This window comes from Thermobia domestica, chromosome 5 (assembly GCF_964235325.1).
Source record: "Thermobia domestica chromosome 5, izTheDome1.hap1.1, whole genome shotgun sequence".
In the NCBI taxonomy this organism is placed as follows: Eukaryota; Metazoa; Arthropoda; class Insecta; order Zygentoma; family Lepismatidae; genus Thermobia; species Thermobia domestica.
In genome coordinates, this window is record NC_137458.1 from 29,035,495 (window position 1) to 29,152,887 (window position 117,393).

General features: G+C 35.4%; 1 protein-coding gene across 5 annotated transcripts; it reads right to left on the bottom strand.

Moving 5' to 3' along the window:
• Positions 1-8,227: 8,227 nt before the first annotated feature.
• On the bottom strand, positions 8,228-96,989 carry LOC145685820 (leukocyte elastase inhibitor-like). 5 transcript variants are annotated; one of them, XR_014131490.1, is made up of 10 exons: positions 96,892-96,989; positions 68,382-68,441; positions 65,732-65,844; positions 64,478-64,660; positions 64,009-64,222; positions 61,214-61,434; positions 58,941-59,120; positions 52,022-52,160; positions 14,543-14,744; positions 8,228-8,442 (listed from the first exon to the last, which is right to left on the bottom strand). XR_014131490.1 is itself a non-coding variant. In XM_081758401.1 (9 exons), exons 2-9 carry the CDS (start codon positions 68,401-68,403, stop codon positions 8,306-8,308), a joined length of 1,209 nt encoding a protein of 402 aa, XP_081614527.1. In that variant the 5' UTR covers positions 68,404-68,441; positions 96,892-96,989; the 3' UTR covers positions 8,228-8,305. The 5 variants fall into 5 exon arrangements, 3 of the variants coding, with proteins under 3 accessions (XP_081614527.1, XP_081614526.1, XP_081614528.1); XR_014131489.1 differs by having other exon boundaries at positions 8,228-8,445; XM_081758401.1 differs by lacking the exon at positions 14,543-14,744.
• Between the last annotated feature and the right edge of the window lie 20,404 nt (positions 96,990-117,393).

Sequence of the window (117,393 nt, forward strand, 5' to 3'; positions counted from 1 at the left end):
CTCTTCGGGTCTTAAAATATGTTTCAAATCTCATCTAAGATACCTCAGAGGCACTCTCTCTCTCTCTCTCTCTCTCTCTCTCTCTCTCTCTCTATATATATATATATATATATATATATATATATATATATATATATATATGGTGATGTCGTGGTGTGCCTTTAGGGCCGCTCTTCAAGGGGCCCCGGGGCCCAACTTTAAAATTTTAAATAGAAACATGGGGTGAGTGACACCTCGTACGATAGGTCTTTAAAAACTAAAAAGCGATGTGGCAAAAGATTTTTAATATCGGTCACGGCTTTCGAAAGGGCCGCCAAGATATGTTACCGATAGTATGTAGTATGTTAAATATGATTCAACAGCACGAGAAGTTTTGCAACTTTGGGGGGGGGAGGGGAGAATTTTACCTCTAACAAGAAAACTTACGGAAGTGTCACTCACCGATTTGAATGAAACTTTCGGTTGAAGAATATCGAAAAATAATTGACACGTATTTTTTAATTCGGCAATGGTGCGATTTTAAGGGTAGAAACCAGCCTTTGAACGTTAAGGGTGGTCTCCAAGCATAGACAGAAAACAATATTTTAATGTAGAAGAAAACATACTGGCAGGGGTAGGGTTAGGAGAGCTTAATCAGAATCTGATGTCAAAATTATAAAATTCAAAATTGCAGATCGAGTATGGTAATTACTATTGCTAAAAGTCTTCTGGTTTGAAATGCTCTGCAATTAGCCAAGAACAATTATAGTTGGCAAAAGTTACTGTGAGAAGGTTGCAGACCGATCTGAAACCCCTTTCTGTACTTATTTTAAGGGGATGCTTGATTAAAGTGAGTCTGTATCTCTCACTACCGGAGTGCTTATTTAAAGTGTGCCCCCTCGCCTCTCACTGTTCGGGGTGCTTATTGTGATTTATTGTGATTTATAGTATACTTGGCTCTCGTGTTAAACCTTGATGAATGCAATAGGAGCTAAATTGGGATAGTAGGTTTAATTTTGATAATACAATACTTTAACTCTGATCCCCGAAATTTTCGTCTTCACTTTACCGTTAAAATGGTAAATGAAATGAAATCTTTAGTTTTACGTCCCACGATTATGCCGGATAGGCTAAAGGAGACGGTGATGATGAGGAATGAATGAAATGGTGGAATGAGGAAAGTGAGAGGAAACGGGAAGACCCCGAGAAAACCCACGAGCACGGTGTTTGTCCACCACAAAGTCCACACGGCGGCCGTTAAAATGGATTGTTGAATATAATAGTGAGGCTGAAGGTAGATTGAGGCACTAGGCTCTTTTAGCAGCGAGGCTATATGAGATCTACTGGTTAACATAAAACCCAAATCACTTAAGGTCCCGCCGGGATCACAATTTCGACTCGATTATATAACGACCGATTAAGTCTAACCATCGATTGGTTGAGTATTGTAATGAAAGACAAATTTTCGTTGCTTCATGGCCAATACTAGTTCGTCCAGTGAGTGAGAGTTTTGGGATGGGTAGAATTAAAAGATAAGCAAACGCCTTGTTGCGAAATGTCGTGGCCTGAAAACGAAAGACATATAACCCAATGCCAACTGTAGTATATGACGTTGTATATGTCTATTTAGGTGGCATTATATAACCTTACGTGGTGCACGAGAGGGGACTTACTATAAATAAGCTCCCCGAATAGTGAGAGGGAAGGGCTCACTATAAACACGTACCCCGAATAATGAGAGGCGAGGGGACTCAGTACAAATAAACACCCCGAATAGTTAGAGATGCAGAAATTCATTTTTATGAAGTGCCCCATTAAAATAAATACAGAAAGGGATTTCAAATCGGTCTGTAATCTTCTCGCAGTAACATTTGCCAACTATAATTGTTCTTGGCTAACTGCAGAGCATTTCAATCCAGAAGACTTTTAGTAATTGTAATCACCACATCGGATCCGCCATTTTGAATTTTGACGTCAGATTCTGAATTAGCTCTCCTAACCCCCCTGGCAGTATGTTATCTTCTACATTCAATTATTGTTTTCTCTGTATGCTTGGAGACCACCCCTAACGTTCAAAGGGTGGTTTCTACCCTTAAACCTGCGCCATTGCCAAAATAAAAAATAATACGTGTCGATTATTTTTCGATGTTCTACAAATATGCAAAGTTTAATTCAAATCGATGAATGACACTTCCGCACGTCTCCTTGTAAGAGGTCTAAATAAATCACTGCATTTTGTGACTCGAAGCTACTTGTTTGATTTATACAATCCAAAATCAATGGGAAGGGAAGGATGAGATTATAGAACACACAATATAAGAAAAAAAATGACACAGTGAACAGGGGAATAGCCAGGGAGAGAGAAAAATAAAGCTGCGCGTTATCAACAATGCAAACGTTAGAGTGCAATGCGCGTTACGATTTGCAACGCAATGAATTATTCTCTCAAAATGTTGAAAACTTTGGAACAACTCCAAACATGATAATCTAATTGATCAGAATAAGCCATAAAAATGTGTTTCAAGCTTGAACATTTTATTTGTAAAGCTCTATTTTTAGTATTTTTAATATAGCTTTAATAAATATGCAAAGAAGTCGCACTGAGGCTGATATATTTGATACCATCTCAGTATTCGTGGTAATATCACATGGCATAATCAGTAAGAACGCCAGGAGCTTTTACTTAGTGGGATGTTCTAAATAAAATCGGATGCTCACCCACAATAATGATATACATTTTTACACAAACTTAAAGAAAACAATGTTTTTACTTCCATGGGTGTATGCAGTGGCGTAGCAGCTGCCCCCGCAACCACCGCAGTGCGGGGGGGCCCCGAAGTCTTGCGATGAATAAAGATTTAAAGAAGTAGAACTTCAATCTTATTTCTATCGGCTTTACAACTAGAGCCCCTTCTCTATACTTTGCGGGGGGGCCCGCAAAAGTGTGCTACGCCACTGGGTGTATGTAAGGAAATTTGGGGGAGTGTTGGGGCGTTGGGGTGTGCAGAATACTTCCGGGACATATCTATTTTTACAGCAGAAGTTGTAAATGTAAAAAAGAAACTACTGAGGCATTAGATTCAGAAAATATTTGCTTATGCCCGGAAACATAATACAAACTATTCATTTACTTGTTAGGGTGAGGCCATACCGCGGGGTCCGATTAGGAACAATCGATCCAATCAGCTTAAGTCCGGCCCTGTTTTAATTCCATTATGAAGAAATAGTTGTTCTTTATTTTCAGTAGAAGAAATTTTGCCAAATTTACGTGTTACCCCGCTCACTTATTTCATCTTTAAAAGCTGTATGCGATCAGTAAGATAATCTTGCTTTTTATTAGTTTTGTTACTTTAAATGAATTTTAACAGCGTTTTCAACAGATTTTCAACAAATCTGAAGCATCCTGAAATATTTTACGATGATCGTTTGACGCGCAATATAACAAATATTAGAAAGAATATGTAGCCTATTGTTCCTTGTAGCGTAGGATGATATCTCAATTGTTCCCAGATTAACAGAAATAACTTCAATATTTAGAGCACAGCTAAACTAAACTTATCCAGTTTCTAGACAAAATATTTTTTCTTTAACACAAGTCTTTAATATCTTTTTTTCTTTAACATTATTACTTGTAGTCCAAATACAAGTAATAATGAAAATTATATAATTCATTTATCACAGAGCATGGCCGTAGGTATATGCGTATATTGCAGTATTGCTAAATTATCAATCACCAGATATAATTGGGCCGAATAATCGACCACCAGCACAACCACCCCATATAATGCTAATAGTTTTATATTGTTTATTATAAGGTTAATTCTCGCGTATTTACAAAATTACCACCACAATGAATCTCAATGTTAACTCAAAAGATGTATTTTGGCATTATAAGGATATGGAATATACATTATAAGCAGAATAACAATAATTGCAACAATGCGACTCGTTGTTTACTAACAAAAGTTTCTTAGTAATGTAAGATCCTGATTGTTGTAACAATAATATTCGTTGCTCAGCAACGTAACGGTTAAGCTTAAATTATAACTCTCACTTTCAAAAGTGACACCTTTGACGGAACATGTTATGATCTTTGTTCTCTTCTCTCTAACCCGATTGTCACTAAGATACTTCAGGCTTTCATTGAACAGCAACGAATGTTTCTGAATAGCCTACAAAAAACGCGTTAAAAAGCTTCGACAATGAAAAGAACCGGAACCGTTTAGATCTGAAGACGAAACCTTAACATGAGGTCATTATTGAAGTACGAACGTTGAGAAGCAACGGGTTCTATTGTTACAATTGTTGGTATTGGAATTTTACTACGATACGCTAACGTCCGTCTTTATGTATTTAGAGGGCCGCGGTGGCTCAGTGGTAGAGTGTTCTCCTCTGGTGCATGAGGTCCTTCGTTGGATTCCAGCTCCCGCTAAGTGAACTTTGTGGTTAACACCATGTGCGTGGGTTTTCTCAGGGTTCTCCCGTTTACTCCCACTCTTCATTCCACCATTTCATTCATTTCTCATCATCACCGTCTTCTTTAGCCTAGCGTGGCAAAACTTAAATATTTTATCTTTTTATGTATTTAAAAGTCAGTGTGTCAAGATAGACAATTGTTATTGTGTTTATTAACCATATGTGATCTTAACCTTATCATGCCTCGGTGCATAAAAACATTTGATTTGCTCGGTGCATAAAAGACAAGTTGGTTTGTTCGGTGCATAAAAGACAAATTGATTTGTTCGGTGCATAAAAGACAAGTTGAATTGATCGGTGCATAAAAGACAAATTGATCTGCTCGGTGCATAAAAGACAAATTGATTTGCTCGGTGCATAAAAGACAAATTGATTTGCTCGGTGCATAAAAGACAAGTTGGTTTGCTCGGTGCATAAAAGACAAGTTGGTTTGCTCGGTGCATAAAAGACAAATTGATTTGTTCGGTGCATAAAAGACAAGTTGGTTTGCTCGGTGCATAAGACAAGTTAGTTTGTTCGGTGCATAAAAGACAAATTGATTTGCTCGGTGCATACAAGACGAGTAAGTAAAAAAAATGATTGAAGTGTTTAATTTTGAAAGTTAATTTTCGTGTATTTTTTCCAGCTACTTCTTTTCAAAATTTCCCGTACCGGATCTGTCTCCGTTCAGTCCTCTCACAATTTTTAACTTCGTGCATTCAGCTGAACGGCTTTTTTGTAGAATGCTTTGTACGTCGAGTCAAAATCGAAGTGTGAGGGTATTGCACTTGGGCAGTCATTTATATTTGGCGCAAACAAGTCAGGTCATCCCACATAGTAGGAACTCCCATTACTTTTTTATATTTTTCTTCCCGTTTGTTGCTGCTTGCATTGTTATTTTAAGTATGACTGTATTTGAAGTAAATATGTTAAAATCCGTTTTCCTGCCATAAATCATTATCTTTCCCTTTCGGAAGCTGTTTGGAAATTTATTGATGTAGAAAAATCAAGCTCATATAATTCTATCCATTTTATGAATTCAGTAAAAAATGTTTTCAATGTACTATGTTGCCAGAGAATCAGTATGTGTACAACTGTTAGGAGTATGAGTGTAGCCAACTAGCAATTTTAAGTCGAATGCATATGCATAATCAGCATTATCAATAATTTTTTTGTATTATTAAATAATATATCTATAGTTGGAAAGGTAAATGTCTTCGAGAAAGAATGGTAGATGTCAGAACTGTTTATTGTTTGGTGCCAGAGGGTTTTTAAGAGGGGACCAAAGAAAAATTAAAACCTTTAGACAAGCCAGTCTACCAAGCCAGTAGACTGGAAGTCTTTGCATATGCAGGTCCGAGACTTCGCTGTCTCCTGCTGGAGTTAATGGTCTTTAGGCGTAACTTAGTGTAGATCCAAGATAGGAGAAGAAAATTATAAGTACGGTATTTGGTTTAAAGTGAGTTCTAAGTCAAACTAATGACCACTGGACTCTTTATTTCAGCTGAGAAAGCTTGTTTATCTTTCACCTTGGATCTTCAGTGCAAGACGTATTAACTAACATTAACATCGTTTATCATATCTTTGAAATATTACAAAAACTTTTGTGCATCTTCAAAGTATTAAAACTGTTTGTTCATGATTGTACTGTAATTCAAGATACTTTCAGAACCAAGAAACAAAATTTATTTTAAAGGTATAGAAACTTGCAAATAGAAATTTATACCACTCGAAAACTATTTGAATCAACCAAAAAGCACGTTAGAGAAAGAATAGCTGCGCGTTTAGAAACAATCAAGAAGAATATGGACTATTCTAAATTTCAAATTAACCCTGATTTAACCCGTAATTTTAATTTAATTTAGCTGGATTTAATCCTGTAATGTTGACTTGTAGGAATCCTGTAATATTGACTTAGGAGAACATAAACAATAATCAAACCTGTTCCAGCAGATAAATACTATATTATTATTATTATTATTATTATTATTGACAACGAAGGATCACGTTTTGCGTTACAGAAGTTCGTTTTTTCTTTCTTATTTTATTAGCTTGAAGCATGTCATTTTATTCAGCTCGTTATAATCTATTAATTGACATAAAAGGCGTCCCAATAAGAACGGAACTTTTGAAATGTCCGCTATTTCTGTTCTAGTAAGTTGGGTTGGCAGCACTGAACGTTACACGATTTATATCTGTTAACCACAAAGACAACACATGTAAATTCTGTAACGCTCAGTGCTACCAACTGTCTACAACAAAAATGGCGAGCATTTCAAAAGTTGCATTCTTAATGGGACACCGTATATGGCTATCTTTGGATTGATAAAGAACAATTAAAGCTTTAGAGTTAGAGTTCTGGGCTGTGCTTATCGTCTAATGTCATCATGAAAAGTTTTATGATAATATTCTTGATTATCAGGTTGAATTAATAGGTGACAGGATTATCTGGCAACATCAATTTTTTAAGTTTACAAAATAAACTCAATTTTCTGAGAATCCACACATGAGAAGCTACAGTAATCCATATGTCACCCACTTAGATGAGATCTATTCATGGGTAATGTGGCATTTTTTGGAGTTTTACTTATTCATTAATCACTCAGAATATAGTACCTAGCTAAAATAGTGTATAGACACACTATTGTATATGGTGTTTTTTATTGTCAAGCCTTATGAAATTCAAATAAAAATAGATAAATCTGTAAATATAAATATGTATGTATGTATGTTTTAACATAACTCTGAAACACCTTGATCAATTTCAACCAAACTTCGTACACGTATTACTTATAACCTGTAAAAGAATACGGTGCAGACTCTTTAGAACCCCTGTAAAATGATCAAAAACGACCGATATTAGTATCGTATCCATAGTTTTCGGGGTCGCCGAGATGAATAGTAACACTCCCAATGTTGTATAAGTCCAAGATCAATCCCTATTACCATCCTGATGGGTAGAAATGGGTGATATGTAAAAATAATCGGAAATTATCTAAACAATAGTGTCGAATTCATAGTTTTTGGGGACGCTAAGTTGATTATTGGCAGTTTGGATTATGTTTAAGCCAAGTTTTATTTAGTAACTGACATGTCAGTTAGCTTGGGAATCAACATTGGCAACGCTGAAGGCATTTCTTGTCGCATAGAATAAATAGTAAGATGGGAAGGGAGTTATATGTCAAAATAATACAAAACGACTGATCGAGTCTTAGTGTCGACTCGACAGTTTTCAGGGTTGCAAAGACTAATAGTGACACTTTGATGCTGTTTAAGCCCAAGTTTAGCCTCTGTCGGCATAATACGGTGAAGGAGATGCCGATGGGGTTAATTTCCCCACACGTATCCCAGTGTTTCCAAAAATTCGGTTTTAATGGGAGTAGCGGACAATTTCAGTAATTGGTTACGGGACATTCAAGTCGGCGTTTTCTGTTGTGATCATATCACGGGAAAATGGTCGACCTGTTTAAACTGTTTAAAATGAATTGAGTCAACCCTATCTGGACACAAGGCCTTACAGCTCCAAAATGACGTCATCATCAGAAGCGTTGTCCAGATGGCTTTGATTGAGCGCATACTACTGGAGTTTTACCACGTCACTTTGATAAAGATCATATCATAATGGGGGCTTCAAAATGTATGTGAAAATCGAATACACTGTATGTTTTTATCAGTACACTTTCTTTGAAATGCGTATCCCAATGGGGAAAGCAGGATTCAAACATTTCCTAAAATGTATTCTCCCCGTGAGGAGAACTGGCATTTCAGATAAATAAATAAATAAATACATACATAAAGAGAGATTTACTCTTTTATTGTAACATATTGATGTCACATTACTGTACATAATAGAATACAGGATCCTTCTCATCTAAGGAGCTGTCATAATACTAGAGAACAGGTTAATTCCACTCTCTTTCTCCACGATGAAGTTGACGAATGGACGATTTGCAGTAAAGGATGGAGGAGTTGGTTCAATCAGCAAACTGAAGAATTCAACGATTTTTACTACTGAAAAAAAGAGGAATGAAAAAGGAATTTAAATAGTATTCTTTATCTTGTTTCACTATTCTTTCCGAAAATGGTTTTAGAACAGTCATATCTAGGTACAAATAATAAATTGATAGAATAGAATAGGATTGTTGATTTCTTTTGTGTACAATTCTGGAGAATATCCTGGAAACTGGGAATTACACGGAGAGATAGATTATGAATGATTATATTATCATATACATCAGTGGTGCCCACCCCCCTTATGTCCATGACGCACCCCCCGCAATTGTCTCTCCATAGGTATTCTTCCATGAAAAAAAATCTTTTCGATTAATTTTTACCCCCCCCCCAAACATATTTATATAGATTTTTAACCTCCCCAAATATTTCAATGACGTAGTTTGCGTCATAGCCCCCCTTGTGTGCACCCCTGATATACATACAAGAACTACACGTAACAAAACATTTCACTACACCTCATTACACTCAATACACTTCACTATACCTCAATACACTTCCGAACAAAATTTATGTTTCATCAATATAAGATATTCTGACTTCTTATTTTTACAAAAAACAGTCCTTTGACGCAGGTGTAGCATCACCATTAGAGGAAGTAACTTTTGTATTTGTGAATATTAAGTATCAGGAGAAGAAAATAGATTAGTCGACTACACTAAAATAGTTCAATGGGACCTCACTGGTAGAGCGCTCAACTCTGGTGTCTGGGGTCCCGGGTTCGATCCCAGCACCCACCAAGTGAACTTTGTGGTGGACAAACACCGTGTGAGTGAGTTTCCTCCCACTTTCTTAATTCCACCATTTCGTTCATTACTCATCATCACCGTCTCCTTTAGGCTAACCGGTATAACCGTGGGACGTAAAACTAAAGATTTCATTTTCACTTTTAAAACAGTTCAATTCAGTAGTTCCGGCTATTTCAGGAAAATGGTTCCTAAAATAGTTGTGACTACAATGAAAGAAAAGAAATATAAGTAGAAAAATATTAAAAACCTAATAAATTTTACATTGCGTGGTTTAATTAATTAAAATCTTATTAGCAAGTACTTATATTTACTCAGATGAAAAGAAAAGTTTTAAAGCTAGGAAAATTGAGACATTCTCTAATTCCCATGTAGAAAATTATGGTATTAACAAAAATACAAGTAAAAATTTATAGCACTTTTACTTATCATTTAATTGAAACCCGTCATGTAATCAATCAAACATTACAAAAAACAACGCTGATGTAAGGTGATACAATTACCGTATTTGCCGGCGTATAAGACGCATCCCCTTTTTTGGAAACGATTTTTGAGAAAAATATAATAGTGAAAATTTTATTAATTTCCATTATTTTTTGTTCAAGTATTTGTTATATTTTATTTTACTTTAATGTAGGTACTTTACTTTAATCATAAAATGTAAACAGATATATTGTAAAAATACAACAAAAAATACATGCATTTATGACAAAAATACAAGAACATATTCCATTTACGTTACATTCACCTAAAAGGCTTGGACAGAAAGATAACAAACTTGTTTTGTCACATTGGAAGACGTCAGTCATCACTGTTACTGCTATCAGCAGAACTTGAAACCTCATCACTTGCCGTTTCACCAGAAGCAGAGCTACCACTGTCTTCATACAGTAAGTCGTCCTCAGAACCATCCATATCGTTACTGATTCCACATTTTTTAAATGATTTTATCACAGTTTCCTTTCTCACTTCATCCCATGATGCTTTCACCCATTCGCATATTTGTGAGATACTGGCTTTCTTTCTTCTTCCTGTGGGAGTGACTTCGAAGTCAGCAGACCTCATCCACGCATTCCATTACTCTCTCATGAATCCCTTGAAAGGTTTGTTGATAGAAACATCTAAAGGTTGAAGCTGGCTTGTCAATCCTCCCGGTATTACGGCTATGTGCGTTTTCATATCATGCAGTTTCTTCTTGACAACCTCTGTTTTGTGGGCACGAAATTCATCCCAAACAAGTAAGGACGGTTTCCTTAAGAGTCCTCCAGGACGCTTGGACCACACCTTCTCTATCCACATCTTAATTCCGTTTTCATCCATCCAACCCTTTTCATGAACGTGAATCACTACACCATTTGGTATTTGTTCTTTTGGTAATGTTTTTCTTTTAAATACCAAGAATGGCGTCAATTTCGTTCCATCTGCACAACATAACAACACAACAGTGTAACGCGTTTTTTCATGACCAGTGGTTTTCACAGTAACAGTTTTTTTGCCCTTTGAGTCCACTATCTTATTAGAAGGTACATCAAATGTGAGAAGTACCTCATTCATATTGGCTATTTGCGAAAGTTGAAATTGTTTACGTTTTCTGATTTTTAAGACATGTCTGTGAAACTGTACAATTTTGTCCTTATATTCAGCTGGCATTCTCTGTGCTATTTTAGTTTTTACACGCATAGAAAGGCGATTTCTTTTCATGAATCGGGAACACCATGAAGTTGAACCAGTGAAATCAGTGATACCTGTACGCTCTGCTATAGATTTTGCTTTGTGGATTATCATCTTTGCAGACACTGCAATCCCGTCCTTCCTTTGGTCCTCAACCCATTTTCTTACATCCTCTTCGAGTTGTGGCCATTTGACGACTCCTCTGCGAAGATTATGTTTAGATTGCTTTGGTGCTGTAAGTTCATTTTCTTGTTTTCGCCAGGTGCGAATCATCTTTTCTGTAGGAGGAGGGCCAAAATGACATTCTGCGGCTCTATTCCTATTAGCTTTTGCATATTCTATAACCTGCAGCTTAAAAGCTATGTCGTAGCTGTGCGTCCGCGACATTTTAACAACTTGCCACGATTACGAAGATTAAAGAACTGAAGCAGAACACGATGCGAATCTTTCTTAGCCTTTGTTAATCATCTATTCATAAACAATGCAAAACATAAAAACTGTGGTTACAAGTACTAAATAAAAGAACACCGTCATCCTTTCAAAAGCAATGCGGTGAAACAACAATCGGCGGTTACAAAAGAACATGGACTGTTTGGTCTTTATTCAGCGGTTTACAAGAACCATGCCGACAAGTTTTGCATGCATATTCCTTTCGGAAAAAACAATGTGATCGGTATCTTTGAAATATTCAACCTTATGTCAGCACTTTCTTGAACCCTGATTTCAACAACACAAAGGAGAAGCAGAGGCAGTGAAATATAATGCCTTCGAATTACCGTTAGTTGCATAAGACGCACCGGCGTATAGGACGCACCCCAATTTTACCGACAATTTCCAGGGGAAAAAAGTGCGTCTTATACGCCGGCAAATACGGTATTCATTGCTTAAAATCATATTTACAACATAATCACTGTGACATGATTGATATGTCGCGCATAAATGCCAACATTTTGACACACACTTTTCATACTGAAATAAAATTTTTTGAATTAGTAGTTTCCACTAGGTCCTTTGTATAAAATGGTCTACCTGAATAGGAAGTATTTTCAGAAAATGTCTAAATTATTTTCGCGTATTTCGTAATGTTAGTTTATTCATGTATTTGTTTAATGTAGTTTACAAATGAATGAAAAGAAACTTTTATGCGGCCTTCCTTACCAACGATGAACTTTATTTTTCAAATTATATACTGAAATTTCTAAATTTCAACCTTCTAATTTATAATACTGTAAAACACGTTTTCATGTTCACAGACCCGGAAAGGAGTTAAGCTTCGAGATTGAAAATTCAAAACAATGAACGTTATAAGTTATGGAATGATACCAAGCCATATATACGTGACCTACTTTACCACGGAAACTTTTGGTGATATCGGTGTTCATGAATAACGCAATTGTAGAACATTATTCATTAAATAAAGTCCTACAATTGCGGTGTTATGCTTTCTAAACATCGCACAGACACATGCAATACATCATTCCTGCATATTAGTATCCGTCTCTGAAATAGTTTACCCCCCAGTGTAAGAAACTTAAAAAATCGAAATAAAAATTTGCCCTACAAACGAAAAACTTGCTAAAGCAGAACCTGTCCACTTAACACAAATTTTTTGTAAGATTCTTTTCAATAGTCATATTTATACTTATAGTTTTGTATTGTATTAATTATATTATGTTTTTTTAGTAAACATGTGTGTGTGTATGTGTTTTGTATCGTGTTATTTTTTATTGGATCAAATAGTTTTAATTTTTTTGTTAGTAGTTAGGTGTAAGAGGAGGACTTATAGTCCTAACATCCCTGCTGTAGAAAAAAGGCAATAAATAAATAATTTTCAGCGTAATGTGAAAATAACACGAACTCAAATTCCGAAAGAAGATTTTATATTAAAGTGAATAAGATTGTATAAGCACCTACATTCTAAATTATTAATTGTGTCCATTAGTGTTGATACTGATAAGTGTTTATGTAACTTAAACTAACAGTATCTGCAAATATTTTTCTCCTAATCAAAGTCATAATATTGAAATGTTTGAGAAGCGATGAACTAGTGTAAACTATGTGACGTAATATCAAAATAGTTATTTCAGAAGCTCAAGAACTGTTCGTAGAATGTATTTTATTACTTAATTGGTAAAAATGATTTTATACACGTGATGTCAATTAATGTGGTGCTATTACAAACGTCGGAATGTTTAATATTATTTTTGACCTTAAGTATGTTGTTTCCAGCGTGTTATTGTAATGAATTTTAAATCATTCTAAAGAATAAAGTAATCTTTTAATTAAGATAGTTTCTTATATTTTAATGTTTTTTCCTTAATGCAAATGATGAAATATAGAGTTTTAAAAATTAAATTAATAACAGGATCATACATACGAATTATCTTTATGGAAGTATCAACAGTTTTAAGTTTGTGTGTGTAATGAGAATCAATGACAGGTGTTCTTTTGAATCTATTGCACAGCGTTAATATCTGGAATCGTTTCTACTCACATAGCAGTTAATTGTATCAGAATTTTGGCCCGTGAGAGTTCTTTTACTATTCAAAATGCTATTTGGAACTCTCTTACTAGACATTGTAACTTTACTGATGACACCATGCGCTGTAAAACAATCTTATTCTTGAAAAATTTCATCAGCAAACTACTTATAGAAGACTTAAAATCTTAAACCTGTGTGTTAACTCATACCCATTTTATGAAAATATTTTTTTTTGTTTCTTTAAGAGAGTTACCTTAGCTGAGATGAATTGTAACACTCTCAATGTCATCTAAGTCCAAGATCAAACCCCCATTTCTACTCTGGTGGTGGAAATAGGCGATATGTAAAAATAATCGAAAATAACCTATAGAATAGTGTTGAATTCATAGTTTCATAGTCACTGAGATAAATAGTAGCACTCTCAATGTTGTCTAAGTCCAGAATCAACCCCTATTACCTCTCTAAAGGGTGGAAATGGGCGATATATAAAAGTAATCGAAGAAATTTATATTAGTGGTGAATCCAAAATTTTCGGAGTCGCTAGGTTTATTGTTGATAGTTCCGATGATATTTAAGGTCAGTTTCATTCAGGAACTGACACGTCAGCTATTCTGGGAATCAACAGGAGGAACACGGAAGGCATTTCTTGTCGTGTAAGATAAATAGCGGGTTGGAAAGGGATATGTAAAAATAATCAAAAACGACCGATCACGCTATTAGTGTTGACTCTATAGTTCTCGGGGTCGCTAAGACTAATTATGATAATCCTAATGCCGTTCTACCAAGTTCAGCCTCTGTCGGCATAATACGGTGAATGAGATGCCGATGAGGTTGTCAATTTTCCACATTTCCAAAAATCCGGTTTTAATGGGGTTAGCGGGCAATTTCAGTAACTGTTTACGGGACATTCAAATCGGCATTTTCTGTTGTTTGTGATTACATCACAGAGAAACGGCTGACCTGTTTAAAATGAATTGAGCACATACTACTGGAGTTTTACCACGTCACTTTGATAAAGGTCGTATCATAATGAGTGCTTCAAAATGTATGTCAAAATATAATATACTGTATGTTTTATCAGTACACTTTGAATGAAATGTTTTTTCTACGCAGGGTTCAATTTCTAATCTCTCCGTGCAAATAATGACCATTTTATCTAGTAAATAAATGAATATATAATAGATAAAGAGAGCTTTACTTTTTTTATTGTAATATTGATATCACACTGCGGTATATAATGAAATACAGAATCCTTCTTATTTAAGGAGCTGTAACAGTACTAGAGAACAGAATAACTCCAGTCTCTCTCTCCACGATGAAGTTGACGAATGGACGATCTGCAGTAAAGGATGGAGGAGTTGGTTCAATCAGCAAACTCAATACTTGAAGATTTATTATCACTGAAAAAAGAGGAAGAAAAGGCGAATTTAATTAGTATTATCATTGGTCTTGTTTGACTGTCCTTTCCGGAAAAAAAGATTTTAGAACAGTCATCTCCAGGCATGAGTAATAAATTGATAGAACAGAAAAATTGTTGATATTTTTCTCTCTCTGATTCAGAAGAATATAGTGAAGACTGGGAATTACGGGAAGGGAGAGATTAGAACTGATTATATTATCACATATATTAGAAATACATATAACAAATACATTTCACTACACCTCATTACATTCAATACACTTCCGAACAAAATTAACGTTTCGTCAATGTAAGATATTCTGACTTCTTATTTTATAACGAAACCAATTCCTTGACTCAGGTGTAGCATCATGATTAAGGAAGACAAATTTTGCATTTGCGAATATGGATTGATTGACTACACTTAAATAGTTCATTTTTAGTAGTTCCGAGCTGTGATTTGAAAGTAGAAGTTAAAAATTTAAGTAGGAAAAATATTTTTTAAAAAAGCTTACTAAATTTTACATTAGGTCATCATCATAGCTATTCCGTCATTATAAGCAGGTCACTTGCTGCAACTGAGAAGCATCCATGCTCCATAGTCTTCAGCTAATCTCTTGGTCTTCACGGACGATTTTTCTGTTTTAATATCGTCCTTTAATTGAAGTCTCGTTTGCTCCCTTCCTCTCTTTTCTGCCATCATACCCTCTAGGACTCATGGGTATGTGATTCTGGTGCGTTGCATAACATGTGCTTTAGTAAACAGTATTTCTCAAAATATGAGAAGTTTAGTGCATCTGTGGATGTACTTGTCGCGAACAACAAGAAGATATCCGCATACAGTTCCGGTAGTTTGAATATCGAAGTACACGTAAGCGGAAAATGGATTAAAGCGTATTTGAGCAATGTTTGGTACGTTCCAGAACTTTGATCTGTTTTCAGTATGAAGTTTGGTGAAACAAGTGAACAGACTGTGCATAAGTTAAAACTGGATTTATTTTCGAAACGATAACCATGTCGTACCAACCAGTAAGTAGAACAAAATGCTAATGTGATGAATATGTGTGTAACAATCCCAAGTGAACCCGCAGTAGTGAGCATTGCCACGTCAGCTGTTGCTTTTCAGTTACCAATGTTGGGACACCGAAACAAACAACACGTGAAAATTATGTTACAAGCAATGAACAGAAATATGAATCACAAAGAAGCAAATAATACTTGTAATGGGTAGTTCTTTTCGAAAAAGAATTCAAGCAAAGAGAAGGAAAATCTCAAATGGCAGGGGAAGTGATATGTGTGAATGTAAACGGACCTATGTAGGAATGTTTACTACGTGGTGGATTTTTTTTTGTGTGTGTGTGCGCGCTTTAAAGATGAATATAGAAAGCACTGCAGAATTTTCTTTTATAAAATACAAAAGTGAAGTTGCTAGATGTTTTAGCGACAATAACTGATTCTTAAATGAAGCGACAATAACTGGTCACACTTTAAAAGCGTATCTGCTGTAATGGGCGAAAAGAATTTCACTGTGAAGAAGTACAGAATAGTGAGTAAAAAAGTATTACCTTACTGAGTTCAGCTCTATATATTCCAGAACAAAACGGTGCAGTTGAAAGATAAAATTGTACTATTGTTGAAATTACAAAGTCAATAATTTCAGTCAGCGGACCATCGCGTGTATTATGGCCTGAAATTTGTGATACGGCAATGTACTTGTCAAATTATTCAGGCTCGACAAATGTAACAAATAAACATCTAATCTAATTATGAAGTGAGCGGAAGATAACTAGTCTAAATCATTTGAAAGTATTTGGTACAGAGTATTTCGTACTATTTCCAGAAGATTCAGGAAGAAATTTGACAACAAAGGCGTGCTTGGATGAATGGTAGGATACCTAGACAAAATGGATGGATATAAACTGTACATTCCTTCGATGAAGAAAATAGCTCGCACGATGTTTACTTCAACACGAGAGTGTATATACTAGTGTGTTTCGGAAGAAGATGATGTACAATCTATTTAGTCTTCAAAAGAAGAGAATAAAACTTGTGTGGAGTTTGGTCAGACAACGGCCAACGCAGTTTAGCAGGGGAAGAATGCAGGTTTAGTGATGAAGAAAACACAAAAACAAGGAGACCGAGACGAAAGGTTGAGCAACCTGCATGGATGAATTGATGAGAATTAGTCGTTGGAACAGCCTACTACACGACAAGTTTGGTGATCCCGAAACATATCAAGACGTAATGAATTCCTCAGAGAAAGAAATTTAGTAAAAGCAATGAAAGAGGAAATAAAACTCATTGTATAAAAATGATGCGTGAGAATTGGTGAACGTTCCAGAAGCTTTAAAAGTGATCGGTAACCGCTGGGTACTTCGTACAAAAAGAAATCCAGACTGCAGTGTTCAAAAATATCGTAGCTGCTAGTGAGTGCATAAAAGAAGTAATATGGCTGAAGCGTTTGTTCAGTGAGAGAAGTTTATTTAGTGAAACTGATGTGCGAGTTCTGTATGTAGATAATGTCAGTCTAATAAAATTGGTGAAAAATTCCGAATTGCACAAAAGATCAAAGAACATTGCAGTGAGATATTACTATGTAGGTAAGTGCTTTGAAAAAGTGAAATTGATGATGTTAATAACTTACCAGTACAGAGGATCAAATGTACACAGTGAAAAAATCATTAACAAAATTTAGATCCAGTAACTTATGTCTGTTGATGAAGGTACATAATTTGTGTGTTCTGCATTAGCATTAAATTACAAAGGTGCACTTTGTAAGTTATAACCCTTGAATACTTTTACCAAGGAGGAAGTGCTGAAGGTAGTCAGAAATATTTATCGTATGTTAGCTCAAATTAAGCATGCTAACGCCATCTATTGGCAGAGTGACGAAACTGTGTAAGACATTGTCTCGTGTGCGTTGAGCTTCTGGTATGGAGTCTCTCTCTCTCTCTATTGAGAAAGATGACATCGAATGATAGCTAGATTGTCGGTGTGCTCAAGAGAAAAGTATTATTTTATACGAACTACGCACACTAAACAAATTAGATAATGTTCATATTCCTCTTAAATGTTTGCAGTTCACTTATAATATATGTGTTAAAATAGGCCTATATTTTCATACTCTTACATAAACGTTTCATTGCATTATATAATAATAATGATCCGTAATTATACCTAGTTACAATAGTTCCACAATGAAATATAAAATTATAAAATATAAACAGTTAAAATTATACCATAATAATTGTACAACAATTCTCAAATATATTCTATCACAAACATAACTACGAACAACCGAATCATCTAGTGTTACAAATATAATGGGCGAATTATAAGACATATCCGTAACGCAGCAATTTTTAGTACAATATCCATAATATGGTAACATATCATTCAATTTGGGGTTAATTAATAATAAAATTTTGTTACAATTTACAGTTATTAATACATTACTGATATACAACGATTTAAAATGCCCGCTGGCAAATTTATAATTTGTAAATTTAATTGCTTATTGTCTTCAAATTTAAAGTTCCAAGCATTTTCACTAAATAATAATGCAATAATGGAAAATACAAATTCTTCTGAATAATTATGAGATTCCTTATATAAGAAATATCTCTAATTCTTTACCGGTGGATAACGTATCCAAAATGGCTGAAACGTTGCCCCGTTGAATGGTGATACTGATCCGTTGAATAAGGAAAGATTTAGATTGTTATACGATGGTCTATTTCATTGATAAAATTAGCTCCTTCTTGATCCCAATTACCACTTGATTCCATGGCAATTCGAACAAACCAATATTTATCAAGCAGATTAATTCCTTTATTCTTATATATATTTATATATTTATTCCTTTATATATTTATTCCTTTTATCGGTCTCCTTACAAGCAGCTACAAGACCTGTGAGTGATGACAAATGTGGAAGTTTGGAGGGAGTATAAGTCCTTGTGCAGGTGAAGTCCCAATCTAGAGCTTTTCCTATTTTCCAAAGCACTAAAGTCATTTTACCTGGTCTTTCTTTATCTGAACGACTGTATCCGTTTGATCTCGTACTGATGGAACACCTGCAAATGTGTGAGCTCTCAAAATGATATCGTTCACGCTCGAGTGTCGTGATTGTCTACCTGCGCTGCTCTTGCATGATAAGCCATGTAAGCCTCTCTTATCGATGAGAGCATTGCAAGCACGACAAGTTCAGTTGAATTCCGATTATGAACGCAGTCAGTGAACGTTACGTTCAAATAAAATTAAATACGGAAGGAATACCAAAAATTGAACTTAATTACAGGTATCTCCGTGAAAACTACGTGGAAAACGTAAAGATTCAATTAGTTTGTTGTTAAATACAGTTCACCATAATTCAAATGTAGTTCCTAGGAATACGTAGTTACAGAAAAATCTGTAAATGTTCTTCATGGTCACAACTTTTGGTGAAATAATACTTGATTTCTGCGAACTCATTCATCTGGTTAAGAGAAAATGTTTCATCGAGAAAGATAGAAAAGGATAAAATGCATTCCTTGTTCATTTTCCATTTCTTTCTTCTGTAATGGACCAGTTTATCCTCTGCGCCAAGTTCTCGCAGATGTTCCGGAGTCACGAGGATGAAGGCGTGTTCCACAGCTGCTCGTAATTCCTGCGTTGTGTCATATCGAGTGTTTCTTACTTGTTTCTTTTTGAAACCCCAGAGAGCATTGTCTGGTGTAGTGAGATCGGGACTTCTTGGAGGCCAGGCAAAGGGAGCTGGCAAAGATGCACAACCTCTTCCAATCCAGCGGCCAGGAAACGTCTGATTCAGATAATTGCGCATGTGAATCGCGAACTGTGTTGGTGCTCCATCCTGCTGTATCACAACAGTGTCTTTTATACCATTTTCTTCCAGTTGAAGCTCCAACCACTCATTAAGCGTCTCCAGGTAAGAATGTCCATTGTTTTCGAAGTAATTAGGGGTAAGCTCACTTCCGTACCACTCTGTGGTTATTCTTGCATTTATGTCATTAATTCTGTTGTATAAGTTAACGTTGGGTTAAAATGAATCTGCGCCACCGTTGTACTGGAGCTAATAACCGAGAAATTATAGCCAGTTGTCTTCTTTTTCTTCTGTTAAGATTTTCTGCTTTTTGTAATTAGTGATGAAAATATTATTAACTGTGTATATAGTAGTGTTTATCAAGAGCAGGCCCATGACAGTCAAAGGGAATCCGGAAGTACACTGTTTTAGTTCATAACTTTCACTGCGAGAGCGAGAGCGATGTCGATAGTATCGCTCCGTCTCGCATGCTAATACTCACTTGTTTAAGAATGTGTCCATCTTTTTCTGATAAGAACCGATTCCAAGATAGATCTTTTGGTGAGAAGTATATCTTGAGCCGTCTTGTCTCAATGTGTTTACAATTGATTTCATATTTATAATTAAATATCCGCTTATTTTATATGTTGCTTGTTGTTTATGTATGTGACATTCTTTAAAGCAGTATGGATGACTTGCGGCTGTGTCATTACCGATTGGAAAGAAGTGCTGCTACATGTTTTAGTATTTTCCAGAAAATAGGTTTGTTACATTATAACATTATAGGGTAAATAGTTAAAAGTTTCAGTGTTCGAATATCAATATTCACAAATAATAGTTTTACTAACTTTTATCTAAAATTAAAATTTTGTTGGATTTAGGTTCTGTGTGTTTAACGAAGTAATTGAGTAGCAAAGATACACGTAGGCCTATATATGGCTGACTGAACTTTTTTCGTTATATATACATAAATTTAGCAATACTTAACATGTTTGTATAAGAGCAGAGTGAAAGATAAGTGTAAATTTAACCAAAAAAAAAGCTGGGGAACTACAAAATGAGTCCTGTTACACCTTCACGTACAGATTAAGAATAGGTGAACCAATCTAAAATCTTCCTTTAGTTGAATTATACTTTAGTGTCCCTTTCAGTACTGGGATTGAGTATAGCCCGCTCCCCCCAGTGATTTCTAACGAATCATAGTGATTCTAACGATTCATATTAGTTCATAATGAATCGGAATCGCATGTTATAAAGATGTAAGATGTAAGTCTTGTGATAAGGAAGCTTTAGTATAAGTAGTAGTAGTAGCGGTAGTAGTAATAGTAGTAGTAGTAGTAGCGGTAGTAGTAGTAGTAGTAGTAGTATTTAATAGCAATAGTAGTAGTAGTACTAGTAGTAGGAATGGGTTAAAAGTTCCGCAGGGGTTGGTTGGGTTCTGTTCTCTATATAAGTACAATAGAAGTAGTAGAAGTAGTACTACTATTACCGGTAGTAGTAGTAGTAGTAGTAGTAATAGTAGTAGTAGTGATAATAATAATAATAGTAGTAGTAGTGTAGTAGTAGTAGTGACTCTACCAGTTCCGGTGACAAAGAACTGGTGGGAGCGGGCTATACACAAACCCATTACTGAAACTATATGAGATTCAGACCTTCAATTTAAGGTGGAATTTGAACCAACGTAATGCGTTTATATTTGAATGTACTTCCTGGAAGATTAGGATTCGATTTCAGGCGGGAGCTCATGTGGTTTGGATTCCACGTTAATCAATATGTCAACGTCTCATGTAGCCTCGCTGCTGTACGTGAGTTAAGCAGAAAATCAACTCAACTCATTGAATGTACTTCTATCGCAAGTCGAACCGAGGAACATGTGCACTAAAGGTGTGCATGTGAGCCATTTGACCAGTGAAGAAGGCATATAAAAAGTAATTACATATATACCCTGCGTTTGATTAAACTGTATTGTTAGTACCTTGAGAAGTTGCATTTTATAACGGCAAGTTTGAATTGGGAGCACAATTATTATTGCTGCAAATGCATTTTCTGGGCAAAATGACTCATACTGTCTAGAATAGGGATGGCCACAAAGTTCCGGTTCCGCGAGGAACCGGTTCTCGGACATCCGGTTTTCATAACAGGTTCTCGGAGATCCGGTTTTCAGAACCGGTTCCGGACATTGATCCGAAAACCCGGTTCTAGAACCGGATCTTAGGAACCGGTTCCAGACCTGGATCCGAAAACCCGGTTCCAGAACCGGATCTTAGGAACCGGTTCCAGACCTGGATCCAAAAACCCGGTTCCAGAACCGGATCTTGGGAACGGGTTTCAGATCTGGATCTGAAAACCCGGTTCCAGACCTTGATCCGAAAGCCCCCAAAGACCCGTAAAACCCCCAAAAGAGGCACAGAGTTCACCTTCAAAACACTGCAAAGAGGACCATGCGCTTGTGCCCTCCCCGCCCAGACCCGCTTGTGCCCCCACAAAAAAATGTTGGTCCACCAGTGGATGTTTAGCCAAATGAGTTGGCCAGTTTGCCTATTTAGCCAATGAGTTTGCCAGTTACCCAGTTTATTTAGCCAAATATAACAAGCGGCCGCCGCCTGGGCGCCTGCCTGTCAAAAAAAATGAAATGAAATCTTTGAGTTTTACGTCCCACGGTTATGCCGGTTAGGCTAAAGGAGATGGTGATGATGAGTAATGAATGTAATGGTGGAATGAAGACAGTGGGAGGAAACGGGAGAACCCCAAGGAAACCACGCACACGGTGTTTGTCCATCACAAAGGCGCCTGCCTGTCGATTCCATCATTTCATCTAGCACACTGTTCACAGCCTGCCAGCAGCTCGGGTTTAGCGTAGGGATGGTCACAAATTTTCGGTTCCACGGAACCGCTTCGGCGAGGAACCGGTTCTTGAAGATCTGATTTTCAGAACCGGTTCCGACCTGGATTTAAAGAACCGGTTCCGGACTTGGATCCGAAAAACCGGTTCCAGACTTGGAAGCGAAAAACCGGTTCCGGAACCGGATCTGTTCAGACCCGAAAACCGGTTCCGCCAGGAATCGGTTGTGGCCATCCCTAGTCTAGAAGCAATCGTACTGCTGGAGTGTTGCAAATTAGCATATGGAAATTAGAGGTAATATACTATTTATATGCCCCGGGCGCCGGATTGGAAAGTCGCAAAATTGGGCAAATATTTGGGACAGTGGTTTGGTTTGATTGGTCAGGGAGGATCTAAAACGAGTTCTTGCCCCGGGAGTCAACTAGCGTATTTCCGTCGCTGCGTGGCTTGTACACGTAATTCTAGCCGCAGGTTGTGAACTTCCGCTCTCTTGTCGAAACACCTATTTGTTACACACACAATATTATTATCATTCTATCACCGGTGTGAACATTACAGCCTTCAGCTCATTTCTTTTTGAACACTTCTTATATATAATTTACTCATATGTCATACCTGTAATGTAAGGGGAACCGAAGAATTTCAGCAATCAAAAGTCATTCCCTAAGACAGAAGACGCTCTGTTTCTCTCTGAGTGTTATTTATCTTCAAATATGACCTAGTACTGAAAGAGTACATGGAACATAATACCGGTACCTATAATGGTTATATGACAGTACTGTCAAGAAGTGAGAGAATTGTTGCTTTAGCTTGGTACTAATGGAAGTTACGTGAAATGCAAAAAGTTGATTTAAAAAAAGTGTGCAAAAACAAGTACAGATAGAACTAATGCTTAAAAATTAGGTTAGATAAACTTATGTATTTTAAACAAAATTTAGTGTAAATAACGCATGTTCTCTGACAGGAGTCCTAAGTCTTCGTGTTATTTGTTAGGGATTGGGCTTTGCATGTTTCCAGCTAGTTCACGGAAACAATCCACTCGTTCAAGCAACTTAATGAAGAAATATAACTACTACTTAATTAATTTGAAACTAATTTTGTTTTTAAAAAACATAGTATTCATTAGGCTTTGAAAAACAAAATCCACATGAGTCCGTGTGGGTATTTTTGGTTTAAATTGATTTTGTGAAAGTTTCTTTGCGACGGTAATGTTAAAATGTGAATCTGTAATATCATATACAATAACTTGTTTCGGGGAATGAGTGGTTCAGTAGTAGATCTCTCACCTGTGGCGCATGGGGTATTTGGCTCGATCCAGCCCAGCCAAATGGACTTTGCAGTGGACAAACATCATGCTTATGGCTTTTCTCGGTAATCTCCCGTTTTGTCATTCCACTATCATCCACCGTCTCTTTTAGCCTTGATGGATAATTATACAACATTAAATTGAAAAAAGATCTTCAGCTCACGAGCTGGAGTAGTAGGTAGCGAACACACTTTTGTTGCACCGCTAGGAGTTCTTGGTCAGATTCCTGGTTGTTCGGATTCAAGAACTATCAGTTCACGTCTGATATAATTTTAGTGCTAGAAAAAGAACTGAAACTTCAACAAATAAATGCAAGACTGTTTTCTGTTTACTGATAGAAGAGGCTTCAAGATGCTGGTGATGTGTTAGGGGAAACTTTTATGAAGAGCAATAGAATAGCAGTGTGCAGCGATCTGAACAGACAGTGATAGTGTAAAATAGTTAGCCTCTTATTTCCAATGAGGCCAAATTGTTGGTGTAACGAAAGTGCTATATGTGTTGAGTGTATTGTGAGGATCAGTGCCTAAGATTATTACTGCCAACAAAACTCACGGCAAAAACACGTTAGTGAAAAAGAACAAAGGTTGGAATGAAGCCCCCTGTTACAGGCACTGCCGAACATTAAAGCTGATTGTCACTTAGAACTGTCATTCGACTGTGATGAAAGTGACCCAAGGCTGTGAGCACCAGTTCTCACAGCCTATGTCGAAATCATTCCGCCCCGAATTGCATGATAGGGACATAATATGTTTGTTGCACAACTGAAACTGTTGATAAGGGACCATAAAGCTTTAGCACACGCCTATGTTGACGCGAATATGCAGCATTGACTGCTGATGTCTGGAAACGTGTGATATGGTTGGATGAGTCTTCGTTCATTATATTTCAAATCACGATCGTGTTTATGTGGTCAGATACCAGAGAAGCGTATAATATGCAGTGTCTCCACCCAACCATGAAAAATGGTGGACACTTTGTGACAATGTGGGAGGCAATATCTTGGCTTTTATGGGGTTCTATGTTGACGCTTACCGGTCTCGCCCTTGCTGTGATTATGATCCGATTTTGTGGGACCGTTTGTATCCTATGCGCGGGATGGTGTTTCCGGTCAATTATGCCATATTCCAAGATGATAATGCGCCCATTCATACAGCTGAAGCTGTTGTGTCGTGATTTGAGGAACATGTAGATGAAATTGAACAATACCCCTGGCCCGCCGAATAATGGACTAATACCGTCCGACGTAGAGAGAACTACACGCAGAATGATGCAGTATTCCACTCTTGCTAATCACCTCATCTATGACTCCATTAAGTCACATCAGAGCTGTTCTAAGGGCGAAAAGTAGTGCAGCCCTATAGTAATCTAGTAAGTTACATTTTTTCAGGTGTTCCATTGAATTGATACGTATCTGTATATCAGTATTCGATTGTCATCAAGCACGTACACAACTTCAAGACGGGAGACCCGGGTTCCACTCCCGGTGAGCTCATGTGGTTCTAATTCCATGTTAAGCAGAGGTGCATGTCTCATATTGAATAGATGTTGAAAGGGACATTATGCCCTGATCCAACCAACGAAATAACATAGTAAATATTATTCATCAAATATAAAAACATGTACTAACCCAGGGTGCAAAATTTCAAAATCAGATGCACTCGACAATCAAAAAATGATGGTCGCCAGTATCTCTCATTTACAAATTATGAGAGCCCCCCCCCCCCACGGCCTTTGGTTTGAGAAAGAGACAATTAGATTCAGTATAATCAATTTTGAATTGGACAATTCATATACATGTTAAAAAGTATCTTAAGACTGCACGTTTGTGTAACGTTCTCTTTGTACTGAAGTACCAGTTGTCGATTACAGTGATAACGGTATCTCATGCAAATATCATTTTTTAAAAAATGTTTTACTTTACACCGCTTGACTCACAAAAGGGCCCGGGTCAAAATTGTTCCGCGACAAATGGATCCTAGTCAAAAGGGAATTGCGTCAAACGGGCCCCGGTCAAGAGGGGGCCAACTAAAAAAGGCCCGAGTCAAACGGCCCCGCGTCAAAAGTGCCCTTATCAAAAGGTCTCCGCAACAAAAGGGCCAAATCAAAACGCTCCTCATCAAAAGGACCCGGGTCCAAATAGTTCCACGACAAAAGGGTCCGCTTCAAAACGGCCCGTGTCAAAAGGGCCCAGGTAAATGACTCCGCGAAGAAAGGGCCCGAGTCATAAGGGCGCTGCGTCAAAAGGGCCCGAGTCGAAGGGGAACTGCATCAAACGGACCTGGGTCAAAAAGGGCCCCGCTACCAAAGGGCACGAATAAGAACGACCATGAGTCAACGACCCTGGTTGAAAGAGCCCCGCATCAAAAAGGCACAAGTCAGAAATGGCCCGGGTCAAAAGGGCCCGGTAAATATGTTCCACAGGTAAAAAGCTTGAGATCAAAGCAAGAGTGGAGATGAGGCATGCACAAGAGGATAGTGTCCCCTTAGTAAGTTGAAGTGTTTGTGAAAAGAAGGGAAAATATCTGTGGTTATTAGTAACAAATAGGAAAATTGACTGGTGATATTAGTTTTGTTTGCTTGTTGATTGTTCTGCAACAATCGCTATCGCTTAAGTCGTTCTCCATGAAAGTTTGCTTGCACTCTCGTATTTCGAAGTTGATTTTCTCGTGACATAGCCCAATCCAACTTTATCTATTGTTGCCTTTCCACTTAGTTCTAAAATTCCATTTTTACCCCTGGATCAAAGTATAGTATAAAAATATTCTGTGAAAAAGATTAGATTAATTTTACTGTGAGAAGACATGTGGATCTATATACAGGGTTAGTGAAAAGTATTAGGACAGAACAATATAAAGGACATGCGTGGACGGAGGAAAAATAAATGTTACATACAATTGGTAGTATTGCAAAAACTGCATTGATTTGGATTGTGGTCACCATGGAAAGTATCTTGAATTCGTGTATTCAAGCCTAAGCATATCACACAATATTGTTTTAAATGTAAAAGGTTATGATTTTACACTTCAGCTTAGGCTTGAATATTCCCACAAATGAGAATGTGGTTCTGGAGTTCAAGTCCTAGAGGGAGCGTCGAATTTTCGATGTAGATTCAGCATTGAGAGGCAATAGGGGAACTATGATTAAAAGAGGTAGTGATATCTGTGGCCTATTTCTCAAAATTACTAGTCTAATACTTTACAAGCTATAAAAGATACGACTCTGGATTTCACAAGTTCTTGCAATTTCTGTTTCTCAAAGCTTTAGGACTTGTGAACAGGCAGGGGCGGATCCAGGGGGACGATTGGGGCAAAGATGAAACTTTATTTTATATATAAATAAAAGCCATCCCAGAGTTTGGAGCTCTTAAAAGTAGATCTAAGTAGCAGTATTACAACCCACCGCCCCCCCAGAAGTCCGATCTCGATCCGCCCCTGTTTCTGTGTCACTTCCTCTCTGCTCCTGGCTGTGTTTGCGAAAATATTGTTTGCTTTCCATGCTTTGGGGTAAGGGGTAAGACACCTTTGCACACCTTGGGAGAGTGGGAGGGAGTAACATAAAATAATCGATAGACGACCGATGTTAATGTAGAGTTCATAGTTTCAAGCAGTGGCATATACTGGTTTGAAGGCATGGGCTACCACTGATCTTGTATATTGTTATTATTATTAATGATAATAATAATAAAAGTAATATAATAAGTATAATCATCATAATATGCATATCAATGAACAAAAATTGGTTTGATAAGTTTTTTTTGAATTTTTGTCTCGAGACCATTAATGTTTTTCGCTGTAAATGAAATTCCATCATACCTTTGCGCAGTTAACTACTCGTGGATTGCATTCGTAAAATGTTAATTTTACCAATGTCACTTCCCTCAAGAGTCGCCTCTGTTACTGACGTTGGGTGTCATTCCGTACCAATCTTGGCAAAAATTCTGAGTATAGTAACGTAACGCAAAAATGCAGACAGTCATTATAATTGTTTATTATCACCACCTAAATCGCAAATTTTTGCGTTGTGTGACCAGCGATTCTCGGGCCGTTTTGTTGCGATGAACTTTTGACCCGGGCCCTTGTGATGAAAGGCGTTTTGATTCGGGCCTTTTGACTCGGGTCCTTTTGTTGTGGAGACCTTTTGACGCAGGCCCGTTTGACTCGGGCACTTTTGTTGCGGGACTCTTTTCGACTCGGGCTCGTTTGACGCAGGGCCTTTTGACTCGGGTTCTTTTGTCGTGGGGTCCTTTTGACCCGGGCCCTTTTTATGAGGCGTTTTGATTCGGGCCATTTTGTTTAGGAGACCATTTGACTCCGGCCTTTTTGTAGCGGGGCCCCATTTGACCCGGGCTCGTTTGAGGCAGGTCCCTTCTGACTCGGGCAATTTTGTCGCGGGGCTCTTTAACCCGGCACTTTTGATGAGTCAAAAGAAGGCATCATGCGCAATGCGACGGCACGGTTGCTCAACATTTCAAAAGCTGCGTTCCAGAAGTGATTCCAACAATGGCGAGAGCACTGGGAGAAGTGGGTTCATTGCCAAGAGGTTATTTCTATTCGGGCCCTTTTGACACCTGCCCTTTTGTTGCGGAGACCATTTTGTCCTGGGGCCGTTTTCACTCGGGCCGTTTTGTAGCGAGGCAACTTTTGAATCGGTCACTTTTTACGAGAGGCGTTTTGTTTCGGGTCTTTTTGTTGTGGAGACCTTTTGACCCGGGCCATTTTAACGTGGGGCCGATTTGACTCGGGCCCTTTTGTAGCGGGGCCCCTTTCGACCAGTGCCCGTTTGACGTGGGGCCCTTTTGACCGGGGCAGTTTCGACTCGGGCCTTTCTGTCTTTGTCCTTTTGATTGGCTCTTCTGACATGGAACCGTATATATAACGCAGCAGCTGAAATGCTTGGGGCAGGGGCGGGTATGAGTAAGTCGATGATCGATCGATCCAGGGCGCAGTAAAATTAGTTACTCCACTGTTCATATCTCTTTCTTTCTCTTCTCTCGACGTCATGTCTGGAGATGAATGTTCTGACTAATAGGCTACAGCGAGGAAAGGCGATATAAGCTATCAATGATAAATGTTATGTCTATTAACTTAATATATATAGAGAATAAAACGAAAAACTCTATAACGGTCTTTCCCCCCCCCCTCCCAGTTGGAAAAAGTCCTGCGGGCATTAGTGATTATGATGTAGCTTAGTTACCGTATTATATTGTTCTATACGCGGAATAAATACTTATCTTTTTTTATAATAATAAGAACCTTTTTTACATTTATTACGGCCAAACGTTTAATGACAGCAAAACATATTCACGTTCAGCGTAATCAGTTTCCATTCTCAAATAATTACAGTGAGGAAAATTAAATAATTCACGCACAGATTTAGGACTTAGAAAAGTGTCCTCCGCACATGTCGTTGTAAATTCCTAAACAGTTAAAAGCGCTAGTTGCAGTAATTAGCTCAGTCGGTCCCTATAGTCTATTAGTGAATTACATACATCTTACAGATGTATCTCTTTCTTTCGCTTCTATTTACATCATGTCTAGAGATTAATGAAGGGGCAAATAAGCGGCAGAGGCAATTTTAAAAAGTAAGATGATCTATAGCAATCAGTGACAGATGTGGTGTTTAACTTAACATACAAATTGAAAAACTGAGAATAGAAATCTTTTCAGAGATGACAGTGCACTGATGCTTCAAATATGTGTCTTTACTCCCTATACTTACGTTATTTCCTTAGTCAAAAACTCTTCAAAATCAATCAAATTCTTATGCAAGCCAGGGGCGGATCCAGGAAGGGACCGTTCCCCCTCAGAAGAGGAAACTTTCTTATTTTATATATATAAATAAAACCCATCCCAAAGTTTGAAGCCCTTAAAAGTAGCAGCATGACAACCCACCGCCCCCCCAGAAATCGGTCCTGGATCCGCCCTTGATGCAAGTATCCCTTCCTTAGAGTACTGCGCGGTCACATACCCGTCACGGCGATGTAAAGGCACTTTTGACGATGAGGTTACAAACATATTATGCTTTTTAATCTCGTTCTTAAAATCAGTTTTAAGTGAAATACATTGAAGTCTTTGGTCCATTATCCACCGGGATGTACTGTGATTTATCAGAAAGGAGGGGGCAATAGAATTTCGAAGTAGGGGAACGGAGTTGAGACTCGGACTATGGTCTGCGGTTTACTGTTACGGTGAAAGTGATACTTAAAAGTTTGTGTGTTTATGATCCAGGACTAGTTGAGCAGTGAATTAGTTATCGCACCGGCACGATAAGATGGATACTATTTTCAATTCCTTTCCTAGTCCCATATGTTTCTTTTGTTTTATTTTGTTGGCACATAATTATCCACCAAAACTTAATATTGAAAGCTGGATTATTTGCAATGGGAAGTTACCAATTACCCTTTTTATTGCGTCTGGAATTAAATTTTAGTATTTAAAACGATTTCGGAAAACGCTGTTATCTTCGTCGCTAGATTTCGTTCACTTCCTCGCAATTCATTTCTTTCAACAAGTATTGAAATCTAGAGTTGAAATTGGCTTGCCTGTTGGTCTATTCGATAACGTGATGAGTACTGTGTTCTATTCCCATGGAAAAGATTTGAAACTTGAACACATTATGTTGGTTCGGTTTTCACCTTCCAATGTAGGTCTACGCCTCATATAGCTTCGGTGCTGAAAAGGATAAATAATTCCAACATATACCAAACTACACACTACTGGTTGTAAGTACAGAATATAATTACCATACACCCATATATCACTATTTCAGTTCCGATGTGACTGATTGAATTTTGATAACTGTAGAGTATGGACTGAAGTTTAATGTTCTATTTTCTATTTAGTCTTCTGCTACGGCAGCAGATATTTGCCACCTGACTATAAGCTTCTGTATTCTGGAAGCACATGATTTTTCTTTACCAGTCCCTGAAATTTCGTTATAATTCTAGATCTTCAAGTTAAACTCTTCCGAAGAATTGTAATGAAATACGCTTATTATCGAGATGAGCCGAGACTTTTACCCGTTATTCCTGTTGGTAGAGGGCTCTTCTGTCCAATAAGATTTCCTTCATTGGATCAAATATGTAGAAGTTAGGCGAAGACAAGTTAAGTCTGTATGACTGGTGTGACCATCTCCTATGGAATTGCTTTAGAGTGCGTTTGTTTCATCTTGGGACGCTTCCCGCCTATAGGGTGGATCTGTTTGCAAACGCATTGTTCCCACGCCACGGTTAAGTTGACAGTTACAATACGCTAGGAAACACAGCAAAACGCGACACCACTTACAAATCACAGTAACACACCTATTCGCCTGTGGCAACTGAGCACTTCAAATACCCGCCAAACAGCAATGACCTCATTTGATGAGCTGACTGACAACTAACGTCACGTACACGACAAAAGCAATAAGACGTCTATTGGATTAAAACGTTCACTTGAGTGCTAGAAGAAAATACTTTAAAGGAAAACCAAGTGCACTGGCGTTAAGTGTGAAAAGATAAAACAAACGTACTGTAATATTTCACAACGTTTTGGCTACTATATGTCGACAGCTGGTTAATCGTTCCGATAATTTGAATGACATAATGAGAGAATTGCTGATACTTGAACCTTCCAATACCAGATGTATGTTCACTTTGAACTAGTTATTAAAGTCTATAACAGATGTGTTTGGGCTATATGGATAATTAAGAGACGCGCCTCATAGCATACATAAGTAGATATGAATGTCCTTAATTACTTTCTGTCTATACTAAGTTCAATAGAATGAGTCAAAAGCGGTTAAACACCCTCATAATCTCGAATAGAGTTACTTTGTGTGATGTGTTAAAATAAAAAATAGCGAATATTGGCTAATCTTATATTTTAAGATTATAATGATTTTAGAAATAAGACAGGTTACCATAATCGAATTCCACGAAATAATTTAAATACATATATATCTCATTCTCTTTTTTTTATCTCTTTGTTATCTCATTTATTTTTATTAGCTCTTTATTTTGACAGGTATCAGAAGTGAACAGAAGCATTAAGCTTATACAGAAACCTGAACATTAATTGGGTGGAATAAACGTCATAGCTCTTATTTCTGCATTTGAGAGAATGCGATGAGTCACAAATACCTTATTTTTTGGTTCTCGCTCACGTGAAGGAAACAAGAACCATAACTGTTCTGTTGTTACTCCTAGAAGCTTTTAAGTCTTCACGTCCTTGTATCACATAGTGACAACAATGTGAATGTCAGTATTAATGCTCGCAGTCACTACACTCTTCAGGATTTAAACCAGTGTTTCCGATTCAACTACGCTATGTGTGAAATTGAAGGAAATCGGTTGTCTCCACCTACTTTACAGTCCCTTAATCATGAATAGGAGACGCGAGTATCTGTAGAGTCTGTACGACAGAAGCAGTCATTATTGACAAAAAATAATATTCTTTATTTTATGTATGAAATCTGTAACCAGTATTAATCATTTATCGTTAGATTACAAGCCTATTTCTACCATTATACAAGTTTGTAGATACAGTAGGTGCATGTATTCTCTTTGTTACTGCTTACAAAACTAAGCGTAATGGGCTTTACCCCATATGAATGATATTCTTATTTAGCTATCGACGTGGAAACCAGGAACTAGCAAGAAGGTAGCTCCAGATAATTAACTCGAAGAGCTATAGGTCTACTTTGAATGTTAATCTGACTGTGTACCAGAATATTGCTAGACTTATGACTCATCAAAAAATTGAGAACAAAAAGTAATTATTGGTTTATACATTTTTGTTACCGTTGCCTCTAATGGAAATTGATGGTTTGCTTTCTTTCGTGTTTATTTCCATGATTTTCTATCCTTTACTGAGTTAAAAAGTGTGTAATATTTTGTACGCTATACATCTTATAAATATTTGAGTATACACATTTTTTTGTGAAATGTACAGATTTGTATCCTATTTAATGGGATCTGTATTTGTATTGCAATCTTATTTCCACTTTGAAATTATCAGTGCTTAAATGGATGTTGTGGAAAACGTGGACAATTTTATAAAGTTTTTGTATCTGTAAATTGAAGAATGAAAAATAAAAGAAAGAATAAGGCGGAGATAGTAAAATTAAGACTGCTCTTTTAAGTTGCATTGTTATTGTGTAATAAGTGCATAGTACTAATGTTAAATAAAAGGAACTGCAGTAATTATGATTCTTATTTACAATCGTCAATTTCTCCTAAGCATGATTTACTTCCGTTATACAAATACTAGAGCTCCATCACTACGGGCTCAGGAGCTTCATTCCATGATAATGTTCACAGAATTTGAGGATTCCAAAGCAACGCAAAAGTAATTATTACATCTATGTAGATTTTCCCAAGTTGAATGTTATCTTAATTTATTCTGGCAGAAATGTCAACCTTTTAGTTATGGAACAGCAAGGAAGGAGTGACTGTTTTAGGTGAGACTGAAATTCAGGTAAGTTTTTTTTTTTTTTTTTTAATGCTCGCCAAGGCATGCAATCATGATGAGATGGGTGATAATGGTGAGGAAACGGGAGAACCCTGAGAACATTCATGCACGCGGTGTTTGTCCACTACAAAGTTAACTCGGCGCGAACTGGAATCGAACCAGAGACCCATGCACTAGACGTGAACGCTTTACCATCGCGCTTCCCGGTAAAGTTTTCAACACGTTTAAGCAAGCTTTGTTAGGAAATTTATTGATTTCTTACTTAGGGAGAGAGGATAAAAAAAAAATCTACAACGATTACTTTTTAAGAAAACAGAGAAATTTAAAGTAAATAAACAGTCCTGCGAGCTGGGAATGTAAAGACCACTGGCGCAAATCCCGGGGAAATGAGGGGGACATGTCCCCTCCAACCTTAAAACTGAGGGGACCTGTTCCCCAATAATCTGATTTGAAATGTGTTTTTCGGTGAGAAATGTGATGATTTGTGTCCGATTGCCACAAAGGAAAGTGCAATGAAATTGATGTCCCCCCAGAATAAGCCTCAAATCTGCCCGCCTCCCAATGTTGAAGACAACTCTGCTCCCCTGATCCTCCACAGCATTGTTTTTCAACTTCATAAATATTTTGAACATCGCTTAGAAAAAAATATGGGAACGGTCTTTCCCGCCCCACCCACCTAATATTGAAGACAGATTTGCGCCGCTGGTAAAAACACCTGTATTATCTGCAAGAAGGGCAATACAATGCACTCAAACAAGATATAAGAGAATTTTAAATGAAATTTTAATAAATGTATATAGTTAGAACTATAGTATTAATAGTTACCTAACATTAATTAAAGTTAAATAGCTATATTTACCTTCTAGCAGCCTTAATTTCGAAATTTTTAGCTTTACTATATGATTCCGATCGAAAGCGTGTTAGTATTATATTTTAACTGTGTTATTGTGCATATATATAACTTTATTTATTAAGAAATTGGGGGAAAAGGTTTGATTTTTCTTTCACTGTATCTCTTGTAGGTACGAAATCAATGAATTTAGAACAATGAAAATGTGAGAGTACAAGAGGTCGTATTCCGGTCTATAGCTTACTGTATCGGTATACTGTCCAGACTAACCCTAATTCAATGTTCAGGACAGCGAAGAGCCAATGGGGGAGGAACTGGAATTGTATGATAGCTCACCGGCATTATAAGAATAGAGGAAAGATTCGATTGCCAGACAAGTCTAGCACTTTTTTCTCTTTGAATTTTATTGAATTCGTACTTAAAGCATAGAGTGAAAAAAGAGCGTCTTCAATTTCTAAATTATACGAATATGGTACACAATAACCACATTTCAACTCTTATTAATATGACCTTCGATTAAAAGAGTCGGATGAATAAAGATAGGAAATTAGGACTACTAGAAGGACATCATATTTGCATTTTGAATTTAATGGCAAATATTATTTATAAACTACGTCAAGGTGCTGTATGGATACACTGTTAATGTTGGTAACTAGTCTATGACTATGGATCTACTGCTTATATTGGTGAATTCTTTAGATGGATAGTTACACTGCTGGTGAGTAGTTACATTATCCTGCCAGCGAGAGTTAGATGTCACTGCAAGCGCGACGAACTTGATACGCTTGTTTTTCCAAGTAGTTACCAATCTTGCCGTTAGGCTATGTGATCTGTGTCAAGAGGGAAGAACATGACCATGTCGTACTAGTTGCAACAATGCGGAATCCGATTCCGCAACTGGATTGTCTGCTCTTAGTAGGGTAAAATTAGAAGTTGACCCGGAACTAAATACTATTGAAATAATCTTTGGGATATGAGATCAGGTAGTTATGAGTGAATTAACCAGTGAATGCTAAAATCTGGAAGTTTGCGAAATTCAAGAAATTCCAGGTTGAAGTTGTAACTCAAAATTGCGTTTTGAAACAAATGCTGCTATTGAAGTAATATCAGTTAGTACACACAAAAGTTGTTGTATGCATGCAGTGCAATATATATTTCGTTCGTAATAAGACAGTGTCAATTTATAGTAAAAATGTGTTGAAATTTCAATACTGGTACAGATGGTTATACACAGGGTGACTCAAAAGCCCGGCACGATAAGACAACTGAGGCGCGAAGTAAACATGGATGAGAATAAAAGTTCAATATTTTCAAACGTGGTTTGCAATTTTGTGAAAAGAAAGTCTCCCCAACGCTTTCAACGTATTGCCCCTGACTCAACTTTAAAAATTTAAATTGTTGTTTTCTGACTCCGTATTATAAAAATAATTAAAATATATCTGTATGAATTTCCGTTTCAGTGTAATTTATATTAAATAGCCATTTTCTACGCTGCATGAATTCTTTATTATTTTATTTAAACACAAAATACTTCTTTGAATTATCTTATTAACTTTATGTTTGCTTAATTTCAATGTTTAATTTCTTGTTTCTGAGCCTTGTATGCAAGTAACTGCAACCCAATGATCAGTTATTATTTATTTTGTTTGTGAAGTTATTTTCTATATGCTGTCTTGATAGCATTCCTTGCCAGTATTTATTTCTCCTTGACCTCTGTACATGCAAGTCGTAATGACGCGTTCTGTGTTTGGTTCACCAATAAAACAAATTTTGATCACTTTTCTTACTAGAGGCTTTAAGTTTGTGTATTTTCTTTAATATAAGCACTACTTTTTATGAATTCTTGTTGTTACACCACATACTTTTTTGCATTATATACGCATTCACACACGACTCCCTGCGATCCTTGCAGATTCGTTCACGAATTCAGAGTTTACGGTACGCACACTTCAGTGCTCCGGTATACCGACGCACATTAGCACAATGTTTGATTGTGAATTTAAGGGTATTTTTTCATGTTTTTTTTCTAATTAGAAGTTTTCTTCGCAATATGAATCGTCTACGGAAATGTTTATGCTTTCACGACCATTAGTGCAGCCATCGCCGTAGCAGTATAGATATGCAGACATAAACTTTAATCTATGTTTTCCGCAGGAGTAGCTCGTGCTACTACATAATTTTCTTCCTAGTGTTTTGCACAGACAACGTACAATTTTTAAGATGGAATCAGGTGCTGGAGGTTGAAAGCCCCCATCAGTAGTTTCCGTATAAAGCTGCTGATCTTTGAGTACCGTACCGCATTCAAGAGGATTTATTTCTGTCGTTGATAAAGTTTTTCATTGCTGTACTTGCATGTAAGTTCTTAACGAGTGAAAATGCACGGCTTGGGGTGGGAGCTACTCAGAAACTGTCCCGACACTATTGCTGTCATTCGCATGTAGGGATAGAGGGATATCGTCAGTTTGTGTACCGCCATACAAAATGACGAGAAATTGTTTGCCTGTTTTTGAGATTGAATCCAGTGACGAATTATCTGAAAGAAATACTGCACTTCTGTACATTCTTGAGAGGTTACGTTCTTTTGAATTGTCTTCAGAACTTGCTGACATTGTTAGGCCCGCTAACTGCATGAATGAACAGGGGATGTCTGCAAACTTGTGGTCCAATGTGATGCTGGATACTTCTGACATCATAGAGTGATTCCTGCTCATGTCTCTTTCCCTTTGCAAGTGATTTCATGAAAATTTTACCAGTGAATCATCAGCGTGATACAGCACCATCACCAGTGCATATGTGTCATTAAGCCACATCTGTAACTTGTTCTTCTTACAAGCCATGCTAATTGCACTCTAAATAATTAACGTGTCATCATCATTCTGTGCTCTGTAGATGATTGGGTCATTTGATCTCAACTCTGTAGACAACAAATCTATTAGATGATTAATGTTCTTTTCATTTGAGAGGAACGCATGTTTATTATCGTATGCTGGTGCGCTCAATGAAATTTTCACATTGGGTGCTGCAGGATGAATCCTTCGGCGTTGATGCTCATTGATGCTCATGGTCTTTGATGGAGGGCAACAGTCAAATAATACTATGCATGAAACATGAAAATGCTGACAGAAAAATTTTGCAATATGACTGAAGCACATCCATCCATAAATGGAGTTTAGATCATACTACGTGTCGAAGCAACATCCACCATCAATAACGAATGACTCCGATAGCTCAGGTTCCTCAGATGTCTGCGGTATAAGGCTTTCAAATCCTTTTATAAGTCAATGAATTAGTGCAGTGTTTGGTGGTGTGGGAGTAAGTTCATGTGCGAAATACTGGGATGGTGTGTGCTCGAGGTCAACGAGTCTAGCAAGTCGTCAGAAGAGAGTTGACTTGTCGAAATAGTGAATACTATTACCAATGTGAACTCCTTTTCCTACATGCTGTGATGCTTTTGCTTGGTCAGTCTTCAATCTAACGGCATTCCAAGGTTTGTCATCCAATGTCTGTTGTATTCCATTACCAACAACGTCTACAACATCACAGTTCACTTTGTCACCAACTTTTGCTATAACGATAGTGGCTACATTATGCAACGATGAGTCGTACGCTGAAAAATGTTTATGTTTATTCAGCCATTGTATTATAAGTCTTCGATTACTCCGGTCCCTCTTCATTCGTGATGACAATAGCTCACAATATTGTGCACTCTGTTGGCGTTCAGTTCCAGTTAAAGATCTCCAAATATATGTACACATTGAATCCATGTGTTCTACGTATTTTGTGTCATTCCACGACCGTGGGTTAAACTTCCTCAACTATTGATAACAGGTATCGTACTCTTGTCAATTGCAAGTCCCGAGGAATTCCTTTCCAGTTTTCTGATGTTCGACGGATGACATGATTTCCATGGTTTTGAAACTGATCGTATAGACACGGATGTGTAAATTGTAACTGCTGCATCATTCGTTCACACTTAGCGTACATATTGTATCCTGTCGCAGCAAATATAGGTAACATGCATGCCACAGCAGGAAATATTTTATACAGAAGTAAAATAAATATATAAAATAAACATACAAAATAAACATACAAAATAATTTTAACTATGTACGGATGTTCTATATATATTTTATCTATTTGTCCTAGGGTGCCAGACATTTGAATTGCCCTGTGTAAGGAAAATACAACAATATAATTACTATTTTCAATTTAATAATTTAAAACATTATTACAGACACAAAATAAATATATAAAATATATACATAAACAATAATTATGGTTATATCAAATGTGTTACATAAATCCAAACGGCAAATTTGTTGAAAACTGTGGTCCAAAATTCAAGCACTCACAGAACAATTTTCGCAAAGTGCCATGCTTTAGCATTTCGTCTATGAAGAGTACCAATACCAATTAACGTTAGAGCAAAATATCATTTCAATAGTATTTAGTTCTGGGTTGTGAGAAATTTTCGGCTATTTTTACCCTACTATCTCCTGTTTATAAATTACATCTTTCACATCAGGAAAAAAAATATCTTTAGTTCGTTACAAATGAAAAATCAAATGCCTGCACATATATGATAGCATAGTTGTTTAATACATTACTATGTTTGCCATGTCCAATTAATCAATTTGCATTCTATAATTAAATGATCATCCTTCTACTGTTACGCGACGAAGTTATTATAAATATAATATAAATGTGTTTTGATAGATGTATGTGATGAAACACAACGATTTAAAGGATTAATTCATGAAGTATACTGAATAAATGTTAACTATGTGCATTGGTGGATGAGTCATATCGAAAACAGGTATGCTGTTACGTAACTAAGATGTTAATGTGGATAAATTTGGAGATATGTATGGATGTGTACACTAATATAACCGTGTTAACTGTAACCGAAGTGATGAGACGATAACAGTTTGTACGCTATATAAAGTGACGGTATTAAAAGCAGCTTAATATTCTATATATGTATTTGATTTCTAATGTCATCTTATGGAACGCATTGCGTATTTATTCCTGACGTGCTTTACTCATTTCCAATGTTCTGTTTCCTTCCTTGTTAGCCATTCCTACGATGGCAACGTATCAGCACTCAGAAGTCCGATGCTTTAATGTTAATCGATTAGATATCGGCATATTTCTAGCTGATCTTATGATAAACAACACTTATTGTGGGATTGCCTGCGCCGTACCAGAACGGCGGAAGAAAGGGCACTACACTTTTCTTTCTTTCCAATATACTCCCAGACAAAGTGACCCCTCAAAACCTCTAATGTAAGAGAAATTACTGACTATACCGTAACGTGCCATAAGCGTCATAAGGCTAACTTACTGTCGTAAACATTTGCACACTCATCGTACTACTGTTAATCAAGTGGCTAAAAGCAACCATGAACTATTGCTACCATTTACTGATAAATACTAAAGGGTACATATTAATTATAAAATTAAAAACTCACTTTTGCACCCTCAAGTCATTTCTTTTAGTTTATGTTAATATTTCGACTCACGCTATAACATGTTCGCAACCATTCGTTACTTTTTCCAGGCTGGAATTACTATAATATAATCATTGTAATTCCTTAAAGGCCGCCAACAGCGTATTACTTGCGAAAATGCGTTATCTTCGTGGATTAAATTAACATCAGGGGTACCTCAAGGTTCCATTTTAGGACCACTATTCTTTAGTATTTATATTAACAACATTAATTCTCAGTCGTTCCTACACGTAAATATAACCTTTATGCAGATGACCTGCAAGTTTATTTGCATTTTAAACATTCTTCTGTACAGTGGAAGCAGACTTACAGGCTTTAGCAGAATTAACTAACAAACATTATTTGCAGCTTAACCCTACAAAAACACAAGCCATCATTCTTGCAGCTAATAAAAGCCACTCTACAGAACTGTACGTAACAACCCTTTTTCCAATCATGCTTAACGGCACGCAAATAGATTACGCTAATCAGGTGAGAAATTTAGGTATTACAATGGATAATCACCTGATGTGGAACGAACATGTAATTAATACAACCAAGAAAGTTTACTCTACATTGCACTCTCTTAATAAACTAAAACACTTTCCTTCAGTAAAGGAAAAGATTCAATTGGTTCAGGCGATCCTGCTTCCTATATTTGACTATTGTGACGTGGCAATGACCTACGCACTACTCTTTCAGCTAAATTGGAACGTATGCACAACACATGCATTCTATTTATATTTAATCTCCGTCGCTAACGATCATATTACCCCGCCATTGAGTGGCTGGTTACCACTCCATCTTCGGAAGAAACATCACATTTTATAAAAAAATGTTCAGGAACGTTAAAAACAAGGCCCCTCCATATTTAAACAATAATTATCAATTCGTTGCCTGTCACGGCCACTCACTAGAACAGGTAATTCTTTGCTACTTCCTAAGCATCGCACAGACATACAGCAAATCATTCGTGCCTACTAGCATCTGTCTCTGGAACAGTTTAACCACCAGTGCGAGGAACTTAAAATCAAAATTTGCCCTAACAACACTTGTTACAGCAGAACCTGTCCCCTAAACATACCCATTATCTGATAAACATAACACAAAACTTTTGTATATATATATATATATATATATATATATATATATATATATATATACAGTATATGTGTGTGTGTTTTATGTTTATGTATATGTCTGTGTAATGTGAATCATTGTATCGTGTTTTCTTTATTGTATGAAATATTTTTCAACCCTTTTGTTAATAGTTAGGTGTAAGAGAGGGCCTTATGGCCCTAACCTCAGTGCTGTAGAAAAAAAAGACAATTTGTCTGCTTATGTAAATCATGTGATGAAAATTAACCCCTAATCCCCGAACTTCATTAGATTTCTTTAACGTTATTCACTTTAACACTTCGTTCGCAATTATTATGGAATCGTTCCACTAACATAGGAAAAAGAACTTCTATTTCTTGATGTTTATTTTTAATTGTCACCTTACGCATTGGTTTCCATGAATGCTTACTCCCTCTAATATTTAAATACGGAAAGAAATGTGTACATAGTTGTAAATATTTACATTTCAATACTACTGTAAGTAAGCATACATGAAAAATAGGTTCTCAGACGAAAGAAAAAGAACTGATTGGGATAGTGTGTATTTACCATTTCTATTATATTACCGAATGCTAATTTCAACATATTTTGAACAAACTATAGAAGCAGCGTACTGAAAAAAGAAGAAAAATCGAATATTTCAAAACGTTAGAACTATGAAATATAAAGGCAAGGGAATAATCTTGATCGAAAATAAGAAATCAAAATAAATTACAACGTGATGTAATAATTTATTTGAAGACTACATTAGATGCAAGAGGAAACATTTAAGGATTTACAACAATGCTTGAAAACAGTGCAATGTTCGTGGATGTTTCTCCTACAATGTTGATGAATGGTTTGTCAACTGTGAAGATCACATCTGGAAACACGTAACTGAGAAATTGAATTTCTGGTTCTGTAATTAGAGAGTATCAAAGATTAAAAAGCGCTACGAGGAATCAACTAGTTACCAGCACTCCAGAACTGAAACCCTTAATAGTTAGGTAGGTTTCGATGCTAGTTTATTTATTTATTTATTATAATGCATTTCTAGTTCTTATGAAAGATTCAATTGAAGTTTATATCAGAACGAAATCTTTATCAAAATAAAACATGAAAATCTTTAACGCTTTCAATCATGATTGATCTTAGGCAAGCAAAAGAAGACAACATTACCAGACCTACACTAAATGCGTCTTTTTACTTCTTTTTTTAAATAGTAATTTATTATCTTTTACCTGACTGATAGTAAGTATGATGATTGTATATATTAGAGAACTTTGTTTTGGATATTTGGATTTCTTTTTGGTCATAAATGTGACTTCATAAAAAGTTATATTGAAATAGAAAGCCACAATCTTCATTATAATCATTAAAACTCATATTGGCTTATGTGTATAAAACTTTATTACCAAAACGTAAATTTAATTTATTAAGTTTAAATATGGTGCATATATATATATGTGTGATATTATTGAACTTCAATTCTCTGAATATCAATACATCTACAGACATTTAATTCCTCTTGATATTAGTATGAGAATTCTTTTTCATGCCTAATGGTGCCTTTATTTTCAGTTTCACGTTTGTTCTTTATGAAATCACTTTTAACAACTCGTTTAATAGCGGCTTTGAATATTTTGAAAATAACTTTTCTGAATACTCCATTAATCTTCATTTTGTGATCCTACAAACAAAGATAACTTTCACACGTAGTATAGATGTCAGATGAGAAATTTAAATTATTCTCATGATACAGACGTCAGAGTGAGTATTTCAATTATTCTCATGGTGCAGACGTCAGAGAATTAGAAAGTTAAATTTTTCCATGGTGCAAGTATCAGAATATGAGAAATTTAAATTACCATTGTAGAGACTTAAGAGTATGAAAAATATAGACTTCGATCATGAAGATAAAAGAAAAATCTATCTATATACAGGGTGTCCGGAATGGGACTGACGGTTTTTAAAAGTGTACAGTTTAAATATCGTCAGAAATACAGAAAAGAAACATTCATATTGAATGAAAACTCAAAAAGTTTTGTTCAACAAATTTTTATACTCGAACAACTACCGGCGACGGCGCTAGTATCGCTGATAAACAGAAATGGCGTCGGCAGTCGAAAAGGCGCAATACGTGTGGTGGTTTGCTCTCTTGATGTTACCCCTTGGACTTCTTCCTGTAGGGGGTATGTGAAAGACCTTCTGTATTCTGGTAAAAAGGTGCGTAACCTCGTGAACTGAAGAACCGTATTAGAAATGCGATTGCTTCAGTAACACCTCAGATGTTATAGAATACGTGGAAGGAGATTGAGGTTTGGCTAGATATTGTAAGAGTTACAAATGGAGCTCACGTAGAGTTATTCTGAGTTAAAATGACTTGTAAGTAAGAATAAATAAACTTTTAGAGTTCTCCTTTAAAATACGTGCTCTTTTTCCTCTGTATTTCTGACCACATTAAAACAATACACTTTTAAAAACAGTCAGTCCCATTCCGGACACCCTGTATTTTTTTTAAAGTTGAGGTTTACCTGTGCCTATCAGATTGATTTTTCATCGTGTCAGTTTAATTCAAATAACCCCTTAATCGCTTAACAATTATGGATGAAAGTCGAACTTTCAACTCAATAAGTTATCCAAGTTGAACTTTACACTACATATACCTAAGTCACGCACGGGAATCAATCGGATACAGAGAACACCTATTTCGATAAAAAGTAATGTGCAATTTATTACAGAGCATATAATATATATTAGAGTAAAAGATTGCTTTCTTTTCAATAACCTGAGAGGATCCTGCACTTTCCAAATTTTGTAGAAAACTGCATACATTTCTTTCAATGTTAGGCTTGTATTACTAGTTTCATCTATCTATATAGATTTTATTTGGCTATAATAATAGTAACAGAGAAAATGGCAGAAAATAGAAATATTTATTGTCAATGAGCATAATAACTATTGATTCCTAATTGCTTATTATTATAAGCATGCAGACACACTATATAGAGTGGGACATTAGCCACAAGAATGAACAGTTACTCAGGTCTCAATTAGCTAGAATAACACCACACTGATTGACTAAACTGCAGCGACGTGACTTAGACTTTTTTCTTGGGGGGAGGCAAGCATTAATACGCTGTAGTGTCCGCAATATCATTCAATATCTGCCACCCCCCATTTTTTCTTTTTTCTTTTCTTTGCATTTTATTGCAACAGAATTCGCGTCTCATTCACTTCTTTTAAACTCCGAATTCTGTTGGGAAGTTTTGCTGTTAATTTTCCTAGCTCTAAGCCAGACATCCTGTCTGTCTCAAGTCTCGCATTCGAGCTCCCCCTTTCTGACCTGTAGGTCAAGAGCAGTTAAGATAAACACTCTCCCCTTTTGGTTCGATACAGAAGCCTGGTTCTTTTTTTTATATTTATGTAGTCTTTTAACAAGTTAGATTATTATTATTATTGGTGGTATAATACTGTTAAGAAAACCCATATAGTTTTGTGTATCTTTTAAATGTCATTTTCTGCTTCTAAAAAAAAGAAGATTCTTTTTCGTTCTTCGAAACATTAAATATATATGTATGTCTTTGGTGGAAAACAAGTAGATAACCGTCGAAGGGTCTTGAGTTCATTATGAATAAAACCTTTCAAGTTTATTACTTGAAATCTTTTATGTTTAGTATATGTTTTATAGTTTAAGATACTGTTTGTACAATTCTCTGTAAAATCTAGATGTAAAATCATTCTTCCAGAGAAAGGGGCTCACACATCTAAACCCAAGGACTACACATCACACGCACATGCATGCGCACACACAAAATCTTATCTTTTGCCTGGCTCCGCCCAAGGCACCTTGTTCTAGCCAATCTAGATGTTAATGGCATGGCTTGTTCCAATCGCTAGTATCTCCGCCCCTCAGAGTGGAACTCTTCCGAGCTCCTATGCACCCGAAACCGTGTGCAAAGCCAATAATCTTTCTTTTCAGGATACTGGTCCCCCTCGGGCTCCGCCCTAGGTACTTTATAGATCTCCACGCATGCTCAACCACTGACCTCACGGTCTTGGTGCAACGTTTACACACGTTACTATTTTGCACACAGACCGTAAATTGGTGCCGGTTGCACCCCCGATCGAGGCCCTTAAAAACGCGTGTTTTGGGCTCTCTCATCGGACAACGTCCCTCTCCTGAACCCCTCAGAGACGTGTGGCCTACGAGGATTACGCAATTCGTTAGGTACGTCTCAGTTCAGGAACTTATCACGAAGAAGTCTCTAGTTGTCCAACCCTCTGCCTTCCAACCTCCCTGCCTCCACGGAGGCCTGCCTACTCACTCTTGGTTACCTACCTCACTCTCTTGGTTTACCCAGTACTTCGCAATCTGTTTCTGAAAGCTCGATGGCTCAGCCAGGGTTCTCCCATAATTGCTGGTCGGCTTAGGAAACTGACGGTCAAAGTACTACCCTACCTAATCCTCACGGTAACTTGGCAATCTGTTTCTGAAAGCAAGACGGTTCAGCCAGGGTTCTCCCATAATTGCTGGTCTGCTTAGGAAACTGACGGCTAAAGTTACCTCCTTCCGAACTTGGCAATCTACTTCCGCAAGTTTCGCTTCAGCCCGGACTCGCTCCAGAAACTGCTGGGAAGCTTAGGAAGTTGACGGCTAAAGTTCTGTCGCACCCCTATTTGATGTGTGTTTTGACAGACTCTAAGTTTATTGCTTAGCTGGCCTAAACACACGGGTAATCAAATAGTTACACCCTGTTTGATGTCTGTTCGCAGACCGGTAGATCAAACGGTAACCTTAATTCCTTCTGGTAACCAACTTTGTTTGATGTCTGCCTAGCAGACCGGTAGATCAAACGGTAACCTTTACACCTACCCTGTTTGATGTCTGTTCGCAGACCGGTAGATCAAACAGTAACCTGTTCCTAACCTCTAGTAGCCTACCCTATTTGATGTCTGTTCTGCAGACCGGTAGATCAAATAGTATACCCCTTACCTACCTACCCACTAGGACTGATTCGTGCCCTCCCAGTCTAGTGCAGCTTTGTTTTATTTGTCAGTGAAATTATTCAGTAAGTGTATTTAGTGAGAACTATCTTTGGAACAGCGCCATGTAAGTTCAACTCTTTTTATATACAGTACTTACACTACCGCCCCGGCTCAGGTTCTTGTAATTTGCTTAGAGCCAATAAACTGCAGGCTTATTGCAAGGAACATATTTGTCGAGTTTTGTTTCAAGAGATATCCCAAAGGATTGTTTGGTTATCAAACCTTAATCAAGATAACAATTCCATTGTTTCCACTAGAAGTTAAGTCTTGGCCCAGGCCATCGCTACCGTGTAATACTAAGATTCTTCAGACTGTTTTGTTAGCTGAATTCCTGTTTCCAGTGTAACTTTGCCGCTCGAGTTATAGTGGGTGTTTTGCAGAAACTTTGGTTGACAAATTAGAAGTATTTTTAGTAAATTATAAAACTCTCTTGTGTGGGTGCCGGTCTAAGCAAACGCATACCGCCGGCGCCACAACGCGTATTTGGCCCCCCTAGACAAAGTTGTTTTTCTCATTGTTGGGTCCCCTCTTTCCATATTTCTCTTACTCTTTATGGACCCCCGAAGCCTGTGGTCCCTCCCGCACGGCAGATCTGTGGGGCCGTTAGTTACGTCTTTTGATCCGTACCAAAGATGACATGACAAATCGCAAAGCCATACAAATAAATATGTTTCTAAAGCCCCTAACAGTAGACAGTTTTTACTGAAATGGGCCTACGACTCATTTTTCTTTATTTACGTTTTCTGTGCTGTTTTATTTATGTAATGTAGTAAGCCTATTTGATCCTTCATTTATAATTTCATCTTCGTATCCTACATGGAGTAAGAAAATTTTGTCTTAAAATGGGCCCCTCTCGACCGGCAGTTAGCTTCCCTTGGGGGGGGGGGCAGTTGCCCTCCTGCCCCCACAAGTTACGGCCCTGCTAAACAGTACGTTATGTTGTGGTTAAAAGAAGTGATTTTATAAGGATTTAAACCTTGTTACATTTGTAATTAAATAATAGGCCAGTCAATGAAGGGTCGAATAAGGAAAAAAATGGTGGAAAGCTGAAACAAATTTTATTTTCTTTATATAAGTGTCCGTAACAACATACTAATTTTGCACCACCCTACCACCCGGATTTGGCTGCCATCTTGGACAAGTGGCACCAAAAATTAGTTTTTTTTTGTAAATATCTCGCACTGAAAGCATTTTAGAGCAAAACATGTTATTACAAAAAATAATCTATATTAAATTCTCTACAAGAAATGCTCTCTTCATATATTTTCTAGGATGCATCGTTTAGATGTTATAGGCGTGGCAAATTACGCATTTTCTTTCAGCATCGCTTTATAGCAGAACCTTAACGAAAATTTTCTGATACTATTTTGTTTTAATGATTTTTCTTATATAAAATATAAATTAATATATTTTTCATTCATTGGAGGTGTGACTAAGGATAAGTAATCAGGTCTATTAGGTCATATATGTTCAAGATGTCAGCTAAAAAATGTTTTATCTGTGAGAAACTTCTCGGTGATGGTGTTACATGTATAGTGAAAGAACATTAGTAGACTGCAATATTAAAGTGAAAGATGGAAACGACTGTCAACTTAAGGGACTGAGAAGTGTTACACTTCATGAAAAGAGTAGAAAAGTTTACACAAAACAAGAAGTAGCAAAGCGTTGCTATTACGACGTACTTCATCACCTACGCCGATAACTCTTAGGTCAGAAGTACTAAGATTTAATTTTCAAGAAGCCTATCTGTTTTGTAGACAATGTTAATCAGATCAATTTTTAAAGGGACAGGATAAAAAAAATTGTGTGAGCAAGCGTGAGAGTGTACATCGCGTCGAAACCTTTCAAGTTAAAGATTCTATTATGGAAGCAGCCGACAGAAGAAATGACGACTGGGGCAAAGCAGTTAGTATTAGGATTGGCAATGTTCATGATTTAGCTGCTGTTGAACCCAGATATCATTCCTCATGCATGAAAAAGTTCTACAAGATTTCTTCTGGAATGAAACGTGGTCGTCCGAAAGATAATGTTGTTTCAGATGTCATGGCTTATGCTTTTAACTACCTTGAAGCTCACAAAGAAGAGTGCCAATCTTCATTCAGTGAAATTTTTCAAGATTATAATGATATACTGCCAACTGAAAAAGTAATAAGAACTAAACTAAACGAAAATTACTCAGAAGATATTTTCATATCAACGAACAAAGAATGCAGGATGCAGAAGAGCCGAAACTTGAAAGAGCGCTTCTTCAGAATATGGTGCACACAGTCCTAACGAAGAAAGAACATTAAGAAAATGCTTAGTACCATACTTTTGATTAAGATGCACCGCAAGTCCTATTTGCTATGAGGCAGAAAGATATTTTGGTGTAGTTGCTGCAATTATGACATGAGAAATTGTTATACTCCCCCCGCAATCTTTTGTGCTATTCACTGTCTTGTTTTTCAAGATAATAGTATCGAGAAGGCATTTTAAGGTTTCAGGAACGAATGAATCAACGTCATACAAAGATTAACTGCTGATGGCTATTCATCAGTTTCATAAACCTGGGATCTGGTATCTTCAGCAATTATGTGCCCGTCTGTCATTATGATTCTCAACTTCTTTTTGTCCATATACTTACGCTTTTGACGATCATACCATGCATCCGTGAGAATTTTATGCCCTGTATCACGGAAGCAAACTATGGACTTCATGTTTTTGTTCGTTGGTATAATAATATCTTGTGAGTAATTTTCTTTCAGTTTAGCTCTTATTGTTTTTTTCAGTTGGTAATGCATCATTATAATCTTGAAAAATTTCATTGAATGAAAGTTGGCACTCTTCCTTGTTAGCTTCCATAATAGAATCTTTAACTTGAAAGGTTTCGACGCGATGTACACCCTCACGCTCACTCACATTTTTTTTATCCTGTCCCTTTAAAAATTCATCTGATTAACATTGTCTACAAAACAGATAGGCTTCTTGAAAATTAAATCTTAGTACTTCTGACCTAAGGGTTATCAGCGTAGGTGATGAAGTACGTTGTAATAGCAACGCTTTGCTACTTCTTGTTTTTGTGTAAACTTTCCTACTCTTTTCATGAAGTGTAACACTTCTCAGTCCCTTAAGTTGACAGTCGTTTCCATCTTTCACTTTAATACTGCCGTCTACTAATGTTCTTTACTATATATGTAACACCATCACCGAGAAGTTTCTCACAGATAAAACATTTTTAGCTGACATCTTGAACATAGATGATCTAATAGATCTGATTATTTATCCTTAGTCACATCTGCAATGAATGAAAAATATATTAATTTATATTTTACATAAGAAAAATCATTAAAACAAAATAGTATCAGAAAATTTTCGTTAAGGTTGTGCTATAAAGCGATGCTAAAAGAAAAACGCGTAATTTGCCACGCCTATAGCATCTAAATGATGCATCCTAGAGAAAAAATGAAGAGAACATTTCTTGTAGAAAATTTAATGTAGATTATTTCTTGTAATATCATGTTTTGCTCTAAAATGCTTTCCATGAGAGATATTTACAAAAAACTAATTTTTGGCGCCATTTTTCCAAGATGGCGGCCAAATGAGGGGTGGTAGAGTGGTGAAAAATTAGTATGTTGTTATGGACATTTATATAAAGAAAATAAAATTTGTTCCAGCTTTCCACCATTTTTCCTTATTCGACCCTAAATCATTCTTTATCGACTGGCCTATAAGAATAAAATAAAGTTATCAAAGAATGAACGTATGTATATGTTTTCATACTCATCTCCAAATGTCCACCAGATTACAACCGTACGGACTTTTCTCGAGGGAAATCAATCTCTAGGGAAAGTTTTTAAAAAAAAGAAAAACACGAATCTAGAGTATCTAAAAGAGCTCTAATTCCTTTCGATTTTGATAAATTATCATCTAACAATATTAGTGACGTAATATGGTCTGTGCTTCAAGTGCATAGAAATTATAGAGGGCACAGTAAGCCCTTGATTTAGGAAACCTAACTTCATGTTATGCAGCAACTTGTTAAAACTTCATACTGTTATTTCGTATGTGATAATGATAAACAATACATTTGAAATGCACTTTTCTTAAATGGAATTGACACATCTTGTATTTTATTTAGATTCACAGCTTATGTCCACATGTTATTACAATGATCAAAAGTAATCAACAGTGAAGTTCAAAATTCACATATTACTTGTTGCAGCATATTTAGTAGTAAGGATATTCTATTTTCTGATAAGCACAACATAACACGTTTTTACAAAACATAGAGAGTACTATTTTAGTATACAACGTAAATTAAAAAAATGGATGAGTTGCAAACGTAAAATTCTATCAATATTTTGCCCCTTACCACTATTTCATGTACTCTATACTCAAAGTCAGGCGGTTTGTTTATCTTTGTTATTTTAAACACAAAGAATTTCATTTAGTTTGATTAGAAGAGTGTAACATGTCGCCCAGAAGATTGGATTAAAACAACGTAATAAGATAACCTTCGAAAACAACAGCAACTTCCACAGTCAGTGAAATTTTAAAAAGTTAACATCCTATATCTCAAAGCAAGAAATAAAGCTCTAATCAGTTTTCTCGAAGTTGGTCCTAAATGAGTTTTCGAAACTAAGTATTTTCAATCGATTTTTTTCATCTGAAAACAATAGATGTGTACCCATTCCATGAAATACATTAGGCTTGCTTCGAAGGCAAAAGTTATAAGCAATCAACTGGACATTAAGGAAGTCAAACAAACATCCAAGAATGACTCGTTTATTTTAGGTCATAAGATGTTTATAGGTAAACGGAGACAACAGGAATTACAGAAAATACATCACATAAAAGTGGAAGGAAAAGTATACTACTCGATAACCTATGCACATGATAGTTGTCTATCGTCACGACATGTAGAATTCGACATTATGTTCACAGGTTAGCGCATTCTTAAATGATTCAAAGCACAATATCCATATTAAAAATACAAGTTGTCTCAAAACAAACCGACAACGTTTGGGAGGTGATTCCTGATTAGGATTGCCAACTCGAGAAAATAAAAACCCGGCACCCCCTCAAAATTCCCTATTATATAGGTCTAAGTATGAAGTATCTCTGTTCGGACCTCTGTTCAGGGAAAGAAATGTACAATCATGAACAAAAGTGAATTATCGAAAATTATCTTTAAAATTATCGAAACAGATGAACAAAAGTATATTAATCTTTACGTGACAATTTTGAATTTGGAAAATAAAATTTATTCTTTAAACCTGTACTTCAACTACAGGAAATTGCTTCAAGAAATCCTTTTTCACTCTCAAAAAATGTTAAAATTTCTTACAAGTAAATTTCAAATTTTTCCTGCTAGTCTTTGTCATCTCTTTAAAATTATCTAAACAGATGAACAATATATTAATCGTTGATAAATGGTGAAAGGTGACAGTTTTGGATTTACAGAATGAAAGTTACTTTTTAAATCTTTACTTCTTACTAGATGAAATTGCTTCGAACTAGATACATATTAGAAAAAGAAACAGGTCATAAAGGGGTTGGTAAGAAGTTTGTACCGGTCAGAGGTTTTAATCAAAATAACAATATTTCTGGCCAGGCCGATGAAAAACCGTCCAATTGGCAAGCCTGTTCCTGACATCAAGATAAGACAAAAATATAGACCAACCTGGGTGCACATATGCTTCCGTTTGGAGTTATAGGCTGACGAAAACATGAAAAAAATGAACTTTAACGGTCCATTGCTCCAAAACTATGGGACCTACCGTAGTCCGATCAAGACTTCACTTAGAAACTAATATATGCGCTATCCAGAAATACACGTTTCAGAATCCTAAAGCACTCACGCAACAATTTTTATAGGAGTTTTGCTAAGGCCATATAATTTGAAGTACTCATCAACTACCTCTATAAAAATGTTGTGGAATTACCACAGGATTCCGAAACTTGGATATTCGGATACGGCACATACTAGTTCCTAAGTGAAGTCTTGACCTGACTACGGTAAGTCTCATAGTTTTGGATCTATGGACCTTTAAAATTCATTTCTTCATGTTTTCGGCAGCCTATATCTCCGAAAGGAAGCATTTGTGCACCCAGGTTGATTTATACCTTTTGTCTGATCTTGGAGTCAGGAATCACCTCCCAAACATTTTTGTCAGTGTGGTTTTGAAACACCATGTATAATAGAACTTCAAGATAGTATTTGGGCATTCATTAAAGAAGAAAAAAATTGTCTTGATTCACATCTTTCGAAAGTTATTGATTTATCAGATGTTGGTTCTGAAATATTTACCGAGATCATATATCTTAATTATTTAGTTAGAATATCGTAGGTATGAAATTTGTTGTTAAAATAAGCCATCACCCTCTGTTATTTCCAATTAAAATGAAATACCAACCTGTAACAGCAGCGGCTTTTGTTCCTTCTTCGTTTACATCAATCAGTGCTTTCTGAATGACGTCAGACACTTTTAAATTAGTTTCTCCGGAAATTCCACTTAAGTCAGCAGCACCAGTAAATACATTTCTGATACCAAGCTGGAATAGAAAGGATAAGTTAATAGTACCAAGTAATTAAAATAAAATCCTTGGTTTAACACCTTTCAGAATTTCCCTGTGAGCTCATAGATAACTTCAATAGTATCGACATCATAAAACTATTATAGTGGAAAAGAACTCAACTTGCATTTTTGCTTTTTAAAAAAAAAAAAAAAACAACAACAACAACAACAACTCTATAATCATTTATATTTCGACCCACACTAGGGCCATGAACACCATCACTCCTACCACAAAAAGGACTGAATTATTTAAGTTTTTTTTTTTTTTTTTGCTCATGTAATAAAGAAAACTTCCGACTATTCAAAAAAAGATGAGTTGATAATTTATTAACACTTGATAATTCTGACTTTGTCCATCCACTTACAAGGAGTTGAGGAAGTCTTCGTAGGAAGATTTGCCTTTTATAAAACTAAGTCACTTTTAACATCTCTCATTGTATAAAACTTTGTTTCTTAAATGAAATGAAATGAAATCTTTGTTTTTAGGTCCCACGGTTTTGCCGTCTAGGTTAAAGGAAACGGTGATGATGAGAAATGAATGAAATGGTATAATGAAGAAAGTGGGAGGTAACGGAAGAACCCCAACAATACACACGCACACGGTGTTTGTCCACTACAAAGCTTACTTGGCGCGAACTGGGATAAAACCAAGGACCAATAAATAAATAAATAAATAAATAAACCCCGTGCACCAGAGATGAACGCTCTACCACTGAGTCACCACGGCCATCTTTGTTCCTTAAAATATTCAGTTTTCTCTGTTCTTGCAAAACCTTGTTTGTGGATATTAAAATCAATCTTGTACTTTGGTTACAGAATATCACTGTGTGAACTGCAGATGTTTGATTGTATGGCGATCACTGTTTCCAGAAGATAATACATACTTTCTACAAATTAAATAAAAAGACAATACTTTGCCTATGTACAAAATGGACAATAAAATTATGTTTTGTTTCTAGATAGTATTTTATTTAGTTCTTGATTATGCAATTCCATCTATGATCTAAGTTAAGTCACCTGTCAAAGTTAAGTTATGGATTCTTCGTACTAATGAAAAGAGATTCAAGTAAATCCTTTCAGTGTTGTTAGAGCACAAGTGTAGGACATCAATTCTTTCAATTTTATGTCCCGATTCTTGTAAGTGGCTCGAACGGCTTGACATGAGGATTCCTCTTCTTTACAGTTCCTGGTATGTTTCTTCGTCTCGTCAAGATGTTCCCTTTTATCATTCGTATGTAAACCTCACTGCACGAACAAGACGCAGAGTAAACTCCAGGTAATAATAATTTCTCTTTGTAATAGCTTTATTCCGAAAGTAAATTTTTAAAACTAGTTCCAGATTTGACCGTAAATTTTATTCCAAACGAGTGTTCATTATTTCTAATTCTATCAGAAATTTACGGATAGAGTGGTAAATAAACCCACTTGTTGTACAATTTAGTTTTGTTTACTGGACTAATATTTCTACACCGAATTTCCCATTTTTTTAAGTGTGTAGTAATCTTCTTCCAAATATTAGCCTTAATGAGATCTGAATGAGCAAACAATTCCAAGACAATTTCTTTCCTGTGTACATCATCATCATCATCATCATAGGTATTCTGCCTTTATTGGCAAGTCACTTGCAGCAGCTGAGAAGCTTCCATGCTTTACGGTCCACCGCTAACCTCTTCGTCTTCGCGTATGATATTTCTGTTTTAATATCATCCATTAATTGTAGTCTCCTTCGCCCCCTCCCTCTCTTTCCCGCCACTATACCCTCTAGGACGTCCCTCATGATACAATCTCTTCTTAGGCAATGTCCCAACCAGTTTCTCTTCCTCTTCCTAATAATGTCTAAAGGTGTTCTTTGCTCCCCCACTATTTCTAACACTCTCTCATTCGTTTTCCGCTCGACCCAACTAATTCTTTCCATTCTTCTCTACACCCACATTTCGAAGGCTTCCAGTCGATTTTCGTCACCTTTACGTAATGTCCACGTTTCCGCCCCATACAGTACAACACTCCACACGAAGCACTTTATGAGTCTTTTTCTCAACTCTTTATTCAAGGTCCCACAAAACAGACTTTTCTTAATCCTAAAGGCTTCTTTCGCCATTCCTATCCTTGCTTTTATTTCACGTTCGCACTTCATGTCATTACTAAGAATACTACCCAGGTATCGAAAACTATTCACTTGTTCTATTTTCTCCCCTCCTACTTTTATATTTGACACAGACCCCTTCGTTTCAATCACCATGGCTTTTGTCTTTCTAACATTTATTTTCATCCCATATTCTTCAAAGCCCTTTCTCATTTTTTCTAACATTTTATTGATTTTCTTTTCAGATTCTGCAAGAAGCGCCATATCGTCTGCAAAGCTTATGCATCTAATCATTCTACCTCCTACCGAAATGCCATCATCATCATGTAGGCTCTTTTTCACTATCTCTTCTAGATAGACATTAAATAGTGTTGGCGAGAGTATGTATTCCTGTATACAGACATGCAAAATTTGTCATTTATACGCTATAGTTGTATACTTAGAAAATTTAGTCCGTTTTTGGTATTTTTTAAACAGTGTCCATGGCTCCACAGCGGCCCAAAATATAGAGGGTTATAGAGTTTCAAAGTGCAACAGTAATGAATGCAAGGTGAGTCCTTTTCTACTTTAAATATGCAATCTAGAGTATCTGGAATGGAAGTCAATATCGAAAACTCGAAAGTCATGAGAATATCACGTGGAAATGCGCCCTTACGGGTCAGATTAGAACAAAGAGTACTTGAAGAGGTCGATCATTTCAAATATCTAGGAAGTATTTTGACGAAAGACGTGTACTGCATCCGATCAGGTCGAGAATTGCCACTGCCAAAGACGCATTCAACAAGAAAGTTCATTCTTAACTAGTAGCCTTAATACTGGACAAAGGAAGAAGTCGGTCAAGTGCTATATAAAGAGCATTGGACTGTATGGTTTAGATACTTGGATATTACGGAAATTAGAGAAGAAATATTTAGAAAGTTTCGAAATGTGGTGTTGGAGGAAGTTAGAGAAGATAAAATGGACAGAGAGGGAGTAACAAACGAAGATGTTTCAAAACTGATAGGAGAGAAGAGGTGGTCGCCACCATCCGTCATAGAAAGGCCAATTGGATTGGACACATCTTGCGAAGAAATTGTCTTCATAACGCCATACAAGAAAAGATGGAAGGAAAGCGAGGAATAGGAAGAAGAAGAATACAAGTGATCAACGATTTGAAAAATAGAAGAAATTATTGGGAGCTAAAAGAGAAAGCTGAAAATCGAGAAACATGGAAGAAACATTTCCAGGGCCAAACTGAAAATTAAAGAAAGAAAGAAAAAAATTCATTAGTCCAGGACTTGCCAAAAGGCAGAATAAATAATAATAATAATAATAATAATAATAATAATAATAATAATAATAATAATAGAGAATTTAGGATGATCTAGCTATTAATTTTTCTAGTGATTGCTGGCTGGTAAATTTCAGGGCAAAGGAGAGATATGATAGATACAACTGAAGGATTATGGGAGAATTATTGAGGTGAGAATTATGAAAATCCAAAGAAAAGTTTTCAACCTTAAAATGACGACATTTCTTCAATCGAACTAGAGACTCTCAGAGATGAACACTGGACTGCAGAGTCATCAATACCTCCTTTATTTTAAATGAGGGACATTATTAGGTTCTGCTTTAATAAATTTTCTTATAAATCTGAACTATTTATGAAATACTGTTTTTAAAATCTTTTATCAATTTCTTAGGACAGCATTACATACATTAAAACAAATCTTATTTGTCTAATAAAGAAGTACTTTTCAAACACCACATAGAAATGAAATGAAATCTTTAAGTTTTACGTCCCACAGTTATGCCGGTTAGGCTAAAGGAGACGGTGATGATGAGTGATGAATGAAAATGGTGGAATGAAGAAAGTGGGAGGAAACGGGAGAACCCCGAGAAAACCCACGCACACGGTGTTTGTCCACCACAAAGTTCACTTGGCGGGGGCTGGGATCGAACCCGGGACCCCAAGCACCAGAGGTGAACGCTCTACCACTGAGCCACCGCGGCCCCCAACACCACATAAAATTCCATTATTTTTCACCTTGATCTTAAGTTAAAGTATGTGGTGACAATATAACGTTTTATTATTATTATAACTTAAGATTCCTTTTCAAGTCACTTCTCTCCTCTCCTTTGAAACATTTAGAGGGATATTTCCTCCACACCAAACGTTTTATTATTATTATAACTTAAGATTCCTTTTCAAGTTACTTCTCTCCTCTCCTTTGAAACATTTAGAGGGATATTTCCTCCACACCAAACGTTTTATTATTATTATAACTTAAGATTCCTTTTCAAGTCACTTCTCTCCTCTCCTTTGAAACATTTAGAGGGATATTTCCTCCACACCAAACGTTTTATTATTATTATAACTTAAGATTCCTTTTCAAGTTACTTCTCTCCTCTCCTTTGAAACATTTAGAGGGACATTTCCTCCACACCAAACGTTTTATTATTATTATAACTTAAGATTCCTTTTCAAGTTACTTCTCTCCTCTCCTTTGAAACATTTAGAGGGACATTTCCTCCACACCAAACGTTTTATTATTATTATAACTTAAGATTCCTTTTCAAGTTACTTCTCTCCTCTCCTTTGAAACATTTAGAGGGACATTTCCTCCACACCAAACGTTTTATTATTATTATAACTTAAGATTCCTTTTCAAGTTACTTCTCTCCTCTCCTTTGAAACATTTAGAGGGACATTTCCTCCACACCAAACGTTTTATTATAACTTAAGATTCCTTTTCAAGTCACTTCCCTCCTCTCCTTCGAAACATTTAGAGGGACATTTCCTCCACACCAAACGTTTTATTATAACTTAAGATTCCTTTTCAAGTCACTTCCCTCCTCTCCTTCGAAACATTTAGAGGGACATTTCCTCCACACCAAACGTTTTATTATAACTTAAGATTCCTTTTCAAGTCACTTCTCTCCTCTCCTTCGAAACATTTAGAGGGACATTTCCTCCACACCAAACGTTTTATTATAATTATAACTTAAGATTCCTTTTCAAGCCACTTCCCTCCTCTCCTTTGAAACATTTAGAGGGACATTTCCTCCACACCAAAGTTTCCTGTGGAAATTATTGTTCACTCTCAAGGTTAAACTTCTTTTATACAGAAATTTCACTTTAGATATCACTCTAACATGAAATAAGCAATATTCTCATCACCATTAAATAGTTTTCTAAATCATGAAATAGATTTATTGTATTACTTTTCTTTCTTTGATTTCAAGGTTTGTTATTTTGTATAATTTAAAGACTATTCAATGAAGATGGAAACCACCAAAGTATATACCGTATTTGCGCGAGTATAGGCCGCGCGCGAATAAAAGCCGCACCCGAACTGTTGACACGAGATTATAGAAAAAGTAAATCTCGAATATAGGCCGCACTACTAAATTTACAACAAAGTTGTGTGTTGCAGTTTTGGATGCGTGTGTATCAGTCATCCACTCAAACCTAATGTAAGAAAGTTCTATAGAAAATTCATCATGAACAAAACAACTTCGACGCCAGGAGACCGTTTGCAAAGTGCATTTATTGTCAGAAGTGTGCCGTTAGATTTTGGCTGCTTGGTGGTCAATATCGGAAGAACTTGTCATGAAAAGTTAAAAAGAAAAAAAAATCCAATAATCTTGATGGCACTGAAGATGATGATCTTTGTGATAGTGACTGAGAAGCATTCTGGATCATGTAGCGACGGTAAAGAATCAGACGCTGGTGATGCTGAGATGGTGGGAAGTGATTGTGCTTGATTTGTTTGGGTACAAACAAGCTAAAGCAGTTTTGCTAAACAAAGTTATTTTCTTTTGTTTCAAGAACAAGTACTGTATATAAATGTACCGTATGTATTATATATACTGTATAACAAAAATACGTATTCCTATTAATAAAAGTATTAAGTGTACAAGTGATTTTTGTGCCAGTGTAAGGTGTTACCGGTACCCAATGAAGGTGGCAATTTTTACGAAAAAGGTATGTTTTTGTGCTATTTTCTTCTTAAGTCTTTGATGGTTTTAAAAAGTACTGCAGTAACTTAAAATGGTATTAGTTTCAACCCACAAGATATATGTTCATGTCATTTTGAAATTTACGATTTATTATCTGAGGAAAAAAAAATCTCGATTATAGGCTGCACCATGATCTTTCAAGACAAAGTTTAGAAAAAGAAGTGTGGCTTATATTCGCGCAAATGCAGTGAGTTAATTTCTTGGTAGGTTGCATTGGAGTTAACTATTATTTTCCAGCTATGTATGATATAGACGAGGAAGCCTAATTTTATAAACAGGGCGGAAACTGAAACATTTCGAAACTGCCATGATGGTATTCAGTTATGTCAGATTGAAAATTGAGTTTGCTAGAGCAAGATAAAAGTTCACAAGACCTGTTGATCAGTAAAAGTGCAAAGAAAGTGAAGAGATAATCGACCAGAATTCGATATGATTTACGGAATTGTTTATTTCTGTTATTCCATGCCAAGGTAAAGCAATAAATTTAATAATAATAATAATAATAATAATAATAATAATAATAATAATAATAATAATAATAATAATAATAATAATAATAATAATCGATCTAAATACCTAATTCTCTACAAGTATCATTATAAATATCTCAACTTCTGAGAAAGACTATTCCAACAAATTGCAAGACAATTTATAATTAATCTATTGACTTACCTTTTGCAGTGGATCCACGAGGTTCCATGAGCTTTCAATCTTAAAGCGGGGCAATGAAACTCTTACTTTTGTGTTATACATATTCTTCAAAATGTTGTCTAAAGTTGTAAATTTGGAAATAACACTCTGAACAGAAGAAGTCTCGTAAGGAAGCAAAACCAGCATGTAGAATTTGTCATTCTAAAACAGTAAAGAATTAAATATACAATTAGTTTTACTATTTTTTATGCAATTGTAGAATCTTTCTTACAGATGAAAGTACAGATTAAAAGTAAAGAGTCAATGTATTGAAGATCTTACAGAGGAAAAGTTACACAAACATAATAACAAAAGTAGTCACAAATTCTTAATTTAAGAGAACAAATATATGTATATGATTAATTCATTACGAACTTGTTTATATTATAAACAATTTCTAATCTATTACTTTCAATTTGGAACTAATAACTTCATATAGTTTATTAATAATTCGAACCAACCAGTGTCTTATTTAATTTGCACTTAATTTCAAATTGTATTTGAATGTGAAAATTATTTCTGGATAAAAGCAAGAGTATTATTCCATAGTGGTACGCAATAAAGTACATTTTTGTTCTCGTGTTTTAAATACATGTCATATGATAAATGATATATTGCACAACACCCCAAAGGTGAATAACACCTGCTAAATAAAATTGACTGACAAAATGATATAATAGTTATCTTTAGTAATATATATATATATATATATGTAAAACTTCCCAAATACAATAACTAAAGCCTAATAATTTCTGAAAAGAATCAGGTCATATTTAATGGGAAGCTGGCAAATTTATAATTTCCGGTGGATATTTCTGGTATGTTATTTTAAGAGGCCCCATCACGTTGAAATTAAAGTATCGCTAACTTTACAGTAATTATGTAATACGTTCAAATATATAAAATATAATCAAAAAGTGGAACAAGAGCTCGCTAGACAATATTATTTTACATGAGATATCGTTACCACGACTCACTTATCTGCTTTCGATTTCCAGCCATTTAAAAAATTGACATTTATTATCGCGTTTCTAAATGGCTTCAAACGGAAAGCTACTAGGTAATTTGTGATAACAGTGCCACATGCAAAATAAAATTGTCTAGCGCACTCTTGTTCCACATTTCGATTACCTTTAATCTATTTGAAGATATCACATAATTACTGTAAAATTAGCAGAATTTTTAATTTCACAGTGATTAGGTCTCTTAAATAGACGTTTGGAACCGAATAGTGTTGTATAAAGTCAGGAGCATCATTTATGTCTATAGGACGGAGCAATTGTCCCTCTTACGCTTTATGTATATATCGTTGGAAAATCTTCCCATCCACCCTCCTCTTTCAAGTAAAAATTGAAATGCATTTCCTGTGTGAAACCATATAATAATCAGTATAAAATAACTGATGAATGAACTTAATGAATTCGAAATATTCAAAAGACTTACAAAATGAATTAGCGCTGATTATGTGTGACTGTCTGTGGGTGGCTGCAAACTAAGATTATCCAGAGTCAGAATTTTATACAGGATAATCAAAACTCAAATAAATTTTATTGTGCAAGGGATCAAGATTAGTAATATGATTTGAGTATGAGTAGGGGGTTCAGCATCGAGGCTATATGTTCCCGTCATGACTAACCGTGGTTGCTCAGGACTACTAGATTAAAAAAGAAACAAGTAATCTGATTTGAATTCTTATGAGAAAGCACAGCAGCAACTCACTATCGTAGCTGCAAGAACTTATTTTATTTTTGATTAAGAATGTAAATAATTTTTCATTTAATAGCTAGATTTATCTAAAACAACTACGAGCGCTTAAGTCTAGTCGACTGTTCAAATGATTCAGTGGTCATAAGGAATCTAAGAGGACAGTTATCTGTGTCAATTTATGGAGCTCCAACCGAGAACCATATCTAACGATTCATATTACAAAAGTGTTCCAATCGAGTCCCTCCTGTTATCACGGTATTGAGTACGAATTGATATAGAGTACAGAGAAGAAATAGAACGTTAGTAACAAGAATCTATTATGTAGGTGACAAATGAGTAACATCCAATCACATTCAATTAAAAATTTATGTGAAAGTTTCATGAACTATAAAAAAATTCCGCAAAGATTGTAGACTGATAACATATTTACGTATCGTGGCCATTTATTATACGAAACATACATGAACATAATTATAATGTATACTATAAAATGTATCAATAAATTGATATAGTTCTGAAGAGAAATCTGAAAGAAGTTGCAAACTTACATTGTAAGGAAGCATCAGCGCTTGACTTTCCATTTCAGGAATATCTGCATAATTAAAATATTGTTCTTGCGTCATCATTTTAACTTTGATTGACTCTCCTTGATAACCATTTGGATAGAAATTTTCTTCAGTTGTAAAGTTAGGATTAAACGGATGAATCCACCGACCTTTGAAGTATACAGCATTGGCCAATACTAGGGCAGTGTCTGGAGACAGTGAATCTGAAAATAAGGATTTGTTTCGATTAGTAACTTTTATTTTGGATAGAGTTCAGTAATAATTACATGGAAATTAATGCATGGGTTTAGTTCAAAAGTTCTTTTTTTTTTTTTAAAAAAAAAATACCAACTCATAAGAAAATTAAGTCTTCATAAGATTCTATATTTTAATTTGTCAGAAAAAGGGAAAATTTAGAGTTATATAACTATTATACTACCTGTGGACTTCGTGTGTTTCTAGTAATGTTAAAATATTGTATGTGTACTGATGACACGAGCATGATATTTAATAATAATAAAAAGAGAAGTTACAAAACATCGTTTGAAGTCAAACCATGGTTTTATTGGAACAATTTATCTAAGAACATTTTTTAAAAAAAATTGGCTTTGCTTTTAATTTAGTAAATCATCGTTGCATCTCGAAGAACCGCTATGTTTTAAAACCACAACTTTTCAGCAGAGGCAAAAAACATTCCGAACTCTTAAAATATTGCCAAACCCACGGAAACACTTGAAAAATATAATAAAATTAGATCTGCGTATATTATGCACTGGACTTTGTTATAGCTTGCTTCAACAGTATTATATTACTACTTTTGTGTTTACGTAGGACCTTTCGTGCCTTTATAAGCACATAGAGGATTTGTATACATTAATCTATGCGTACGTGATAAGAACCGAAAGCCTTTAATTTCAATCTATAACTTTTCATTGTTGTGGCGAAACAATTGAATATTAACTAATGACATTATAAGGGACGCTGCCAGACAGTTTTCTGGTTTATTTGCACGACATAACTCATTTTCGACAAAAATGTCACATAGCGGTTCTTCGAGGCGCAGCGACGAAATTCAAGATTTCTTCGAATCTTAAATTGATTTTTCATAACTCCATGTTATGTGTATATAACGTTGATTTTCTTTTCTTACATATAGATTAATATACTTAAAATTAAACTATTATGTTACACAATCATTAGTACGAAATTGCATGTAAGGTAAATGTCCATAATGAAATCATGATAAACCACTACTAATATAGATTAACCGGTTGATTGGGGTTAAACTCCGTTTTCCAGCTCCAAGGTTATAAAAGATGGGAACTAGTCCTTCAAGTAGGATCTGAAATATTACTTAAAGAAATATTCCACCGGCAATCAAAGCTGGTCCACACGCATTAGCAACCTAAGTATGAAATGGCACTAGTAATTAGGTATTATTGTAAATAAATGTTTTTTTCTGATTATCTTCAATAAAGGATTAATTGTAAATAGTATTATTATAATTTGCATATAGTGTATTCAGATATTATTATTATTATTGTTATTATTATTATTATTATTATTATTATTATTATTATTATTATTATTATTTTGGCAGATCTGGGACTAATGAGGTGTTTTTAGTGTGTGTGCGTTTATAAATGAAAATGAAATTAAATCTTTGAGTTTTACGTCCCATGGTTATACCGGTTAAGCTAAAGGAGATGGTGATGATGAGAAATGAAGGAAATGGTGGAATGAAGAAAGTAGGAGGAAACGGGAGAACCCCGAGAAAACCCAAGCACACGGTGTTTGTCCACCACAAAGTTCAGTTGGCGGGAGCAGGGTTTGAATTAGGGACCCCAAGCGCCAGAGGTGAACGCTCTACCACTGAGCAACCGCGGCCCCTGTGTGTTTTTATGATGCAACCAGCAGTTTTGAAAAGGTCATGAGTCAGAAAAGTTATTAAAAGATCGAAAAAATATGTTTAATTTTTAAAAATCTTGACAGACATCAAATGACCGACATCTTTATGAGAAAGTAGAGTTTTCTTGTCATTGTAGTAGAGTTTTCTTCTTGTGAGCAATTGATGTTTCAAAATAAATAAATAAAACGTTGGACTAAACCAAAATCTAAATTTTCTGACACATGACTTTTTCAAACTACTGATTAAATTTTAGATTTGGGCCTGGAAATTATTCTTTCACGTTTCTCAATCTTTTAGCTTCCAATAAGGATATATCATTTATTATTTTCAAGCTATAATTTACTGAAACAAGTACAAGTTTAGGCCATGAACACTTAGTATAAATTAAAGTAAAAAAATAACATATTGTGAAGTTTCCTAGCGTTGTCTTCCAAAAATTACAATTGAAGGATCTTAGGATATTAGAACTGTTTCTAATTTTTTAAAATTTATTTGTTTCAATCAAGTATAAGGTAAATAACTTAATACACACATGCAGGAACTTATAAAAATACTCCAGCAGAAAACTATAGGGTTTTTACTTGTAATGTGTACAGCATTTCTGCTTTATATGTAAAACAGTGTTTGCAATTATCTATATTTACGTTTTATTTTTGGTTAGTTTTTCACCAAATAAGATGTATAAGCTTTTCGTATTGTGGTCCGTTATCGTTGAAGCTAAATTAATAAGCATATATATGCTTCAAAACTAGAACGGGAATGGCTGTTTACATGAACACAACAGCCCAACAGAAAAGTAATTATTTTGTATTCAATGATTAAAAGTAATATTTATAATAATAAAAAGTAAATAATTGATTGAGAAATAAACAAAGAAAATAATGACTACCTTTGCTAACAACTTCTTTAATGAGACCTTTCGTATTTTCATCTGCCCAGTGGTTTATTGTCTCTGCTGCTTCCTCAGAATCTTCGTAGTTAACTACTTCCACTGTACCGTTGTAAGTACTTTTAATTATATCAACATATTCTTGTAAAGGTTGAAAGCCATCATCAGGAAACATTGCATTTGCAATGTCCAAAATATTTGTAGAATTATTATTCTGAGAATAGAGATTAGAAACAAAATAAATTATGATTATTATTATTCAAAACAAAAAGTGAAGAACTGATTCTTGAAGAGAGACACTTTAAACATTAACTTGCAAGTTATTAATTATTCAAATAAAGAGAAGATAAACAGTGCTTTGAAAACATATTTATCTGATAAAGAGAGTACTGTATATTGGTTTTATGTTTAAGCATCTAAGTTTGCAACATCGATTAAATAATATTTTAAAAAATGTAAAAATATTTACCAAAATATCAGAGAGAACTTTGGTGTAGCCTAATCTTGTTGCTTGGATGTCACTCGAAAGAGAGAGACTTTTTTCCAGCTCAGTTCTAGAACTTCCTCTGGCTCCTTCATTTAACATCAACAAAGCAGTTGTCAAACTCCACGGAGAAACTACCATGTTTCCTTGTTGCTTTACGGACAGCTCCTACGAGAAAGAATAAATTAATTATTCTACCTAAATTAATGCTATTTAATTTTTAATGTAATTGCTTTATTAAAAATGTTATTTGATGATAGATAAGGTTAGGACTACGTAACTTAAAGCTTTTAGATAGTACTTCTCACTAATAAACACTTATTATTGATAATCTATGTTACACATTATATTGATTTCTTTGCCAGTTACCGTTCATTATTTAACTGTGATAATGTACCTCCTGTGTTGATATCTGCTAAAATGCATATGAACAGTTTCTAATGTATGCACAATATCATGCGTTAATTATATTTATATCTAAATATGTATAATAATTATATTACTTATATTTATATGTAATTATATTTATATTTATATATAGTTCAATTTAATAATACTATTCAAATTTACACGGCACCTTTGCCTCATCGTATACTGTAAAGGCATTCAAAATTTTAGGTCGTTCAGGGTACCATTTCATATTATTCAATAGAGCTAATTTTTCTCATGGGTTACCTGGTATGACTTAAAACTCGGAAATTAAAATATAACGCCTAAGGCAAAAATATCAAGATAATCTGTAACATAGATTATTAATAAGTGTTTGATTTAGTCAGATTTTATTTTTATTTAAGCAATTAAGAAGCGCTTAAAAATCGTAATTATCAAAATTATGGAATTAATGTACAACTTGTGAGCTGAGATTTTGAAAAGTTACTCTTGAGTAGAATTTATATGAATTCTTACAGTTAGGTAATGTTCCTAAAGGGTCTTTCAAATGGAAGATTAGTTCCTGAAACGCCTTCATAATTGTCAATTTAATTTAGCTTAATTTTATATCTCTCTATGGAGTTTAAGCCCTTCTTAAGGATGAATGAAGCTATGTATGAAAAAATATATAGAATTAAATAAGTTTAAGATCAGAAAACTGCGCAGAGTAACTACTTTGATTTTTGGATCTTCCTTTATCGTCAATGATACTCTAACGCAATACTTCCAGTAGAAGTGAACAAATGCCAGTATATTCAATTGCTGGATGATTATGGTTACATATATTGAAAAAGAAAAGTATTTACTTACCTTTAACAAACTAATAGCAAAAGAGTTAGCACCATTACGTAACTGTACTGCAGCTGCTTCTCCGGAAGCAACGGGTGTAGATTCAACTGTTTCCGCTACGAGTATAGAGAGCGCTGAAAGAATGAACATTAGTAATTAAAATGCGCTACAGGGAAGTGTAGATACGCATTAACAATTACAACTTGGTATTTTTTCAAACTTGTATTTAAACTAGACAAAACTCAACTTAAGTACAAACATGTTTTAACTGTATGATAATGTAAAATATATTGTAAGATCTCTATATATCAAATGATATAAAATAAAAAAGTAGACAAAGTGGATGTTTTCAAATATCTAGGATCAATACTAACAGACAAAAACTATACATAAGAAGAAATTAAACGCCGACTGAAAGCAGAGAATTCGTGTTATTATTCAGTCCAAGCTCTTGTCCTCGCGAATTCTGTCGAAGAATTTGAAGCTTAAAATATACAATGATAATTTAACCTGCTGTGCTATATGGTTACAAAACATGATCGCTTACTTTGAGGGAAGAACACTGACAAAATATTTGAGAATAAAATCTTGAGACGAATATTCGGACCCAAGAGGAACGTGAATAGCAGAAACTTCATAACGAAGAACTGCAAAATTTATTCCGTTTACTAAACATTGTTAGGGTCATCAAATCTAGGAGGCCCAGAAGGGCAAGTCATGTAGTCAGAATGGAAGAAAGTATAAACTCTTTCAAAATGTTAACTGAAAACCCAATCGGAAAAAGGCCATTAGAAAGATCTAGTCGGAGATAGAATGACAGTATTAAAGATGGATCTCGCAGAAATAGGAATATAAAGTTGGAACTAGATGAGTTGACTAAGGCCAGAAATCAGTGAAGAGCTTTTGTTAATAAGGCATACAACTCCCTGAATCCATGGGCTATATAGTGAGTTAGTTTTTTAAGTATAATATTTTACTAATATTAAGAATAATGTTGTGTCTACATTACTTCTCTTAGTTTACAACTGTCCTATATATTAATATTTTGCTGTCTCTATGCTAAAGATACGTTAGCAATTTGGATGTTTGTAGTAGTAGTAATAATAATTATAGGGTAACTGGCTGCAATACCGCCACCATTTTTAGTTTTTCGAGGATTTCACACTTAATATTTGACGGAAAAAATATATGTTGCATTGTTAGTAGCTTAGTCTTCGCTGATTTCAACATGGTGCAAAGAACCTGAAAAAAATACATGTAGTACAAGTAATATACAAAAATGTCGCGCAAAGTGTAATAGCGATATTGAACACACTGTGGATACAATAGCGCCGGGGTATCATTACTCATATTATCATGAAACTAATGAACTGAGTTATGCTGGAACAAGTACAATTATTTGGAACAAGAAGAGCATTGTCCAGTAAGAGGCAATGGGTCATTACTAGTTTCGTAATACCACCCCTTACAGGCTCCACATTGCAACCAATCAATAGTTTTACCAGTATTGTGGTAATAGTACCCTTTTGCAAGTAACGCAATAGTAGGAGCTATCTTCGCGATTATATGTTTTTGAACTTTTACCTTCGCCATTCTTTTTATATTTACCCTCTGTCTTTCGTCCACCCGCTTGCCAACTTGACCCTTTATCCTTCATGTTAGGACGTTCGTTAAACAGACTTTTAGTCACTACCACTGCTTGGATTTGTTTCTGATCTGTTTCTTCCAGGAAGAGATCTGTTAATTTTTGGAGTTGGAATAAGTTCAGTGAAATAGCTGTCACTAGAGGATGTAGAGTGAGACGACTGAGACTTCGTTTTAGCTACAAGTTCACGGATACATACAGATGATGTTGACAGCTAGGAACTGTTGATATCTTCAGTGGATGGCTGGTTATTGTTCAATGCAGTTCCAGTAGAATGTTGTGCCGGAAACACTGAAGAGATGGTACTTGGTGCAAAGGTTGTTTCTGGGAGTACTAAAGGATTGAATTGGTATATGTCAGTAGCTTGAAAAGCAGTACATTCTGAAGTGTGGCAGCTTTAACCCAGACAGTAACACCAATTGCTTTCGGTGTTATTGCAGCCACACAACACAATGAACATACCATCGTTTCACTGCTCTCTACTACATTGACTCATGTAAACACAGTCGATACACTTGTTATTGACAATTGTGTGTTATAAGTTATACGAAAAAAAATGCCGTTTAAATTTCTACCCGCTACGTGCCTGTAGTGATACTAATATAAAGGACTTCAAAAACTTTACTTACGTTTCCTGTTCTCAATTTTCTGATCTGAATTGATAACACTAAAACTGCACAACACACACGCTACACGACAGGAAATCAATTCACGCGTGAAAACAACAGACGTGCCTCCAATGTATTGGCACATTGCCAGATTGCTGCCATGTGCTTAGCTTGTGCTTTAAAGAGTTGAAAAACAAACGGCGTTATTGTATCCCTGGCGTTATTGTAGCCAGTTACCCTATACTGCAGAAAATTAATTAATTAGGGTGCATAAATAATTTGAGGAAGATATTAAGACCTCTTCAAACATTGTTGAATGCCTATTGGTTTTAAACGCCACTTGTACATTTGATTTTAAACAGTTCTTCTTGTAACTTTAATAAATCAAATTAATTATTACAAAAAATCACCTACTTACCTGGAAGTATAATTCGTATCATTTTGCTGTTGACTTCAGGCAAACAAAAGAAGAAAAGTCCTAAAAATGAAATACAAAAAAATCAGGAATTAATTATCAAGAAATAAGCAGTTAAATATGATTTTTTTCTAGGATGATTAAAAATTGACAGAGTGAAATATAGAAATAAAGGTATTAAATATTTTTTAAAAAATGTAAGTATAAAGGTAATCAAGAAAGTTCTGTCGCCTTTTGTGGAGGTCTGATCAATTGGCCCACACACCGTGAGTTGAATGCGAATGGAGATAACACATAAGGCGAAGATCAGTTGTTGGTGTGAGTATATCCAACATACTACCTCGTTGTGGTACTTCAGTTACACTGTGAACTTGCATAAGGACAGAGTGAACATGGGATCTTCACAGAGCGTAATAAGGGCATGTATGCTTTACAACTTCAAACTCAGATCAAACTCCGCTCCAGTCAGGCCTTTGGTGAGAGTAAGATATGCCAGGCCTTTGGTGAGGGTGCCATGACTACGCGGTCAATGCAGCGGTGGTTTATCAAGTTTGAGAACAGTGACGAAGTACTTGAAGACGCACCACATTCCATAAGACCAACACATTAACAAAATGAAAATCTTCAGGCAGCAATTGAGGCGAACAGTGGCCAGACATCTGAGGAACTGAGACTACAATTCAGTGTGAGTGGAGAAACCATTCGGAAGCATCTCCATCAACTTGGGAAGTACTACAAGTTGGGTCAATGGGTCCCACATTATTTGAATCCGGGACAGAAAGCAACGCGAGCAGATACATGTGTTTCTTTGTTGTCTTGTCTGAGGAAGGAGTCATTTCTGAACAGGGTGTTGACATGTGAAGAGAAGTAGGTCCTGTACGAAGTTCTACGACGCCGTCATCTTTGGTTATCATCCCATGAACCACTTCTAAAACAGCCGAAACCAGCACTACACCAGAAGAAGGTCCTCCTGTGTGTTTGGTGGAATGCTCTCGGCATCATGCATCGGGAACTGCTACCAGTTGGTCAGGGCATCAAGCAATTGTGTACTGTCAGTAGTTGAGCCGTGCTCAAGATAAACTCAAACGCTGGAGCCAGCACTTTTGAATCGCAAAGAGGTCCTCCTGTTACAGGACAACGCTAAGCCCACGTGGTTAGGATGACGCGGGACACCATTCTATGCCTTCGATGAGAAACACTATTGCATCCGCGATACTCCCCGGACATTGCATCGCCCGATTATGATCTGTTCCATTTCTTGGACAATCAGCTTAGAGGACGCCAGTTCAAATCCCTAGTAGAGGTGCAAAATGCACTTCATACATTCTTCGCTTCATGGCCCACCAAGTTCTACCGCGATGGAATTCATGACCTTGCAGAACGTTGGCAGAAGGTCGTCGATACTGATGGGGACTATTTTTGATTTTGCAGGTACGTCTTATGTTCGAAGGCGGTGGGCATATTGATGTTCGAAGGTGGTGGGTGAGAAGCGACAGAACTTTCTTGTTACCTTTATAATATCTGATGACATTTGAAATACAAAACATAGTACAGTGAAAATATGCTTATGCAATCACGCAGAAGGTATTTTACAATCATAAATAAAAATTCAAGGTGTGATTCGCAAGAAACATTCGACCGCTACTGCGCAGAAGTAGAAAATAGAAATTACAAATCATTCATCATCATTCACAACTACAAAAAGCAAAAATTATCAATAAAAATTAGTTTTTACTTCAACTATCATAGCTTAGATTTTCGATAAAGTAAGGCAGGCTGATCTTAACAGGTGAATTAGCATTAATTTCCGGTAATAAAACAGGGCAAAGATGAAACGAATATAACTTCAAAAATGAAATCTTTGAGTTTTATGCCCCACGGTTATGCCGGCTAGGCTAAAGAAGACGCTATTGATGAGAGGTGAATGAAATAGTGGAATGAAGAAAGTGTGTGGAAACGGGAGAACCCCGAGGAAACCACGCACACGGTGTTTGTCAACCACAAAGTTCACTTGGTGGGAGCAGGATTTGAATCCGGGACCCCATGCACTAGAGGCGAACGCCCTACCACTGAGCTACCGCGGCCCCAAATTTAACTTCAATCTAAGATCGCACTGACTGAAACAGATTGTCACCACTACAACTACTACTAATACTACTAATAAAATTGTAGCGAGTCTACTAGAAAATGCAAATAGTAACTAATAATTTCTCGTTCTTCATTGAGCAAATCTTGATTGTAGATGCAGTAGATTTCGACAGCTCCATGACTCGGAGCGATCCGGTGTTCCGGACAGACCTGTGACGCGGAATGACCCGGAGAGGAAACGACGTCACACACGATATGAGTATAGGTAAGGCTATTAATGCAATTATTACAAAATGTTTCTCTCGTCTCTCATTGTCTTTTCATTAAATATAACTTTTTTCCTAGGTTGTTGTTTGCGTCTGTGTGTCTCGAGCATTGAACTGAAAGATAACTACAAAGTTTATCAGAGTACAAACGCGTCAGAACCACGGAAAAGTTAAGCTATATGCTTCTCTTATGAGGGATTGTCAAAGTTTAATCGACTTGTAAAAGTTTTCGTTTAGAATATAAAAGATACCGTTGGTCAGAGTGTTTTGCTAATTCTTTTTGTGTAGGATATGCTGAAGAACCATGTCGTCGCATGATAACCAGAGGAGCGTAACTCCAAAAATGCTGTTTTCGTTTTCTTCATGTCTGGAGATAATTTTGAAAGCCCCACTTGGTGTAAATGAAACGTAACGCCATCTGTTCTCCTTGTCGGTCATCTGTTGTAATGTAGCTCAATTATCATCTTATTAAAATCACATCTTTCTAAGAAAATAATATTTCTGTCCTCTCGACTGTAAACCTACGAAAATGGAATTAAGTTCCCCTGGTTCTCATGCGACGATGTATGAGAAAACGTTGAGTTTAACGTCCCTTTCAGCAGTGAAGCTATATGAGACGTGGACCTACTGATTAACGTGGAATCGAACACGGGTCTTCCACGCCAAAGCATATATGAGAAAACGAATAAACATGAAATTATATTTGTAAAAACATGAAATATTTAAAACCTGGTATCTAGAGTAAGAAATACCATGTTTATTCGCGTAATAGTCGCACTTTTGTACATTTTTTAATTTAAATACGAAAAGCCAACTGCGACTATTACGCGAGAAAAGTTGCCGTTCAATTATATCGCTACGGTCAAAACAATTTCGAATTTTGATACATACAGCATTGTGTCAACATACTCTTAACTTATCGATTCATGGAAGACAAAAAAATCTTGGCATTGGCACTAAAGAGCGATATGTTTACATAATCGGGAAACACATGAATAACAACAATGTAACACCACAAAGAAGAAACGCACACGCAGAAGAAGTATCAGAGCTGTCTATACATGCGAAAGACACCACTCACTCTCATCCAAAGCTGCACTTTCTGTCATATCTGCATCTGATCGAATCTGGGTAACTGTTCCACAGATCAGTCTTAACTGCCGTCTAAAGCGGCGAATATACCGGTCTTTTTGAAGCTTTTGGACACGATGTCTGATGTTATCGAAGACCAACATTGTACTGTCCACTTGCATAAAAGTTCGAGAGATGGACGCTTTATTTTGCCACTGGGTGTTTCCTTTTTGTTCCTGTTGCTCGAACTAGCGCAAGATAAGCAACTTCGAAGAAAGTCTCGTTCACAAAGACAAAATCCCGTAGAATGCGACTTCTATGCAGGGAAACTTTTTGGCAAATGTTTTTACTTCAAATTTAAGGTGCGACTATTATGCGAGGGTGACTATTACGCGAGTTTACACGGTATCACGCCGAGAATCAAACAGATGAAAATTCGAGCTGCATAGATTATATTTCGGCTGCTTCTGGATTACCGGGTGTGTATGAATCAGCGGGTCAGATCGGGTATGAGAAGAAGGACCCAGACGCAGATAACCCTGACAAAAGTCGTCACTCGGCAATCCACTGACTCATTCCTTCACTGTATAGTATTATATTTTGCGGGTATTACTCGTAGGAGGGCTTGCTCTACTTAAATATGTAATAATGGAAGCTATATGGACTGGCCGCACGTGTGGGCAATATATAGCGATGTAATAACAAAAATGACCTACGCTCGGACTGTGAGACCGTGCGCGAGTAACGCAGGGTTAAATATATTTGACTAAAATCTTCCCGTCGCCCGTGTCCAGATATAAGGCCTATAAGCAGTGTGCGAATTAGATAATCTATATTGGGGGGGATAAAATTAGGCCAAATGACATAGTCTGAAGGTTCAAATTTCAAAATGAGACAATAAATGCCTTATCCCCATATATATATATATATATATATATATATATATATATATATATATATATATATATATATATATATATATATATATATATATATATATATATATATGTGTGTGTGTGTGTGTGTGTGACATCTGTAATAAATAAGAGATTTATTAATTTAATAAATCTACCGACAATAACTATGCACATACATATTGTCTGACATACACACATCCCACTAAACCTTTCTGAACGTGTTTTAATGTCGTACTCACTCTTGTCTCCGTAGCTCTCTAAGGTTTATTTAGTTAAAAATTCGGCTCGAGCGATAGCCATGATCACAAGCATATGCTAATTTTTCCACTCATATTGAAAGCTTCCACTTTGCATTAATACATACAGGTTGCAAAAAGAAACCTACTTCAGTCTTGTGAAAACCACTAAAATTATCAGTTAAACCGGACATATTATTATTATTATTATTATTATTATTTTAAGAAAATCTAGATATTAGCCTATCAAATAAGAAATGGATTGTTGCTGGTCCCGATTTCTCACATCAAGGTCAAATCGAAGGCCAAATATTTAAAATATCTCAATTCAAATTTCGAGCTTGTGCATCTACTTCCCGCTAAAGCTGTGCTCATCACGACTTTTTTCCTCCAAATATCGATTCCGTGATGGGCACAGAAAGTCAACACTTAAAAATTACTTTACTGTTAGGTTGAAGATGAGTTGATTCACTATGGGCTACGTTATTCAAATAAAGTAAAACATTGAAGTTTTTCAGACAACATTAATTGCGTGGACAGCAAACTGTAAAGCGAAAAGATGGAAAAATGAAGGGTTAACTTTAAAAAAACCTGCTCCAGTTGAAATGCTTATACAGACACGGAGAACCAGTCGTATTAACAAATGCTGAAACAAATCTTGAATTATTCGCTTATTCACCTAAAAATTACCTTCATTAACATGTCTGCTCACTAGGAGCGTATCCCCCAGCGTGTACGTTAACATATACTTACGAGAGAATACCTATATCTCAGATTTTGAGTACAGTTTCAAAAGTTCATTTCCGTAAACTGTAAAAGCAGTGATTACTATGCTAATTATCACAAATTAAATGCAATTTTTGAGTTGCATACACACAACCTACTAGGAAATGAAGACCATGTGCTAACAAAGAGCACACTGAAAAATGAAATAACATGTTATAACAAAAATTAAAATAAGATGATAATCGATACAAATATAGAGGATGAATATGACATATCCGAACTTCGCCAAGTATGGTAGAATAAGCTATTTGTTTACTTCTTCTTGCCCAACCGCTAAGAACATTTATAAATCTATATGTGGCTTTGTTATACGCAATTAGTACATTCAAATTCACAAACGATGACGAACTGAAGGGTACGAAGGTACAGTTGCAAGTAACAACCGTAGTCATAATAATATAGTTCTACTAAACAACGTTGAAAATAGTGGGTAATTAGGTGGTAAGTAGAAATGACCAAAACTGAACAGTTTACATCGATCATTTCGAAATACAGCTAGAAGATTAAATTTACAAGAAATAACAAAAATCAGTGAAATTTGGAGTTATACTAAGCATAGTTTGAGGGGGAAAGCGAGCATCCCCGGTGGGGATACTTCAGCTGACTTCTTTGGGGGGGAACAAAATGTGATTGAGGGGGAAAATCCCCCTCATCCCCCCGGTAATTCGCACCCTGCCTATAAGAACATTTTTGATTGAAAGATATTGGATCTTTTGATCCCAAAAAAGGATCATTCGAAGGAGTAATATTAGTAAATTACTGAGTAATAGGCATTTGACTGAGTAATAGGCACTTCTGAGAATCAGTCCTTCCCAGTTCAAGATTATGAGAAACTTCAATCATTAACAGAGCTCAGTGCTACAAGAATTTAATAAAATACATTGTTGTTGTTTATAATAAACTAGCACCAATTACCCGCTTTCCTGTGTTTAATTAAGAAAAACTGTTTCGTTAGTCATTCACTTTTTGCTATTACTAGAGCGCTCTTTGATATCGGTCATATTCGATCATTTTTATATCCCTCCTCCTTCCCCCTTAAGTTGCGGGGCTGAATTTGGATTTAAACGGCATCGGAAGTGTCACTGTTCATCTCAGCGACCCCAAGAACCATGAATTCGACGCTAATATCGGACATTTTAGATTTTTTTTAAATATTTCTCCCCCTCTATTACGTTACACCGTCAAGCTTCCTTCTCTCAGTTGTGGGGGCTGAATTTAGATTTAAACGCATCAGAAGTTTCACTGTTCAACTCAGCGATCTGAAAATTTGTAGATTCGGCACTAATATCGGTCATTTTAGATCATTTATATATATATATATATATATATATATATATATATATATATATATATATATATCCCCTCATCTCCCAAGGTGCGGGGCTGAATTTGGATTTAAACAACATCGGAAGTGTCACTGTGCATCTCAGCGACCCCAAAAACTATAGATTCGACAGTAATATCGGTCATTTTCGATATATTTTTTTTAAATGTTTCTCCCCCTCAATTACGTTACACCGTCAAAGTGGTGACATAAACCATCTCAGGTTTGAACTTCATCTATGTTGAAAATTTGATCGAGATTAGTCGAGTGGTTGAAGAGTGATGAAGTCATAAAGAAACTTTCATTTTTTTAGATATATATCTCCCTCCACCACCCTACGTTGCATCGTCAATGCTAAATGGTAAAAAAAAAAAATGTACCAAGCTAGAATGTAATCTATGTTGAAATTTTGATCGAGATCGGTTGGGTGGTTCAAGAGTTAAGTTTTATTTGTTTTAATACATAAATCCCCCCTCTCCTCCCCTAGGTTCTAACGTCAAAGTGAAAATAAATAAATAAACTTTCCAGTCTCGAACCTCATCCTATGTTGAAAATTTGATCGAGATCGGTCAGGTGGTTCAAGAATTTTTTTTTTATTTATTTTTATATATCTCTCCCTCCTCTTTCCCATGCCCTAAGTTCTAACGTCAAAGTGATACGATAAAAATCACCCCAAGTTCGAACTTTATCTATGTCGAAAATTTGATTGAGATCGATCGGGTGGTTCAAAGTAGAGTAATCTGCATCCATGGACCATTTTTGACCTTGAAAGTACTTACACTTTTGGTACATATTGTCGTTGAAGTAATGAATATTGTAATTACTCTAAGTACTCTCATTGAAGTACAAAGGTTCAATTGTAATTAAATTATTACGGCTTTCTTTTTACCGGTACTTTAGGTACAATTACTGACATGTAATTATGCTGTACCGGACTGTAGTTTCATTATTTTGCCTACGTAATAACGACCTACATATTTTTTGTCCATTTTTTTCTTTTATATGCGTTCCTTTGTAGAGCATGTTAAAGTGACAGGATGAATTATTTTTTGATAAAGGTTTAAATAGGAAATTGAACGAAATGGTTGGCTGTGCTTGTACTTTATGTTGATTAATTATTTTTGTGTACTTTGTAACATTTTGAATGTCTAAACAGAGCTCGCCCATATGTAAAGTGATAAGTAAATGCATTTGTAATGAGGGTGTGACATTAGATGAATTGAATCGGCAGACTTTGTAGTGCTTTGAATTATAGCGAAAAATGTAAAGAAAACAACATTAGTTACTGAAAATAAATTGTTTTGGGTTTAAATGTGAAAATAATGTTAATTTAGTTCTGGGTAGGGTGGACATTTTAATATAAAGGAAGTAATAATGTAAAGAATTCACGCATGGTTTTTGAAGTGTATAATTAATGTCAACCGTTTGATTTTGAAAGACTTTTTTGAAACGGAAACGCAATCCTTTAAAGATTAATTGTTTGGGTAAACAACAGACAAACAAAACTGCAACCCGGCAGGTTTAGGACGCGACAGGAAAATTAATTCAGAACGACAAGGGTTCTTTAAGAAAAGAGACCGCCATCTGTTTTAACATAAGTGCCCGCAGGGGAGGTTGGGCGACACAGAGGATGTAATATATGAGTTATGGAGAGTGAGGTTCTAGAATTTGGTAGAACTTTCTGGATTTATTTTTGTTGGTATACAAACTTTGATGCAAATCAAGTGGTTACATTTGAAGAAATAAAAGCACGATGCGTTTGAGTTGGTGAATTGTATTCTATAGAAGTTAACAGAGAAGAAGAATTTATCTGTAAGTACTGGCTTTGTTTTTTTCTTGTTTTATGTTTATGTTTTCTTTTTTTCGTATGAGAAGGGACATTGGAAATGAAATACACGCAAAACATTTGTAATTGTTGGGAGTATAAGGGGGACGGAAGTGTTTGTTTTTATCGGGAATTGATTGCGGATTTTCCGGCATCGAAAATCATATGACTCGATGTACTTATATGTAATTATAAATTAACTAAGGTGTAGTGTAATGTAATATGGAGGCTACAGGGATTTAATATTGGTCATTGCACTTGGATTTGAACCAGGGCCCTCCCACGTGGAAAACCGTACGCTAATTTTTTTTTGTTCGATGGAGTTTTTTTACTTATATGGCACTAAAATTGAACACAATCTGTGACTTGCCGGGAATCGAATTATGATCTTCCGCGCCGAAAGCCAAACACAATAAACAAATAGCAAGGAATTTTGGATTGTTTGGACCTCTCCGTCAGAACGAGGCGTAGTTATTATTTTACATATTAAAAGAATAGTTGTATAGACACACAAACGGACACATTTTATAATAAATATGCGATTATTTTCTTGTTCATAGGACCATAGCATATCTTCAGAATATAAGAAATTAGTGTTACATGAAAAGACCATTAAATGATGTGTGAAACTGATTACTTATGTAATATGGTATTAATTTTTATTATTTTGTGTGTGGTATTAACATTTACAGTAGGGGAAAGGAACTGGGTAGCCTACACCTGCTTCGAATTTTGCTTATTTTTATCTTTAGTACTATTGAACTGAACATAAGTTTGAATTTCGGTGACGAATAATATTTTTATAATTGTTAGCATATGTCAGTGGTTTCCAACCTTTTTCATTTTGAGGCGCATCTGGAAAAAATGTTGTTTGTAAAATGCAGGAGCTGAATAAAAGCTTGGTATGTGATACTTTTGTAATCATTTTATGAGAAAATTTAGATTTTTTCTTATTGTTTCTTGATGGTACAAATAATCGTATTTGATTTGAAGTTTAGCGTCCCTTTTTAGCACCATAGTTATGTGGGACATGGACCTACTGATTAACGTTGAATTAGAATCCTTGAGCTTCCGCAGGGAATTCAATCCCCACGCCAAAGGCGCGTACGCTAACCACGTAGCCACAAAGACCACGTAGCCTCAAAGAAGATTTATTCGTGTTTGAAACAGTTACAGGAACTAAAATACGGTATATAGTTAATTTCTTTTGGTAAGCTTCGTGTTTTATATTATATATTCACCTCGTGATTTACAGCGGTCCTAAACTAATAGATAGGAATTTTGTGTTGTAAATGAGAGGAGAGTATTTGAAAATGTTATTTAGCTCAAAGTCGCGTCTCAGTTTCATTAATTGAATGCCGGACAAGCGCCTTTTGTAGGTATAGAGCATATGGTTTTTTACTTTAACGTTTTAGGCTTACACTTCCTTGCTATGAAAGATGGGAAACTAGTTTTAAAAAGTAAAACGATTATTATGGTTTATATGAAAAAAGCACTGTGAATCAAACTTGGACCTACGTTTACGAAAAGCGCCCTGCTAGCCATTAAATTATCGGAATATATTAGACAGTATGGAGAACAAGAATTAGTACCAAGATTGTAATTTTACGTGCGTATGTGACATACACGCTGGGACGTTTTTATACTAACATTATCAGTGAGATTATTTTGTTTCGATAGTATTATATATCCAGGTTTTAGGGTAAAGTAGACGGATAAAAGCGAATACTTATAAGTAATTTATGAAGGGAAGAAATAATAGTGGTAGAGGGAAACAGACATAATGTGTTTTAGGATGAAAGGGAGACATTTCGTATGAGACATAACCATACTATTTTATTGAGGCATTAGGTCATAGATTTTTAGATCAAGAATTTTAGATGGGGATAATGTAAAAGTAATTAGAACATGATACGGTATTAGTTAACGAAGAATCTTCTTTATTGAAATCTGTGTATGAAATTAGTACACAGTACTAATACTGCGTACTGCAGTGTGCTAAAATGAACCGAGAATAATAAGTTGTCTAATATTAATCACGTTGATTGCATGGTTTAAAGACACTTTTTAAATATAGAAAACATATTTGTTTCTCGCCGAGCGACTTTGTATGAGAAGTGACTAGTAAGAGGAGATATATATATGTAATAACAGGTAGTGTACGTTAGGGACAACTTGTAGTCATCTAAACAAGGAAAAGTATCGACACTTGTTGTTACGGAATATAAGAGATAAACGCTTATTCGGCAGTGCAGGTAACGGCATTTAATAGTGTGATTAATGTACTTATTATTGGAATTAGCCTTATATACTGATTATAGTATTTAAGTTTATGACAAGATTTATTAGCTTTGAAATTTTGTAGGTCCGCAAATTTCCTGTACACTAGCGCCATGTTTGCCGTCAGATACGAGGCAGCTCAGATAATAACAACAATTGGCTTAACCGACCTATTAGGAATTACCGTGACTGAGTTACTGAGACGCCTTGTTGTTACAATAAGGATAGTAGTTTTAATTCGGTAACAATATCTACTGTATAAAAACAAGCAAATGAAAAGTGGCTTGTTTTAAGATAGCACTGGATAAAGCATACCATTTAACTGGCCTACACACCGTCTGCATGATGTAACTAGCTCTATTAAGAGTTAGGATGGGTTGCATTTTAGATATAATGAAAGCTTTACGCAGTATACTTGACATTTATGCTACGTAAAAATAACGTATTTTTAAATAATGTTTCATAAGTTTCTTTTTTGGAAGTTTGTGATTTCTGTGACAAAAAATTGCATTAGGAAGTGTGCTGCAATCTATTTTGTATTTATATAATTATTACTATAATTATATTTTCTATACTTTAAACAAAATCGAGACTTAGCCCTAATAAATGACTGCTTAATATTTTTAACAAAACATATTGCATTCAAATTGTTTTGTTTGAAATATAATTGTGTTCTTATATTTGATATTGAGGAATTTCCGGCTATACTATGATCGTAAGACTTCTAAGAAGGAAGTGAAGAACAGCAAGCGAAACGAAAATGGCCCTAACTGTGTGTAAATCAGCAATTCACAACTTTTAATGCAAGTTGGCTACTAGTATGTAACTGAAAGATTGTTAGATTCTTGCAGATGCTCGCTTGCTGCTAACTTAGAGATCAGATAACTTTTAAAGTTTCGCAAGTCTAGTGCAAGTGAAGCGCAAACTTATGCTATGTAGGATGTGACATACTCTGCAATGAAGCAGAAACAGAACTGGTGGGTCACATACCTAGAACAGATAGAAGATGGACGAGAAATAACATACATTGGATTTTCTAGAGATAAGAAGCGATGTACATAGAAGACAATCGAATACAAAATGTATAGATATAACCTGCCGTTTAGCAGAAACTGTACAAATGGAAAAGATCAGCTGATGGAAACATGTAGAAGAAAATGATGGAGACCTTCGTTCAGGAGATGATTGATATCATTTGAATACATATGAAAGTTACACTTTTATATTTAAGCTGAACGTTACAATTTTTTCTACAGCGACAGGAAAATGATCTAGCAGTTGGCAACACTGAAAAAACGTTAGAAGCACAGACGGTGGATGATTTAAATTATTTATTTTTACGTCCTAATAGTTTTTTAGTTTCACATACATTAATTGTATTTTCGTTTCTTTATTATAAACATGAACATGCAAAGCATTTTGTTTATACAGTTAGTTTTAATTATTTGATATTGTACTGATTGGTATATTATTTCAATTACTAGAAGATAGTTGAAAAGTTTTGTGTAGCTAGACGACTATGGAAACCTTAGAGTATTGTGATATGAGCATGTTTAAAGTTACAGAAGAAGGGTGAAACAGAATCATGATGAAAAGTTGTAAAAGGAGAATGTGTAAGGAAATAAGAGATTTGTGAATTTAGAGAGACAATTGAAATCATATTTAGTTATTAAACTAAAATATTTGATAAAGATTTTTAAAATTTTCTATAATTTTATTTGACATATCCAGTTAAAAATGCGCACGCTATTCACAAGTAATGTAGTTAGACACGTATTTGAAGATATTTAGTGGTATTTTGATACATTTTTAAAGATATGCCTGAATATTATTTTTAACGATATATAATTGTTTTGACTATATAGCTGAAAAGTAATCATACTGATATGTATTTTGGCTATATGTTTTGTTTTCCAAGGTCCTAATACGTGATATAAGCTATTCAGCATTTATGAACTTATTTTGTTCATCCACTACTAAATTACATCCATCAGTTGCACATTTAAATCAGTAATTTTTTTTACTTATGAACCAACTAGTTATTACTGTGAAGACTACGTTACATCATAATAAATTATAATTGAGCAAATCAATTATTTCTAAGTCTTTAGCAGTGGAGGTTTAGATGTTAACTATCTCAATTGTTCAAAATTGGATTCCAATTGTAAGTGCACTTGTTATGATTACTTTTTGATATTTTAGTTTCATATTTAAGTATAAAGTTTGTTTGTTTATTATCTATATAAGTAAATGTTTGTATTCATACTATTTAAAAGTTCCTATAATACATTTTCAATGAAAGGAAAATTTTCTGCATCTTAGTTTATCCGAAGAAACAATATGTAGTGTATTCCCCTGCAAGAGAAATGTTTCTGAAATTCAGTTTAACAGAAAAAGTTGGTAAAAAAATATGTTAATAAAAATTTTAGTGCAAAAGTTAATGTATATTGTAACCAAAACGTTTCTACATTTTTAGTTTCTCAGAAGTTAGAAAAAAAATGTAGTGTCAATTTTCTGCAAGAAAAGTTTCTGGAATTTAGTTTAACAACAAAAAATAAAGGTTTGTAACGAAATGTTAGTAAAACATTTTTTAGTGCAAAATTTTATCTGTATAGTGTTGTAGCAATAAACATTCTGCATTTTAGTTTATCCGAAGAAACAATATGTAGCATAATTTTCTCAAGAAAAGTTTCTGAAATACAGTTTAACAGAAAAAGTTGGTAACAAGATATGTTAATAAAAATTTTTAGTGCAAAAAGTTAATGTTAACGTTGTAACAATAAACATTCTGCATTCTAGTTTATCAGAATCGTTAGAAACAATATGTGGTGTAATTGTTTGCAAGAAAAGTTTCTGAAATACATTTTAACAAAAAGTTTGTAACAAAATATGTTTATTGCTACAACACTATACAGATAAAATTTTGCACTAAAAAATGTTTTACTAACATTTCGTTACAAACCTTTATTTTTTGTTGTTAAACTAAATTCCAGAAACTTTTCTTGCAGAAAATTGACACTACATTTTTTTTTCTAACTTCTGAGAAACTAAAAATGTAGAAACGTTTTGGTTACAATATACATTAACTTTTGCACTAAAATTTTTATTAACATATTTTTTTACCAACTTTTTCTGTTAAACTGAATTTCAGAAACATTTCTCTTGCAGGGGAATACACTACATATTGTTTCTTCGGATAAACTAAGATGCAGAAAATTTTCCTTTCATTGAAAATGTATTATAGGAACTTTTAAATAGTATGAATACAAACATTTACTTATATAGATAATAAACAAACAAACTTTATACTTAAATATGAAACTAAAATATCAAAAAGTAATCATAACAAGTGCACTTACAATTGGAATCCAATTTTGAACAATTGAGATAGTTAACATCTAAACCTCCACTGCTAAAGACTTAGAAATAATTGATTTGCTCAATTATAATTTATTATGATGTAACGTAGTCTTCACAGTAATAACTAGTTGGTTCATAAGTAAAAAAAATTACTGATTTAAATGTGCAACTGATGGATGTAATTTAGTAGTGGATGAACAAAATAAGTTCATAAATGCTGAATAGCTTATATCACGTATTAGGACCTTGGAAAACAAAACATATAGCCAAAATACATATCAGTATGATTACTTTTCAGCTATATAGTCAAAACAATTATATATCGTTAAAAATAATATTCAGGCATATCTTTAAAAATGTATCAAAATACCACTAAATATCTTCAAATACGTGTCTAACTACATTACTTGTGAATAGCGTGCGCATTTTTAACTGGATATGTCAAATAAAATTATAGAAAATTTTAAAAATCTTTATCAAATATTTTAGTTTAATAACTAAATATGATTTCAATTGTCTCTCTAAATTCACAAATCTCTTATTTCCTTACACATTCTCCTTTTACAACTTTTCATCATGATTCTGTTTCACCCTTCTTCTGTAACTTTAAACATGCTCATATCACAATACTCTAAGGTTTCCATAGTCGTCTAGCTACACAAAACTTTTCAACTATCTTCTAGTAATTGAAATAATATACCAATCAGTACAATATCAAATAATTAAAACTAACTGTATAAACAAAATGCTTTGCATGTTCATGTTTATAATAAAGAAACGAAAATACAATTAATGTATGTGAAACTAAAAAACTATTAGGACGTAAAAATAAATAATTTAAATCATCCACCGTCTGTGCTTCTAACGTTTTTTCAGTGTTGCCAACTGCTAGATCATTTTCCTGTCGCTGTAGAAAAAATTGTAACGTTCAGCTTAAATATAAAAGTGTAACTTTCATATGTATTCAAATGATATCAATCATCTCCTGAACGAAGGTCTCCATCATTTTCTTCTACATGTTTCCATCAGCTGATCTTTTCCATTTGTACAGTTTCTGCTAAACGGCAGGTTATATCTATACATTTTGTATTCGATTGTCTTCTATGTACATCGCTTCTTATCTCTAGAAAATCCAATGTATGTTATTTCTCGTCCATCTTCTATCTGTTCTAGGTATGTGACCCACCAGTTCTGTTTCTGCTTCATTGCAGAGTATGTCACATCCTACATAGCATAAGTTTGCGCTTCACTTGCACTAGACTTGCGAAACTTTAAAAGTTATCTGATCTCTAAGTTAGCAGCAAGCGAGCATCTGCAAGAATCTAACAATCTGTCAGTTACATACTAGTAGCCAACTTGCATTAAAAGTTGTGAATTGCTGATTTACACACAGTTAGGGCCATTTTCGTTTCGCTTGCTGTTCTTCACTTCCTTCTTAGAAGTCTTACGATCATAGTATAGCCGGAAATTCCTCAATATCAAATATAAGAACACAATTATATTTCAAACAAAACAATTTGAATGCAATATGTTTTGTTAAAAATATTAAGCAGTCATTTATTAGGGCTAAGTCTCGATTTTGTTTAAAGTATAGAAAATATAATTATAGTAATAATTATATAAATACAAAATAGATTGCAGCACACTTCCTAATGCAATTTTTTGTCACAGAAATCACAAACTTCCAAAAAAGAAACTTATGAAACATTATTTAAAAATACGTTATTTTTACGTAGCATAAATGTCAAGTATACTGCGTAAAGCTTTCATTATATCTAAAATGCAACCCATCCTAACTCTTAATAGAGCTAGTTACATCATGCAGACGGTGTGTAGGCCAGTTAAATGGTATGCTTTATCCAGTGCTATCTTAAAACAAGCCACTTTTCATTTGCTTGTTTTTATACAGTAGATATTGTTACCGAATTAAAACTACTATCCTTATTGTAACAACAAGGCGTCTCAGTAACTCAGTCACGGTAATTCCTAATAGGTCGGTTAAGCCAATTGTTGTTATTATCTGAGCTGCCTCGTATCTGACGGCAAACATGGCGCTAGTGTACAGGAAATTTGCGGACCTACAAAATTTCAAAGCTAATAAATCTTGTCATAAACTTAAATACTATAATCAGTATATAAGGCTAATTCCAATAATAAGTACATTAATCACACTATTAAATGCCGTTACCTGCACTGCCGAATAAGCGTTTCTCTCTTATATTCCGTAACAACAAGTGTCGATACTTTTCCTTGTTTAGATGACTACAAGTTGTCCCTAACGTACACTACCTGTTATTACATATATATATCTCCTCTTACTAGTCACTTCTCATACAAAGTCGCTCGGCGAGAAACAAATATGTTTTCTATATTTAAAAAGTGTCTTTAAACCATGCAATCAACGTGATTAATATTAGACAACTTATTATTCTCGGTTCATTTTAGCACACTGCAGTACGCAGTATTAGTACTGTGTACTAATTTCATACACAGATTTCAATAAAGAAGATTCTTCGTTAACTAATACCGTATCATGTTCTAATTACTTTTACATTATCCCCATCTAAAATTCTTGATCTAAAAATCTATGACCTAATGCCTCAATAAAATAGTATGGTTATGTCTCATACGAAATGTCTCCCTTTCATCCTAAAACACATTATGTCTGTTTCCCTCTACCACTATTATTTCTTCCCTTCATAAATTACTTATAAGTATTCGCTTTTATCCGTCTACTTTACCCTAAAACCTGGATATATAATACTATCGAAACAAAATAATCTCACTGATAATGTTAGTATAAAAACGTCCCAGCGTGTATGTCACATACGCACGTAAAATTACAATCTTGGTACTAATTCTTGTTCTCCATACTGTCTAATATATTCCGATAATTTAATGGCTAGCAGGGCGCTTTTCGTAAACGTAGGTCCAAGTTTGATTCACAGTGCTTTTTTCATATAAACCATAATAATCGTTTTACTTTTTAAAACTAGTTTCCCATCTTTCATAGCAAGGAAGTGTAAGCCTAAAACGTTAAAGTAAAAAACCATATGCTCTATACCTACAAAAGGCGCTTGTCCGGCATTCAATTAATGAAACTGAGACGCGACTTTGAGCTAAATAACATTTTCAAATACTCTCCTCTCATTTACAACACAAAATTCCTATCTATTAGTTTAGGACCGCTGTAAATCACGAGGTGAATATATAATATAAAACACGAAGCTTACCAAAAGAAATTAACTATATACCGTATTTTAGTTCCTGTAACTGTTTCAAACACGAATAAATCTTCTTTGAGGCTACGTGGTCTTTGTGGCTACGTGGTTAGCGTACGCGCCTTTGGCGTGGGGATTGAATTCCCTGCGGAAGCTCAAGGATTCTAATTCAACGTTAATCAGTAGGTCCATGTCCCACATAACTATGGTGCTAAAAAGGGACGCTAAACTTCAAATCAAATACGATTATTTGTACCATCAAGAAACAATAAGAAAAAATCTAAATTTTCTCATAAAATGATTACAAAAGTATCACATACCAAGCTTTTATTCAGCTCCTGCATTTTACAAACAACATTTTTTCCAGATGCGCCTCAAAATGAAAAAGGTTGGAAACCACTGACATATGCTAACAATTATAAAAATATTATTCGTCACCGAAATTCAAACTTATGTTCAGTTCAATAGTACTAAAGATAAAAATAAGCAAAATTCGAAGCAGGTGTAGGCTACCCAGTTCCTTTCCCCTACTGTAAATGTTAATACCACACACAAAATAATAAAAATTAATACCATATTACATAAGTAATCAGTTTCACACATCATTTAATGGTCTTTTCATGTAACACTAATTTCTTATATTCTGAAGATATGCTATGGTCCTATGAACAAGAAAATAATCGCATATTTATTATAAAATGTGTCCGTTTGTGTGTCTATACAACTATTCTTTTAATATGTAAAATAATAACTACGCCTCGTTCTGACGGAGAGGTCCAAACAATCCAAAATTCCTTGCTATTTGTTTATTGTGTTTGGCTTTCGGCGCGGAAGATCATAATTCGATTCCCGGCAAGTCACAGATTGTGTTCAATTTTAGTGCCATATAAGTAAAAAAACTCCATCGAACAAAAAAAAAAATTAGCGTACGGTTTTCCACGTGGGAGGGCCCTGGTTCAAATCCAAGTGCAATGACCAATATTAAATCCCTGTAGCCTCCATATTACATTACACTACACCTTAGTTAATTTATAATTACATATAAGTACATCGAGTCATTTGATTTTCGATGCCGGAAAATCCGCAATCAATTCCCGATAAAAACAAACACTTCCGTCCCCCTTATACTCCCAACAATTACAAATGTTTTGCGTGTATTTCATTTCCAATGTCCCTTCTCATACGAAAAAAAGAAAACATAAACATAAAACAAGAAAAAAACAAAGCCAGTACTTACAGATAAATTCTTCTTCTCTGTTAACTTCTATAGAATACAATTCACCAACTCAAACGCATCGTGCTTTTATTTCTTCAAATGTAACCACTTGATTTGCATCAAAGTTTGTATACCAACAAAAATAAATCCAGAAAGTTCTACCAAATTCTAGAACCTCACTCTCCATAACTCATATATTACATCCTCTGTGTCGCCCAACCTCCCCTGCGGGCACTTATGTTAAAACAGATGGCGGTCTCTTTTCTTAAAGAACCCTTGTCGTTCTGAATTAATTTTCCTGTCGCGTCCTAAACCTGCCGGGTTGCAGTTTTGTTTGTCTGTTGTTTACCCAAACAATTAATCTTTAAAGGATTGCGTTTCCGTTTCAAAAAAGTCTTTCAAAATCAAACGGTTGACATTAATTATACACTTCAAAAACCATGCGTGAATTCTTTACATTATTACTTCCTTTATATTAAAATGTCCACCCTACCCAGAACTAAATTAACATTATTTTCACATTTAAACCCAAAACAATTTATTTTCAGTAACTAATGTTGTTTTCTTTACATTTTTCGCTATAATTCAAAGCACTACAAAGTCTGCCGATTCAATTCATCTAATGTCACACCCTCATTACAAATGCATTTACTTATCACTTTACATATGGGCGAGCTCTGTTTAGACATTCAAAATGTTACAAAGTACACAAAAATAATTAATCAACATAAAGTACAAGCACAGCCAACCATTTCGTTCAATTTCCTATTTAAACCTTTATCAAAAAATAATTCATCCTGTCACTTTAACATGCTCTACAAAGGAACGCATATAAAAGAAAAAAATGGACAAAAAATATGTAGGTCGTTATTACGTAGGCAAAATAATGAAACTACAGTCCGGTACAGCATAATTACATGTCAGTAATTGTACCTAAAGTACCGGTAAAAAGAAAGCCGTAATAATTTAATTACAATTGAACCTTTGTACTTCAATGAGAGTACTTAGAGTAATTACAATATTCATTACTTCAACGACAATATGTACCAAAAGTGTAAGTACTTTCAAGGTCAAAAATGGTCCATGGATGCAGATTACTCTACTGTTCAAGAGTTATTAACTCACAAACATAGTTACTTTTATTTTTATATATATTGACTATTGTATATCTCCCCCTCCTCCCCGCCCCTACGTTGCTCCGTCAAAGTGAAATGATAAAAACCATCCCAGACATGAGACCTCATCTATATTGAAAATTTGATCAAGATTGGTCGTTTAGTTCAAGAGTTATTAAATTTTATTTATTTTGTATAATTCCCCGCCCTCCCCCTCCCCTCAGTTCTAGCGTCAAAGTGAAATGATAAAAACACTCACAGGCTCGAAGTTTATGAATGTTGAAAATTTGATCGAGATTGGTCGGGTGGTTCAAGCTGTTAAGAGTCACAAACATCGTCACTTTCAATTTTATAATATAGATTATATTGACCCGTCTAAACCTTAAGATTTATTTCTTATTTGGGCCTCTCCTAAAGAAGTTTGCCCATCACTGATCTACACTATAATACTACTTGTAGATCTACCTTAAGGCTTTGACAGTCTGTGGTTGAAATCACGTCAATTATTAAAAATAAATTTCCGTCATGTAATTACTTCAAATTATTCTTGATTCTTAGTGGGGCTTCAGATCCTGTACGAGCGGAGACTGTTTTATAAAGTCTCACGTCAATTCCTAAATGCGAGCTTTCAACCAATTCCTTATTGTATTAATTACTGCTTTGTAGATACAGATAAAAGTTGAAGAGTTTTCGTTAGTTACATTCTGCTCACTAGATGGTAGAATCATCACAATTTTTAATTAACACAGAATATTTCCCATTGGTGCTAACGTAGTCACTTCGGTGATTCCTAATCTCCTGATAACCAATTCATGATAGCAATTATCAATCCCTAGTCGAGCCATATTTAGCATCTTGGTGCTAAAGTTAGCATAATTAGCACGCTCTCAGCGTCTAGCATCTTGGCTAAATCTAGCATAATTTCATTATTTTCTTTGGAAAATAGGAAAAAACGGAAAATTTTTAAGGTTTCAACCATCGTTAACCACTATCCCTTTTAAATAATAGCGACGGTTGGTGTAATAAAGCCAATCCGCATTTCCGTTATGTTGTGTTGTTCAATTCACAGAAATCACAAGTATTGACGAAGTCAATCGTGATCTTACAAAAGACGATTCACTAACTCACTGGTTTTATTATTCTCAATTGAAACGTGAGCGCGCGATCATCTTAGATACTTCTGTCCCTTCCCACTTTTGTTGAAACTGTGGAGAGGGAGCGTCAGGGTAGACTTAGTAATTTAGTGCACGGTTATTCGATGTGTTCGCAACGCGTTCTATGGCTCATGCGTACGCTTGAAATACGCTGACCATGTATTTAAATGTGAATGGCTAATCACAATGAACTGCAAACGCGAAAGCAATAAAAAAAGCGCTGAATACATTATCTCGAGCGTATTTGGTGCGTTTCGGAACAATAGACCGCCTGCTGTTTCGGAATCAGTAAAAGATGTCTAAAGGAAAGGAAAAACGTGTTGCACGCAAAAAGATTTTAGCAAGAAACAGCTGCTTGGAAGATGCCTTGTGTAGAGTAGTGGAACTCTGCTATTATAAAGTATGTGGGTGTATACCAAAAAAATTCACAAAAATACAAGGAAATTCCGAAAAATTAGCTAAGCACAGAAAAATCTATATAACACAATAGGGTTATTTTTCTTGATTCGCATGTGGCAGTAAGGCCTGGAAACTGACTGGCTCACACTATGATTTATAACTCTGGCGAAAGTAAAATTACGGAGTAGCTACCTAAATCGTTCGCTGCGGGGTAACGCATCGGAAGCGTATCCTTGACTAAAAATATCATGTATTGCATATTGCCTACAATGTTATCCCTTCATAAAATATTAATTCGCCCTTTTCTCTTTTGCATATAGAGAACCGGCAGTTGCTGAATAAACATGTTTAGAGAAAATTGAAATACTTAGATCTTCAACTTTCTTTGAAAGAAAGAAAGAAACAAACAAACAAACAAACAAACAAAAAAAAGAGTTTGTAGTGATTCCAAGCATGTTGTTTTCATAATATCAATATAAAAGGATAAGAAGCTGAAACACTTAAAAAAAAAGTGGATGAAAAGTCGTTTAAAACCAGCTGTTTATACGCAGAAGATAAAGTGACGTGGGCAAGGGCGCCGATTTCTCTATAAATTTGGGGGCATTCAGATACAGAAGGCATAAATATGAGGATTTTAAGAAAAATTGCATTCAAATTATGGCAAATATTGTATATTCATACATAAAATGAGGGGCCCCACATAAGTTTTGGGGGGCCCGTGCCCCCTCGGCCACCCCCTCAAGGATCGGCGAACTTGGATGTGGGAATTCAAGGGGTATTTGCGACCTATTAAATATATTCCTGTACAAGCAAACTATTTTGTGTACAAGTAACAAATATATGCTAGACGATTTGTGGTCGAGAACAACAGTGAGACTGGAAGGCAAAATATAATATTCGGTCTTCAAAAGCTTAGGGTACTTCGAGTTCGAATCGAAAATTATATTCAATCTGTCTCTAATTTTATTTATTTTAGTTCCGGGGTGGAGGGGGTCGATTGTGAAATTCCGTGGAAGAAACTCTCCGTAAGTATTCCTGGAAGAAACATTGCTGGGAACTAAATGAAAATAAAACTGATTTTATGGTCAAATTCACAAATCATCTTCGTAAGTCATTATTATTATTATTTTAATAATAATAACTCTCGTATTAAATTAGAATAGAGTTTAACATCTCTTTCACCAGCGATGCTATGTGAGGCATGGACATGCAGTTTAACATTGGATCCGAACCATATGAGCTTCCACTGAGAATCCATTACTTTTAACATATTTTAGTTCGTAACTAGGGATGCGCACGCGACGAGTCGAGACAGGATTTTCCTGACAAAATTCGAGTCGAGACACGGTTCTTCCAATAGAGAAATATACATTTTTCGAGTCGAGACATCACTTTTACAGCACATTTTCGAGACGAGACGGCCACAAATCTTGTCTCGTGCGCATCCCTATTTGTAATTGGGTAGAGCTCTGATCTAACGTTGTCTGCAATCTATACCAGTATTCTATAGCAGATACAAGTTCAGAATGCGTATACAATATGTACGCATTAATGCCTAAGTGGTTAGCGTACGCGCCTTTGGCGTGGGAGACCCGAGTTCGATTTCCGGCGGGAGCTCATGTGGTTCGGAGATTCCACGATAATCACTATTCCCACGTCTCAAATAGCCTAGCTGCTGAACGGGACGTTAAACTCAAAATCAACTCCACTCAACTATATGTACTCCATATCTGGCTGTAACTGACATAAAATCCATCTGTTCAAAGTAAAGTTGTCCCCCTCCTAGACAGTACTTAAATACACAATTATTTTATTTCCCACTATGAGGACGAACGGAGCATCAATTTCACCATGTTTTTCCCAATAAAATGTTTTCCGAATTCAACCCACTTATATATATATATATATATATATATATATATATATATATATATATATATATATATATATATATATATATATATATATATATATATATGTGTGTGTGTGTGTGTGTGTCTTTTCCCCTTGGAAAACAACCTGCGGACGTCCATGTTCAAGACATTTGTTGACAAATACGTGCAGAATAGTGACATATTCAAATACTGGCACAAGTTTGTGGCTTCGGTTTGTCGAGTGGTACAAAACTTAACTCGTGCACACAGGAACCTTTCTTATACAGTGTCCAAGGCAGTCTCCATGTCACTTATGTTTGATAAAATCAACTATCCGCCATGGAGAGATGTGTTTCTACAGGGCTGTCTGATGTTGCTAAACCATTTCATCTCTGGGGATGGGCACGAGTCGAGTCGAGTTTAATAAAAGTATTCTAGATTACTCTTTTAACTAGTTTTGAAATTATGGCCTGATTAAACTGCAAAGAGAAAACGATGAGAAATATAAGCAGTAATGTAGAATACTTTTAGTGTTGCTCACGAGAGGGGACATTGCTCGCATCTCGTCTCGTCCCGATAACGAGACAATAGATTTTTATAACGAAAAGCCTCAAATGTCATGAGCACTAATATAAGTTTATACTGTAGTTCTTACCATCAAGGTCGAGACCTGCACGGTCGAATGTTTGAGCCCAAGAAGCAGCCCAACCCAGGTAGTGGTGGTGTCAACTGAGCCCATGGCTCGAGCCGATTCGGTTATGGTAAGCTATCAGCTCGGTTCGGCTCAGGTGAGCCATCGGTTCAAGCCGGCTCGTTTGGGTGAGCTGTGGGCTCGGATTACTCCTTGTTTTGGCTCGATATTGAATGACCAGTGAGCCAAGCCGCTGGAGCAGTTGGCAACCTTAAAACCCGGGCCAAACAGTTTTGGACATGTTTGGCTGGCGCCCTATAACTTTTATCAATTTTTGACTCGAGCCCGAATACTTGCTCCTCCGGAACTCAAACCCAGCACCTCGTGAACGATGTTCTTGCCTCCTGAAGACTTCTCGATAACCGAGATCGGCAGTCAACTAGTATTTGGTATTCAGATCTTTCATGTTTATACAAATCATCATCATAATTTGTACTAGTATAGTTGTATATTGTATATGTAGGACACTTTAAGAGATTACTTGAAACTACACACATGATTTGGCTTGTTTTGCTTCGACTCGACTTGAAATTCGACCCGAATACAAGTCGAGCTCGAAGATATCTTTTTCGAGTTGAGTTTCAAAGAAAACTCGCTCGTGTCCATCCCCATTTGTAATCTTTAATTCCGGGAATAAACTTTATAATACACGTTCTAGCATCGGAGTATAGTCTGATAATGAAAAATAAAAATGAAATCTTTGAGATTTACGTCCCACAATTATGTCGGCTAGGCTAAAGGAGACGGTGATGATGATCAATGAATGAAACGATGGAATGAAGAAAGTGGGAGGAAACGGGAGAACCCCGAGGAAACCCACGCACACGGTTTTTGTCCACCACAAAGTTCACTTGGCGGGAGCTGGGATTGAATCCGGGACCTCACGCACCACAGGTGAACGCTCTACCACTGAGCCACCACGGCCCCCGGAGTATATTTGAGCAAGCCTTGTAAAGTTCACCAGTAGTTTATATATATATATATATATATATATATATATATATATATATATATATATATATATATATATATATATATATATATATATATATATGGGGTGTTTCAAAACAACACCGACAGCGTTTGGGAGGTGATTCCTAACACCATAAGGCAGATTCCACGATAAGGCGAAACGTATAGACCAACCTGGGTGCACAAATGTTTCGTTTCGGAGATATACGCTGCCGAAATCACAAAAAATTGAACCTTAATGGTCCATAACTCCATATGTATGGACCTACCGAGGTCGGGTAAAGACTTCACTTAGAAACTAATACGTGCTCTATCCAAAAATCTATGTTCTAAAATCGTAAGATAATCACGCAAAAGTTTTTATAAAGGGGTTTGGCTACGGGCATTTAATTTGAAGTAATCACCTCTATAAAAATTGTTGCGGAAGTACCACAGGATTCTGAAACATGGATATTTGGATAGGACACATATTAGTATCTAAGTCAAGTCTTGACCCGACTACGTTAGGTCAGATAGTTTCGGAACTACGGACCTTTTAATTTCATTTTTTCACGTTTTCGGCAGTGTATAACTCCGAAAGGAAGCATTTGTGCACCCAGGTTGATTGATACTTTTTGTCTTATCTTGGTGTCAGGAATCACCTACCAAAAACGTTGTCGATGCTGTTTTGAAACATCCTATATATATACTCTACAAATTGAATGTAGAAATTTTGAATTGCAACCTATAGCTAAAGTAAGAAATGTGTGGAGCAAATAATTTATATTTTTCTTGTGCTGCGAACTTTTCAACCTCCATATATATAAATGAAATGTCTCAGTTTTACAACCTTCGTTATAAGCTTTAGTCTAAAGCCAGCAAATATTTAATACAGGGATGCAAATAACCACTCGCTCACGGCGAGTGGTTCATCGGTGAGGGCGAGTTATTCAACAGTAAAGACTATACAAATCACGATTGGGACAGAGATGTGGGCTAGCAGCTTTTTTCTTGGGCTAGTAAAAATTTCTTGCTTATTTGCATTCCTGATTTAATAGAAATGTATGATTATAAAGAGATTGATCGAATGGGAATGTAGGAGGAAACAAGAAAACTCAGAAACTCATGTGGCCTGGAATTGAACAAGTTACTCCTTACATCAGAAATGAGCGCTCTGCCACTGAACCATCTTGAAATGGTTATTTATAGACTAATAGGCCTTGAGGTCGACTCCCAACCAAAGCCCAGCTTCTATTAGATGATCCACTTTGAGTTTAATGTCCATTCTAGCACAAACTCTGAGATATGTGAAACTACATTTTAACGTGTTTTTCGAACCACATGAGCTCCCACCAGAAATCGAATTCATGTCTCCTGCATCGAAGCTATGCTAACCAAGGGCGCCCGAAGAAAATTTTCTAGGAAAAAGCCCATCTCCATGGTTGTTATATTACGTCTGGCATTTCTGCTATTTAACATACGTGGTTTGCTATATTATATATACATATTTGTGAGCCAGGGAGGGGCCCGGGCCCATCGTGTTCTCCTCTTCGAGCGCCCATGATGCTAACCACATAACCACAAAGAAGTTACACACTCTATTAGACTACCATAAGACAGGGTTACTAGGCACATCAGGGGTTATTTTACACAAAATATGAAAAAAAAAAGTTTCAGAGTCGTCTGTCTGTAAAACCATGAACTGTAAAGAGAAAGTTTCAACTCCTACCATAAGATAAAATAACTCTATTTTGGCTACAATGTTAGCCGTTAACATCAGTTCTAATTACCCGGAGGGTTTGTTGTTGTAGAGGTATGGAAAGTAGTCATTGTAAAGACCGACAAAATTTGAAAGATATCACGTACAAGAATTTCCGTCAAAGTTAAGTCAGTTTCATATAATACTACTGGGTGTATAATGGGACTTTGAAGCAATAGTTAAAATTGAAGTGTGAAATGTTTTAAAGTCATAAAAAAATAAAATTGGAAGAAGGCGATTTCAGCCTCTAATCGGGGTTACTTTGCAGGGGTGCAAAGTAACGCCTTAGATAGGTAATTACTACTGCTGATAACTCCTGCCTTGTAATTTTAGATAAATTTCCTATTTAGATAGATGCCGGAATGGATTTCTTGTTGGAAAATAAATTCTAAAAAAGTAATTCGATGAGGCTTCATTTAGAAATGCATAGTTTTTTTTTTTTAAAGAAAACACTAGACTTTCTGGGGGGCTTGAAGCTTATACGCATAGGGATGACTAACATTAGATTTTTTTAAAAAATCATGCAATTTAGATGGGCTTCAGCCTGAAAGCCCCAAATCCTGTAAATATTACATTGATTATGTTTGGAATGATATTCTTGGACATAAGAGCAACCAAGGCAAAAATCAGTTCACGAGTATTTTTTTTTCTGTTCCTGAGTTGGTATTTTTTTAAGAACATATGCTAAAATGCTAAACTATTAGAATGTGGTTCCTGTGCTGGTACCAGAAAATACATAATTTTCTTTACAAATATTGATAATTCATAGAAATACTAATACCGGTACTATTATTCTAATATCAATATTTGTAGATTGCATACAGTTTCGTGTAGAAAATGAAATGTATAAATACCAAAGGGAAAACATTGCGCAGAAATATTGTGTTCATATATTGAACATATATATATATATATATATATATATATATATATATATATATATATATATATATATATATATATTATGTATGTTGTGCAAAGTATCCTCACTTATGAGGTAACTTTGATCAAAGTTTATATTTCAATAAGGGAAAGTTCTAGAACACAGGTCTCCCATGTAGGTTAGTAGCTAGGTTGGTTCCTTTCTGTACCAAAGTTTAATATTTAAATCACATAGTATTGCCGAACGAGCGTTAGCGAGTGAAGGCGGGTTAGAGCCCCGCAGGGCATATTGTTTTCTGTCTTTATTACAACTAGACGGGAAGGAGGACCTGTGTTCTAGAACCTTGCCTTTCAATAACTATAATCATACTGAATGTTTACTAATGTACTAGCATGAATGTTTTCCTTATATATCTAGCTATTATGTGTTTAAAATACAGTGTTCTAAATCTTTACGTTTGTAAGTTACATGTGATTTTCTTTAAAATTTCTTGAATCTGGTGCAAAGTAACCGATACTGCATAACTCTCGTTACTATCTCTTGTTCCCACAGAAGGAAAAGAAGTTCATTGAAGCCATCAAAGGTACAGCATAAGGCCCAAAACAGCCACATAACACGAACCTGACAGCGTTATTGACATGGGAGGATTATTTGACAACACGTATATGCAATTTAAAACAGGTAGTAACAATAAGACGCACATTGTTCGTCTACACGTAACAAGGGCTGGCCACGGATTATCACGAGGCACTCAGACCAATGTTATGTGAGGGTACCCCACATTTGAAACAAAAAAATCACAATTGAATGAAGAAAAGTTTTTTTTTTTTTAATGGGCTCCATAACATTTGTTGCGGTTGCCTCCCCAAATGGATGACCCTCTATATAACTACTATGTTGAACTATAAACATTTGAATTCTCTAATTCTAGCTAGAAATATATATATATATATATATATATATATATATATATATATATATATATATATATATATATATATATATATATATATATATAAACATTATAAGCAAATAAATGATAATTCACTTGCAGAAGTGTATCAACTAGCACAAACAAAAAGAAACAAAGTGCTTACCTGTTCTGCGTCTACTCCAGGCTGGAATGAACAAGTGGTCTGGCGAAAGCTTCTTTTATGACCTTGATGGACGCAAATAGTATGTGTCACTTCACCATACGATAGTATTTTCCTACCAATAACAAAGAAAAAAATACGACCATTAACGCTTATCGCATACAAGGAAATCACCTTAACATTTCATAGTTATGAGTCAAATTGCCAAAGAAAACAAATTATGTAACATGAACCTCCGTAATGATTCAGAAAAATTTGTGGCCCTTATGACCTCATTTCAGAATGCTTTGGGAAGTATTTTCCTGTAAGTGAATTGTGTGAAATAGATGCGTATCACTACAGCTCTAAGTATTTTATTAGTATTTGAAATCAGAAAAACACTCATTATTATGCTATGCTAACTAAAGATTTTTTCCTTATAGACTGTGAACTGGAATTTGTGCTACCTTCCGGAAGAAATCTAATCTGATATAGTTTCTACCAAAATTAAGTAAACTAACCGCTGTCTTATTTAAGCAATATTCTATTTCTTGTTTCTGCATTAGCATAACTGTTAGCCAGTGATGTAAACTGGTGGGAAAAATCCCATTTTGTGGATTTTTTAAAAATTGAAATCTTCGAGCTTTACGTCCCACGGTTATGCCAAAGGAGACGCTGATGATGAATAATGAATGAAATGGTGGAATGAAGAAAGTGTGAGGAAACGGGAGAACCCCGAGAAAACCCACGCACTCGGTGTTTGTCCACCACAAAGTTCACTTGGCGGGGGCTGGGATCGAACCCGAGACCCCAAGCACCTCAGGTGAACGCTCTACCACTGAGCCACCGCGGCCCTATTTTTTTACATTGATTCCTTGAAAAGGGATAAAGGGAATTTTAATCGCAGGTGGCAGCAAATATGGGATTTTTCATCTATAGCAACGAAATTCTCTCTGGGCGGAAAGCAGGGGCGCCCGAAGAAAATTTTCTGGGGACATCTCCATGGTTGCTATATTACGTGTGGTATTTCTAGTATTTAATATACGTGGTTTGCTATATTACGTATACATTTTCGTGAGTCAGGGGGGCCCGTGCCCCCTGACCCCCTTCGGGCGCCCATACTACTTTAGAAGTAACTTGTGATTCTAAAAGAAAGAAACGAAAAAGAAGTCTTCAAGAAATCTAAATTGTGCTCTGGCACTTTTTAATTACAACGAATATAATTAACTGATCAAAGTAAAATTCAAAATGAGAAGCAACAACTTGGGAAACGTTTCTCACAAAATGACTGGAGAATGAAATTCCTCTAGTATTGTTACGTTTATTACAATAGAATCATACAAAGGAATTACGTAAATACTAAGTCCTGACGACAAAATTTACTTATTTTCGCCAACATTTTCAATTAAGAAAATTTTCGACATTTTTAACTAATTGATAAATAGAGACCGGATGTTTAGGCACTAAAAACATAGAAAATAAGCAGGCAAATAGGCACTAAAAATTTTTAAAATAGGCAGTAAAATAGGCACTAAAATGTAGCTCGAAATAATGAAGATAAATACTCAATACCATTAAAAAATAGATTTAAGTCATAAATAATGCTCAACGAATATAGAAACATAATTCTTTGTCAATATCTTCTTTTATTGTATATATAAAAACAGCTTGTTATGGATTCCATATATACTGGGTGAACCTGGAAGATGTGCACATATTTCGGGAGGTGATTCGTGACATCAAAAGAATACAAAAAGTCCTCTTGCATGTTATGGAATTCCGCGTCTATACGAGTGACAGGGGGGGCAACTTGGAATCGAAAATCGAATCCTGACAATTGGAGCGAGACATAACAGTGTGCACGTACTTTGGGAAGTGATTCGTGACATTCAAGAGGACTTTTTCTCTTCTTTTCACGTCACGAATCACCTCCCAACGTATGTGCACATCTATCTGTTCCGCTCCAATTGTCAGGATTCGATTTTCGATTCCAAGTTGGCATCACTATCACTCGCACACGACACGGAATTCGAAAAATTACAAGAGAACTTTTTTGTCTTTTTTTGATAGCATTAATCATCTCGGATGTGCACATCTTTGAAGTTCATCCTGTGTATATATTGTAACGTACCACGTGCTTGTGTTTACAAACACCTAATATACGTATATATGTATGTATTATTTATGTTATATAAATTATATATTTTCCCAATGAAGGCTTATTTTGAAGAAAATGCATAAAATAGGCAACATCAGGCACTAAAGCAATTATTTAGGCAGTAAAGGTCGAAATAGGCAAAATAGGCAAAATAAAATTGGCTTAAATCGAAGGTATAACCCACTATATAAACTTTAAAATGTTATTTTTGATCATATCTTTAATTTTACAGAATAGCCATTTTGCCTAACATCCGGTCTCTATTGATAAACATATAATATCGAAATTTACGACTAGTTTACTCCCATATTGAAGAAAATATGTGAGGTACAATAGTTCCATTTTTCATATATTTTTATTAAAAAAAAAATGATGTTTGTGTAACGTGGGAAATTCAAGACCAAAATGGGAAATTCTGCCTCTCGAGATGGGATTTTATAATGTTTCAGGTTAGCACCACTGCTATTGACGTGGTTTCCAAGTTCAGGGCTATAGTCTGAGTTTGAAATAAGCCTATAATGAAAGACCAATTAGCCAACGAGATTCACTAAAATTTTAACGAACCTCCAATTTCAAAATCCAAATTTGTCTCTTCTTCCCTGATTTGGATTTTAATGCTTCAATACCCGAGTTACTCACAGATTTAATGAAAGGCCGTTCAAGATAATGGTAAACCCGAAGACCAATGAGGTTCCCATTTTTGACAGGCCTCGTTCTCTTTTTACTTTCTATTCCTGAGAATGAGCGCAGTGGCGGCTTTTGAGAGAAGACACATTGGTAAAGGCTTAAATTGTAGTATTATAGGTATAATATAAGTGAAAAATATTTGTCTAATATAATAATTGCTATATACAGCCTTTTAAAACTGAATGAAGATTTCTTCTCTTAGCTTGTAGTGATAATATTGGAGAGTTTAGCGACGTAACATCCCTCAAGAGCCGCTGGTCGATATATACCGGGTGATTCACAAAATTCGTAAGAGGCCTTTAACTCAGCTTCTAGTACACAGAAATCTTTGAAACAAACAAACAAAATATTACCAAAGTGGATGTGCCGAATCACACGGTGATGCTTTTGAAATAAGGGGCGTCTCAGGAATACGTCTGCAGGGGAACAAGTTCAAAATTTTAAATGCAAACATGGATTTGTTTTGCTCCCATTGAAATAATCGCTAAATTTTAAACAACTTTTAGAGGAAACATTTTGCTGTATCTCTTACCGTTTAAGAGCTACATAAGCTCATTAATACGTCGATGCGAAGATTTCCGCATGCTTTATATATATATATATATATATATATATATATATATATATATATATATATATATATATATATATATATATATATATATATATATATGTGTGTGTGTGTGTGTGTGTGTGTGTGTGTGTGTGTACCTACCAAATATTTACCATTACATCATTAGGTGAAATGTACGGTGACTTCAACTTTCGCCTATTCAAGATTCGCCTAATAACCTTAGGTAATGGAATTAACGGATGTTAATCCAAGACAAAGTGTAAGCTAACCTTGAATTAAAGATCTACTTTTTAAGATTTGCCTAATGTGAAATTATATTGGTGGTACTGAAACGAAATAACACAAAAATTTGTAGTTTCTAAATTTAAATCAAAAATACATATTAAAATAGAATAAGCACAAGTACAGTATATGACTAGGTAGGCCTATTATATGTTTGACATCGAGATATGAAAATGTTACGGAATGTGTTACGAAAAACATAAAATTTATTACGAAAAACTTAGTAACTTGATGAAACTTGCAGAACAGCTTCTTTCCATCAAGTATAGGCATATCATAAAAGTGGCCAGATATCTGCCTTAAGCTTCACCCAATATGGCTGCCATGTCTAATTTGGCCACCGCCGTCTAAAAAACAATTAAGATTACTTCTATTTCTTACCTTAGGTTCAATTATACGGTCTTGGAATTGATAACAAAATATTTTGTAAATACAATTTCCTTTCGTTTGATATATATCTCTGTAAGTTAGGTAGATACTCGTATAAAGTTACCAATGATAGAGTAGGCTTGTGTCGCTTACCCTAGTATATGATTCTTTCAAGCGTATTTTTGTGATTTTTTTTAAACTTTCGTAAATATGGCGAATTTCATCAACCAGCCAAAATATTTAAATACATGAAATTACAGGAGGAAACATGCTTGATGTTATACTGTTTTTACATTAATTTTCAGGATGTGGCACAACTTTGTCTCTGTTCCAGAAAGGGAAGAAAACTTCTTAGAAGCTATTCGAGAGGTAGATAATTAATTGTAACAGGTTGTGAGTATATTCAACAAATCTATTAGGAATCCCGAAAACCTAGTAAAAGTTATTTCCAATTACAGTTCATTGTATCGCATGTTTGTGACGCTGGATTTCTCTCGATATTTCACATACAGAAGACTTATTTTACACCAGCCATTACCTTTATTTTACATCCGGTTTTACCCGTAAGAGCAAATGCGAGCGCGTTTTTGAAGGTGTATTATCAGTAGAGACCGGATGTTAGGCAAAATACCCATTCTTTAATATTAAAGATATGATCAAAAATAACGTTTTTAAGTTTATATGGGGGGTTATAGTTTCGATTTAAGCCAATTTTATTTTGCCTATTTTGCCTATTTCGACCTTTACTGCCTAAATAATTGCTTTAGTGCCTAATGTTGCCTATTCTATGCATTTTCTTCAAATTAAGCCTTCATTGAGAAAAATGTAATTTATATAATATAAATAATACACACATGTATGTATATATTAGGTGTTTGTAAACACAAGCACGTGGTACATCGCAATATATATACAGAGTGAACTTCAAAGATGTGTACATACTTCGGAAAGTGATTAGTGATATCAAAAGAAGACAAACAGTCCTCGTGTATTTTGTCTAATTCCGTGTCATGTACAAGTGACAGGGTGCCAACCTGGAATCGAAAATCAAATCCTGACAATTGGAACAGAACCGAAAGATGTGCGCATACTTCGAGAGGTGATTCGTGACATGAAAAGAAGACAAAAAGTCCTCTTGAATGTCACGAATGTCCCGAAGTATATGCACACCTTTATGTCTCGTTCCAATTGTCAGGGTTTGATTTTGGATTCCAACTTCGCCCCCTTGTCACTCCTACACGACGTGGAATTCGACAACATGCAAAACGACTTTTTGTCTTCTTTTCATGCCATGAATCACCTCTTGACGTATGTGCACATCTTTCAGGTTCTCCCAGTACATATGGAATGCATAACAAGCTTCGTTTTTATATATACAATAAAAGAAGATATTAACGAAGAAGTATGTTTCTATATTCTTTGAACATTATGTATGACTTGAATCTATTTTTTACTGGTATTGAGTATTTATCTTCATTATTTCGAGTTACATTTTAGTGCCTATTTTACTGCCTATTTTTTTAAATTTTTAGTGCCTATTTGCCTGCCTATTATCCAAGTTTTTAGTGCCTAAACATCCGGTCTCTAATTATCAGGAAGCAAACTTGGCTAGAGCAAAATATTTCTGCAATTGATTGAGGATCGGAGAAGAAAATTAACAATGTTACCCAATAACTTTCTTGGACATACCAGGACCAAACTGTTTTCTAAATCAGATGTATTGCAAATGTAAAACTCTCATGTACGTAGTCCAACAGTTCATATTCAGGGTTGTTTTATTTAGACATGCACATTAATTGTAGGGAAATAACATTTTGGGAATCAGAAACAACAAGATAAAAGTAACATATTGGCTTTATCTTACGGTTAGTGTTGAACTATCCACTAATTATGTGTGACTTTTATGAATCTTTCGAAGTCCTCTCTTTTACTTTTTAGTTTTTCAGTATAATAGTTACCTTTCCTGTTCTGAAAGAAGAGAGTTTATTATATGAAACCTAAATTACTAAAATATAAACGCTCTACTTAAAACTCGTTTCAATGACTCTTTTCATCTGATGCAGCAGGGGGTCTGAGCCAACCCAACCGTATCGTTTATGTTCCAATAGTGCATCGTGCCAAGAATGGGTTAATTTTTGTGTCTTTTATGTACTATAAATTATTTCTATTGTTTATTTAAAAAAACTGGATTTTGCTTAAATAACGTTTTCTCTACCGACTATTTTGCCAAATAAGTTTACAGAAACTTCCGTATAATGACCCACTATCCTCAACTGTACCATATTTTGTATATATCAATTGTAATTATGGCATGTTGACCTATTTTCTTTATTCTTTTTACTTATATAAATATTATATGCAGTGGCGGCAATTGGACGTTAAAAGTGGGGGGGCAAGACATGATCTGAATATTTGTATATCAATGTTAGTTTCCTTGGTTGCTTTTAAAGTTTGTTTCACGAAATGTATAACTAATAGGATACTGTCTTTTTCAGTTAAAATACCGTATATCGTATTTCAAATTTTATTAAGTAAATTGATAAGAGCAACGCAAGTAGGTACTAGTCCTTTATATTCTTAAACGAAGATGTAAGATTTGATTCTTTGCTCATGAACATCTTAAAATTGTCTGGAAGATTGTGTGATCACATTATTTAATAACAAATTGCAAAACAAATAAATACAAAGGATAATATTAATCATAGTAATGAATAATGAGGCTTGTTTTGAAGAAGTTATATTGAAACTGGGGATTAATGAACAACTTAATTTTTAGTTCCACACATGCTACTAAGTATATGTTATTACTCTTAGAAAATGAAAGTAAATACTACAAGCGTATGCTACGACATTTAAAGAAATCTCGAAACATGTTCGTTCTCGTACACCCCTAAATACACCACTGCAAAACAATGGAAAAGGTTGAAGCTGTTTTTTATTACTCTCCTTTTAATTAATATTTCTTACTGAGCTCCTTTGTGGCTAAGCGGTTAGCGTACACGCCTTTGGCGTGGAAGACACGGGTTCGATTCGCGGCGGGAACCCATCGGATTCCACGTTAATCAGTAGATCTACGTCTCTTGTAGCCTCGCTGTTGAACGGGATCTTAAACTCAAAATATTTCAAATCAAATCAAATCAAAATATTCCTTACTATTAGAAAGAAGAAAAGGCATTTTACAAACTGTCTATTTTTGTGCAATTAAAGAATAATTTCTGAAAGTAGGTTTTTTTTTTTTTTTTTTTTTTTTTTTTTTTTTTTTGCGAAATGTTATCTCAGTTTTAAAGCGGCTGATTAACTCATATTGGACTTACATTGAGCCCTTGTTAGAAGAAACGAAAGTATGCTCGAAATGTTGCGCTCCAATAGATTAATTCTTGGACCATATTCGTGACAATTAAAACGCAATTCCTGTAGCTTTCTTAACTCCACGGGAAGACAACCCATACGTACTCACGCAACGGCAAATATTATAGAGACTATAAAACATTTTTTCTAAATACATACAAAAAAATTACATTTAAAAATGGAACTATATACATTAATAGGTCATTTCAGAAAAGTGGGGGGGGACAACTGCCTCCCTTTGCCCCCCCTAATCGCCGCCCATGATTATATGTAAAAAAAAACAAAGAAATAAGAAAAATACACTTGAAGAAACATAGGTACAAGATTATACCATACAAATCTGCTCTATCATTTGTAAGTTTATATCTACTTGACCTATAGAGATGAATTATATATCAAACAAAGGAAATTTAACTAACAAAATATTTTGTTGTAAGTTCTAGGATATAGAATTGAATATAAGGTAAACATGATTGTTCTATAGACGATGGCGGCCAAATTGGATAGGGCAGCCATATTGGGTGAAGCTTAAGGCAGACATCTGGGCACTTTTAGGGTATGCCTATACTTGATGGAGAGAAGTTGTCCTGCAAGTTTCATTAAGTTAGTAAGTTATTCGTAATACATTTTGTAACTTCATTTAACATAAGATAATTGAACATAAGGTAAGAAATCAAGTAAAACGATTGTTCTAAACACGGTAGTGGCCAAATAGGATATGGCAGCCATATTGGATGAAGCTCAAGAGGGACGTTCGGGAAATTCCTTTTCGAAAATTACTATACTTGATGAAAGGTAACTATCCTGCAAGTTTCATTAAGCTACTAATTTTTGCTGGATTAGTCAAAATTTTCCTACATACTGGACTATTTAATAAGGGCGCGAAAGTAAATTTAAGAAACAATGTTAACTATTAATGAGGTGCAAGGTTACCAACGTCTGCGAGCTAAACCAAGTTTTTTTTTTTAAAAAAAAAAAAAAAAGTTCAACTTTCGCCTAATAAGAAAAGTAACTCTGTGTCATCGCTTTGATTGATATTTGCATAGCTAGGAGGTATTGAGCGAATCTTGAATAGGCGAAAGTTGAAGCCCCCAGATATGCTTAGTGTGGTTTCTGTGGCTAAAGTCTTTGTGGAAAGTTGAGCAGACAAGAAGGGATGTACAGAAAACTCACCTTGACTGTTGGAAAAATTAAGTCAACGTGTATACAATATTTTTTTCTGTTCATTGTAAGTTTTGCTTGTATTAATTCGTAGTAGAAATAACTAAATACTGTAACTTGTAAATACTGTAACCTGTAAATACTGTAACTTGACTAAAGCACGAACAGCATCTTACTTTATTTCAGTACATGCATGTACTTTTTTTTTTTTTGCATAGTTCTATCCTCATTAACCGGAAAGGTGTCTTCCCGTTTGACCTTTTCCCGTTTCGCCTTATGCCTGTTTTCATTACTTCAGGCTATGATGCTAAGATTGATGAATGTTAATTGCTAAGATTGATAATCCCGTTTCGACTTTTCGACGGATTGGAATTCCCGTTTTGACTTTTCCCATTTCGCCTTACACCAGAGAAGGGAATTTTCAAATTAAGATAGGGAAATTTAGTGTCATTTTGCAATACTAGCCAATAAAACATTTGTAAGGCTAGTAGTATTTGCGTTTGAAAAAAATAGAACATCGTATAATCAAATTAAGTATTCCGAGTAATGTATTATTTGTTCACTGTTTTTTTTTAAAACAAAAGTTTAATAAAACCTTAATTCAAAGCAAGTGAGAGGTATGGTTATGTTGGCCAATAATTTTGCGAAGACTTCTGATAAAATGTTGTCTGAGCAAATGCATAGAAATAAACATAAGAATAAATATATATATAATACTTATATTACTATTTCGACGGACTGCCTGCGTCTTACAGTATAAACATACAGTATATTACACACTGAAGCAATTGCTCATGCAGCCATTATTTGTAGTCAGAAACAATATTAAGTATAGGTTGGAGCTATCATTTTTTATATCTCCAACCTGTATTTAATATTGTTTCTGACTACTTCAAGAGGTAAGAAATGTACCTTGATCAAGTACATGTGCGTCCGAAGAGGAGGGCAGGGTGGGGCCCGAGCCCTCCCCCCTGGCACACGAAAATCTATTAAATTTCTTAAGATTTTCTTAATACAAATAAAAAATACGAAACGTGATATTGTAATAGGACTGAAGTTAATTGGGAAAGGGTAAATGATATTTTATTAACCTTGTTATTAGTATGTTGTAGATTTTTATATTTTAAATGGAAATTAAACTCAATTCCCACTCTGGTGCTGTTAGGTCGTTCACATGTTTAGAGCAATTAAGGAAGTCTCGTAACAACTCAAAATTATGTCTGGATAAAAATATTCCTTTTAATAGGAAATATAAACTTAAGCTTTGCAGCAATGTGTCAACTCAATAACAAACACCTATTTTGAGTCATGAGGAAATTCCTATAAATGTAATTGTATGCAGAAGAAATGAGGCCACCAAAAACTAGGAAGAAAAGGTAGATGGACAAAAAGAGTAGTGAACTCGAGAGAGTTTTGAAGTGATCATCACAGAAGAAGGTTCAATCCTTTTAATTCTTCTTCGATAAAATCTTGGTGAGTATATGCTGGTTACGAATAGATAACACACTTCTGTTATTCGACTTCATTACCAATTTCAATCATATCAAAGTTCTAACTCCAAATGTAATATGACAGTCATTATTAATTTTTGTCATAAGGCCACAACACCAGTTTGGGTAATTATCTAATCTGATGTTTCTAGTTTTATTTATCCAATTAAGATATTACCATCTTAACAATTATTGCTCTACCTAAGTAAAATGGTTAAGTTCATTATGAGATTATACTTTAACCCTTTCACAGAGGAAGTCGACTTTTGTCGACAGAACCAAATTTCCTTAACATGCGAATGTCGACGATAGTCGACGTGTTAAACTTTGTTTGTCCGTATCTTGGCTTTGTCGAGAGTAGTCGCCAAAGTTGTACCGTTCATTTTTGTTTGTGTTCTATTGTTTTTGATAAACAATAGAAATCACACAGAAAACCTTTGGCGACTACAATCGACAAACCCAAGATACAGACAAATTTTAACACGTCGATTATAATCGACATTCGCAGGTTAGGGAAATTTTTTTCCGTCGCCTTCCACAGTGAAAGGGTTAAATTGCCCTCATGCTAACATGTTCATTATTATATGAGTTAAGTGTGGATATAACTTTGTATGTCGACGTTCGGATTTCGATCCAGTAGTTGGCATACGTTACTATAGCAACCAGGGAATTGAGCCCCCCTAGAAAATTTTCTTCGGGCTTCCATGGTCAAGTAGAATGACATTTTAAATTATATGTTATCTCTGTAATCTGTAAGTTTTACGTCCCACGGTTATGCCAGTTAGGCTAAAGGAGACGGTGATTATGAGAAATGAGTGAAATGGTGGAATGAAGAAAGTGGGAGGAAACGGGAGAACCCCGAGAAAACCCACGAGCATGGTGTTTGTCCACCACAAAGTCCACACGGCGCGAGATGGGATCGAACCAGGGACCCCAAGCACCGGATGTGAACGCTCTACCACTGAGCCACGGGGCGCCCCCTAAATTATATGTTACGTTTCTATTGATATTTATTTATATTTAATTTTACATATGTGATTAATACTTTAATACTTGCTTATTTTAGACTTAAGAACACTGAAATTGATGTAATTTCATATATTGACGCTGTTTCATATTATATCCATATAGAAACTTGAATATGCTATTTTGGATGTGACGATAAAATTTATGTTCTTATAAGATATTTGAGTTTAATTTGTCTGAAATAGAAGAGAGGTTGCAGTTGAGAAAAAATAAATCCCTCTTTGCTACAGATACGGAGTGAAAATTTCCTTGTATGTTATAAGGCGAAACGGGAAAAGGCCAAACGGCATAAATCACCAGAAACGTATCTTTAACGGATATTTTTGCAAGTTCCGTTCAACTCCGCTAAAGACAGGTTTTACTATATATATATATATATATATATATATATATATATATATATATATGGTATGAGAAGATCAAATGATAGTTAGAAAGACGGACGTCAGAATGTTTTGTGAAAGGAAAGGAATAATAATAATAATAATAATAATAATAATAATAATAATAATAATTATTATTATTATTATTATTATTATTATTATTATTATTATTAACAACTACTAAATATTTTTCCTTCCCTCTCATTTACAGAAAGTTCAAGCGTCCCTGCCTGTAACTAAGGTAAGTGCAGGTAATTACGCCGTGTTAACGGTGTTATATTTTTTATGGTCTTAATTTTCATGAAACACAAACAACAAGACATGTAAGTTGCAGAGTAGCCTTTTCCACGTGTAGAAAAAATGTGGCAATGATGTGACTAACTTCTATTTTGTATCCAAGGTAAAAGGAAAATAGTTTTACAAAGTAACGTATTTACCAACACGTGTAGGTAATTACACCAAGTCTAGGAGATTATTAGAAACGTGTAATAAATCTTGCAATTTCTTACATCGACTGTATTATACGAACTCAAATATTACTACTCAGCATGGCTGAAGCAAAAAATAGAATAACCAAAGTGCAAGATGAAGATAAAAGATAAAATGTAAAAGCGATAATCTCCAAAGTTAAAATGAAGTGTCGAACAGAAAACTTTAAGTCCATAAGAAGATAATCAAATAGTGTTATTGTACTGTGACTTAAAAGACACTACACCGATATTACACGGAACATGTGGGACAAATGAAAACATCTTTGTCTTCTGCAGTCAGTCCTGCACAAGCCCTGGCATATTTCGCTGCACTATGCTTGGCATTGATTTAGTAGCCATGGAATCACAAATACTGAAATTACACTCACAAAGCAGTGTGTTCCTAAATAAAGCGTAAATTGCTGTAAACAATTGGCAATGTTCTAAGTTAGCACGGTACTAATAACTGGTTCTTACCTCTATTGAAATAATAACGTTCTTCCACGCAATCTTCCCGAAACAAATAACACTGCATGGCGTGGCGGTCTCAGCGCTGTCTTCCGGAGTTTTTGTCAAATCGGACTTGTTCACGACCGTGGCACATATTGGAGGCACATTCTAGCGAATTTCGTCGGAAACGTCCCAGCACTAAACATCTGGCGTATAATGAATACCTGCAGTTACCTTAACGTTTCCTGGTATTATAAATTTACGATTGTGGCCGAAGTTAGCAATTCACAGAAGTGTATTTTAATAGAAGAGCTAGAAGTTGAAATTCAACAACAGTTTTGTTCTATTGAGGGGTAACGTGCAACAATATTTCAAAATATCTTAAAGACCAGCTTTGCTTTATGAAGTCGGAATAACCTAAAGAGTTTTTCAACGTAGATCCTTGAAACATTCGCCAAAAAAAATATTTAGTAGAAACTATTATGCAATAGAATACCGTTAAGATGTTAACACATCCCAAGTAGCAAGAAAGCTTTCAGTCAATTGGCGCATGCTTGGCTTTTGGCTTTCAACGCTTGCCGCTTGCCTTTTCAACGCGTGCTTTCATGCAATCTACTTCTTGTTGTACTTGCAAGCGATAGTTTAGATCTTTCGCAGATCGTCATAGCTTCACTTGCTGTTCATAGGCTATTGACCGGCCGCCAGCGAAAAACGCTTGCGTCAAGCTTGAATGAGACACTGAATGCAAAGTTGCCCTGCCCCCATGTAACTTCGCTACTGGGATCCAGTTTGCTGCATGTTTGCACGCTTTCCAATCAAGCAGGATGCAAGCTTGCCGACTTCCAATGCAAGCTTACAGCAAGCGGTTTGCAAGGTGTCTCTGTTACTAGGGATTAACTCTGTTAACAAACTCGGCCAAGGTAATTGCTGTAGCTATCTGTTGCAAAATAAAACAATTAAAACATCCTATTACATTTACGGAATATGGGCTGTAGACAGCTATCGTTAATATTGTCGTTATTCGTTAATGCCTTAACAAATTGATTCGATTAACGAACTAAGTCGAAGTAATCGCTCTAGCTATTTATTCAAAAAAAAAAATCAAAAATTCTCTTACATGAATGGGATATGAGCTATAAATGGCCACCGTTACAGTCACCGTTATCCGTTAACGAATTAATGGATTTACTCCATTAACGAATTCAATCGGGGTATTCGCTCTAGCTATCTATTGCAAAAAGAGAATGATTAAAATTCGCATACGTTCTAAAGTAATCATGTGGAGTAACAGACGGACGAATGTACTAAGACCATAAGATTATAAGTGTCACTACGCGATCCAAATAAGAATTTACCATCACTGTTCAACAACGAAAATGTAAATTGAACAAAATAAGCTAATTCGTATTGATTTTGTGGTGCTGATCACGAATTTGAAACTTATTTTCGAATATTAGCTCTACTTTTCGTTTTACAGGAATGTCTAATAATAACGCTTTAAAAATAAATATATTCGCTTCGTTTGGGGTAAAATGTTACACTGATCCGGCAACACTGGAGAAACTATATGAACGCTTGGTTTCATTGTGTTCCTTATCTCAGTAGTGTTCTGCTATTGTTAGAAAAGGCAGATTTAGTGCAGTTATCAGCGTTTTGGGTGTGACGTTTGTGTAGTGCAGGACATAAAAATACAACTACAAGTACGCAAAAATACTGGTATTTCGAATGTATATTTTTAAATAGTTGTCGGAACTATTTTAAGTGACATTTTGAGGATTTCAATAAACAAAAATGCCGTGAAATTGTGTAAACAGTGCGGATAGTAAACAGTGCTTCTGCTACGTGTGTGGGGAAGTGACATTTTCCTCACAAAAGCAGACTATAACACCACTAATAAGAAAAGCCTATCAATGTTACTTTGGTTGTAAAATTGGAGACCAAGATAAATCTTGGGCACCCCACATTGTGTGTAACACTTGTGCCAGCAATCTAAGAAATTGAATTAATGGGAAGGGGCGCCCAATGCATTTTGCAGTGCCCATGATTTGGAGGGAGCCAAGCGACCACATCAGAGACTGTTATTTTTGTATGGTTCCTTCCGTCAAGAAGGGAATTTCCACGAAGAAGAAGCGGGCCTTGATCTATCCTAACATTCCTTCTGCAATGCGCCCTCTTCCACATGGAGAAGGACTACCTGTTCCTGACCCACCTAAAGAATACGATCTTTTTTCTGATGATGATCAAGAAGTTGAAGCTCCTGAATCAAGTACTTCGAAGGACCCTACGTTTGTTGTAGAAGAACCTCCATGTGAACCACATAGACTTACTCAAGAGGAACAGTTTTGTTCTATTGAGGGGTAACGTGCAACAATATTTCAAAATATCTTAAAGACCAGCTTTGCTTTATGAAGTCGGAATCAGAGACTTGGACCTCTCGAAAAGCAAAGCCGAAATTTTAGCGTCACGCTTAAAGCAATGGAATTTATTGCAGGAAAAAGTAAATATTTCAGTGTATCGGAATAGGGCGATGTTCACTTCATTTTTTACTATGGAAGACACACTTGTGACATGTACAGATGTAAATGGTCTCATGAGGGCACTTAAAATTAATTACGAACCTACGGAGTGGAGGCTCTTTATAGATTCGTCCAAGGTGACTTTAAAGGCAGTGCTTTTACATATTGGAAATGAACTTCCTTCAATTCCTGTAGGTTACGCAGTTTATATGAAGGAATCTTATGAAAACTTGAAACGTTTACTTCAAGCCATTAAATATTACGATTTTCAGTGGCTCATTTGTGGTGACCTTAAAGTGATAGCACTGTTGCTAGGTATGCAGTTAGGGTATACAAAGTATTGTTGCTTTATATGTGAATGGGACAGTAGAGATCGTGGATCTCATTACCGCAAAAGTGATTGGAGTACCAGAGAAACTCTTGAGCCGGGAGTGAAAAATGTGCAGCATGAACCACTGGTAGATCGTAACCGAATTTTGCTTCCCCCTCTACATATTAAATTAGGTCTTATGAAAAGTTTTGTTAAGAGCATGAACCAAGAGGATGAGGCCTATAAGTACCTAAGAGGACAATTCCCTCGAATAAGTGATGCCAAACTTAAAGAGGGTGTTTTCATAGGGCCACAGATTAGGCAACTATTCAAAGATCACAAGTTCGACGAAATTCTCCAACGTGAGGAGAAAGCTGCGTGGGAAAGCTTGAAGAGTGTTTGTTCAGAGTTCTTGGGAAGACACCGGGCAACATATTACAAACAACTGGTAGCAGAATTGTTATTGTGTTACGAAAATCTTGGTTGCAATATGTCTCTGAAACTCCACTTTCTTCATTCACATCTAGACTTCTTTCCCGAAGATTGTGGAGCAGTAAGTGACGAACATGGTGAGCGTTTCCATCAAGATATTGCAGCCATGGAGAAGAGATATGAAGGAAAGTGGAGTTCTAACATATTGGCCGACTACTGTTGGACTATTGCAAGGGATGCTCCAGATGTAACCTACAAAAGGCAAGCCAAGCGAAGACGCTCAAAATAAAATAAACATAATCCTGTACAAGGGATTACTTGAAACTTTTGTCTACATTGCAGTGTAGTTCTTGCACAAAAAGGTATTTGTACATATTTTTCATGTTTTGATGTTAATACTGATTTTTATTACAGAATTGTTAATGTTTAACTTGACCACGGTTACTTTATTTTCTGTATCGCTGTGAAACTGGTATTTGCGCAATTTTGAAAAAGGAAGTACAAGGGTATAGAAAGCTATAGGTTAGGGTACTTCTTAACTCCCCAGCTTATCACATCACAGTAAAATAGATAAAAAAAAGTGAAATGTAGGTTTTTACAAGGATTTTGCTTAAATGTTCTATAAATATTAATACATTTGTATATATACAGCTACTGTTGTACAAGGGCGTTTTTTTTCACAACCTGAGCTAAGAAAATTCTTCTATTATCATTTCCTTTCATATTATGCTTAAATGAATGTAAAAATCGCATTTTCAAAGAATTTACATACTTTCGATCAAAATTTGTTGAACAGTGTATCCTGAAACGGTATAAATTTGACAGCTTGAATACCCCCTGTAATAAAATTATGAGTAAGCTACTGGCCTAAATCATACATTATTCAAATTTACAATATTAATAACATAGGCACAGGACAAAAGATCCAAGCGTGAGACACATACAAATTGATAGATCTGATAGAGCTGAACAAAATGATATAGGTGAATATGAATCCTGATACATAGTTTTTGAAAATATCATTTTTTTTCTGAAGAGTAAAAATTGCTGCTTCACGATAACCATGCTACCTAGTATTAAGATTAACCTGATACTAAATAATAACCTTCATCGTGTTTTTTCTTTATGAAGCCAGCAACATGACAGCACATAGTATGGTTCACGAAGTATAGCCTGAAATGAATTAACAATTGAATCGACGATTGCAGAAAAGAACCTGGTCCATTTTGTATATGCCTAGTTTCGAAATATGAAAGTAAAACCGAATCTCTTCAATGGCCATCTCTCTCTCCACTCTCTTATAATTGAACGCTTCGTTTACGATATTGTTAAATCTTCGACTCTAGTCTTTTCTATACAGAAAGTTCTGTATACTCCTAGAGAATCAGAAACCAAGTTCATAAAAAGAACAAAAAAAAGAAAAAATAGATTCAGGCTCTTTCTTCAATGATCGATTCGATTAAAGGATACTATTATCAGAGCCGTAGCTAAAAGTGGGCGAATGGGGCGGTTGTCCCGGGCGGTGATAGCACGACGACGCCAAACAAGCAAGAAGAAAGGAAAAGAGTTGGAAAACAGTAAACGCTGAGCCGCCTCGTAAAAGTATTGGCGCCCTATTAAATCAATGTCGTTGTCTGTTTGCAAAGAAATAAATTTGTCAAAAAATTTCTTGCTCGCGACCCAAACGTTTCAATAAGAGCCACAACAAGTTTTTAATTATTACTTAAACATTACAACAAATGCTGCATCTCTTATATCTTGTAAAAAAAAAAAAAAAAAAAAACTTGGTAAGGTGAGTGTAGGATGGCGCCAAATTCTACTTTGTCCCAGGCGCCGAAGTCTCTAGCTACGGCTCTGACTATTATTGAAAGATAAGGCATTTGAGTCGTTCGGGGCACGAGAAACTCAAGTTCTATTTTGTTTTCGGATATATTTCATGTTTAAGATCTCTACCTGAATCTCCTTTCAAAGATTGAAAGATTCATGTCCAGATATTGTAAATTGCTCTTATAATTTTTTTTTTTAATGTTCACTTTTCCACGTTATTAAATGGAGCGTACGAACTTCATGCCTCTCTTTCTCATAACATTCGTAATTGGACTTGAATCCCTGGCACTTTGAACACTCAATATATACATGGATAGTACATATCGAACTGAACATAATGGCAAATGTGAGGATAATTCTTATTCGTAGTGTTTGTGTGAAAATCGATAAAATGAAAATATATGCTCCCAATAACAATGAACAATTTTTATTCTACCAGAACCAGATTGTTCGTTTATTTATGCACTGAGAAAATACATGGATCAGTAGAAGGTATCGTTGTTTGTCTTTTCCTTACGCCGAAAATTTCTTCTAAAAATAGCGCACATACATACTACTCCCGCCACTATGAAAGAACGAAAAACCACCGAAGGTTTTCGAATTGTGGCGCAGAGATGGCGTGGGTCAAGAAAAACTTGACCCATGACCCACTTAGACCAAGAGATAGCACACCACTTTTATTTACCCAAGTTCACCATAAGCTTTGTTATGTGCTTAAAATTACCCATAATCTACAGTCTTCAGAAAGGATTTTCTTAAGGTTGATGAGTGATGGGTGTCAGAGTAATGACGTCATAAACATGGCTGCCATGATCCACTGTGTCCCGCAACCCACCAAAATTCGTCATCAACTCTGACCCATGATCCACGCCGTCCTCTCCACTGACTAAAGAGTTTACATTTATAATAAAACAAGGCTGTGAAATTATCACTAATCGGAATTTGAATTTCTACGGTCAATCGCTCAAGCATATTACAATACCGGTGGATCTGACTTTTACGATATTAAATGGTAAAGTGCTTGTCATGGTACGTATTACTATGAATTTCAATTTAATTATCATATATAATTATTTCTTGTTGAATTACAGATACTTTTCAGTGAAAATAGGATGAAAGTCTCAAATTAAGGTGAAGTAGTTCAACGTAAATGAAAAAAAAAAAAAAAGTGTAAAATTCTACTGTTTCTCTAAAGCCAAATTGTAAGTCTTATTATTATTACAATTACAAATACCAATATCCAAAAGCGCCTAGGTAAGAAAATAGAAACAAGTGAAGAAAGAAAAATGGAGGCCTTGAAAACAAAACGTAGATAAATTCAGAAAAAGCCGTCTACAATGCACTAAGCAGAGGTAAATGTTGGGTCGTAGTGGTTTGGTGTGTCAGAATGGGTCAAGGTGAGTGGTGGGTTACAAATGTTGACCCATTTGACTCACGAATCACTGAACCCAATCCATTTCTGATTGTCGGTATACGGAAGAATAGGGAAACATTTAATAGGGGGAAAAGTACTTAATTAGGACAGTGAGAAGAAAGAGTAAAAGATGAATGCAGTTACTGAGTTACGATATTTTAGCGAATATTTCGTACGTAAGACTTATAGGAGAGTAGCAAAAGTGCTCGTCCTTTGCACTAGCCTGAGCGGTATGCTATCTAGAATAGAGCACTGCCGTTTGAGTTGTCTAACTTTAGGGGATCCTGAGATGATATGCTATAAATTTTGAACCCACCACCTCACCTTAGGATACGCATTTTATATATCCTCAATAGCGTGAATGTATATTTTCTTACAGTGACTGAAATGTATGTTAAGTTAGAAATATGCCAAATCAATAGCGTGGATTTATATGAAAGACAAACATTTAGCTTTGTATACAAGATACATCAAAATTCCTTGCCCAAAGTCCAATTCCATTTATGAGTAAAGATATATATAAAAAAAAAAAAAAATTGGAAGGAAAGAAATATTGTTGGAAATTGTTGATTTTCAACCTAAACTGGTGCAACTTCTCCAGTTGCACCAACCGTTTGTGCTTCACATTGGTAAGGTGTCCTACGTTAGATGAAAAAGTAGCGTTGCAAGTTCTGCAGTCTGCTCCTTTGGGTCCTCACCACACCAACAATCCTGTGACGCACAATTTAGTAGGACTCCTAGTAAAAACATAGGTCTACGTTTCACCCAATGATGTAACGCTAAATATTTGGCATATATATATATATATATATATATATATATATATATATATATATATATATATATATATATATATATATACACTTTCTCTCTATCAGTGGCGACTCATGAGGGTTGTCACGTGGCTAAACACTCTAATATTATCACTACAAGCTAAGAGAAGAAATCTTCATACAGTTTCAAAAAAGCTGTATACAACAATTATTATATTAGGCAAATATTCTTCCATTACATTATAGTAGAGCTGTGTCTTCTCTCAAAACCCGCGACTGCTCTCGTTCTCAGGAATATACGGTAGAAAGAAAACGGACTCCGTCAAAAAGCGGAAGCCCTCAGTTGGCCTTCAGGTTTGCCATTATCTTGAAACGGCCTTTCATTTCATCTTTGACTAACTCTGGTATTGAAACTTTAAAATCCAACGCAAGGAGGAAAATGCAAAATTGGATTTTGAAATAAGATCTTTAAGTTTTACGTCCCACGTTTATGCCGGCTAGGGTAAATAAGACGGTGATGATGAGAAATGAATGAAATGGTGGAATGAAGAAAGTGCGAGGAAACGGGAAAACTCCGAAAAAATCCACCACAAAGTATTTGTATTTGTTCACCACAAAGCTCATTTGGCGCGAGCTGGGATCGAACCAGGGACTTAATACACCAGAGGTGAACGCTCTACACTGAACCACCGCGACCCTTGAAGTTGAAGGTTTGTTAAAGTATTAGTCAGACTCCTAGCCAGCCCAAAAATGTAGGGGGACCCGATCAAACCACATTATAGTTCATCACCATATTATAGTTCCTTTGCAAGCCTACAGTGAAAATTTTAGGAGGACAGTAAAAATTTAGTGGGCT

Bases quoted from the DNA above. Each gene is read 5' to 3' on its own strand.
- LOC145685820 (XM_081758400.1), bottom strand. From the start codon at position 68,403: ATGATACGAATTATACTTCCAG. The intron at 64,661-65,731 runs GTAAGTAAATAC...TCTTTCTCGTAG, and splicing joins TTGCTATTAGTTTGTTAAAG to GAGCTGTCCGTAAAGCAACA. The intron at 8,446-52,021 runs GTTGGTATTTCA...TCTTTTTTTCAG, and splicing joins AAAAGCCGCTGCTGTTACAG to TAGTAAAAATCGTTGAATTC.